At 48.6% G+C, this 144,179-nt stretch overlaps 1 protein-coding gene and 1 pseudogene across 1 annotated transcript; one reads left to right on the top strand and one right to left on the bottom strand.

Annotated features, from left to right (window-relative positions):
• Positions 1-60,328: 60,328 nt before the first annotated feature.
• On the bottom strand, positions 60,329-123,786 carry CAPN8 (calpain 8). The gene is made up of 21 exons (XM_004605511.2): positions 123,550-123,786; positions 115,547-115,616; positions 97,911-98,029; positions 97,377-97,510; positions 95,764-95,932; positions 94,327-94,410; positions 92,287-92,372; positions 88,287-88,361; positions 86,409-86,569; positions 84,105-84,280; positions 80,822-80,833; positions 78,365-78,576; positions 77,774-77,810; positions 71,910-71,978; positions 70,217-70,274; positions 66,814-66,878; positions 63,996-64,064; positions 62,848-62,926; positions 62,156-62,272; positions 61,105-61,163; positions 60,329-60,461 (listed from the first exon to the last, which is right to left on the bottom strand). Exons 1-21 carry the CDS (start codon positions 123,784-123,786, stop codon positions 60,438-60,440), a joined length of 2,112 nt encoding a protein of 703 aa, XP_004605568.1. The 3' UTR covers positions 60,329-60,437.
• Positions 123,787-138,862: 15,076 nt separating this feature from the next.
• LOC129399035 (small nucleolar RNA SNORA53) lies at positions 138,863-139,019 on the top strand (annotated as a pseudogene).
• The last annotated feature ends 5,160 nt before the right edge of the window (positions 139,020-144,179 follow it).

Here is a 144,179-nt window from a genome sequence, read left to right as displayed (position 1 = left end):
TTCAGAGCCTCTTGGTCTACTCAGAGACCCAAACTTTAATTGACTGAGCAGGGATCCCCACAGACCTTCTGAGCCTGCTCTCCTTAGAGTCATCATGGTCCTCTCAGCATCTCCTCACCCCTCAGGAGCCCAGTGCGTGCTGGGTTCATTGGCAGCAGCAGGGCATGCCATGTGAAGGTGTCCATGGTTAACGGTGGTTGTTCAGTTTCCAGGCAAGATGGCACTTCTCTGTAAACAAAAGACAAGCAAACCCAGGTATATAATGTCTAGAATTTCAGGTATACTTAACAGTGCCACTGGGTATGTGGTCAAGAGACAATTGTCAAAATAGAACAGAGGGAAAGAAGGAAGACAGAAAAGCAGGAAGGCAAGAAGGAAGGAAGGAAGGAAGGAAGGAAGGAAGGAAGGAAGGAAGGAAGGAAGGAAGGAAGGAAGGAAGGAAGGAAGGAAGGAAGGAAGGAAGGAAGGAAGGAAAGAAGGAAGGAAGGAAGGAAGGAAGGAAGGAAGGAAGGAAGGAAGGAAGGAAGGAAGGAAGGAAGGAAGGAAGGAAGGAAGGAAGGAAGGAAGGAAGGAAGGATGGAAGGAAGGAAGGAAGGGAGGGAGGGAGGAAGGGAGAGAAGGAGGAAGGAAGGGAGGAAGAGAGGGAGGGAGGTAAGGGACAAATACTGCAATCTATATCTGCCTCTCCTAAGCTTGTCACCTTCCATATTTCATCCTGCCTTTTCCTAAGTGTGGTTAAAGTGAGCTTCGCTAATGAAGAGAATGCCAAGAAAAGAGAGAGAAAGAATCAGCCCTGTCTCTTCCCAAGCTTGGTATTCATTAAGCTCAGAGCTAGGAAGGGCAGGTGATTTATCGGGCTTTGAGCTGCCATCATTGAAAGCAGTGTGATGGATTAGGTGGTAATGCATTGAAGGCACAGCTCTAATGCAGTGTGATACTCCAGCTTGGAGAATTTATGGAGATAAAATTGTAAATATATAAGGAAAATTCACTGTCTGGGAGAGTCACTCCCCATCTCCTCATTGAGTTGGAGTTCCAACAATCTGTGGGCACGGCTCAGCCCCAAATCAAAACTTTTGGGAGAAGGGGGTGGCGGGGAGGGATTATTATAATGATCCTTAAATGTGAATGATGTTGAACATTCTTTTCAAGTGGATTATTGCTTATTTAGGATAAAATTTTGCCTGAGGACGATGTTATTGTTAGAAGCCAGGTCTTCAGAAATTCATCGAACCCACAGCACTGAACTAAAGCTCAGGAACATCATTTGTGTTCATCAGCATCATTGGAGTCAGGGAGGCAGCAGGAATTCGAGAGAACCCCTCTCTGACACCCGCATCACTCTCTGGTCGCACCTTGCCCCACAAAGCAACACTTGAAGGTCAGTCTCTGCTTTCTTCCTTAACTTCCCATCTCTTCCCGCCAAATCATAAGGCTGGTTTCCAGAAATAGGAGCAGGCAGGAAATAGGGAGGATTCCTTTCCACTGGGCAAACTCAAGTTACATAGCACGACTACATTTGCCTGCCCCAAGCCCCAACCTCAGCAGAGGTGCCTTTCCTAAGTGTTGGGGCATTCATGCCATAGGCACGGGAAGAAGTCAGAGACCTCCACCCCACATGCCCCTGGAGTGTAAGAGAATAGGACTAGAAACACAGGGCGGTGCCTGCCCTGACCCCCTTCATCTCATGGGGATGCACTACACAAGCTCATTTCTTCTGCTGCCAATGCCCCATCCCATCCATGGTTTTGAAGCACCCTGAATCAGCCTGTGAAGATCCCCTTGCCTCCATAGTGAGCTCCTCACTCCAGGATCAGGGGGGCCTTGAGCTGAGACAGTCCTACTGGGGTGCTGCTCCCATGTTTGGTTGTCCTCCACGATCCAGCTGCACACATCCTTTTCCCCACTCCATGTCTGAGTCCTCCAGGAATTCTAACTGCTCAGTCAACCCCCTTCGATGGCTCTCTAACAACAGCCACCCCTCTCCTGCATCTTGCAGAAGGTATGTGTGCCGTGGATGTGGGGCCCATGTGTATGTCATGTGCACATATGTGTGGCAGTATGTTTGTGCATGGCAGCATGTTTGTGGAGTGCAGGGGAAAGAGCTGTATTATGGAGTGGTGTGTGATAGAATGTGTGATGTGTGTCATGTGCTCTGCATGTATTATGTAGATTGTATGTGCTGTTTGGGGTCAGCATGTATGGGATATGGCAGTGCTGCAGGGTGAGGGAGAGGTCATAGGTGATCATGAAAGGGAAGACATCCCAACTCAGTGATAACCTTCTATAGGTACCAGTCATTGGCAATTACCCTCAGGTTTGTGAATCAGAAACTACTGGAAGAGAGAGAATAGGAAAAGGAAGGATACAAACAACTTATCTTACGTGGATATTTGTTTTGCTTGTTTGCACATTGTTTAGTTCTTAGGAGAAGTAAAACACAAGCACAGAATCAAGCTCAATTAGGTGCTTAATAAGTATCTTTTGATGATGATAAATGCAGTGGTGGTGATGAGACTGCCTCCCTGCCCTCCCCGGCTGACACTCTCCATTCTTCATACTGAGCCCTTTTTGGTGGCAGCATTCCTGGGAGGGAGCCTCACTCCCCACTTTCTCCCTAAGCTCCCTGCAGGCATCCCCCACCTCTTGTTTCTTGGATGATGTGGTGGGGGGAGGGGAAGGTTACTTCTCAAGAATACAGAAATAAATAAATGTTCTCAAAGTTGCCCACCCACCTCAGCCAGCCCTGCCAGCGCTTCCTCTCTTCCATGGATCTCATGGTGCAGGCTCTGTGCACAGCCCAGCATTGCAATGTGCCCTCAGTAGAGGTTCTTTTCATGCCGACTCTTGTCCACTTGTGTTAGCCCAATGGCATCCTGCTGTCCCCCGAAGCCCCCATACTCAGAACCAAATGCAGACTCTTAGCTGCTCTATGAATAACTGTCCCCACGGATTCCCCAATATAGTCACTAATATCAATGTGCTCTCTCTCCCTCCTCACCCCTTGTTTTATTTGGGGGGAAGTCAGCCCTATTTTATGGATCTAAATGAGCCCCCTTCCCCCATCAACTCATAATTCCTCCCTTTCTCTTTGTTAAGGATAAGAGGAAATTTTCTCCAGCCCTTCTGGATTCTTCTCCAGCTGGTCCAGCAATCAAATTAACATAAGACGGATTAGTAGGAGAAAAGAACAAATTTAATTACATACATATGGAGAACCTACCTAGATGTAAATTCTAATGTAAGCATAGCAGAAGGAGAGTGTTTATTGAGGGCCAGGGAACTAGAGGGAGGACTGGGGCTGTAAGGAAAAAGGAGTGGAACTCCGGAGACAAAGAGAGAACAAGTGGATATGACAAAATCCAGATAGATGCTCAGTATTTAAAGATTTGCTCTGCTTATTAAAAGGTTTCACAGATAGAAATGGCATTTCTAAAGATAACCCCAAATCTGAGTAACACCTTAAAGTTTTACTCAGCCTGTGATGGAAGTGGTGAAAGATTCTGTTGAGCCTGCAAGGCCTAATTGACTCAGTTTTTTTTTAAAATCCATATGCCAAAGAAAATGGCCTAGTTTCAGTGCTTTGCAACTAATCTCTGCAGAGACACCAAACCGATGAAAATTCCAGGTACACCAGTTTTTGAGTTGAGAACTCTGGGATTTTCTGAGCATGGAGGTGGGCAGTCTTTCCCCACCTCTCCATCCTACCAGAAGCCCCAGTAGTCACACACATATCCCACAGCCACCACCATACAAGCAATGAACCAGTGCCACAGTTTCACCACTAATCTTTTTTTTTCTTTTTGGGTCACACCCAGTGAAGCTCAGTGATTGCTCCTGGCTCTGCACTCAGGAATTACTCAGGGGACCATATGGAATGCTGGGAATTGACCCCGGGTCAGCCTCCTGCAAGACAAATGCCCTACCTGCTGTGCTGTCACTCCAGCCACTCACCACATTATAATCTTAGAAGAGATGCAAGCCACCCAAGCCACATTCTATGGATCCTGGAGTTCCTAGAGCAAGTAGCCGTGGCCATCTCAAAATTCCTTAATACTGGTAGCTCAGTAGAAGCACACCAATTTATGTGGGGAAAGTAGCACAGAAGCCAACTAAGTTTAGGAAACCAAAATAATAACACAGAAGACTCAACAAGCAACAGCTTGGTAAATCCTCAGACAATGACTTTAATGACCTCAAGTGAGATATAACAATGTTCACACATTTTCTTTCTGGTGCAAAAGGAGGAGGAGAATGAGCTCTATGAGGGGAACAAACGATGCAGGTAGATATGGTGGTGATGGGGGAGCAGGGAAGTCCAAGGTCTGGCTGGGAACACTGACAGATATTGAGATGGATGGTAAGGAGAGGGAGCACCATGTGACCCACTGAGGCTGGATCTAGACAAGATGCCAGGAGGGGGAGGGTGGGCCGTTAGCCACCGCAGCGGTGCCTGGCAGAGAATCTCTAGCCACAGTGGGCTTCTGCCTTCTCCTGAAGGCACTTGCAGGCCTCTCCTGAACTTTGTCCTTGATAGGGAGAAGTGTCTGGAGAATAACAACTCTGAGCTCTTCCAGCTGTGAACATCTGGGGGTTGACAAACTTTCTGAAAGGCAGGGAAGGAGAAGGACATCCTCTTCAGGAAAAGAGAACAACTTTATCCACTTTGAAATGTAAGTGAAGAGCCCTTAACCTGGCCTCCAGGGCTCCTTTCCTGCCGGGCCATTAGGTTTGATATGGGCATAGAAGAGCAGTAAGGCTCAATCCAAGCCTTCCTTAGGCCTAATTTCTCTGCCCCTTTTATTGGGAGGTTTTAACACCCAATGGTGTTAGCAGTGATCCCTGGCAGGTGCTTCAGGGAACCATATGTGGTGTCTAGGCTTAAATAGGGGTAAATTACACACAAAGCAAATACCTTACTGGATACCAACTCTCTGATCCTGCCCCTGCCTCTAAACATAGTTGTTTATTTTTCATTGTTCGTAGTATGGAATTTCAGGGTTATCGTTTATAATATTATGGAACTTTTTTTTATAATAGTGAGAGTTTCACTGAACTCTATGCCTATAGAATGCACCACACCCACCACCAAAATTCCAATCCTATCCTTTCGAACTGAAGTTCTAAGCAAGCAAGACTTAGAGACTCTATTCTGCTCCTCTCAGATGTTTCTTGTCACCACACTCCTCCTTAGCTCTTGTCCTGCCTCCCAGTCTTAAATTCTGCCCTTGTGCTCTTTGTATTTCACACGAACCTCATGTAGTTGTGGCTGGAGGGGGAAAGGCAAGCACCAGGCCCTCTCGGAGCCCTCCTGGTGTTTATCCTGTCCGAGGACTCCCCTCTCCTCAAGAAACGTCAATGACAGATTCCTGAGGCTGGGGCTGGAGTGATAGCACAGCGGGTAGGGCGTTTGCCTTGCACGCGGCTGACCCAGGTTTGAATCCCAGCATCCCATATGGTCCCCTGAGCACCGCCAGGAGTAGTTCCTGAGTGCATGAGCCAGGAATGACCCCTGTGCATTGCCGGGTGTGACCCAAAAAGCAAAAAAAAAAAAAAAAAAGATTCCTGAGGCTTATCAGATCCATTTCTCCTGCTGACCCATTTCCCATAAATTACCTGCTAACCTATTTTCATGATGGGCCTTATTCCCTTGACCCTGAAAGAGCCTCCAATGAAATACCATTGCAAAGGATGAGTAAAGAGAAGCTTCTAAAATCTCAGGGCTAGGACGAATGGAGACGTTACTGAGACCGCTCAAGAAATATGATCAACAGAATCTGGTGATGATGATGATGATGATGATGATTGTTTCTTTTTGTTGTTATAGTTTAGGTCACGTGGTTATAATAGGATCAATGAATATGGGTTGGATTCACAGTTGCCATCCCTCACCACCATCAACGTATTGAAGACATCCTATCACTGTCGTATGCTACCTCTGATTCTTCTCTCTCTCTGCATCCTTCCCTTTACTGCTTGGTCATTGGAATTTTGCAATCCAAAGCCAGGGGTTTGTCTATTCCTTATTTTGTTTCACAGAGAAATGAGATCATGCAGTATTTGTCCTTTCTTGTATCTTTTAAGATTTCCTGAAATTTATTGCCAAGGACACACACACACACACACACTCACACTTTTACCAAATATGAAAGTTATAACCCAAGGACACAAAGGTTCCTTGTCCAGCTACAGAGAAGAAAAGCATGGTTAGACCAAGAACTCAGACCCTGTAATTCCAGCCTAGGACTATCTCTGTCACACAAAGTGTTGCTCTGAAGAGGGTGGAGGGAATCAGCGATTGCTCTCTCTAAGAGAAAAGAAGCTAGACTGACTTTAAGGTGGCTGGGAGCAAGGGCCACCTCATGGGGGACCCTGCTTTTAAAACACAGAAGACAGGGCACCTCGTGAGAGCACCACCTACTTCTAAATTCTTACAGTTATGGGTAGGGAGCGGATGCTACAGTTCACCTTTCCTTCATGTAGCATCTTCAGGACCATCAGTCATTTGGTTCTGTTGTTGGGCATAGAAAGGGGCACGGTAGGAGAGCTAAGGAGAGCTAAGAGGCTAATGTCCAATAGTCTAAGCAGTGGACAGAGATGGAGAGTAGTTTGAGCATGAACTGAAACCACCTGGAACTATAAAAAGCACCAAGTCCAGGCCCCACTGTTGTGGTGGACAGAGAGAGAGAGAGAGAGAGAGAGAGAGAAATAAAGGATGCCAGGTAATTTAGTTAAGACAACTGGTCATTTAAAATATCAGCAATAAGAGGGGTAATCAGTTAAATAAATATCAAAAATTAATAAAGGGCAAGAATAGTAACACCTAAAAGAAAAATATGGGTAGGCAACTCTCTCTTATGCCTGGGTGGTCCATAGGAAATTAGCAGTTCTCACCCAGGTGGCCTGTGAACAAAGAAAAACAAAGGGACAAGGAGACACAGGGATACAGGTCTTGAGAAGCAGGTCACAGAGTCCCAGCAACAGACTACAGAGCACCAGTGGACAGACCAGGAGGACAGCCATGAACTTTGAAAAACAGACCAAGCAAGAGGCCAAAGTGGAACAAAGACCATGGACACAGGAACCAGCGAAGAACCAGTATGAGGCCTGGACGTCGAACACTGGGGGATCTAAAACTAGTTTCTTAAAGCTGTTAAACAAAGAACTACAACTTTGTAAGCATCAGGAGTTTTGTATGCTAATTTGACATACAATTTTCAAGGACCCACTTGTAAACTAAACCTGTTTCCTGGTAACACCACCAGAATCCAACATAATAGGACCTGAGTAACAAAGCAGTAGCTTTAGGTTTGTCAAACAGCATGAGACATCACCTCAGGATACTCGCCCTCTTCAGGATGGCCTCTTACTGAAGAAAATAATAAGTTTCTGTGAGATATGAAGAATTTGTAGCTCTGTGCTGTTGGTATGGATATAAATAGTATGACTACTATTGAAAAAAGCTGTAGTGGTTTCTCAAAAGAGTCAACATAGAGTTGGCCCGGAACTCAGCATCTCAATGGCTTTCTGAGATCCTGAGAGACCTTCAGGCCTTTGAGTTGATTCAGTTTTCAGACTGTGTTCCCCAAAGCACATATTCTAGGACCCCTTATCTTCCTATTCTCAGCTAGTCCTGCTGCCTAAAGGTCTTTCCCCTCATGTAGGAGAGTTTTTTTAATCACTAGGTTACCGAGCACTATTTCCCTCCCTCTCTACTTCTACCATAGCAACTTCTTGGTCTCACCTAATGAGGCTCCTCTAACCCTCTGTTTAGCTGGGGTTGGTCTTGGGCTTCGCTCTCAGCCCTTGAAGGATTCAACTTGAAGAAGAATCTTTCTAGTTAGCTTACAGACAACTTCCCACTCATGAAATCTGACTGCCTCAAGTGTCAGATCCCAGAAGTGGCAAGCTTCTCACCATAGCTTGCCTTAAGCAAGAGTTCTGTTGTGTTAATTTAGCAAAAATTCCCTCCAATACCCTCTGTTTCCTCTTAGTAATTTTTCATCCACCAATGACACCATTTGGTTATAAATCCCCATTTGTCCTTGTTAGAGTTTCCCCTCTTTCAAAACCCCATTGCTATAACCCACTTCCCTACCCCCACTGGCTCTGCATTACCATCTTGAACAATTGTCATGAATAATTTTCCTCTAAATAACAGGCGAGGGAATAATACTCTTCAGCCTACTCAGAAGGAAATTCTGATACATGCTCTACATGGTTAGACTTGAGGGACACTATTATAGAATAAAATTGGGCACAGAGATGGATTACACAGCCTTTTGAGTCAGCCTTGAAGAGAAAGAAATCCTTCCCTTCAGCTGTGAAATACCAGTAGCCCTAGCAATCCCCCACCCCCACCCAACCTCACCAACATGCAGAGTGATAAGGCCAGCCACAGTAACACTAAAGACTTCAATAAACATTAAAGTCAGATGAATTTTAATTCACTTTTAAAGAGTTGCTATTGCTGTTGCAATACTAGGAGATTGCACTTATTGAGGAGCTGGAACTCACTCAGGACCTCATACATGCTATGCATTTGACCAGAGGACCACTGGGCTGCATTCCTACAAAGAGCCCACCTGGTGATGGCAGGAGCCTGATAAGGCTTCACCTGCTGCCAACAGACTCAGAGAAGGCTGGACCTCCCCTCCAAGAGAACCTCCAGCAGAAACAAAGACAGGAAAGGAATTCAAAGAGGACCATCCACCACTCCCAACTCTATCCCCTTGGCAACCACCTTAGCAACTTACCTAGGTAGAAAAGTCCCACTTGGGGCAGGTTGGAGAAACCCTATAAAAGCCAATTTGAACAAAGGAGGCTTGTGCCTATGCTGCTCGAACCCATATGTTGCTTGTGTCCACATGGCCGAGCACATGTGTCACCAGAGCACGTGTTGCCTGCACCTCCCCTCTTCAGTCGTGTGCTGAGGCTCTCTCTGCCTTTGGACAAGCCTGCGTTCTCACTTGGGCATGTTTCTTTTTCTCTCTCTTATTCCCCAGCCTCAAAGCCTCCAAATAAAATCTGTTTGTACTTCACTGCTGGTCTACCCCTGAAATTATTTTCTGTGAGAGGACCTGTAAGGCCTGGGTAAGGTCGCAAACTGACTTGGTTTTATCAGTCCTAGCCTTCCCAGCCATTCCAGGGTGGCAGAGGTGGCTCGGGAGAACGTGGCCGTCTCTCTCTTCACCTCACCTAAGTCACCCATGAGGGCCCACTGACTTCATTCTGATTCCAGTGTGTAGCAGAGGCTGTGGACTATGCAACTTCTGTGTCATTATTTTAACCATGATTTGGAAAGAGCCTTGTGATGCCAGCTGCTTAGCCCACCAAAGAGTCACTGTCCCCGCAGCTTTTGCAAAGGAAAGGCTTCTTACAGCAGCCTGGGATATAATGAAGGTAGAACGCAGGCTCCAGTTAGGGGCAACGCCCTGGTCCATCTCCTGGTTCTTTGTTTCAGGGAATATTTATATGAGTGGAAGGAATGGTGAGGAATGATCGAGATTCTCCATTTCTCTAAAACAGGAAAAGCGTCTTGGGATAAGTAGGATGAGCCCTTGAAGTCATCAGGTCCTCCAGCTTCCAGGATGAGGGGATGCATTTCAAATCTTAAGTTCAGCTGGCTATCCTGAAGGCAAAAAGCAAGCAGAAAGGTGTGCATGAGGCTCAGCTTTTATTCTTTCTTTGCAAATTTGATCTTAACATATTTACTGCCTCTGCAAGAATCATTCCTGCAGCAGAGTACAAGGGAGTTATTGTCTTTTGTCTAAACCAATTCATCAATGTCAGGTCGCCTCTTCCCTCTAGGGCCATATCAGGTTCCTGTTCCTTGGGGGCCTGGTTTTACTAGCTCTGCTCTTCTGGAAGCCAAGAAAGAAAGCCCCCACCATCAGTGGTGAATTGACACAGGGAGAGTGAATTGATACCCCTATTACACAGAGGCTGGAGGTGGGCTGGAGCAGTGCCAGACCATGTATGTACTCTCTCCCGATGTCTGCAGGCAGTAACTTGTAATCTCCAAGATAACATCTGTGGATCTCAGGGCAGTACCTGCCCATGAGCTGTGAGGAGAGGCAGCCCCGTCCATTGAGCTTCAATAAATGTGGGTTGCTATTATAAGCTTTTAAATCAACCAAGAGTGCGTAATTTCTCCTCTATTCCATCAGCTATGGTAGGGGAATACAAAGAGAGTCAAACCCAGCTTCTGCCTTCAAGAGTTTACAGTTATGTGACTTTATGATTACGAGTGTCACGAGAGAGATACAAACCAAATGCTGTGGGATTCAAAGAGATTAAATCATGGCAGGCCTGGGAAATAGAAAGAGCCTAAAGTTATAGATATTGGAGCTGACCTTAGTGGGATGTCAAATACAGACTGACCTCCCCAGTGGTAGGTAGGTAAAAGTCAAATGGCATATGTGAGGTCACTAGAGCATAGAGAAGGGCAAGCTATGTTAATAGACTGCCCGGCAGCCAGGCTACAAGCCAGGCACCAGTTCTAATTTATGGTAGTAAAAAAGTTTCACCTGAACTTTATGGCACCTGCAAGGTCTCTCCCTTTGTGACACCAAAAGGGGACGTATGCACAGGTCAATCCCAGGTGATCGCTGAGAGAACTGTAGCTCATTATACAATCATAACAATACTTGAACATATCAAACTCACACCCATCAGCCCCACACTTTGTAGTTTTCCTGGAAACCCATAAAAATGGCCAACTATGGTCAGGTCCTTAGACTCCACTCATTTGGGGAAGAGAGCAGGAGGAAATAGGGAAGGAGCAAAGCATGAAATCATAAAAAGAGGGAACATAAAGGTGGTGCCCAGTGTTCTCCTTGGGCCTCATTCCCTGCCCTTGCAGAAATGTCTTTGCTACTTTCTCTTTCCCTTAAATAAAAACTTTACTTCAATTCTGGCTAGCTGCTTGCTTCCTATACCTTCTGAAATAAACTCTTGCTTTAAACATTTTGTATTATCCATGAACTTTTTCTTAGGGAAACACAAGAATCAGGGGTGGAAGGGCATATGAAGAGCTGTGGGTGCCCTTACCCAGCCCCTCATGCTGTGACTAGGTGACATTTCTCCTTTCCCATAAAATATCTAAGTCTTATCAGGGTTATAGACACCTCACATTAACAGGATGGTTCATAAAAAAATTTTTTTTAATCTTCATCCCCACCACTCCCTCCCAACATACCACATAAAGCTAGTTTCACAGCACATGACCCTTGTCCCTGAATAGAGCCAGGCATGCCAAGGGTCTCACTGCCCCACATCGCTTGCCCCCAAGAGATGGGTTCAGGTACCACACACAGCCTGGCAGCCACCACAGATGTTGGCAAAGCCCACACAGCTGCCCTCTTCCCACCCCAGGTGTCAGGATCCTCCAGGCCAGTGGGGACAGCATGTCCTAATGGGAATAAAAAACTTAGGCCCGAGAAATAGAAAAAGCCCAAAGGTAAAGTTATCAAAATTGGCCAGATTGTCTTGTCTGCAAACCTAACAAAGTAAAGGTTAATCTTTGGGGGAAGGTTAAACTGAGGGCAAACTGTCCTTATCTTTAAGTTTAGGGGCAAAAACAGTTGTCCATGTCTAATATTGGACTTCGGCCTGGTTTCACTTACACTTCCTGAACTTCTCAGAGCCATAGTCTTTAGTTCCTTCCTGTCATACCCAGTTGTGCCTGGTCAGCTCTCCCAGAATCCCTGGTGGGGCTGCCTCGGGGCTCCATGCCCACAGAGCCACATCTAAAGAGGTCTTGGGACACTGAGGACATTCCTTTTTGGCAATATGGCCAGCTTAAATATGACCAGGGCCCCCACAATCTACAAACATAGAAAGTCTAAAATTATCATCTCCAAAAGAGTCACTTACTCTCCCCCAAGATAGATACCCCAACCCCAGCCCTCCATCCCTTTTGGGTATGAGGGAGGCTTAGGTCAGGTTAGGTCCTCAAAGATGGTGAGAAAGAAACAGGAATGACAAAGAGCTGGGGGCTTTATGGGCAATGAAACAACTGAAGTTGGAAAGTGTTGTAGGCAGATAGATAGGGGAACCCTGGTAATGAGTTTTCTGTAAAATGACAGAAGTAATAAGAAGCTTAATAGCTCTGAAGTAGCCGAAAGGCATTAAGACCACACCCTTTTGTTGGGGATTGGAAAGATAGTATCGTGGGTAGGGCACTTGCCTTTTATGTGACCAACCTGGGTTTGATCCCGACCACCCCATATGGTCTCCTGAACCCACCAGGAGTGATCCCTGAGTGAAGAGCCAGGAGTAAGCCCTGAGCATCACCGGGTGTGGCCCCAAACCAAACCAGAACAAGATAATAATGGAAAAGAAAAAAGACCCCTTTGAGAGGAAAATTTGAAGCTCTAGAAATAAAGAGACTGAGGTACCACCCAGAGAAGGGTTGAACCCCTCAGAAAAGAAGGCACAGAAGATCTAAAGGTCATGATAAGAATATAAAAGAACTTTTCTGCAGTGGAGATCCCAGTCTGCTGAGATTTTTCTTGGCTTTCAATCCTTTGAAGACCACCAATAAAAGGTCCTCATCCAAAAAAAAAATTTTTTTTAAATTGTCAACAGTTCAAGGCATTTTCCTTTCGACAACACCCAGGACAACTTTTTTGCTTGCTTTAAGTTTGTTTGGGGGCCACATCTGGAAATACTCAGGGTTATTCCTGGATCTGCACTCAAATATCACTCCTGGCAGTGTTCAGGGAACCATATGGGATGCTGTGGATTGAACCAGGAAAGCAGGCACCTTACCCACTCTGTCGCCCCCACCCCCCACCCTCCACCAGGTCAACTTTTATGTATGCAGAGAACTCTAGGCCCAAGACAATTTGAAAAAGGTATATAGAACCTCTTGCCAAAACCCATCATTGTCATTTCTCCTCTGGAGAAGCCCGTATTCTCTCTGAGCCCATGTTCTCTCTTAAGCATGTCTCTCTAATTCTCCTTTTCTTTCCCTCACACCTCTCTAAATAAATGTCTTCAAATAAAACTACTTGCTTCACTATTTTGTCCCCTAAAATTTTTTTCTATGAGGTAAAATGATGTTCCTGAAATACCTGTGCCCAGATAAGCTCTGAATTACTTTTCCCTATAAGGAGCAATTCCTTACTTTAGTCTGAGTAACAGGGCTTCCTGAGAACAGGTAGTAGAAACCTGTTCCCGCACCATGCAAACCAAGTGGACTCCAGGCACAGTTTAAGACAGTTCAGCCTCATGGAACTGGTGAGATATAAGCATCCGTGCCGCACTTTGACAGTCCTAACCCATATCAGACACTTCCTTAGGTTGTCAAGGTGGAAAGTGGCCATAGGTGCCCACGCAGAGAGGTGGAAGCACTGTGGGGTTTTGTTTGTTTGCTTGCTTTCTGAAGCAGCCTCTCTCACTCCCCAATTCACCCAAGTCACCTGAAACTCTTAGTGCAGACATCCAGAAGTCAGGAGACCTGCAGTAGAGTTCACAAACTACCCTGGGGAACCCTACTTGGGCTAATGACCACCTTTCCCACCTGCAACAAAAGGATGTCCACTAGCATGGGCTGTAGAATAGCTTCAAAAAGAAACAATCAGGGGTTGGTTTTGTACCAAATAGAGATAGAGTGACATAACAGATTATGCATATACTTGTCGTTTTCTTTCCAGGAAACTCGTTCATGAGGGAGAACAGCAAGCAGGCGCAAATGAGGAGCATGTGAATAAAATACAAAGAACATACTGTCCTTTTCCTCTTGAAATACTGTGGCCAAGGGTGTTCTACTCATACACCTTTTACTACAACACACTTCCTCATCCAGTATTCTATATGCCACAGATAAATGAGGTCATCCTGTGTTTGTCTTTCTTCTTCTGGCTTACTTCACTCAACATATCTTCCAGTTCCAACAAGGTTGTAGCAAATTGCATTATTTCATTACGCCTTGCAGCTGTATAGTACTCCATTGTGTGTACAAACATATCACATCTTCATAATCCATTCATATGTTGTTGGATACCTAGGTTGATTCTATATCTTAGCCATTGTATTGAGTGCAGTAATGAATCATGATGTGCATATGTCTTTCTGACAGTGCTTTTATGCCCTGAGGGTAGATTCCTATAAGTGGAATTGCTGGGTCATACAGAAGTTCATTTCTAAGTTTACTGAGAACTGTAGAAAACATACTGTTTTCTACAGGGGTTGTACCAGACATCATTTCCACCAGCAGTGGATGAGAGTTCTTTTTTCTCCACATCCCCATCAACACAAATTGTTCCTACTATTTTTGATAAGTGCCAACATTCTCACAGGTGTAAAATGGTATCTCATTGTCATCTTTATTTGGATTTCTCTGATCTGATAAGTAATGCTGAGTGTATTTTTTTCCTGTACCTGTTGGCCATCTGCCTGTCTTCCTCTGAGAAGTATCTATTCATTTCTTTCCCCATTTTTAAATAGGGTTTTGAATTTTTTGTTGTTGCTCTTTGTGAGTACTTTATATATCCTGGATATGAAGTCTTTATCTGATATCAACATAAAAGTGTTCTTAATGTTCCACTTGGCCTGATCGAAGTCAATCAGAGTCACAGAATGCAATAGGGCAACTTCTTCCAGGGACATCACACTCCCAAACCACAAACTTCAGTCCAGCCTATTTTAGCTTTTCGTAAGCTTTAAAAAGCCCTTCTAAGTTTTCAAGAAAGAGCAAAGGGGCAAAGTTTAAAAGAAAAAAAACATGCACACCAAACTTTTACATACTCAATCAAGAAAAACCCAGTAACTCCCAGATCAGAGAAAGAAAGAAGTAAAAATAGGCAGGTGGAGAACATGGGGGTGCCTACTACATTTAAACTGCTATATTTTTCATAATATTATCATATTTACTGTTTTCCATAGGATTTTTCTTAACATTGCATTCCCTGTGGCTGTAACAATCCCTCCCAGCGAGCGTATGTTTTCTGAATATCTTCTATATCCCAGGAAGGGCTAGAATAAAGGGGAGTTGGAAGGTTAAAACTAAGATTCACCAAGTACCTTCTGCCACAGCACATGGCTGAGCCTGGGTCCATTCCCTCCAGGAAGGCATTACTAGTGTTATCCTGAGCTCACTGATTACAAAGCGGTCAATGAGAGAGGTAAGGCAAGAATGACAATGCTGTTTTTCTCTCTCTTTTTGTCTGTCATGTGGAGATGGCTTGCATTACTGAATTCTAAAACATTTTTTTCCAAAAAACAGAGAACCAAAAAAATAAATTCATAAAAATAATGCATGAAGGCAGTACAATTTCTGGTCAAAATACCTTTGTTATCCAGAGCCCGTCTTCACAAAGCTATTGTTATCAAAGGGTTAGATCCTGTATTGACTCTGGAATTAAAATAATAGCCCTCTGTGTGGTAAACTCTGAAGGCTCCCTCCCCATTTTCACAACACCTACTAATATTCTCCTCAGCTTTCCTTGTGTCTAGATGTTTTATCATCAGATTCCAGTGGAAATGTTTTTAGTTCACAAAAACTAAGTAATACAATGAGATGAAGCAGAAAAAGCTGTTTTTTTAATGTTCATTAAAACTGAAATACCGGCTAAAATGATTGGTGCACTGTAGGATAACATAGCCTCAGTAGTTTAGGTTTATTGGGTTACTCCTGTTACAGTGCTCCTATTCCTCTTTGTTTATTTGTAGCTTCTTTCATAGTGTTCTGTTGACTTGTAAATAATGTTTTTCTCTTCTCCTTGAGTCCTTTGCATAGTTTATTCAGAGCAATGTCCTTTTTGTATGGACACAGGAAGACTTAGCAAATGTTATGCTTTTGTAACCTGGGAGTCAATTGACTCTACATGATATTTTCCTCCAGGGCATCTGTTCTCTTGACCTAAACCTCAGCTGCCCTTACTTCCTAGCACCCCCAAAGCACGGTCCCGACGTGGGACAAGAAGGACCCAGGGCAAGCGGTGAGTTGTGTGCTACCCTGGCATCGAGATGGGCCTGGCCAAAGTGCCTAATGCTTAACTGTAAATTAAGAGCTTGATCATGGACAAATGCTGTCATGATTCAAACAGTGATACTAGATTTGGACCCTGCTAGGGTGAGGAATGATTAATCTGGCCTGAGTGCTGTGGTCTGAGCCTGTGGCAATATGTTGCCAGGAGAGCTGCCTTGCAAGCCTCAATGTATTCCTTGCTATGTCCATACAAAAATAACTAGTATTGAGATGTTAATAAGTTCCTGGACTAAGGAAAAGAAAAAACCTTAAGAGTGAGGAAGGGCTTTGGAGTGCCTGCCCTCAGGAAGGGCTTTCTTATGTTGATTTGGCTACCTGGCTGGTTGTGGCCTAGAGGGCAAGGTGGGAGAGACAAGGGGGAGGAGAGAGAGAAGCCAGAGAGAGGCAGAGTTGAGCAGTAGATCCAGAGAGAGGCCAGAGCTGGGAGTGCGGGAGATGAGATAGATTGAAGATTGAATAAACGGTAACTAATCAGCAACTAGCTTGGTCCTCGTTCTTCCTTCGCCTGTCCTTGACCACCGGCCGTCCCGATCCAGCTCACACACTGCGGTTCCAGAGCACCGAATGCGGGTGGTGAGACAGAGCCGCCCGGAGAGCCCGCGAGTGCACTCGCCCCTCGGCGTTCTTTAGTTTTTTACAGTGCACTTAGCACTAGCCTTAGCAACAGGAAGAAGGGCCTTGTACACACTCCTCAGAAGGTGTCTCTGGACACTTCCAGAACCTCTGAGAGGACATAGAAGAGTCTCTGTAGGAGAAGTTTGCTTACAAGTTTGTTTCCAAAGATTCCAAACAGCAACACATGTGACAAAGCATTTTTAATGCAGATATAAGAATACATAAACGTGATTCATAAGCATAAACTAATAATTTAGTCCAGGAAAATGCCATAGACTAAAGCCTGGACTAAATTATTCTATTCCAAATATCCTTTCTGAAACAGTCTGAGGGTATGGAATGGATGAAATTCCAGGAACCATGTCACTTTCAGGTCAAAGTCCTGAAAAGTTATGAGATTTGGCCCAATTTGATCAGAACAGAACCAAAAATACACAAAGAACTTTAAGGAACAGGAGATTTATTTTACACAGTTGGGCTCAGAAGAGTAACCTCCAAATTCTGAGCCTCACACACATTTGAGCTAGGGGATTATATGCCTTCACTAGCTCTGCATATGTGGTTAAACAGAAATTTTCATGTGCTCAGGAGATAGGAACAAAGCTGGCTGTGTCAGTCTTAGAACTGAAGGGTCTTTGGGGGGTTTCTGCCGGAGAGTCCTTATCTGTGGAGGCCTGGCCTCCACTGCCATATTCCATGGTGAGAGTCTGCCACGGAAGAAACAGGCCTGCAAGCCACCAGACTTCTCCCACTCTGCTTCTGGTTTTGCTGAGAGCTCACTCTGCCGGGTCCCTTCAGGACAGGGTTTGCCACATGTTCAAGGTTTCGGCCTTGCAGGGCTGAGGACAGTTGAGTCCTGTCTCATGAGTGCTACCCAGCCCTGTGAGAAGAGAAGGGCTCAGTCTGTTCTTCCTGAAGCTCTAAAATTGGACTCCTGAGGCTAACGTTGGAAGGCAGGTCCTGTGAACTCAGGAAGCTGCCCGCTCACCCAGTACCAAGTGTACTTGTCTTCCTGCTTCCTGCCATCCCATTCAGAGGCCAGACACCCGGTTCTTTCATTAAGAAAAGCATCAAGAGCCTTCATTGTGCTCTCACTATCACAGAAAGCATACTTTGGTCACGGAAGAGAGGGCTGCAAATGAACTAAGGTTCTTTCTTATTTGCTTTAGACATGCCTTCCCCTGAGCTACCGATAGACAGATTTCTCACCACCTGTGCAAACCCAGATAATGATGGAAGGGAAGCAGGGGAAGGAGGAAGGAAAGGTGGAAGAAGAAGGGATGGCGGGGGCTGGGGAGGAGTTCTGGGAGGAGAGTTCTTTAATAACCAGAGATCAAATACAAAATAAACAATCACTGAATTATTTCTGTTATCATTTAATCCCCAGAGGGAACACACACTTGCAAAACTGTGTAATCACAAAATAAATAAATAAGTGCTGCGGGTGGTGGATCTCTCTCCCGTCATGTGCATTCAGTGGCCATGTGCCACTTCCCCCCACCTCCACCCGCAGCCACCTGCCAACAGACGCACAAAGGAGGAAACAGGGCTGCCAGGCTGGTTGGGGATCAGTTGCCATTTATTTTATTCTCTCCAAGCGCCTGTTCCAGTCTCACTCGGCTCCCCATTCCAGTCTCACACTGCCCCTCATCCCTGTCTCCTCCTGTCCCTATGCTAGTCTCTTTGCGCTCCAACCACAGCCTCCATCTGTCTAGCCCCAACCTCCAAGCATTGGGATTAGCAACCACACAAGTGAGGCAATACAATCAACATATGTAAAGGCCCCTCCTAAAGGCCCCTCCTTCTGGGGAAGCTCTTCTTAAGATCTCCTGCAGCTAGGAGATCCACTCAAGGGCCAAATATAACCTAGGAGTGTGTTTCTACTTTCCTTAGTCCAACAACCATTTAAACATTCATCTTAATTCTACTTCTTAGTCATTTTGTATGGACACAGTAAAAGATACATTAAGCTTGTAGAGTGGCTCTCCTGAGGACATTTTGCTTTAGATTCCAGTCTACAGAGCTCAGGCCAGATTAGTTTCTCCTAAACTTAGCAGGGTCCTAATCCAGTTGTTACTCTTTGGATCATGACAGAATTTGTCCGTGACCATGCTCTTAATTTGTACTTAAGTATTATGGTACTTGGCCTGGACTGTTCCGATACCAGGGTAGCCCACCGCTTGCCCTGGGTCCACCCAGTCCCTCATTTTGGGGATGTTAGGAACTAAGAGCAACTGAGGCTTAAGTTGAGAAAGCAGATGCCCAGGTGTGAATATTATTTGGAGTCAATTAACTCCCAAGTTGCAAAAGCATAGCATTAACTGTCTTCCTGTGTCTATACAAAAAGGACATTGCTCTGAAGTAAACTATGCAAAGGACATATGGGAAGGAAATAAAGCAATATTTCACTTGCAAATAGAAAATCAGAGATTTCTGAGGAATTTGGCTTTACAAGTCACTTTACAAGTCACAGGTACTGCGTAGGGGAAATGAGTGACTAACAGGTAGAGAAAGCAGAGTGCAGAGAAGTTAAAGATGAACACCGAGGAAATGAGAGTGCTTTGGGAGCACTGTGATGGGTATTACTCAATAAACCTAAGCTCTTTGTGGCAGAGGAGAAAGCACAAACCAATGTTATCCTACACAAAACACCTTTTGCCAGTGTAAAAGTCCACATTTTCAGGGATTGGAGACATGGTTCAGAGGTCTGGAGTGTGTGCTCCTCCAAAAATAACCCTGAGCACAGAGCTAGGAGAAGCTCTTGAACACCACTGGTCATAAAAATAAAAATTAAAAAATAGAACTCACAACATTTCAGTTTTTACCCAACAGGATTGTGCAGTTGGATAAGATTTACATGTGGTTTATACAAGGCCCCAGCACCAACCCCGCCACCCACTTCCCGTCATATACCATTGATCCAGCGTCATAGCACATGACCCTTGACCGTGAATAGAACCCGGCAGGCTGAGGACCTCTGTGCTCCACAGTGCCCCCCTCCAGAGGCAGGTTCCAGCACCGCAGCCTGGCAGCCACCACAGATGCTGCTAGAGCTCACACAGCTGCCCCTTCCCGTCCCAGGTGTGAGGAGCCTCCAGGCCACTAAGGGCAGCAAATCCTCCTCCATCCATTTTCCCCATCCTGCACCCAGTCACCTACAATCGGCCTGAGGAAATGGAGGGGGCTGGTTTCCTCCCACTGTTTTTCCCTGGCCCTTTGTTCTCCTAGCACAGAGCCTTGGCCCTACAGGGAAAGATTTGGGCACTAATATTTGTGTGGCAGAAAACCTCCTGTCCTTTTTTTTTTTTTTTAATTGAACCACCTTGAGAACGAACAGTTACAAAGCTTTCAGGATTAAGCCTCAATCATACAATGATCAAACACCCATCCCTTCACCAGTGCACATGTTCTACGACCAAGAACCCCAGTGTACCCCCATTTCCACTCCCTACCCTGCCTGTGTGGCAGATGATTTCCACTTTACTCTATCTTTACTTTGATTACATTCAATTTTCGACAGAAAACCCACTATTATTGTCTGGAAATTTTCCCCCAACAATCAGACCTGTCAAAAAGGCATCATTAGATCATTTGTTTTCTATTGCTGATAATGAAAAGTATATGATGTTGCATGACCACAAAAGCGGCCACGTGGTTTTGGAATTCTGGTATTTTAGTAATTAAGTCCAGAGGTATTTCTGCCAGCAGCGTCTGTGCTCCAAGATTGGTTTGTGTATCTCTGGAACCATGGCTGTTAGGAGCGGAGGAGCTGTTGCTGGGTGGCCGTTCAGGATCTCATTTGGGTGGGGGGCAGGGCCGGTTCTGGCCCCCCCCCCACATCATGAGATTTCCCGTGCGCCCCATCACTGCAAGTTCCTACCTCTCTATCCACTTGGCTCTGAAAGGTGGCAGTCACCATGCTGCCAGGAGGGAGAAAAGGCCGAGGGACAAAAACCCTTCCCATCCTGGTGCTGCACAGGGCCGTAGCTTAGTTCACATCCCAGGAATATATCAACCAGCAGCCGCTGCGTTCCAAGATTGGTTTGTGTGCCTCTGGGATCATGGCCGCTCAGAGGCAGAAGAGCCGTTCCTGTTTTGTATATCAGGAAAGGTTTGGAGAAATAGTCCCGGTCCCACATACCGGATCCACGTTAGTAGAAGCTCAGTGTCACCGGGATCCCATCTGGAGAAGGCGGGGAGACTGCACCTTCTCTCTGGGGCACCCTGGTGTTGTCAGCCCGGGTTCCAGAGCATTCTCCAGCTTGCAGTGCCCACCAGCCAGGATTCTTCACTGCTGAGTGCAGAAAGCCTCCTGTCTTGACCCTTACAGCTACAGTGTCTTTAAGGCTTCTCGAGTTTGAGGAGACACTTATGATCTGGAAGGAGCCCCAGAATATCCACCATCCAGGGGTTCCCTGGAAAAACTGAAGCCTGGCCGAGGATAGCCTACAGGCATATCCAGTCCTGTCTGATCTTAGCCAACAAGCTAAGAGAAGTTTCAGTAATTTTTGAGAGCTGTGAAAGAGACAAGGAAGAACATGCCACAGAAATCTGGCCCATGAAGCCTCACATCTTTCCCAGACGAGTGCTTACAGGATTAGTGTGCAGTGTGGGAAAATGGAAGTCCACAGATCCAAAGTGTGTGTTGGGGGGAGGGGGAGGGGGGCAGAAGAAGGAAAGGCATGGTCAGTCCCAAGGCTGAACACCATCATCTGTGTCTGATGGATAGTACCTATGGGTCTATCCATGTGGGCCTCCCTCATGGACTCTGAGACTGCTAAGAGAGGGTGGTGTGGTGAGAATTGGGGCTATAGGGGGGCAATAGTGCATCCCTGCCTAGGGCAGCCCTTGATGTCTGCCTGCACCTTCCCTTTTATGCTGGGGTCCCTGAGGAGAGAGTCCTTGGCCCTCTTTGTCTAGCCTTTCCCCTCATCTTTTCCTTAGGGGCAGAGCCTGAGCTTAGTTGAGAGCCTAGCTTCTCTTGGGGAAGCGGGGGGGGGGGCCGGGGGGGCGTGTTAACCTGTTATATGCAGGGGTTGCTCCTGGCTCTACACTCAGGAATCATTTCTAACAGTGCTCTGGAGATCATATGGGATGCGGGGGAATTGAACCCTGGTCAGGCACACTCAAGGAAAGTGCTTACCCACTGTACTATCTCACTACATTTAGGGCTGCATTACTGAATGTGGGAATGGCAAAACATCTCCAAAAGTTGTTTTAAAATAAGTTTCTTAATGATATATTGTCTGTAAATGTTTGGTTTGTATACCTATATACCTGGCGTTATGTAAAAAGTTTGCAGTCCGAGTGGGAAAAGATTAAGAAGGCTTAGTTTAGGGGCCAGAAAGATAGTACAGTGGGTAGGGCATGTGTCTTGCACGTGGCCAACCCCAGCTCAATACCTGACACCACATATGATGCTCCAGAACACTGCCGGGTGTGGTTCTAAGCACAGAACCAGGTAAGCCCTGAGCAGCGTCAGGTGTGGCCCAAACCTACCCTAAAATTATGAAGCTCTGGTTTAGAGTATTACAGGCTGTCCCCTCTCACCAATCACCCTTTTATTCCTGCTTCTCAAAAGCCTTTGTTTGACTTGGAAATTTGGTCAGGGAGAGAAAGTTCTCATTCAAACTGGAAATACCTGCACCTCAGGAGCCAAGAAGTGGGTGGGCTGTCACACCTGAGTCCCCCACACCTGCAAGCCAACAGCAGGCCGTTTGGGGACCAGTGATAGCTCCATGTACTTTCCTCATTCTTTTTGCTTTTTTTTTTGTTTGCTGTATTGTGTTTATTGGGGGGTGAGATACTCCAAAACAGTGCTCAAATAGTGCTCAGGAGGCCCCAGGACCACTCCTGGGATTCTCAGCCAACCAGGTTCAAGACAAGAGACTGAGGATGCCAAGCTGCTCAGACTTGGATCAGAGTGATAGTTGGATCCCTGGCATCCCATATGGTCCCCCGAGCACCACCAGGAGTGATTTCTGAGTTCAGAGCCAGGAGTAACCCCTGAGCATCGGTAGGTGCCCAAAAAGCAAAACACACACACACACACACACACACACACACACACACACACACACATGCTGCTCAGACTTTGCCGTGCTGGGAATTATCCAGCTAGTGGTGCTGGAGAGGAGGGGAGTCTCTAGGATCATATTCAGTATGGTGCCAGGATTGGAACCCAGGTCAGGCCAGGCAGGCATCCCAGTCACTGTGCTATGTTCCAGCCTCATTGTTCCTTTATTCTTGTAAAACGTTTATGCTCCTTAGGAGCTGATCTTCCACAGTGTTTACTCTCATCACTATAAAACTCTTACTTCTTAAACATTTGCTTAACACTCCTGCAGCATCAAGTAGGAAGCTCTGAGGACATCTACTCACAGACGCTCTCCAAAGGCAAGGGATGCTATGCCTGAAAAATGCTAAGTGCAGGGATCTGTGGGCCCCGAGTCTCTGGTGGATCCTTGGAAGGTTCCCCAGAGAGTATGCCCCAATGCAGGGGCTACCTGCAGATCCCCTCTCTGAGGTCACTGGGGCCTGGGACAGGCTGTGAGATATTACCTATCCCCACCCTTAGTTGTTTCTCTTAGCTGTTCAGCTACATCCCTGCGTATGCAGAGTTTCAAATGACCAGCTGGGAACAGAGAGAGAGTACAAGGGTTAAGGCTCTTACCTTGTCTACAGTCAACCCCAGTTTGAATCCCTGGCACTACATATGGTCCCCCAAGCACTGTTGGGAGTGATCTCTGAGCACAGAGCTAGGAGTCAGCCCTTAGCAATGCCCGGTGTGGTCACAAACTATAAAGTGACCAATTAATCATCTGAATATCTGCGCCTCTCTAGTCACTTCCTCTCTGACGTCACCCTGGTCTGAGCTCCAGCTATGACACACTTTGCTTGGCCTCTCCCTCGGCGTCAGAGCCATGGAGGTTTCTCCTGAGAATACACAATCATCTCACCACTTCCCTGAGAGTCCTTGCTGCAACCCTGTTTCCAGCAAACCCAACCTCAAGCAGTCATGATGACGGCTAAGGGAGAATGTGTGTGTGAAACACGTCGGACCCGGGACACTCAATAAAGAACATCCTGAGAGTGTGGATGTGGCCCAAGGAACCAGCACCTGACTGGGCCGTTCTGGAGCTATGAGGTACAGAGAGCAGCAACCCAGGCAGGGAAGTGGGGTGTGCACAGGAAACACTGTTTACCGTCCTTCTACTCAAGAGTTCTAAGTAACCAGGAGCCTGCCTGGATTTGTAAGAAATAGCAAGCAGGATGGAAAAGAAACCAGAAATCCAGGTATGCACAGACAGAGATAATCACGTGAATAGGCGGCCTTGTGCAACCTAGAGAGAACCCCCAAATCTCAACTTTCTAAAACACCTACATTGCCCCAAGTCCCGACTCTCTTCCCTAATCCGTTTCCTGAAATGGCCCCGGTCAAGATTCCATCACGGGGCTTTTGGTACACTTGGGGTCGACAGGCCTTGGCCACAGCATCGGCCATGGCTGTCTGCCCTGCTGAGTCTCTCCTTGGCTCACGCTCTGTGTGTCTCCGTCTCTTTCTCTATCTTTCTGTCACTCTATGTCTCTGTATCTATCTCTGCCTCTCTTTCTTTCTGTGTCTCTCTCATTCTCTCTGTCTCTAATTCTCTCAGACTCTCTCTCTGTCTTTTTCTCTGTGTCTTTCTCTGTTGCTCTCTGTTCCTGTCTCTCTGTCTCTCTTTGACTGCCTGTCTTTCTGTGTCTGTCTGTGTCACTCTGTCTGTGTCTGTGTCTGTGTTCCTGTGTGTCTGTGTGCCTGTATGCCTGTGTGTCTATCTCTCTCTCTTTTTTTTTCTCTCTCTCTCTCTCTCTCCCTCTCTCTCTCCACCACCTTCCAGAACTGCACTGAGAATGTGTCTAAGGAAACCAGCGAGGAGCAGTTGGACAGGGGGACCATCTGATATTGAGGGAACAAGCCCTGGGGTCACTCTCCTCCAGCCACACTCCGAGTCTGCCTTCAGTTCTATTGCGGGGGGGGGGGGGGCGCACAAAGCTTACTGCTGGGATGATCCAGGGAGCCAGTAGAAGCCCAGGGTGCAGTTTAGGGGCACTTTCTAGCTGTTCCATTTAAATAAGGTGGATTTCCAGGGGCACTGAGTAATGGCGGGAGTGGGGGGTCAGTGGGTCAATGAAGTGTGGCTACCTACTTATAAGACATCTGCTCTTCTCTCTGGACTTTGGGGCCATCTCTCAGGTAGTTGTAAATTTGGGGGAGGAAGTGTTATGGTGCTCCGGAAGCTTCCTCCAGGTCCTGTCACCTGTTTAGTTCCCCAAGATCAGAACCCCAGGAAAACAAGGGGAGCCCAGTTGAAACGCAGGATCAGACCCGCTGCCTTGTGGGTGAGCCCCTGGAGGGCAGTGGGGGGCAGAGGGGAATGAAGATGAAGGTGCCACTGTGCATCTGTCCAGAGTCAGCAGGAGGAGGCAGGAACACCCTGGGGACATCGGGGACACTGTCCTCATGCCCTGTGGCCTCTGTCTGAAAGCAAAGCTCAAACCTCATCACAAGACTCTGTCTCTGAGGCTGGGATGAATCTTTGGTGAGCAGAGAGCAGAAGCTGAATTCAAACAGCTTTTGCTTGCTTGCTTATTTGTTTTTGATTTGTTTATTGTAGTTAAGGACGTGGTTGGATGCGTATCTGTGTTTAAGGCTGATGAGTACAGCTACCTCGCCTCGCACCTACCAAAGTGCCCAAGGCCCTTTACCAGAGTCTCCGTGTCCCTTCTAGTCCGCCTCTTCGTTCCTCCCAGCTCTCGTGCTGAGCAATCTCAGTTATATGATCTGGGGCTGAGGGGTTAATTTCCAAATGTTTGTGGATGTTTTGGGGAGGGAGGCCTTGAGCATGCCTGGTGGTGCTCAGGGATTATTCCTGTCACTATGCTCAGGGATTACTCCTGGCAGGGTTCAGAGAATCATATGCACTGCCAGGGATTGAACCAGGATTGGCTCTGTGCAAGGCAAACACAGCAACCCTATAATAGCTTTCCGGCCTATGTGGGCATTTTATTTTGTCTTGTTCTGGAGTAAGCATAGCACTTGGCCACCTTGCAGTCTCCAATCCAGCAATCCAGGCTAATTCAACTTTGTGCTCGCTTTCTCTCTCCCTCTCTCCGCCTCTCTCCCCCTCTCTCCTTCTCTCTCTCTCTCTCCCACCCTCTCCCTCACACACACACACACACAAACACACTACCCCCCCACACCAGCTCTGTGTCTATCGCCATCTCTCCCTTCTGGTCTCTCTGTCTCTCCTCCTCTGTAGCCCTCCTTCCCACTCTTCTTTTCTTATTTACTGACATTAAGTTTGATTCCCCAGCAGAGAGCTTTACAGCCCTAATAACACAGTCCATCTTCTGGAGCCCAAGGCACTTTTACATATTATTTCATCTGTCTTCATAGCAGCTCTATCAGGTGAAAGACCTGATAGAAACAGTCAAATGAGAGGAAAAAGCTAGGAAAGAACCATGAGATTCAGGGTAGGGAGGTGGGGGGGGGGCCAGGGGACTGATGCTCCCAGAAGATCCATCAGCCAATTACCCAGACTTCATATAAATTGTCCTGGAACTCCCCTACAAGACTGGAAATGGGTTGTTTGAAAAATAAAAGATGGATCTGCAGAAGGAACCCAGAGTGCCTCGGGAGTCCTCTCTGAAATGGCAGTGTGATGAGTCTGCTCAGTCTTGGAGAATTGGTAGAATTTTTCCAGCTCTACTGAAGGACTGGAGTTTTTCTGTGCTAAAGCACTAATCTGAAATGCCCACTGTGGGTAGGGCATTTGCCTTGCACTCAGCCGGCCCAGGTTCGATTCCTCCATCCCTCTCGGTTATCCCGGCAAGCTACCTAGAGTATCCCACCCGCACAGCAGAGCCTGGCAAGCTACCCGTGGTGTATTCGATATGCCAAACACAGTAACAACAAGACTCACAATGGAGACATTACTGGTGCCCACTCAAGCAAATTGATGAATGACAGGATGACAGTGCCCTTGACAGTGCTACTGAAGGCCAAAGAAAGAGCCAGAGCTGACAGGTGCCCTTGTGCCATGGACTGGAAAACCAGGCTTCCGTGTACTAAGGTGGGCAGTGGACAGGGAGAGAAGCAGGCAAGCTTGGAGGACCCCAGATGTCACAGAAAAGAGAGGATGTGGAGGACTGGTAAAGTAGGGAACAGTGAGGACCAGAAGCGGCATGCTGAAAAGTTAGTTCTGTGCAAAAGCACTAATCTGAAAAAAATATATGCACGCCTGTGTTTATTGCAGCGCCATTGCCAATAGCCAGGATCTGGCAACAACCCAAGTGTGCTGCAACTGAAAGCTGGATAGAGACGTGTGGTCTTCACGCACAATGGACTATGACTCGGCTGTCAGAAAAGATGAAATCTTGTCCTTTGCGGCTATATGGATAGACCTGGAGGGGGTCATTGTGAAGCAAGTGAAGCAAGTCCGAAAGGGAAAGATGAATACAGGATGATCTCACTAGCGTATGGGATATAAAGGAACAGAGCATCTAGAGAGGCCTAATGAAAACAAACTCTTAAAATTTGACCCCAGAACTAAGGTGACTCAGCAGAGAATGGAGAGGCAGTTGGGGATTGGGGATGGTGTGGTAACATTTCACCCCCAAAACCTATCAATATTTACACTCTTGTAAACCAATATACATATGTTTTAAGTCCATCTGATTTTGACGCCTTGGCAAATGAGACAGGGTCCCTGATTCTTGATCATCGATGAGGGTTGAAATTCCTGATTCCTTTTCTCACTTGAGTGAAACGTGATACTCCAAGCATAGCTCTTTCCGATTCCTCTTTGGGATATCCGAATAGCGTTCTCATCCTGTTTTCATAGGGCTAAGGTCTCTAAGGCATATGTTAATGCAGGAAGAACGATGGAATCGAAAAGATGTACCCAGAGCCAGAGGTTCAAAAATCAGATGGGCTGGACATGTAATGTGATTCAGAGACGACTGCTGGACTAGAGCTGTTACCAACTGGATTCCACGGGATGTCAAAAGGCCACGTGGCTGCCCACCAACGAGATGGTCAGACTTCTTCTTCAAAACCCTGAATGAACGGTTTGAGGCTCTTTCTGTTCCTGGAGCGAACAGATATCATTGGGCTACACTAGCATGTGACAGGGACGAATGGAGACATTAGTGGTGCCTGCTCGAGCAAATTGAAGATCAACAGGATGACAAGTGATACAAGCGATACAAGTGATTTTTTAAGTCCATGAAAATGCCCATCATGGAGATGTGGGCAAGGAAGTAACATGGAGGAGGATAGTAACGTGCTGTAAAAATGTGTTGGGGGACAAGGCCACTGTTGCAGACAAGGGACAATGAGGGCCTGGATCAGGGCAGGTCCATGGGGACCAAGATGGGTTTCTGGGGGATCAGACAAATTCAATGCTATGAATGTAGCATTTGGCCCTGCCCTCATGGAACTTACAACCTGATTGGCTAAACAAGCTCAGTAGACATGAAAGCACCTGACTTAGAGAAGGTAGCCCTCAACCCCACTGAATTAAAATTTCAAAGAAAATAAAGACCCAGCATGAACATGGGAGCTCAGAAGCAAACTGAGGCAAAAGGAGGACGTTTAGAAAAAGAGGAGGACATTGGGGACAGCTGGGGGCCAAGATCTAGGGGTGGTGTGCATGGGATGGAGGTTCCTTTTCCCAAACCACTGCTTCTCTCTACCTGCCTTTGAGGATCCTGGCTTGGCCTACATGTTGACACACTGAATAGGAAAATACCAGAATTCCTGTAATTCCTTTACTTGACAAGTCTACTGTCACTTATTTTTTAGTGCAAAGGAAATAAACCAAGTGGGAGTGGGTGGGGATGGGTCAAGAGAAGGATGGAATGTTTCTAAATGCCTAAGACCCTTTCTTGCCTTCACGGACTTCATTTCTCACACCTGGATCTTTTGAGTGACAACAGCCAGCCCAGGAGACTCTGAACAACTCAAAACATATTGATCTTCAACAATTAGTCCTTAATAGATGAATGAATGGCAATGCAAACTCCCTTTTCCTTTCCCTCCCGCTCTCATGTATCTGAATAGATTTGTTGAATCATGTTCTAGCAAGCTTTCTGGGTCCTTGGGAACTGTATATAAAATTAGCTGGCACACAGAACTCCTGGGTGGTTTTGGTATTCTATTTATTTTATTTAATAGCCGACGTGAGTACTCTTTTGCTACGGGTTGCAATCCAGGTCCTACTCTGTTTCCATCCACAAAGTCCTGGCCTCAGAGGCTGCTGCTGGTGCTCTGTGGTCTTTCTCTCCTTGTGGATGCTCACTGCTCTTTGCCCTATTGGTTTTTTCTTTGCTCTCTGTCCATACACGTTTGTAAGCTGCTATTTGCATCTGTTCCCCTCCTCTCTGTGTGCGGGTGTAGGGTCCAGAAAAGATAGCAAAAACTGTGCAGAGAATTTTCTATCCTTGACTCATCCCCACTCTTGGCTGTTTCTGCTCCCTGACTGGTTACCCCTGTTACTTACATGAAGTTGGGACTGGGAGAAATGGGACCCTCAAGAATTTGCCACTTTGGGGATGGAGCAATAGCACAGCGAGTAGGGCATTTGCCTTGCAGGCGGCTGACCCGGGTTCGATTACCAGCATTCCATATGGTCCCCTGAGCACTGCCAGGAGTAATTCCTGAGCACAGAGCCAGGAGTAACCCCTGTGCATCACCGGGTGTGACCCAAAAAGAAAAAGAATTTGCCACTTCTCTCTCTACCCACCTTGGTCACCAAGAAGTGCCCAGGGACATCTAGGCTTGATGGACATCTTCAATGATGTCCTGCATGGCAAAGATTTCACATCTCACCAACCCATGAGACAGAGGTCAAGCTGCACCTGAAGTCTACTTGTCCTGCCCACCTTGGGAAATGACCCCTGTCACCCCATTTCCCAAGGAGCCAAGGACTCAGGCTGGAGTGAGGAATTGTTCATTGCAGGAAAGAAAAGTAGTGACTTCTTAAAGTTCCATCTTTATTTTATATTCCTAAGAGCTCGTTGCCAGATGCACCCTGCACCCCAAATACCTACCTGCCATGCAGGAGGGATTTAAAATGACCAATTGGATTAATTAGATGACCTGGCACTCCTTCCACCAAATAAACACCCATCAACTTTAACCAACCTTTGTATTAAGTCCCTTCTTTATCAGAGCTCTCACTCCCTTAGCAGCCCTATGAGTAAGGTCACGGCACACCTCACACAGAGGAAGTATGAAAAAGCTGTGAATAATATTGATAATACTAGACGCTTAAGGTTATTCATTCTCACTGAGCACTGATTATGTACATTGTTTATAGGATACCCCTACCCCACCATCATCATCGCCACCCCACCAACATTTTGAAGATAAGGAGAGTGAGAACGAGCTAAAGGATGCACCAAGTTTGCAAGGCAAGTAAAGAATGACTGGGTGATAAGAAAGCATGTGCAATCAACAAAGACAGGAAGTCACCTGACCTCCTTGTTGCTGGGGTCCATGCCTGAAGCAGAGGTCCATGGCCCTGGAGGGAGGGGGAGCTTGAGAATCTCTGAGAAATCCTTCCACCTAGGGCTCCACAGCCAGCAGGAGAGCTGCAGTTCTTTGATGACAAAGGGCTCTGGGAATGGCTTGGGGGAAGAGACTTAATTAAGTTCACAGCAAACAAAGCTGGAACCTGATTACTTGCACTTCTGGAGGAAAGTTGATGGTATGTGATAACGAATAAGCTGGATCCCAGAAACTTCGGTCCTTCTATACTCACATAGGTGGGAGCATAAGGGGCCTTTTCTTCCCCAGGGGCCAGAACAGAGTAGTTCCTACCCCCTACCCCCAACCTTGCATTATCCCACTAAAGGATAACCACCCGCCATCTCCACATGCTTTCTTATCACCCAGTCATTCTTTACTTGCCTTGCAAACTTGGTGCATTCTTTAGCTCGTTCTCACTCTCCTTATCTTCAAAATGTTGGTGGGGTGGCAATGATGATGGTGGGGTAGGGGTATCCTATAAACAATGTACATAATCAGTGCTCAGTGAGAATGAATAACCTTAAGGAGAGGTCAGGTGAGTCCTGACCTCACCCCCATGAAATCTAACATAGAAATCGAACGGACTGGGATGTCAGCATTGTTCCATGGCCTGGATAAGTTAAGAGACATGTTTAACCTTCTAAATTCACAGGACACTTCACTTTCCAATGTGAAGAGCTACAGGAAGTCCCACAGTTGAAGTCTAGGTCCAATTGATTTACTAGTTGTGTGATCTTCGATGCATTTCTAAACCTCTCTGAATATCAGTTATTCCAAAAATGAAGGCAAAGGTGTGGGTGGCCGAGGATATGGCTCAGTGGCAGTGGCAGAGCACCTCTCCTTGCATGAATAAGGCCTCTGGTTCCTTTCTCTGCAAAAGAAGAAGAAGGAGAAGGAGGAGGAGGAGGAGGAGGAGGAGGAGGAGGAGGAGGAGGAGGAGGAGGAGGAGGAGGAGGAGGAGGAGAAAGAACAACAACTTACCTAATGTAATGGGATAGCCAAAATTGCTGGTTTTCTTAACTCTCTGGAAAATGGAACAGGCTTACACGCTTCTGCCCGTCCCCCAGGGGTGGTGTACTGGGAGCTGACATAGGAGAGTTGAAGGAGCTCTGGTCTCTCATAGATGCAAACAACTTTAACAGTCAGTTCCAAGGCAGGAAAGACCCTTAGATGCCGGCTCTGCCTGATGGTGAGGGAGACACTTCCAACTCCTAGCAAAGCTCAGAGGAAGGGGCAAGCCCTGGCCCCAGGGAGGCCCTAGGAAAACCTTGGGATGACCAAATGTCAGGGCACACAGCTGATGCTCCTCTCTAGAGCAGAGACTCGGGAACTTCTTAGAGATCAAGACTCCTGGGGCTGCAGTGTGATGTTGAGGCGCTGGCCCAGAACACTGTGGGCCTGGTTCTATCTGCGGCACCATATACGGTCCCCTGAGCACTTCCAAGAGTGATCCCTGAGCATAAAACCAGGAGGAAGCCATGACCACCACCAAGTATGACCCCAAAATAAAAAATTAAAATTTGGAAAAAAGAAGAGCAAAGGTTAAGACTCTTCCCAGAGGCCTAGAGAGAAGGCCAAAAGAGGCTGGAGCACAGGCCTGGTATGTGGAGAACTTGAGATTGATCCCTGCCACCAAATGGTCCCTGAGCCACACTAAGTGTCACCAGGTATATCCTGGAGTCAGGAGCAGTACCTCGTAACCGGCAAAGGGAGGGTTGGAAGGCTTCCTGACAAGTGAGATTTTAGTAGAGCATGACGCTGACCCTAGTATCTGGGAGCTATAGCAGCTGGGGCATTGGGTCCAAGGAGCCCTGAGAGGTTGGTCTCCAAAGTCAGGGCTTGACATGAAGGTGGCCCCTGCAAGCTTAGCCTGGTGGAACCATCAGGGCCATGCTAAGTGAGTGGGAGGGAGGGTGGTCCCAAAGCAGGGAACAGGACCCTCAGAAAACCAGAGGGGACCAGACAAGAGCAGAAATGTTACTGTTACTGCGGGCACCTGATCCTTTCTCCACACTCCATCAAGGTCAAGGATCTGTGACCTTGGACCTAGGAATTTGCCCCTCCCTTTTCAATGTTGTTCCTCATTAGAAAGTCTGAGAAAACAGTAATTATCTTCTTCTGTTACAGAAAGTCTTTAAATAATTAACATTTCTGGGATGACTTTGAACTCCTCTGATAGGCGCGGCTGTGAAAATATTATTATTGTTTTAAAAAAATATATAATGCATCTCCAATCAGCAGCTGTAGCTAAAGGGTCTGTTATCTCATCCTTAGGGGTAGCCGTGTGCAAGCTGATTAATTAGAACTCCATTTTTCAGACTTTTTAATTTAGATGTTAATAAATTCAATAATTGTATCCATTTATTGTACTAGATAAGATCCGTGGGGAATAACTTCTCATTTATGAGACTGACCTGGGCAAGAAGTCTCATAAGCTGTATTATAAATGCCTGCAGTAAGAAACAGCGAAAATTGCAGCATGCACACAGCAATCTTTACAGACCTCCAAATTACTAGGCTCCCCACCCAGCCCCAACACTGCCATTAAGTTGAATTAATATTCCTATAAGAACTGTAATGCTTGCATAGTCTGATTTTCTGTTTAATTTCTCAACCCAACCATAGTGACTTGTTCCTTTAATTGACTTTGCCTCCATCTTTACCCAAAGGGAAAACGATAGCGAAGAGAGAAAATGACTTCAGTTCAATCGCTTCCCTCTGCCCATTGACTGCCCCGCTCTGGCCCCCGCATGCTAAAAGGCAGGTCGGCGGGAAAGAGGCGGGTGAGGGGAAAGAGAGAGAGAGAGAGAGAGAGAGAGAGAGAGAGAGAGAGAGAGAGAGAGAGAGAGAGAGAGAGAGAGAGACTTGCAGCCCACAAACATGGGGTTGGGGGGCGCAGGGTGGGCTCCCAGGAAGATGGGCTGATAGGTGTGACCACCTTCCTTTCCTTTCCAGACACAGTGGGCTTCTGAAACCCCACCTGGGAGAGCGAGAAGGAACTGGGAGCAAAACACAGGAAGTTCTCCCTGACTGTCCTGTTGAGATCTAGCTGATAACGAACCACAAAACTAAAGGGGATAGTCCTATTCCACCCCCCTTTATTACTCCCACTTCTGATACCAGTGGCCAATTGGTAAGGCTCCCCAAGCCACCCTCAATTTTGATAACTGAAAATTGACGCTAGGAAAGCCTTTTCTCCCATGTCCTTTCAAGGCCTCTCCCACTGCAGTTCACCCCCATCAACTGTGACCCATTACCTCTTGGACAGTACCTAAGACTCCACCTCACCAGCCCCCCAGGCCACACAAGGTCCCAGGTGGCCCATGGCAATAATGACTCAGGTACAGGGACCAATCTTGCTGCCTTGGAAAACCTTGCTTGCTCTTCTCCAAGCCATTGCTGAGCCTCTGTCAACATAAAGACTGAGGAGGCGCAGACCCCAGACACAGACCACTGTTTCTCCCAAACTCCAGGAGACCTATATGGAACCTTCCAGGTGATCTGTGCAAAATCTCCCATCTTGAATAAAGAGGTGGACTAACTAGAGGTGGCACAGGGACAGTAATGGAGGGTCCTGGGGACTTTTGTGGTGGGGGTCTTAGTAACTTTTTTTTTCTTTTTTGGGTTCACACCCAGTGATGCACATGGGTTACTCCTGGCTTTACACTCAGGAATTATTCCTGGCAGTGCTCAGAGGACCATATGGGATGTAGGTCAGGCATGCAAGGCAAACACCCTACCCACTGTGCTATCTCTCCAGTCCTATATAGTAACTTTGTATAGTAACTTTATACTTTAGGACACCATTGTCACCTAAAGTATAATGATAACAAGTAAGATCAACTCCCCAAAACTTGACCTAAGGTTACATTATCCCCTGCACACACCCCTCCATGATCCATGTTTCAGTCAGGGACCAGAGAAAAAAGTAGAAATAAGTTGTTATCTTGATCAAAAGGAGAGACATGGTGAAAATTTGATCATCAGCCACAGGCTGGAGAGTAACAATCCCTGCTCCCCAGGAGATAACAGAGGTGTGAGGGGTAGGACAGGCCTCTCAAAATGTAAAGAACATGAACCCCCCTTTCCTTTTGGGCCTTACAGTTTGCAATACAGATAATTAAGGGTTATCAGGTATATCCCTTTACCTACTTTTCAACACTCAGTTACTGTCCAAAATGATCATTTCAAACTATTATTGCCATGCTGATCCCTTCTCTTAATAAAAAAAGAGCATAAAAGCATAAAATACATATATATATAGAAAAAAGAAAAAAAAGAAAAAACAACAAAACATGCCTTCCTAGGACATGTCATCTGAGATATGGGTCATTATTCTTAGCTGAAGTCAACCAAATCCATGCAGGTTCAAGAGAAGAATGAAACTTGGGAGTATTCACCAGAATCCGGGATTTCACCTGAAATAATCTTACTATTTCAGAAATGCATCTCTATGTCAGGGCAGATTTCTAACTACAGACACTCTGGCCTATGTCCTGTGGGCCACTCCTTCTTGACACCTGCATCCCCTCCTCTCTCCTCCAGCCTTGGGCGCCCATCCCTGAGCTCCAGGTACATACATCTTCTCTGCCCTGTTTACTTTAGCGTCCACTAAGCTGTAGATCCATCACACATATGCCACTTTCCCTTTAACCCATCTGGTGTTAATTTGGTAGCAGCCACTGCTGAAGGAGGACCCAGAGGAGCAGGAAGAAATTCCCACTCTGCTCCTACACATGCTTGGTAACATTCTGGATGTTGCCACACATCCATCTCCCCTTGGCTAGATTTCATCTGTCTCCAGAATATCTCATGATCGCAACTATAGTAACGTGCAGTGATTCTGAAGTTCCAGTGAATTATCAGAACTTAGGGGTCTTGGGGAATCTTGCCAATGGGCCACTAGTATCAGCAGTGGGAGTAATGGAGGGGTGCAGGAGGGAATAGGATTGTCCCCTTTAACTTCGCAATCCACTAACTTCTGCCTTGAGGGCCTTAAATACTGCTCAAACTCTTGAAAGGGCTGGAGGGGAGCGTCAGGAGTGCCCATCCTGCCTCTCACTGGATTCCAGCCTCAGCCCAAGGCAGGGTCCTGAAGAGCAGGATGTGAGAATTGCTCCCTGGAGTCTGAGAACTGGGGTAGTCACAGCCCCTCAGCATCCTGAAGGCAGTAGATGCTCCACGAACAGAATCTGCGGGAAAAACTCAGTGACTGCCAGACTCAGAGAGAAAGAGCAGAAAGATCAGCTTCTGCCTTTACTCTCTTTTTCTAAGCTAGCTCCAGGGTCTCTTGTTGGCAAAACTATGCCAGCCAGAACTCTCCAAATGGGGGCTTCTGAAAATGAGCTAACAGAGAGCCTCAGTAGGACCGAACTAGGGAGAGGTGAACTGTTCCTTTAAGAGCTTCACCTGGAACTTTCTCTGGACACACACTTCCTAATTTCCACCACCAAGGAGGAAGGGTTTAAGCATCATGTGAGTGGATTTGGGTGAGCTCCCGAGTTAATCTCTTTTCCTCTACAGGATGTGTGTGTAATCCGTGAGGTTCATCCCCAAACAGCACCATCCTAAAATACCAGCACACTTACAATCAGTACAGAAAATACACTTGGAATAATGATAGTCATTCTATGCTCAACCCCGGTTGAGGTTTTGAGATGAATAGATGTGATTATGGAGGGACAAGTGGGCCTCCATTTAGGACCCCAATGTCCATAATCTGCCATTATGAGGGATATAGATTAAGTGATGAACATCTATTTGGTAAAACGCCTACCTTGTTTACAAAATAATTTACTTTAATGGTGGGAATTACCAGATATATGCCACTTGTCAAAATAAAAGGAAGAAATTCTAAAGTGTTAAGAGCTATTGTGAGTTGAATACCAACTACTGATGCAAGGAAAGTGTCTCAAGCAGGAAGTTATGAGAATTATCACTGGCATTGTGTATTATTTCTATGAATGCCTTATCTTAATAAAATTGGGCCCAGCTATAGATATGACAGGAGTTGGTGAGTGCTTTCCAGATACTTCATGGGTACATTTCCTATCTCCTTTGGGTGCTAATGTTCCCAGGGGAAAGATGCTGTTTTCTCTGTTAATCAAATAGGGTACTAGTAGCTGCAAAGATCAAAATAACCCCAAATAAAATGACTCAAATGGGCACTGGAGAGATAGTACAGGAGCTAAGTCACATGCCCTGCATGCAACGGACCTAGTTCAATTAGCAACATCACACAATCCCCTGAGCATCACCAGGTGTAGCCCTCGAGGCCCCCAGAACTGCCTGGTGGCCCCTGACTGCCACTGTGGTGGCCTGGATATCCCCAGCTCCATACGTCCTGGGCAGGGAAACCAAGTAGGGGCCTTAGGCCTCTTTTCCACTGCTTCAGAGACATCCCCCCAAAATGGCTCAAACAACAAAAACATCTTCCATCTCAGCTAGGGAGATGTGGGCTGGCTAATTCCATGTAACAAAGTCATCATAGATCTATTACCTCCCGACTCACTCCTGACTTAGCATGACACCCTCCAGTTCCATCCAGGTCACAGCAAATGGCAAGATTTCACCTTTCTTCATATCTTCATAGCAGAGAAGAATTCCATTGTATGTACAAACCACCCTTTCTTTTTTTTTTTTTTTTTTTTTTTTTTTGCTTTTTGGGTCACACCCAGCAATGCACAGGGGTTACTCCTGGTTCTACACTCAGGAATTACCCCTGGCGGTGCTCAGGGGACCATATGGGATGCTGGGATTCGAACCTGGGTCAGCCTGGGTCGGCCGCATGCAAGGCAAGCGCCCTACCCACTGTGCTATTGCTCCAGCCCCAAACCACCCTTTCTTTACTCACTCTTCCACTGTTGCTTATGAAGGAAAAGAGCAAAGGAACAGACAATCCCCAGTGGGAACAAGCCCTGTGCGTGACTGAGAGAACAATGAACGGAGAACGCAAAGGTGGGTTGGAGAGAGACTGGCAGTGTGGTAGAGGGTTACCAACACTCTGACAGCCGGGGGGCAGGGGGGGGGGCAAGCAGACCTGCAAGTACAAAACAAACAAAAAATGGAAACTGTTATAAACCATGTTGCCTCCATTGCAAAAATAAATAGTCTACATAAAATAAGACCATTGGCCCTGTCCTCAGACAGCTGCATGGGACAAAAGGAGGGATGGTCTCCACTCACATCTCTCTTTAGTCAAAACAGAATTTGTCTCAGAAGTTCACTAGAGAAAGTTCCAGAGTGATATGTGAGGTTGACATTGCAGTTTTCTCTGCCCTCTCTATGCCCTTTGAATTCAGAAATGCTTTATCCTGATGTACTATTTATTATAGCGATGGGAAAGTTAAAATATGGGCAGGTGATGAAGTACCGGAAACCAGGGAGGCCGCCAGAGGCAGGAGCTCTGAGGGGCCCGTGCTGGGAAGCGGGCAGAGATGAACAGGTCATAAATCATCAATTATGATTCAGAGTGAGCAGAAGGACCCAAACCCACCTGTTATCTTGATGGGAAGAGGAGAAGGGCCACTGAAACAACTAGTAAATAAATTAATGTCTACAGGACCTAAAACAGAATGAAGAAAAGTTCCCAGGTACAAAGGGCTCCCTCTAATGGGTATTGTGCCCCCTCCTGCCTCAGTTTACCCCAATGTACTGTGGTGGAGCAACCAATTGAGAAACTCCCTTCTTATGCCCTTCTTCTCTTTGTTTCACCATGGCTATCATTGTCAGAAAAACTCTTATAAGAAGTGCTCTGTAGCCCTGGTCTGGCCACAACTTTAGGTGATTGCTGAGTTGCTGTCTTGCCATTAAATAATTAGATTTCCCTTCTTTCTCGCCTAAGAATGTTTGCAGTGCGACTGATCAAGTGAATTCTGTTACGACAACTCCTGTCAAGGTGAGGGCTGGGGTACATTCCCCAGTCTTGATGTTGCCTGGGAAGGTGAGCACACGGCCGCCCAGGCTCTCCCAGGGCTGGAGTGCCCAAGCAGAAAGAAAGGCGGGTAGGGTGGTTATTGGTGCATCCACCCATTCTACCAGCCACCGCATACGTGAATGTCTCTGCCCTCAGCAGTTGCTCTGTGAGAAAGGTGCTCGCTCAGGAAGAAAGGACAGAAAAGCTGCTGGGCAGTGCTCACACTCTCGTGCAGCTCCAGCCCGTGGTTGTCCCTCCTGTCTGAGAACCCAGGACAGGCTCCAGTGCTATGTTCTGTCTGATGCTGTTCTCTCACGCACAGGCTTACAGGCCCACACAGAGCTTGCAACAACGCCAAACAGCCCCTGCAGAGATGAGAGAGCCGGCCTGTCCCAGGCTTCGCCTTGAGGAGTCGGCCTTCGGCTGTGGAAATAGAAGGGCCTGGCTCACGTTTCTGGGGAAATTGAGGACAATGTTTGAGTTCAAAGGAATGCTTCATGCGGGCCGCTTTTGAGGCGCTCAAACCAAATGGCTTTCAAGTGAAAAGAACAATCACTCCCAGGTGAACCGCTTCTGACTGCCAGAGATCTTCCTCCCCGGCAGACACCCCCTTCCTGCTCAAGATGGCAGGGCGGGGGCTCACTGAAAGGTCCCAGCCTCCCTCTCGCAGTGTCACACCGCCTCATTGATCGCCTGGCCCCATGGCCTCTCTCTGGCCTTTTCTCTGTGCAGGCTCGGCTTCCTCTGATAAAAGTCAGAGACCTCACTGAAGAGAGTCGAAATGGACCTCCTACACCACACACACACACACACACACACACACACACACACACACACACACACCCCCTCCCCACTACATACAGACACATGCACCCTCCCTGCTACACACACACGCACACACACCTTCCCCGCTATACATACACACCCCCCTCCCCTCTACACACACACAGTACACTCGTGCGCGCGAGCATACACCTTCGCCGCTATACACACACACACACATCCCCTCCCCGCTACACACACATGCACCCTCCCCTCTACACAACACACACACAGCCTCCCCTCTACACATGCACACACTCTCCCCCTATACACACGCACACACACACAAGCACACCTTGCCACTAAATACATACCTTCCCCTACACACACACTCTCACACTCTGCTCCACACACACACCCTCTCCCCTCATACACAAATATGCTCCACACACAAAAAAAATGCACATGCATCCCCCCCCTACACCCATATCCTCCCAACAAACACACCCTGCCCCCCACACACCCTCTCCCTATACACACACCCTTCCCCTACACACATGAGCACACTCACAAACACACTGTCCCTGCGACACACACATCTGCACAACCTCCCCATACACATACGCACACTCATACCCTACACACAAATACACACCCTGTTCCACACACACATCCTCCCTCCCCCAACACACATACCCTTCCCCTATAACACATACATAAACACATTCCCCCACTCCACATACACACACACATATCCTCCCCCTACACACACCTCCTCCTCCCTTACAGACATACTCTCCCCCTGCACACACATATGTACACACACAACCTCCCCACTCCACAAACACCTTGCCCCTACACACACAAACACACACTCTACTCCACACACACACACACACACACACACACACACACACTTCCCTTACATACGTACCCTCCCCTACACATATACCCTCCCCCTACACACACACAAATGCACACACAGGCACACACACCCTGATTGTGTGGGGAGCATGGGGCGGGGCATGCAGAGGGCTGTGGACCAGCGAAGCAGTAGTCGAACGTTCTGCCTTTTCCACAGGAGGAAACCAAAGCCGGGACAAACACAGGTACTGCGGCTCATTGGCGAGGCAATGAGCCCCTCTCACTGCCAATTAGTTGTATAATCTCGGGCATCATCACAGAACCACTTTGGACGTAGTTTCTTCTCTGTAGAACGAGCGTGGTTGATGCTGGTATCCCCGGACAGCAGCTTCCCAGCCCCCTCCTTTTTTGATCCCAGTGAGTGCCCCCCACCCCTGTTTGGACCAGAAACGCATCCTGCACAGGAAGCTCTCCGGAGCCCAGGGGCATACTTGAGGCGGCAGCCAGGATCTCAGTTCACAGCTGCTCCTGGGACCCAAGCACAGAGCATTCTGTCTTTCTTTGGATGCTCCAAAGCTTCCTGTGAGAACATGGTTTCCCTCACGAGGGAGCTGTAAAGGATAACTGAGTGACAATTGGATTTTTTTAAAACACTTTGCAAGTGCCCCATAAATCACTCTTTAGGTAGTTTCTTGTCACATATCTCAAAGATGATGGGTGGCAGAAACAAAAACTTTCTCTAGGGTTGGACACACAGATCCACACGGGGAAGCAGGTTTCTGGAAGCCTGTGGGCTGCAGGAACAGGTCAGCCCAGACTCGGTCCCGCATTGGCCGGGACACCGCCTGCAGGAGCAGACATGCCCACGTGAGCAGCTTAAAATCATCCGTAAAATACTGAAAGAGGCCTAGTGTGGACCGTTGATGGCCACACTGAGTCCGCTGACCGCTGCCTTTGATCTTTGGGAAAGGCGTGGTAATAACCCTTATTTGACCCTCTTGTCTAAGGGTAGATTCCTGCCTCTCTGAGCTCCATGCAGTGCCGTGGAGGGGCGTTTTCTGTCCCCCAAAGGCATGGTGGATGGTGTTAGCTCCAGGGCCGCCCCAGCCATGCACACACACCTCCCATCGGCCACGGGAGATTGCTGAGTCAGCTTCACTCCCTGTGTGAGAGACATTCTCAGCTACAGAACATGTGGCGTCCCAGTGCCAGGGCCATAAAAGGTCCGTGAAACAGTGTTTGAGAGTGTCTCATACAGGGCTGGCCCAGCACTGTCTTTCTGGGTGACCCCTACCGAAAAGACACTTGCGGGTTAACTTCTTACAGCATCACTCGCAGTTAAAAAGAGCTGGGGTGTCACCTCAGGGTCCTTCTCCAGGGGCATCCTATGCCAGGACCACATCTAGGGAAAGGTCATGTTCCCATCCAGGGTTACTCTGAGTAGGGCTCAGGGAACCGTGTGAGATGCCAGGGACCAAACCTCAGTCTGCCACTTGCAAAGAATGAGCCCTACCCACTGTGCTATCTCTCTGCCCCATGGTCTGGCCCTGGTACACGACTTCTCATTGGTGTGCCTATATTGTGTGACCCACAGTGTTGTTATAAATGGCCTTCTTTTTCTTTTTTTTCTTTTTGGGTCACACCCGTTGATGCACAGGGGTTACTCCTGGCTCTGCACTCAGGACTTACTTGGAGGACCATATGGGATGCTGGGAATTGAACCCAGATTGGTCGCATACAGCAAATGCCCTTCCCGCTGTGCTATTATTACTCCAAAGGTTTCTAACTCTGCTTTAGTGGGATTACCCTGGTGTCCTGCCTCTAAGCTTAAAGCAAACCAAAAGTCTCAAACGTATAATCCCAGCCTGGTAATAAGCCAAGTTTGTTTTCAAATGGTACAAGGGTTAGAGAGGTTAGGGGCATGTGCACCACCAGGAATAGCCCTGGAGGCACCCAGCATTGCTGGCCTGAGCCCTAAACCATCTGGCCAACTGATAGGAGTGGCTTCAGATTGCCACAGTGTAGGAGTTCCCCAGATTAAACTAAATCAAATGAGATAGCAAATACAGTCAGACTTGATGCTTTCTTTAGTTTTCATTTAATATTTAAAATAAAAATATTATTTTGGGGGATGGAGCGATAGCACAGTGGGTAGGGTGTTTGCCTTGCATGCGGCCGACCTGGGTTCAATTCCCAGCATCCCATAAGGTCTCCTGAGCACCACCAGAAGTAATTCCTGAGTTCAGAGCCAGGAGTAACCCCTGTGCATCGCCGGGTGTGACCCAAAAAGAAAAGAAATCCTATATTGAAGCTTTAATATGGGCATGGCTTCCGATAGGCTTTTCACAAATATTCTAAGTAGCTTCCAGGTCTTCTTTTTTATTTTTGGTGCCAGGGACTGAACCCAGGTACCCATAGATGTGAGGAAAGAGTGGCAGAGTGACATTCTAGACCAGGTCTCCTTCTAATCTGGTCCCCTCACACACCATCAGTGACTCGCATTTGAATGTGGTTTCAGAAAACAAATTTCAGCAAATTGCATCTACGTGGTGAATCTTTGCAGATTCGTCAGCATTGGATCTGGTGAACACACTCGCCAAGGAGGTGACTGTGTTGAGTGACAATTTGGAGTAACTTCTCAGAAGTGAAAATGTACATTAAATAATAGGTCTCAATTATTCTGACTTACTTTTCCACAAATTGCTCACTAACATTTTTTTTTAAAGTATGGTCAGTTTCCCACTGCCACATGCAAGCTGGCCTAGAAGGCAGTTCCCAGAATCCCACCAGGGCTATGGAATTCGTGTTATTTTCATTTTTGATCCTCGGCCTTCAACTCAGAGGTGGATGATCTGGATTCTAGCTGGGAATCAGACAGTGGGATCCTGGGTCGGTCTCGCAACTTCTGGAAGCAGAAACCCCATCTCAACATGAGAGGGACTGAAATCAGGCATCTTGAGATCCTTTCCCTCTCCATTCTTCCCTCTCTTTTTGTTGGGGAAGTGGGGCAGAGTCAGCTGGCAAGAGGGTCCAGAGGCCAGTGGAGGGACTGAGGCTGCCCTACCGGGGACCTATGGGCCAGCCCAGGAACTATGTGGTCCAGAGGATTGAACCAGCTCTGAGTTCTGTCACACCCATGTGCCTAATCTCTCTCTGTCTCTCTCTCTGTCTCTCTCTATCTTTGTCTGTCTCTGTCTGTCTGTCTCTGTCTCTGTATCTCTCTCGGTCTCTCTGTCTCTGTCTCTCTCAGTCTCTCTGTCTCTCTGTCTCTGTATCTCGCTGTCTCGCTGTCTCTCTGTCTCTGTCTCTTTATCTTTATCTGTCTCTGTGTCTCTGTCTCTGTCTCTCTCTGTCTCTCTGTCTGCTCTCTCTCTCTCTCTCTCTCTCTCTCTCTCTCTCTCTCTCTTTCTCTCTCCCTCCCTCCCTTCTACCCTCCTTCTTTCCATCCCAGCCCCTCCCGACCCTTCTGCTCTTTTATAATGCCATGGAATGAGACTAGCAGGTCTCAGGCTCTTTGAGGGCTAGAGATTCTAGAATCAACTGTCAATTTATATCACTTTTGATTTATTTTTGTGTTTTAGAGGTTGAGGCCACACCTGGCTGTGCTCAGGGCTTACTCCTGACTCTGGGCTTACTCCCAACTCTGTGCCCGGAGTCACCCCTGGAGACACTCAGAGAACCATAGGTGATGCTGGGGACCCAACCAGGCTTGGCCACATGGAAGGCAAGGGCCTGACCTGCAGCCCTATCTGCCTTGGCCCCTCGGGCTTGCGATTCCTGCTCCACAGCTGCCTGGGCTGGGCCAAGCTGCCTCATGCCTGCCACAGCGGCAGCAGCCCCGGCTATGACTTGGGCATGCTGCTGAGAAATTAGACAAGGCCCTAAGAGACCTGATCGAACACAGAGAGAAGCCCCACGAAACATAACAGGAAGGGAACAAGTCACAAGGACCAGTACGGCAGAGATTTCAACAGCGCAAGAAAATGCATCCGCAGTTTCACACAAGAAAAGACTTAGATGAACTGAACCATTTCCTGAACAACTTAAGTCACTGACTTAAAAAGAAAGACAAGACCAGCTCCTGGGTAAACTCCTGCACTGAGCACTGCATCTGAGATGTGGTCCCCTGCTGCAAACCCCCAGAACTAGAGTAAAGATGGTTTTAATTTTGCTGCGTTGGGGGCATCGTCCCCTTTTCTATCCTGCTGTATATCTCGCCATTCATTTCCATGCAGCTCAGCTTATCATGATTTTGGGTTTTGAGACACACACAAGGGTACTGGGGGCTACTCCCAGCTCAGTGCTCAGGAGTTGCTCCTGCGGGTGTTGGTGGACCATGTGGAACCAAGATTTGAGCCTGGGGCTCCAGCAGGCAAAGCAGTTGTCCACCCCCTGCAGACATCTTCCAGGCCCCAAATTCTGTTCATCATCATCATCATTATTAAGAGTTCATCTTTGAAAAAGCACTTGAAGTTCACATTGAAATTGAAAGGACAATGTGGCAGAAAAGACTGTCCCACAGATAGGGTACTTGCCTTGCATATAGCCAACCTGTTTTCTGACTCAGCGTGGTCCCCTGAGCACCAAGCAGGAGTGATCCCTGAGCACAGAGCCAGGAGGAAGCCCTGAGCACTTCTGGGTGTGGCCCAAGGAGCAAATAAGAATAGTAAATAGAGAGCAATGCAGAGAGTCTCTCCTGGCTGTCTTCCCTGGGGCCCCTCGGAGGTGGTGGGCTCCAGCTTCCCTCCCCACCCTGAGCAGAGCTTCTTCAGCCGAAGACCTCCGGAGCCTAGCCACAAGCATGCTCAAGGCCCCTCTTCACATGTTTGGACGAGCCTCATGCATGAAGGTACCGGCAGAGGAACCCAGGTGTGTGGGACCCGGGACTGAGACCTCCAAGCCTGCTCGGATCAGGACTGGGCTATTTCCGCCCAGATTTCCCATTTTCCAGTAGCTAGGTGGTCACACCCAGGGACTGCCCCCAGCGCCGTGTAATCCCACCAACGACCAACATCCAGAGACTTATAACCAAGCTCCCAGAAGCACATGGTCGCAAAGACATCTTATAGCCTACTTCTCCCTCTGGGAGAATCTGGCAAGCTATGGAGAGTTTCCTGCCCACAAGGGAGAGCCTCGCAAACTCCCCATGGTGTATTCATATGCCAAAACCAGTGACAATGCTGAGGCTCATTCCCCTGCTCCTGAAAGAGCTTCCAATACGGCATTGTTGGAAAGGATGAGTAAGGAGAGGCTTCTAAAATCTCAGGGCTAGGACGAATGGAGACATTACTAAGACCGCTCAAGAAGTTCAACGATCAACGGGATGATGATAAAATAAATAGAATTGAAAGGATAGAGATTTCCCACATATCCCCAGCCCCCACCAGGAAATGTGGGTGTGTGTTTGGGGGTAGGGATGGGAAACAGTGAGGGAGAGAAGGGGCAGGGATTGAACCCAGGGCCTCATACATGCCAGGCATGTACTTTGGCACAGAACAACATCCCCAATGCGAAAAATGAAATCTTTCCTCTTCCTTCCTTTTTGTTTTTTGGATTATTTACTTTGTTTGTTTGTTTGTTTGTTTGTTTGGGGAATATTACCCACAATACTATTTCTCCATCCCTACTGAAAGAGGAAGACTCAGTTTCCCCTTGCCAGCAGTTTCATTTATACCTAAGAACCTAACATGAACCTCATCCTTAAGGTCCTGTTTCCACTTTCCTGGAATTCCCCGGACCATGAAATTCTGCCCAGAGCCTGGGCTCATAGGGAGACTAAGATCATGCACAATGCTTCCGGCAAATGGTCAGAAAGACTTGAATCAGCTGGACCACTCTAACTGCCTGCATTCTCTGTAACACAAAGACCCAGCTTCCCTTTTAAAAACCCCGACAATGAGCCATAGTGAACTCAATCCTGTACTAAGTTCCTCCCCATACGCAGTTCATTTTCCTGTCCTCTTCTGTTTTCCAATAAGCTTTTCTACTTTCCAACCCGGAGTACCTTTCTTACTCAATATTTTCATTCTTGAAAATATTGAAGAACCTGGGAACCGTGGACCCACACAGAGACCAGCTGCCACCGCTCCTATGAAGTCTTCCTAAGGACAAACCATGGAAACTGAAAGGGTCACAGTGCCAGGGAGAGTATGAGAGTGTCTCACACAGGGCTGGCCCAGCACCATCCTTTTGGGTGACCCCTACTAAAAAGACACTTGAGAGTTAACTTCTCACTGCATCACTCGCTAGGAAGAAAGCTGGGGTGTCACCTCGGGGTCCTTCTCCAAAGGGCTTCCCATGTCAGGACCACACCTCGGAAAGGCCATGTTCCCATCCAGGGTTACTCCTAGCAAAGCTCAGGGAACCATATGGGATGCCAGGGTTTGAACCTCAGTCTGCCACATGCAAAGAAAGTGCCCTACCCACTGTGCTATCTCTCTGGCCTGTGTGTTCTCACCCTTTCTCTCTGAGTATTCTTCTGATGTAGACAGGTAAACAGGGAAGGCCCCCTCCCAAGCCAATGGCAAAAGCCAGTCCTATGATCACAGTTTCCCCTAGGCTCACCCACTCTTTTTTTTTGATGTAGGAATACTGCTATTTATTCAGCCATTGATTAAACTGGATGAATTGGGCATGAACTCCATTACTTTTTTATTTTAAATCACCGTGAGATACAAAGCTTCCAAGTTCAAGATTCAGCCATACAATAATCAAACATTCATCCCTCCACCAGTGCACACTCTCCACCACCAATATCCCCAGTATATCCCCCACCCCCATCTCAGTCCTCACCCTGCCTGCATGGCAGACAATTTCCCCAATACTCTCTCTCTACTTTTGAGCATTATGTTTTGCTCAATTTTTCCCAACACCATTCAAGCCTGCCTGCCAGGGGGAGATGCTAGATCATTTATTGTCCACTGCTCATTTTGAGAATCTTGGGTGCCACAGCCACATGGTTCTGGAATCCTAGACTACAAATGTTTGGGTTCCAGAGACATTTCTGTAGGGCACTAATTTATTTTGGGATTCAAGTGGGCACCTCTGGACCAGGGCTGTTGGAGCGCTAAGATGGCACCTGAAGGCACACTGTGGGGGTGACAGCCAGACTGATGAGTGGGCAGGGAGCCGGGGAGGGCAGCCCAGCACTACTGCCACCATGCAGCATAGAGATTCAGTCCTGAAAACCACAAATCTGGGCCTTGCTTGTGGAAGCTCTTTGTCACCGGGATTCCATCTGAAGTAGGTGGGGAGACTGTACCTGCTCCATCTGGGGTGCCCCAGTGAAACTGGCTTGGTATGGGGCCCGAGAGATCTCCGGCTCTGTGGTGTCTTCCAGGACTCGCTGCTGTGCCTCTGGGCCAGGGCTGTTAGTGCACTAAGATAGTGCCCGGAGGCACATTGTGGGGGTGACAGCCAGACCTAGGAGCGGGCGGGGAGCTGGGGAGGGACAGCCTTGTGCCTCTGCCACCATGTGGCCTAGAGATATAGTCCTGGAACCTACCTTGCCATGGAAGCTCTAGGTCACCAGGATTCCATCTGGAGTGGGCGGGGAGACTGCATCTGCTCCATCTGGACTCACCCACTCTTCCCTTCGCCCCTGACTCCGCCTTTTCTAGGGTTACCTACTACTACTTGATCATCTCTTCAGACCAGGCCCCCTCTGGCAGACATCCTGTATTTGCTCCTTAACTCCTCCACCCTCCTTCCTCACAAGCTCCTCTTCTGCCCCCTCCCTTCAAAGTACCAACACAGCAGCCTCCACATGCACCTTAGACCACCCGTCCCACTCACCCACCATACGCACACCTAGAGTAGGAAGCAGAGAGTCTTCTCAGGGAGAGAGGGGAGGATCACCCAGTGTTAGACACTTTGTGATGGTCACTTGGTCCTCAGAATCCTTTCCATTTATTTATCCACCACATTCTTCCAGCGCGGGGTTAAGATACATTAAGAGATGACATAAAGGAATGAAACTGGTAGGAATGAAACTCAGAAGCAAAAGAAGCACGAGAACAAAGCACACACAGGAAGATTGGAGAGCAAAGAAGTCTACACAGTCTTTGCCTGTTTGGCCCCTAGCTTTGTGTCTAGTATCCCCCAGAGCTGGTAAGAGGAGAAGCTGGGCTGTTCCAGGAGGTGGGGACTGCAGGTGAGAAGCAGACTGGAAGGTTGAGGGTCATCCTCGGTCACTTGGCCAAGAGCTGAACAAAGAGATTCCAGCCTAGACACACCCATATACTATATGAGACTCACTCTTCCTTTCTTCCTTTCTTCCTCTTTCCCTTCTTCCCTCCCTTCCTTCCTCCTCCTCCCTTCTGTTTACTTTCTTTCCTCCCTCCATCCTTCCTTCTTCCCTTTTTCCTTCCCTCCCTTCCTTCTTCTTCTTTCCTTCCCCTTTCCTTTTCCTCCGTTCCTCCCCTCCTTCCTTCCTTCCTTTCTTCTTTCTTCCCTTCCCTCCTTCCTTCCATCCTTCTTCCCTTTCCACTTTCCTCCCTCCCTCCACCCTTCCTTCCCTCCCTCTGTCCCTCTTCCTTCTTCATCCCTTATTTCCTTCCTTCCTTATTTCCTTCCTTCCTTCCTTCCTTCCTGTTCTGGGACCATACCCAGCAGTGCTCAGAGCTCACTCCTAGCTCTGTGCTCAGGGATCACTCCAGTGCTCGGGGACCATATGCAATGCCAGACCAAATCAGGGTCACAACCTAAGGGGCTGTATGTGAACCAACCGCCTTACCTGCTGTGCCCTAGGAGACATTTTCTGGACTAACTCTAACGTGTCCCCAAGCCTGAATTGGAAACCAATCAACCAGCCACTAACCTCACCTCTGGGGTCTCCAGGGCAATATCCTGGCTGTGGTGACTTGTCTCCGGTGCCTTGGCGGTGAGGGGAGCACCTCCTCTGGGCCTCGTAGGGGCAGAAACACTCCTCCTCCGTGGGAGAGGCACAGTGGGCAGAGAGGAGGCTGCCCAGGCCCCATGCTGCCCAGCCTCCCGATCTGCCCGGAGGGCAGAATTCAACTAATGGGCTTGTCATTGGGGAGATAACATTAGCCTCATCATTACCATTTTACTGAAGAAGTCACTTTAAATTAATTACATTGCACTCTGGAAAGAATTAGCTCTGGTTGACTTTTCCCTTCCCGCTGATTATCGCGTTGGCAGAATTTATTAGCTCTCTAGATAACCCAGCGCGTTGGCGTGTGTGCTGGGTATCCACACGCTCCCTGGCCCTGACATACAGGGTGCTGAGAAGTTTGAAGGTGACAGGAAAGTTGAGGCGGGGCCTGGGGTCCACCAGTGACCTTCCCATCCACCACAGTCTCTCCACCCCAATCCTCAGTTTGGGGGTTGTTTTTCAATTATGTTGGGGGGTCTCTTCCAAGTGATGCTAAAGGGGTCCAGGGCCCCATTGGCAATTCTGGACCAATCAGGCCATCAGTTGAGGGCAAAGGGCAAAGTGTGTGATGCTGCTTGGGTCTGGCAGTGCTGGAGATGCCCCCGCGGTGCTGGCGACCCCCAGGGCTGTACCTAGCAGTGCTCAGGGGCCCATGCGATGCCAGGAAACCAAACCCAGGTCAGGTACATGCTGGACTGCCTTCTCCTGTGAGTCTCCAAGGACACCTGGAGTTGGCCAGTGGAGAGGAAAGGAGGACGGGGGACACAGGAGCAGGCGAGGAGCATGGGGTGTGGTGACGGGCTCCACGTGGACCATCCTAACTGGGCTCCTAGTGGCTCCTGCAGAGAGCAGAATCCCTTGCCCCACATTCTCATGCTGAACCGCTAACCTAAGGGACTGTGTTGGGGAAGGTTCTCTACCAGTGATTAGGTCCTGAGGGTAGAAACTTCTGGAAATGTTACCTGAGGCCTAGGACTGCCCCCGCCCCAGGTCCAAGGAGAAAATGGGAGTGTGTAGCCAGAGGAGGGGTTACTCCCCACCCTGGGCCCCACCGTGCTGGACGTTCAGCCTCCAGAATCGGAAAAAACAAATGTCTGCTGTTTCTAAGTCATCCAGCATGTGAGACCCCAGGATTGCCCTGTGACAGTGACAGCCACCAACCCCTCACCTCTGAGGCCCATTTTCCCCAGGGGGAAGAGGCAATGGAGAAGCAGCATTGGTAGCATTCAAAGCTGCATTTCTGTGGACTATTTGCCATGGGGGCACTTCAACCCCCACCATGTACGAAGGAAACAAGTATTTCTATCCCTATATAAACGCTAAGACTGTTGAAAAGAATATTCTGGATTTTCGCAATGAGGCATCTTCTCATTATTAAGACTTGAGTCTTCTGCTTAATTTTTCTCTTCATGAATAAGAGGGAATCCTACTCTTATTGTCACACCCACAGCAGACACTAGCCACTTCCCAGAAGCCCACGCTTCTCGCCATTTCCACCACTGCCCGGCCCAGCTTGGGGCCTCAGCCCGCACAGCCTCTGCTGGACCTCAATTCTCAATTCAGTTACCACAACGATCGTGACCCAGAGGGACCTCATCAGACCCTCTCGTGGCTTTCACTGGTCAGAGCCAAGCCCCAAAGTCCTGCATCGTTTGGTAAGGCCTGCCACCTTCACCACACCTCGTCCCCACGAGCTTCCTGCTCCTTTCCACGCCTTTGGTGTTTTCCTTACCTAAACTGCTCTACCCCTACTTCCCAGAGGGCATATTCCCCCTCATTTTCCAGTCTGTTATGCAAAGACCATATTGTGAGAGACCCTTCCCACAGACAAGGGGACACTGCAGCTCTCAACCTCTCTCTCGCACAGTATGTATGATAACTATGTTACAGTACTACCTATTCATCTGGTTTTTATTCACTGTCCATTTTCCTCAGCTAGATTATAAAGGCAGGAATTTTTTGAGGGTCATAACGATAGATAGTTCAGAAAAGTAGATAAAGGGCCAAACATGATAACCACTCAGTATCTGTATTGCGAACTATAATGCCCAAAAGTAGAGAGATAGTATGGGGGAAATTGTCTGCCATGGAGGCAGGGGGAGGGTTGGAAAGCGGGGGTTGGGGGGTGTGGGGGACGTACACTGGGGACATTGCTGGTGGAGAATGTGCATTGGTGGAGGGATGGGTATTTGATCATTGTATGACTGAAACTCAGACATGAAAGCTTTGTAACTGTATCGCACAGTGATTCAATTTGAAGGAAAGGAAGAAAGAAAGAAAGAAAGAAAGAAAGAAAGAAAGAAAGAAAGAAAGAAAGAAAGAAAGAAAGAAAGAAAGAAAGAAAGAAAGGAAGGAAGGAAGGAAGGAAGGAAGGAAGGAAGGAAGGAAGGAAGGAAGGAAGGAAGGAAGGAAGGAAGGAAGGAAGGAAGGAAGAAAAAGAGAGAAAGATAGTGCAGAAATTAAGGCGCTTGCCTTGCATGTGGTTAACCCAGGTTCAATCCCCGGCATCACATAAAATCCCCCAAGCCTGTTAGGAGTGATCCCTAAGCAGAGAGCCAGGAAAAAGCCCTGAGCACCACTGAGTGTGGCACCAATACTCCCCCCAACCCCCCCAAATAATAGACTTTGGTCTCTTTTGTCCACTCATTTGACCCCAGTGCTGGAAAAGCAGCTGGCATTTTGTGGGTGCTTGTAATGTCAGTGCCAGACGAAAGGCTGACTCTGTCTTCTGGGGTGATCTGTGTGGTGAGCTGTCACCTCCAGACTAAGCTCTACAGTAGCACCTCCTTCTGGTCCTCCACAGGACTTTGGCTGCTGCCATTGCCCTGGGTAAGAAACTGTCCATACGCTGAGTGAAATAGGAGCCAATCATAGAGGAGGGACGGGTCCGTGTTAGATCCTGGGACATCACGGAGACCATGGAACGCCGGCACTGCCAGTGATGTTACCTAAAGAGCCACAAATAGGCCTATGATGTCATCAAACCACTGATATCAACAGGGCACGGCTCGACTGTCCCCTTCCCTGCAGCCCACCACACTGTGCTGTGTCCCGCCCACCATGAACCCCAGCTTGAGAATGGAAGGTCCACCCTTTGCTTAGGTTGCTAGCACCTCGATAAACCTGTTGATCTCACACCAACTCTCATACTCCCTTTCCTTTATTTGTTCAGGATATCGAACCCACGGCTTCCCACAGCATGTGCTGTCCCACTGAGCTTCTTCCCCAGTCTTTGTGCCAACTCTTGATTCTTCAGTTTGGACCTTGGGGGGGCAACAAGCAATCCCGCCTGGGAGGCGGGAACAGGCTCCGCCAGCAGGGGGCGCTAACAGTGGAAACCATTTTTCCATCCATCCAGGACGGTCGCCGGAGACGTCTCCTGTCATAGTGCCTCCCTCTCCAGAACTCCTCAGAGTTCTGCCTTTCAGCTCCACAGTCTCTCCTCTCCACACTCGATGTTCCTAATTCCCTCCTCTTCCCTTTGTTCCCTCGCCTTCATAGGCAGTAGCTTTCTGTAGCTGCTACTTCCACGACACCTTGAAGTTCCCTTCTGATCCACTCCATCCTGTTTGAACTTTATTCCTGGGGAGCCAGGCGCCACTTTCATTCTTTCTGTTCCATCTCTGCCAGGATTCCTGCCTCCTGATAAACAGTGACAGAGGCCAGCATCACGACCCACAGCCAACCTGCCTGGCCGACCTGTAGTCCGACACGGGTGGACCAAGGCTCTTTGATCCTCCTGAGCTAGACGATGTTGCCGGGAGCTCCGATTCCACACTCTCCTCACCTCTCTCTATCTCTGCCTGAGCCCCAAGCGGAGACGTGCTCCCGTGACTCCCTTTGGCTGTCCCCACCACTATCCCTCACCTAATTTCAAGGCTGCTTAGCTACTTGGTTTTCTTCCTTTCTCTTTTTCATGTTTTGTTTTGAGACCATACCTGGCTGTGCTCAGAGGCTATTCCTGGCTTGTTCCTGGCTTCGTGCTCAGAGGTTCATATGTGACGCTGGGACTCGAACCATGATAGAACACGTGCAAGGCAAAAGCCTTAACCTTTGTCCTATCTCTCCAGCCCTAAGCCACAGAAGCCACTTGTTTTCACCCTGGTCTCTCTCCTCAGACTGCCATGCCACACCCAAAGTCAGGGAACATGGCTTGCTCATGTCTGACTCTACTTACCACTGCTTTCCTGCACACAGTAAGTGCTCAGTCCTGTTTGATGAGCCCGATCAAAAGTTGATCATCTGGATAGTTCAACACACCATGAACACCATTCGTTTTAATACATTATCCCTCTGGTCACTGTATCACTATATCACTGTCATTCCGTTGCTCATCGATTTGCTCGAGCAGGCAACAGTAGCATCTTCATTCATCCCAGCCCTGAGATTTTAGCAACCTCTCCTTACTCGTCTTTCCCAATGATTAGAGGCTCTTTCAAGGACAGGGGAATGAGACCTGTTATTGTTACTGTATTTGGCATATTAAATATGCCACAGGGAGCTTGCCAGGCTCTTCTGTGAGGGCAGGATACTCTTGGTAGCTTGCTGGGCTCTCCCAGAGGGACAGAGAATGTTTATCAAAGAATATAAGCAAGTATGTTAAAACCAAACACATGTGTGCTGCGTTAGGCACATCAGTGGGCTAGAATATAAGAGGTTGCTTTCAGGAGCTTTGTTTTATATAGTTTTTGGATCTTGGCCATTCATGGGATTACATGGCACCAGAGGCAGTTTGTTGGTGAGACTGCCAAGCTACTGGAAAATGGGGGGTCTGGGTGGAGGAAGCCCAGTCCTGATCCGAGCAGGCTTGGAGATTTCAGCCCCAGATCCCTCATTTCTATCCTTATGATAGAAATGCAAAACTCTAATAATAATTATAACATGTGTCAATAAAAACAAAACAACAGAATAAAAACAAGAGCAGCCAGGAGCTCTGCTTAGCTTTAATCACCACCATGTGAAATGGGACTTGCAGACACAAAAACATGGCCAGTCTCTGGTGAGTCCTCGCTTCCGAACTGTTGGGCTATAATTATGTTTGCCTCATGTCTGCCTGCTATTATTTACATTTCCAGGCTGGTGTTTGCATAGTTGGCAGGATTCCCAAGGAAGCCTTCCCCGTCTGCTCACAGAGACTATGGATGTCTCCAGAAAGGGTGGCCGGGGTCCCAGACAGCTGAATTCCTCCAAAACACAGCCAGCCAGCACTTGCGCCATCTCTATCTACCCATCTCCCTCTCCCTCTCCCGCCCCCCTTCCCTGCCCCCCTCATCTCTGGGAGCCCAGATCTGAGAAGCACATGTGTAATAGATAACGACCCCTCTAAAGCTGCTCCTGTATCCCCCATGTGATTAGGAAGCACATTGTTGTGTGATTCCGAAATTAATTAGTAGTAAATGTTTCGAGCAGGCAAGAGGGAACTGGGGCGGCCCACTGCTTTATCGACCATGCAACTGACTGCCTTACAGCTCTGAGGGGGCATTGCTGGCCTTGCCCTGGGGCCTTCCCACAGAGAAGCTTGTCCTCCAGGCCTCTGTGGTTGGAAGTCTGACCCTGGGTGGTGAGGACATAGCTGCGGGGGCCACTGCTGGCCACATTCCAAGGCACTTTGGCCCATGACTGGGCAGCAGGTACAGAGGTGTCATTCTCCGCTGCCCAAAGAGTTCTGGGGGTCCTTCCTGTGCAGGGAGTAGAGGGAACAGTTTCTTCTAACCAAGCAACATGAATTCAAGAATTCAGGCAGCCCGTGAAACAGCCTGCACTGACTTTTCTCTGATGCAGAAGAAGTTTTACAGGAGACGGAATGAGCCAGGAAAAGTCACTAGTTTATCCAGTGGTCCGGGGGAATTGCAATAACAGCCCCAGTGACAAAATATGGTTCCAAATCCTCCGGAAGTACCAGGTCAATCCAAAGAGGCTTTACCTTCTTTGTTTATCTTTGTTCTACTTTGGTTTGGGGGCCACACCCAGTGGTGCTCAGGGCTTACTTCTGGTTCTGAACTAAGGGATCACTCCTGGAGGGTCTCAGGTGCTGGAAATCAAAGTCGACTTAGTTACATGCAAGGCAAATGTTTTAACTCCTTCTCTCTCTCTCTCTCTCTCTCTCTCTCTCTCTCTCTCTCTCTCTCTCTCTCTCTCTCTCTCGCTCTCTCTCTCTCTTTATCTCTCTCTCTCTCTCATCTTGTCTTATGCCTTTTTGTCCCCCTGGAATCTGTATCAGCTCATTCACCAGTGTCCACACAATACCAAGTCTAGAGCTGACATTTCATAAATGTTTAGTGAATGAAGGTTCGCTGTCAACTGCCCTTCTGCAGGAAGCCCTCTGTTTCCTGAGCCAGGCTTAACCTCTCTCTCCGCAGCTGGCCTGACTTCTCTGTCCAGCCTTCATGGCACAAATGATGGTTAACTTGGATATATCTGTCTCTCCGATTAGCTGTCTCTCCTCGAGCTTCAGCTTCTTAGAAGCAGGGACCAGGCTTAATCATCTTTGCATCATTCAGGGCAACTGTGTGAGCCCCCAGCCCAGCCACTTCCCAGAGAAGAGGAGAACAGGCCTCTCAGCTCACCAGGAGGAGCCCGGGGCCAAACAAGAGCGGCCAGGCCTATTGGAGAGGGCCTCTGTGCCAACACTTGCCAACACAAGAGGTTCTGGAACAGGCTCTCAGGGCAGTGCCCCCTTCCAGATCATAAGCAGGCTAATCTGGGTTTGAATTTCATCATCAGATAATAATGCCTTTCACGTCCAAATCCTCTCTTCCTTGTGGAATTGATTGAATTCAGTGAACCATAATGGAAAGGCTTATACTTTCTGCGTTGAACCACAGAGCCATCTAAATTCCCAAGGATGCGAAACAAAACAATGGCCATCTCAAGGACATCCCCAGTACATTCCACGGTTATGTCATGTCACCCAGACACAGTCTCTTGGCAGCTTCTGCTCTCCGTGTTAGCCTGCTTGTAGTTAGCCTGTCTGAAATGTGGGCAGGGGTCTATTTTCCTCATTACTAGAGGACAGAGGAGAAACTCCGGGCTGACAGGGATTCAGGCGAAGAAGAGACCTGAGCTACAGCAGGATGGAGCCCTCTGGGATGGGCTGCCCCAGACCCAGACAGCCCAATAGCCAACAGGCCTGAGCAGGACGTGTGATACCCAACAGGTCTGGAAGGGTGAAGAGCTCCAGGCAGGCACACCTCAGCCTACAGGGTGTGTGTGGCAGGGTCACTCTGGAGAAGTGCAATGAGCCGAGAAGCTGGAAGAGTAGATTCATCTTGCCCACCTTCTTAAAAGTGCAAGTGTTCATTCATCATTCAATGGCAAGGAAAAGGAAAGGCCACTCTAAATGAAAAGGGACAGGCGAGGCCTCAGGTGGACTCTCAGTTCCAATAAACCAACTGCAAAATTGCGTTCCAAAGGCCTGCTAGAAGATCTGAATGTTTATGAGAGGAGATAAAAATAATAATTGTTCCGTTAGGTAATAGTATTGTGGCCATGTAAGGAAAATATCCATTCAGAGAGCTGTGTCATGGGACAAAATGTCACAGTACCTATGATTTACTCACCCCCTGATCCCCAACATAAAAACTTTTCAACAAAATAACATCAACTATGGAAAAATATTTTTAAAATATTCAAATTGATAATATATGAGACTTGATAATATATGAGACTTCAGTATAGTTATTTTACTTATATTTATATTACATCTATGTACATATCAATAATGCATGATATGTAAATGTGTAATAAATATATACTCTACATGAAATTTGATCAACGATAATAAGTCAAACCATCTTAATAGAAATAAATTTATGAGGTAAACATATGGGAATGTAATCAGGAATAATAAGATTCAGTTTTACAAAGAAAAGGCCAAGTTTCACAGTTGATAAGGCGTTCGCCTTGCAGGTGACTGACCCCAGTTCAAATCTCTGACCCCATGAATCCCCCCAATTACTGCCAGGGGTCATGCCTGAGCACAGAACCAGGAATATCCCCTGAGCACTGCTGGTTGTGGCCAAAAATATCAAAGGAAGAAAGAAGGGGGAGAGGGAGAGGGAAGAAGGAAGGTAGGAAGGAAGGAAGGAAGGAAGGAAGGAAGGAAGGAAGGAAGGAAGGAAGGAAGGAAGGAAGGAAGGAAGGGAGGGAGGGAGGGAGGGAGGGAGGGAGGGAGGAAGGAAGGAAGGAAGGAAGGAAGGAAGGAAGGAAGGAAGGAAGGAAGGAAGGAAGGAAGGAAGGGAGGGAGGGAGGGAGGAAGAAGAGGGAGGGAGGAAGGAAAGGGAGAGTCAGGGGCTCACTGAGCGTCCACTGTGGGCCAGACGCAGGGCTAGGCTCTGGGAGAGGGATGGAAGCGGCAACAGCAGTGTCCTCTGGGAACGAGGCAGACCGCTGCTAGCTGGGCTGTGAGAGACAGTGGGCAGTGACCAGTGGGGAAGGCAGCATGTGTTAGGAGTCGTCCTGGTGTCACGGGTTTCAGGAGGGATGAGGTCTTCTGAACGGGGCCACCAGAGGGGCAATAGGGAGGCCATAGCCAATAGCAACACCCCTCCCACTGCCTTAATGGGGGTGGGAGGGGGCGATAACTCGATTTTTAAAAAAAATTTATTGAATCACCGTGAGATAGTTACAAGCTTTCATGTTTGAGTTACAATCACACAATGGTCAAACACCCATCCCTCCACCAGTGCGCATTCCCCACCCTCCCCCTGCCTGCATGGCAGACAGTAGATACAAGGGACAGGAGAACTGCCCTATAGCTGGAAGACTGCTTCATGAGCGGAGGGGAGAAGGCAGATGGAATAGAGAAGGGATCACCAAGAAAATGATGGCTGTAGGAATCAGTTGGGATGGGAGATGCGTGCCGAAGTAGATAATGGGCCAAACATGATGACCTCCCAGTGTCTGTGTTGCAAGCCATAAAGCCCCAAAGTAGAGAACACAAATTTTTTATGAGATGACAGCTACACAGCATTGGATCTTGAACCTGCTTCGCAGACTGTGTTGTAAGGAATCTCCAAGTCAGCTCTTACCTGGTGCCGAGACACACCCCACAAGCAAATGCATGTCTCTGAAATGAGATGAGACTTGCTTTGGTTTACAGTCATAGGAATATCCCCCAAAGTGCTTGAAGCACAGAGGACTCAAAAATAAAACCGTCACCAAGCATTGCCAGACACAATTCTGCAGGCCCCAGAGCACTCCCGGGGTGACCCTGGTCATCCCCAGCACTGCAGGGTCCAAGCAGTATCCCAGGCATTTGACGATGTGACCTGGTTGTCTGAAAAAATTTTTTCTTTAATCAACTCACTGTGAAATACAGTTACAAAGTTGTTCATGACTGGGTTTCAGTTATACAATGTTCCAACACCCGTCCCTTCATCAGTGCACATTTCCCACCACTAATGTCTCCAGTTTCCCTCCAGCCACCCCCACTCCACAACACACACACGCAGCCTGACTCTATGGCAAGCACCTTCCTTCTCACTCTCTCTTATACTCGCTTTCTCTCACTCTCTCACTCTCTCTCTTTCCTTTTGGGCATTATGGTTTGCAATACAGGTACTGAAACATTATCATGTATATCAATTTACTTCCTTTCAGTACTCAGTTCTTGTCCAGGGTGATCTTTTCCAACTATCCTTGTCATAGTGATTCTCTGCCCTAACTGTCTTTGCTCCCACCCCCAACTTGTGGCAAACTTTAGTTGGCTGAAAATTGCCAGAAGTGACCCCATGAACAATACTAGGGGAGCCTCTCTAAAGATAATAAAAATTGGGGCTGGAGTGATAGCACAGTGGGTAGGCCGTTTGCTTTGCACCCGGGTTCGATTCCCAGCATCTCATATGGTCCCTCGAGCACCGCCAGGAGTAATTCCTGAGTGCATGAGCCAGGAGTGGCCCCTATGCATCGCCAGGTGTGACCCAAAAACCAAAGCAAAAAATAAATAAATTAAAAATAAGATAAACATAAAACGTGGGCTCAAAGAGATGGTACAGAAGTTAAGGCACATGTAAGCCAGCCCCAGTTCAATCCCAAGCACCTCATCATATGGTCCCTGGAGCCCCACCAGGAGTGATCCCTGAATGCAGAGCCAGGAGTTAGTCCCGAGCACCTCTGAAGGCACCATCGGTATCAAAAACATGAGCACCATTGTCTCCATATTCCCTAAGCTATGATCAATTTCAAAAATTGGGGAGAGGAAAAACAAGGTTATCTGTAATGACAACATGGGTGGACCTTGAGGACATTACTCTAAGTGATAAAGGAAGACAAAATGATACATTCTCACTTCCATGTGAGATCAAAGAGAGAGAGAGAGACCAGAATGAGGGGATGGAGGGCTAGATGACAGGGACAGAGGGAGGAACTTCCAGCTCTCAGGCAGATAAGAGACCCGAGAACTTAATGTACAGCCACAACTTCATCAAGCCGCACGGTGTGATAGGTAGGAAAGCGGATGAGCGTAGAGCTGTCATCACAAGAGAAAAACATATTTTCCTTTTATTTTTGTATCTCTATGAGATTCTGGCTGCTAATGAAATTTATAGAGGGGTGGGGCAGGTCTGCAGCTCCTGAACTCTGCTCACTGCACTACCTGTCCAGGTAGCTCCATCTCCCCCCAGATAGCTTCGAGGCCTTCGAGGAACAGGCTGGGAGGATTCCCCTCCTTTTTACCTAGGCCTGGTGGCCTCCAGGTCCGACCTCAGCCATTACAGGGACCTGACTCCGCAAGCCCTGCCCAGCTCTGCCACATTTATAGCCTGTGGTGCTTCTTAAGGCATCCTGGACTAACAAAACAACCTCCAGCTTTATAGTTCATTCCCAAAGCCTGCATTCAAATAGGCCCCAGTGATAATACAGCAAATAGGGAATTTTCCTTACACATACTGGATCTAGGTCTAATCCCTGGCACCATTCTTTGAGCATTGCCTGGAGTCACCCCTGAGCACTGAGTCAGGAGTAATCCCTAAACACCAGGTATGGCCCCAAAATAAACTAACCAACCAGTGTGCCTATGAGACGCAGCTCTGCCCACAAATGCCCATTAGGACACTCAGTGGTGGCATCTATTTCCTGACACCAAAGATCCATGTGAGCCAGACTGATGAGACTTGTCCGTCCCTCCTCGAAGGAGAACTTACCTGCAGAGGCTGAAGCCCTTGCACAGCGTGGCACCTTCTCAGGGCCAGAGAGGCAACACAGCAGGGAGAGTATTTGCCTTGCACACGGCCAACTCAGGTTAGATCCCAGCATCTCATATGGTCCCACAAGAGTAATTCCTGAGTGTAGAGCCAGGAGGAACCCCTGAGCATCGCTGGGTGTGGCTCAAAAACAAACAAACAAAAAGACAACACAGCAGACTCCAGAGGGCTCCTCTGCTGAGGGCAGGTCACGCCTCTCCCCCCGGAAAGCCACCCACATTCTCTGCCTCTCAGCAGCTTTTATCTGAGTCATCCAAAAGCATGAAAAGCCCAGGCACTGCCCAGGCTGTTATCACAAGAGAAAAGCAGAAACTATTTTTTTTCCCCACAGCTTTAATTGATTTTTCTCCCAGTGGGTCCTAGGGTCAGGTTAAGTGCTGCTGCTGTGTGAGACACAGGACTGGACTTGCCAGACTGCTCCAGAGAAGCAGCAGAGGGAGGGGAAGGCTGGGTGTGGGGGGTGTCTGGAGGCGAATCTCAGGGACAATGACAAACAAGGAAGATAAGAAGAGCCATCAATAGCTGCAGGAGGATATACATGCAACACGTTGTCCAGGGGATCAAACACGAAGACGGGCAGGCAGGGAACATCACAGAGGGCCATGGCCTGGTCAGGCCAACGCACAGCACAGCCACTGCAAAGGAAGGGGCCACGGTGAGCTCATGCCACTCAGGACCTGCTGAGGCTACAGAAGTGACCCTCTCCCTGTCACCTGTTTGTGTGTGGAGCCACTCTATACCCCAGTCTCTGACGTCCAGCAGGTAACCATAGGAACACAGAATCTCTTTGCTAAGGCACCATCCCCAGGTCAGAGCACTGTAGACATGGGACTTAGAACAAAGTTTCACAAGAGAGGAACTGATGAAAATAGGGGTGCATGTAGAAAACCCTGTGTACCCGCACACTTCGACAGAGGGAACCCTCGTTTATGTTGCCTCTTCGTTCTCCCTGGTTGGAAATGGTTTTATTTCTCCTGCCCTACTAATCTGTTCCTCTAAGACACAGGGTCCAAGATTTCAAGTGTCAGACCCTTGAAATTGTGCCCACCACCCACATCTCGAAATACTAACAGGGGTTTGCCTCATGGTGTGATCAACCATGTGACACGGTGGCCTTCCTGTGAGGATGCTAACAAGTGAGACCATTTGAGCGCCCAGGGCAAGCCCTTTCCTTGCCCCCAGCCTGTCCTGAGGTGCAGGGAGACGTTAGACAGGGCGTCATGAATAACCGCTGCTCTGCACCTCAACCACCTCTTCATCCCACCTCAAACTACTTACCTCAGCCAGAGAGAGCCGGACAACACCACTCCTGTCCTTGTCCAGAAGGCTGAACAGTTCTAAAATGCCCAAAGCAGAATGAAGTGAGAAAAGGGTGTTCTGAACTTTGGGACCAGCAGAGTGACCCTCTCCATGCCAGCTCCTATGCAAGCCACTCCCTTCCCCTGCACACCAACACCCTCCCCAGCTCCTTCATGGCTGTGGGGACTCTGCACCCCTCCAACTAGAATCAGTGCTGGAGTGAGACCGTGGGGCCGTGGAGATTGTCCTACCTACTGAACACACTTCTTGGAGTGAGTAGAAATAGTCCCTTTGCCATCGCCGCCCCGGGGTGGGATGGGGGGGAGGGGGATAGGAATCTGTCATTGATCCTTTAACACGGGGTGCTATGCAGAACCTGCAGTGGCTGTCCCAGGTGTGGACAATGTCCCCGTAGCTGTGGACCTAGGCAATGTGCAAAGGGCTGGAGCATGTGCTTCGCATGCAGGAGCCCCAGATTCCATCTCTGGCTCCCCCAGAGTTCCCCAAACACCATTGGGTGTGGTCCAATAAACATAAAAGGAAGAAAAACAAGCATGTGCTGAACGACAACCAGCTCTTCTGAACAGACTCCGCTGATCTCATCCTGTCCTTCTCCCCAGAGTCTTCTGGGTTTAGGCTTGCCCATCAAACAGGGGATGCCTCCAGAGACCAGCCCACAGGGGCATTTGTTGGTGGTGGTGCCATGGGTCTGTGCCCACCCTTCCTAAAGCCGGACCTCCCTGTTCTCTTTCTCTGTAATAAAAATACCTTCTCCTGGCCAGCAAGAAGGTCACTTTGCGGCCATGCGTCTGCCCCAGCCCAGCAGCCAGCCCTCAATCCCTTAGTCTCTGAGAAAAACTGCCTCTGACGTTGCGTGGCCCCTTGCATAGTCCAGCCCCTTTGGCTTCTGCTGTGACTCCCCAGGATGCCACAGTGGGTTCTTCTGGCACCCCCCAACCCGGCCAAGACACGACAGCCCCACATTCCTCAGAGCTCTGGAGGTACGTGGAACTGGAGGACAGAGACTCACTGAAGAGAGTCTCCAGGCGGATCATGCAGGCCACGAAGCTGTCGAAGCTGATGCGGAGTTTGCTGCTTGCAAAGCGCGTGGCAATCGTCTGCTGCACCTGGTCACTGAGGGTGAAGCCTGAGGGCAGAGGGGGCCTGGTCACTGGGGCAGCGAGGGCTCCCCAACTCTCCCGGAAAACTTCAGGGACCGACAATGCAGAGACCAGGCCTGGCTCTGCGTCCCCCCAAGGGGTACCAGAAGGGTCAGCTGGTCTCCTGGGTCGGGATGGGCCATTGCCTAGGACCTGCAAGTCCAACACCAACACAGCCTTGGCCCCATTCGCCACCACGAGGCTGAGTAGAGATGAGTCTCTCCCGCCGCTCCACAGTGTCCCCATCTGTGACTGCTGGAGCAGGCACAGTCCCCAGGGAAAGTCTAGCCCAGCTGTGTGGAATCCGACCACAGCCCTGCTCTGAAGCAGGGTCCACTGATATGGGACGGAAGATCATTGAGACCAGTGATCCTCCCACTCGTGATGACAGTGGTTGAAAGGGGCAGGCAGGGGCGGGACAGAGCGTGCAGGGTTAGGTAAGGCACTGGCTCTGCATGTGACCAACCCTGGTTCAAACCCTGAGTACAGCACAGAAATAAATAAATAAAATAAGATGGACACATCTGGGCATCAAGACCTTAATCACAGACCATGTCCTCACCGGCCTTCTTGAGCGCTGTCCTCATCTCGTGAGCATCCATGGTGCCTGAATGGTCATCATCGGCTTCCAGGTAAATCTCCTAATGCAGGAAGAAATGTGGGATAAAAGGCATACAGGGTCCCCCACCAGAGGTACCCCTCACTGCTTCCTTGGGAAATTCAGGGACAATCTCAATTGATGAGACCACCACTCCCCCCCATCACGCCCCCACACATTTCAGAACAAAGAATCATCTATCTTTAAATGTCAGGGCTTCCGATAAAGACATGGACATGTACAGAAGGGCAGAAACCTGCCACCTCCTAAGCCAGTCCTTTTTGGTGAAAGGTATAGGAAGTGTTTGGTAGGCCCGGCTACCTTTCAGAGAGACTCTCAAGTAAAAAAATAATAATAATAAATAAATGTTTTTGTTTTGTTTTGTTTGGGGGTCCACATCTAGCGATGCTCAGGGCTTACTCCTGGCTCTATAAAAGGAATTACTCCTGGTGGTGCTCGGGGGACCATATGGGATGCTGGAGATAGAACCTGGTTGGCTGTGTGCAAGGCAAATATCATGCCTACCCCCAAACTCTTTTTCTATTCATCTGGGACACACCCCTACATTTTCAGCTCCTTTGTGTTAGCTGTGGTTTAAGATGGGTTGACGGCGGGGCGGGCGCAGGAGGGTGTCACTTAGTCCTTCTGGGTTTCTCCCACCAACACAAAAAGTTAGTCTTGTTATTAATCAAATTCCTTGAGCACTTTAGGTCAATCCATTTGATGATTATTTGCCAATCCCAGAGGGGCATGTGATGGATTTCCTAGTATTTCCAGGGGTCCCTGTAATTCTCTGACTTCCTGAAGCTCCATATACAACACAGGCAGGTTTTGTATTTGGGGCCAGAGAAGTAACACAGTGTGTAGGGCATTTGTCTTGCATGTGACTGACCTGGGTTCAATCCCAGCTCCCCATTTGGTACCCTGAGCACTACCAGGTATGGCCCAGAATTTTTTTTTAAGTTTTGTGTTTGTTTGGATCCTGACTAAGGATCTGGTCTGACTGGGCTGTGGAAGAAGTAAGGAGTGAGTTTTAGATGTGTGAGGGGCTAGACAGTCAAGAGAAGAGATGGAACAGGACCCACGGGGGACCCCCAGGGAAGAAGTCTTACCAAATACTTGCACACCTTCAGCCACAGAATCTTGAATTCCAGAAGCCCCAGGGTGGCTGTGCCATCATTCTGGGCAAATCAAGGTCAATGCAACCATGTCCAGTCCCCCCAGGTATCTTCCCTGGGCTCTCTGCAGAGCACCTGTGACTGCAGGAACCGGGGCCCTAGGGATAACGAGGGGAAGGATGGAAGGGTAGAAGCAGATGCAAACTAAGATGAGAGTCAGAACACACACAGGGCAGAACAGAGGCCCTCAGAAGTGTGGCTGGCAATCCTCAGAAATAGGATCCAAGAAGAAGGCGGGGGAGGTCTAAACCTAGTTCCAGGGAGAGGGTTGAGCTCAAAGGTCTGGAAACTCAGTCCCAGAAAGACAAATCTAGGATCAATCACTGGCATGATGACACTAGCTTGAATGTCATAAGACATGTCACTGGGCTGGGGATTATTCTCAACCACAAGTTTGCCGGGCAGGGATTAGGGCAGTAGGAAGGGTGCCCCTGAACTTCTTCTCATAAACTCCAGGGCCCCTGGAGGCAGCCCTGAGCACATGGCTGGCTCGGAGGTCCTGATGCTACCCAAATGAGTGGGCAGCTTTGGAGGCACCCAGTGTGCCCCATGCACACTTACACTATCAGGAATAGTCTCGGGTTCAGATGGGAGGGCTTGGTTTGGAACTGTCCCCACCCACATGAAATCAAGTTTCTCTGAAACTCTTCTACCCTTTTCCCAGTCATCACAAGCCAGCAAGAGCATGAGTATGGCTGCACTTTATGGTGGTTCTGAAATAGACCCTCACGTCCATCTAGCAGGGCCAAGAGTCATCGTGTTATCCCAACACCTTTCAGAAAGCCTGTGCCCTTGTGTCCTGGATCCAGACGCTGAGTGTGCCACTGCCTCAGGACCCTTTGTCATGATGCAGCTAGTGGAGCATCTCACATGGGAGCAGCCGAGGGAGGGAGACGGCATGGCGGTGCATGCTGCAGCTGCACCATCGCCACATCGACTGTTTTCCAGAAGAAACTCAGCCCAGAGCATGGGGTAACTTCCCGCAGTGTATCCTCCTCGTCAGTAAAGGTGGACGTGGGTGCCCGTCCTTTCCAAAGTCAAGAACCTCAAAGTTCTCTCACATTCAAATGGAATTTTCTGTAGATCAGGCCCCTCCCAGGCTCCCTGAAAGAGTATCTCCAGGGGTAAGACTCAGGAACCTGCTTTTTTGTAAAGCCCACAGTGAGGAACACACAATGGTCTTTGAGAAAAGATCCGGGTGATGGCCAGAGAGACAGTACAGAGGGTAGGGCGCTTGTCTTACATAGGCTGGCTTGGGTTCGATCCCCAGCATCCCAGATGTTCTCCAGCATCACCAGAAAGTATCTCTGAGTACAGAGTCAGGGGTAACCCTTGAGCATCCCTGGGTGTGGTTCTCCCCATGCCCCCACAAAAGTTTCCAGATGCAAATACAGCCTATATGCTACTCTCTTTATACAAAATGTGCAGGGCAGGCAAAGCTGCACAGATGGAAATGTAGACCCATGTTTGTCTTGTAGGAGGTTGAGAGAGTTGAGGGGAAGCATAGAAGCAATTGCTGATGGAGATGCAGAGTCTCTTCTTGGGTGCTGGGAGTGTTCTAAAATGTGCAGTGTTGGGGCTGGAGTGATAGAAAAGTGGGTTCCCAGCACCTGATATAGTCCCCTAAGCCCTGCAAGTAAGGTTCCCTGATCTCAGAGTGAGAAGTAAGCCTTGAGCATCGCTGGGTATAGCTACACAGACTAAAAAGTGTCCTGTTGGACATGGATGGAACTAGAAGGGACTACACTGGGTGAAGTGAGTCAGAGGAGAGAGATAGATGCAGACGGGTGCCTCACATATGTGGGAATTAAATATACTCAGTAAAGAAGAAACAAAGGGTAAAAGAACTGGAGAGTTGGTCCACAGAACTGAGTTTGTGGGTTCAGCGGGGATGGGGTGGGGTGGGAGGGTATTGAATAAGAAAAAACTCTGCGACCTTGGTGGAAAGAAATGAATACTCTGGTGGTGGGTGTGGTATTGAAGAAAGAGAGAGAAGGAGAAAATGAGGGATGGAGAGAAAGAGAGAGAAGGAAGGAGAGGGAGAGGGAGAAAGGAAGGAAGGAAGGAAGGAAGGAAGGAAGGAAGGAAGGAAGGAAGGAAGGAAGGAAGGAAGGAAGGAAGGAAGGAAGGAAGGAAGGAAGGAAGGAAGGAAGGAAGGAAGGAAGGAAGGAAGGAAGGAAGGAAGGAAGGAAGGAAAAATTGCTCTTACCATCAGCCCTATGACACAGAGTAACCAAACCCACCCAAGACAGTTTTCAGGAAGAGCAGCTCCACCCTTCCCCTTCTGTATCCCTTGCACCTGGAATGCCACAACCCCTCTGTTTCTCCTGAACACTCACCCCACATTTTTTAACACAACGTGAGGGGTAAGCTGGTGAGAGAAGAAACAGGCCTTTGCCCCTGTGATCATTCTAAACACTAGGACTTTTTCAGACAAAGATTAGGAGGTCGGGGCTGGGGGTTGCTAACAGTACAGCCCTCGGTGCCCCATCCTCACTCTCCCTGCACAGACTTTCAAAAAGCACTTCCGTACTGCCTGCCTCAATTTCTCCACCTGTCAAAGAGGGGGATCATCTCAAACTCACTCAGGAACAAAGATGACACACAGGTTTCTCTGAAGCTCCAGCAGGACCCCCCAGCACCCTCAGCCAGCATTCCACTCTTCCTTTTCAAGCCTCCCCATTTCCCACCCTGGAAGGGCAAGAGTCCTTGCAACGGGGCAAGTCCAGGGCTGGCAACATTTCAAGGATACATCCATCAGGCGGACCATCTCTCTGCAAGTGTCAATGTCAAATCCATCGAATTCTATGTCCTCTCCTAGATGTTTTAGTGAAACAGGGGCAAGAATCAGCATCATTCAAAGAGGGTAGGGGGAGCTGTCAGCTCCTGGGCCCCAGGGGTGGCTGTACAGGGAGAGAAAGAGCAAGCAGAGTGTGGGGGGGGGGGGCTCCTTGGCAGAAGCTTCTAGTTCCTCAGATCCTAACAGGAAGTTCAGGGAGGCTCTGGCCTTGGAGTTCAGCCTCTCAACCTTAGCTCTGCTTCATCAAATTAGGATTTGGGCTGTGGTGTTCAAGTGCACCCCGAGGGAATAAACATAATGATAACTGCCTGTGGGATAGATATTAGCATCCCCCTTTGAGGTGAGATCAGGTGTGTTCAGGCTATGGCCACAGACATCACTCCCATTTCACAGAAAACGAGACTGAGGCCCAAGAGTTCAGATTATTCACTTATGAAGGAAGGAGCAGGAGGGGGCAGTGTTGGGGTTACCATATGACCTCCAGGCTCCAGGATCTCCCTTCTCACCAGGAAGGAATGAAATAAGGAAGAGCAGCCAGCAGGAGCACTTGAAGGAGCCCTGGACCCAAAGCCTGCTAGGGTAGGGTGACCTCACAAGCAGCGAGTACACCAAGATATTTGGAAACCTCCTTTAGACCACTGTTTGGTTTTCAGAGCTGTGTACATCAGGGATGTGCAGAGGGAGAGAGAAGCTCCTTAGAAGAAACAAGAGCTAAAGCAGCTTGTGCCAGAGACCCAGTGTTGCTCCTGTAGTAACTTTCCCCACATTTTAATACTAAAGGTGAAGCCCAGGAGTGGAGGCTTAACATACTAATGAAGCAGGGAGCCATGTGTGGGCTTGATACCATACTGGGCACTTGCCAAGGGAAACACCACCATTTCATGCTATGGTGAACTGGTTCAACCTATTTGGACCCTTCTCAAAAAGCTAAGAATTGAGATTCTATATGACCCAGCAATCCCACTTTGGGGCATCTAACCCAAAGGACAAAAGCTCTATTCAGAAAAGAAATTTGTGCTCCAATATCCACTGCAGTAATATTCACAGTAGTCAAACTCTAGAATAGCCCAGGTATCCAAGAACAGATGACTGCTGAATAAAGTAACTGTGGCACATGTAAAAATGGAATACTACTTGGCAATTAAAAAGATGGATTCATGGGGGGGCTAGGGGTGTGGAGGGGCGGGGTGGAGCTATACTGTGATTCTTGGCGGTGGGATATGTGCACTGGTGAAGGGATGGGTGTTCGAGCATTGTATAACTGAGACTTAAACCCGAAAACTTTGTAACTTTCCACATGGTGACTCAATAAAAAAAAAAAAAGATGGATTCATACAATTTGCCACAGCATGGATGGAATTGGAGGGCACCGTGCTGAGTGAAGTCAGTCAGAAGGAGAGTTGCTCACAGCATGAGCTCTCCATATGTGGGATAGAAAGCAGCATAGTAAGGAGTAAGAAATGGTCCAAGGCAACGGAACCTGAGAACTAGTCTACATAACTGAGCTTTACAGTGAGGTAATGTGGGGGTGGCAGCAGAGGTGGGGGAACCAGAGGCAGTGGTGGAGGGAAGTGGACACTCTGGTGAGGAGATGTCCATATCGTTTTCCAAAAAGGCCGGACCAGTCAGCATTCCCACCAACAGTGAATGAGGGTCCCTTTCTTTCCCATCTGTGCCAGTGCTGGTTTTTCCTCTTTTTGATGGGTGCCAGTCTCTGTGGGTAAGATGATTTCTCATTGTTAATCATCATTGCTAATCATCTACCTGATGGATAGGGATGTAGAACATTTATTTATGTGCCTTTTGGACATTTGTATCTCTTTTTTTTTTTTGAGGAAGTTTCTGTTCATTTCTTCTCCCCATTTTTTGATAAGGTTGGGATTTTTTTTTCTTGTACAGTTCTACTCATGTCTTGTATATCCTGAATATTAACCCCTTATCTCATGGGTAGCACTGTAGCACTGTCGTCCCGTTGTTCATTGATTTGCTCGAGCGGGCACCAGTAACGCCTCCATTGTGAGACTTGTTGTTACTGTTTTTGGCATATCGAATACGCCATGGGAAGCTTGCCATCTGATGGGTATTGGGTAAATATTTTTTCCCATTCCGTGGGCTTTCTCTGTATTTTGGTCACTGTTTCTTTTGAGGTGCAGAAGCTTCTTAGTTTAATGCGGTCCCTTTTGTTTATGTTTGTTTCCACTTGCTTGGTCAGTGGTGTTTTATCCTTAAAGATGCCTTTAACTTCCGTGTCATGGAGGATTCTGCCTACATTTTCCTACATGTACCTTATAAATTCAGGCTAAGGGTCTCTTTATGCTCCAAAAAATGAGACCAGGAGCAGATTCCTTCCTTCCTGACTTTCTCTGTATTTTGCCTTAAGAACCCAGTCGCTTTCAAGCCTGGTTGGCTTGTGCCTGCTTCCTTCCCTAACTGAGAAGGGTGACCCAGGCGCAGCCACCGATCTGTCCTGGAAGCAGCGTCTCTCCAAGCACCACTGTCGTCTTTACTCAGCAAACAGCAGCATCTGCTCTGAGTGTGCTCACCTCCTCTGCCCAGGGAGGTGCCTGGCCCTGCAGTCGACTCCTCTTGCAGTTCCCCATCAGCAGCCGTGGGGGCGGCGCACAGGACACACAGCCACACTGGGGCTTGGAGCCCCTGGGAATCTGCCCTTGGCTGCTCCCAGGCCCCTATGGGCTGCGAGAAGCAGCACACACCCTCGTCCTGTGGCAGCAGGGAGGCATGCCTGGCTCCCACAAGCGTCAGCTGGGTAGAGCAATTCTATCCTCCTAGGTGAAAAGTCAGTTTATCCTCCAGCCCATGACTGGTCCAAGTCTGCAGAAGAGGATCTGGGATGCTCTAGAATGATCCCTCTCGGGCCAGGAAGATAGCCCCAAGGGGCTAGGTGTTTGTCCTTCACATGATTGACCCCCAAGCAAACCCCAGCATTGTACAGTCTCCTGGGCATGGCCAGGAGTGATCCCTGAGCAGAGCACCAAGGAATAGCCCCAGAGCACCAGTGTGTTGTGGCCCCAAAACAAAACAGGAAGACTTAGAATAATCCCTCCCACTGTCCTTGACCAAAGACGCAAGAATTCTGTGCATGGTTTTCCATGACATTCAAGTGTCAAGTCTGGTGGGAAACAGTTACTGAGTCATGGGACATGGGACTCCTCCTTGCTGGCCCCAACAGCCTGGCCCAGGACCCCTCCTCTCTGGCCTCTCCCCCCTGCTGGAATGAGACCCCTGGGGGTAGAAGCCAAAGGTGCTCTTCCCAAAAAGCGCCCACAGCCCCATACCTGCCCCTCCCCCACCCCACCACTGCAGACTTACTGAAAAGGCCTCAGAAGGAACTTACGTCTGGAAAACATCCCATTCAAAATGGTCTGGAGCTCATTGGCACAAATCTCGGAATCCTAGAAAGAAAGGTGTTAGTCACAGGTGGCCTGGCATGTGTTTGAAGATGTTCGAGTAAGGCAGAATCCCTCAGAAACCAGATCCACAAAGCTTGTGGTTTTAGTAGGGGGGAACACGTTAGAACTAGACTTCAGAGGCTGGAGAGCTAGTGCAGGGAGTAAGGTGCTTGCTTAGCATGGAGCCAACTCTGAATTAATTCCCCCACACTCCCGATGGTCCCCCGAGCATCTCCAGGAGTGATCCTGAGCCCAGTGCCAGGAGGAAGCACTGAGTACAGCGGGGTATGACCCAAACCCCCCTTCCCCAGATCCAGCCCCCAAAATAAAATAAGAACCAAGTTCCCTGTTTCTCTGGGGTTTCCCACAGCCTGACGGGAGAGATGCTTTAATGACAGGAGCAGTGGATACCCAAACGGAAAGAGCTGTGATGGTGGGAGTGAGGGGGGTACAAGAACAGAGTAAAATGCAGGGTGGCCATCCTAGAGTCAGCCCCAATGGCCACTAGGTACCAGTGGGCTCCCCTGAGATCCAGTCGGTGCTCATTTTAGAAGCTGGGCTTTGTAAGTGCTTGGAGTTCTGGGCCTTATAAGCACGGGGCGCCAGATACACTCAGGGTGCAACGCAGTTTCGTGTGATGGAATTTCCTAACTTCCCAGCGGTCACATGAGCTTCTCATAGAACCAAACCTGTCTTCCCTGCACCCAAGTCCTGCAACTCCCAACATACCGTGGGGTGACAGGGGCACTGTTAGTTTACACAGGTACCATCTCAAACTGGGTGTCCATCCTTAGCGGACCAGTCCAAGTGTGTTTGCAGGAGCGCTGAGTCCAAAAGCCGGCTGACCACTCAGCCCCCAGCTGCAGGCCAGACTGAGGCAGGAAGATGGACACAGAACAGGCAGGGGACCCCACTGAGACCCAGTTCCCACTGTGACTCTAGCACTGACTGTGTGGCCTCAACTGGGTCACCTCCCAGGGGCACATATGGATTTCATCTGGGCCCTGTGACTGGTCCTGCTGCCCCCAGCCAGCCCCTGCCAACCTCCCCCAGCTCACCCAGTAGGCACAGAGCAGTTGGGCCCAATAATAAGACTTTCTATAATGCCTCTAGTCCAGGGGCCAGAGCAATAGTACAGTGGGTAGGGCACTTGCTTTGCACGCAGCCGACCCCAGTTCTATGTCTGGCACCCCATATGGTCCCCAAAGTCCACCATGAGTGATCCCTGAGCAGAGAGCTGGGAGTAAGCCCGGAGCACAGCCAAGTGTGGCCCAAAACCAAACAAACCAAAAGAGGTGAAATGCCTCCAGTCCAAGCAGCTTGGACAGCCGAGGCTGTCTACTCCGGCCAGGTCACTACCTGTCCACTCCCCTTCACCAGAAGAGCTGTGTGCAGGGCCCAGGCTGCCCACAAGGCCAAGGAGTGAGAAGAGATGTGGAATGATACAAACCGAGCCTTCTCTGAATGGGGGCAAGAAGGGGATTGGACAACGTCCGGCAGTTGAGAGCTGTAGGAATGGCTCAGTGGGTGTGGGAGGCCCAGGTTCCAGCCAGAGCACCTAATGGCCACCTGAGTACGATGGGGATCCATCTCCAACACCCTGCAGTCCGAGAGGAGGTGGAGCAGCCCTTCACTCACCTCCTCAGCAAGCTTCTCAAACAGGCTCCTGAACTGGTCATCTTCCTGGTCCAGCTCACCGGGGTGTGGCTTAAAAAGGACAATTGCAAAGTTCATTTGGGAAGCAGGGAGGAGAAGGTTGTCCATTCACCTATCCCCCATCAGTCTGCTGCACGCCCATCATGGCACCTGGTATCAACTAGAGGGGGACTAGTCGGTGCAAGGCCCTAACCCCGGGGAGCCCACAGGCCAACTAGGACACAGGGTGGGGACCTCAGGTTGCCTTCCCTGAGGGATGTAAGCAAGTGATCTCATGAACCCCAAGTTTCTTGCCACCCCCTGGTGGCCCTGAAAGCTGCAGAAACACAGAAAGCAGAGAACCTCGTTCCAGGTGGGTGGGCTCCTAAAGGATTCATTGATGACCGTCGGGGTTCTGTGATCTCCAGAAACAGCATGAATTTTTTTTTTCTCTTTTCCACAGCAAGAAAATTTGGGAAAGTATTTATAAATTGGAGTTTTGGGTTTGGTTTTGTCTGTTTTTAGCTTTTGTCAAAGTCTCAAGTGGCAAGATGACTTAAAAGTAGTTAAGAAACGTTGGGGCTGGAGCAATAGCACAGCAGACAGGGCATTTGCCTTGCACGCGGCTGACCTGGGTTCGATTTCCAGCCTCCTGAGCTCCTCCAGGAGTAAAGTAATTCCTGAGTGCAAAGCCAGGAGGTAACCACTGTGCATTGCCGAATGAGTCCCAAAAAGCAAAAAAAAACGAAGGAAAAAGTAGTTAAGAAACGTGAAAATTGTTTTTGTGGGGAAGGGATGAAACTCCTAATAGGTGCCCAGGAGATCAATGGAGACTCCACTGGGGATTCTCAGCCATCAATTCAACACAAGGGGCCCAAGGGTGCAATGCTGTACTGGGGATACTCAGGTTACCCCAAACAATTCTGGGGTCTCCAGGACTGCACCTTTGATGTTTGGGGAGCCATGTGGTGCTGCGACTAGAATCCAGGTCAGACACATGCTAGTTACGCCCCCGACTCTGCACTATCCCCCTGCCCCGATGCCTTTTAACCTTTAGCCGCTGGCACTAAGCAGTACCACATTCCAAGACGGGAGTACTGAGCCACCAGGCCTGCACCCGGGGCTAGCCACTCACTGCAGTCCAGCTCTGGGCTCTGGACAGTGGCTTCCTTAAATCTAGGATTGAGTGAACTTGGCCTGCTGCATGGGGTCATTTGGAGAATCAGAGGCGAGCCTGAGCAAATGATATGAATACTCTGCCAGTCTCTCTCTCAGACTTTCTAGTATCACATGGGACTCGATCCCAAACGCAGTGACCTCCCCAGCCGTCCCCATCAGGAGGAATGGGAAAAAGCCCCAAGTCTGTGGCCGTCTCACATTTCCAGAAAGGCAGCTCCATTACTTCCACAACTGTCATGCCACTATCCTCAAAGTACTGAAAACCTGAGAGGGGCTGATGATACTGGAGCAATATGAGGAACCGTGACTATGGTAATATTTAACCTCGGGGAGTACTTGCTACCTGTCAGTTACATTACATGGATGATTTTATTAAATACTCATGATTCTGAAGTCGCTTTCACGATCCACCATTCCACCACTGAAACTGGAGTGACAATGGCGGGGACACACAGTGTCTCCTGAGTACTTTCCCCTCTATCATGGGGACATTAGTGCCTGCCACACTGTCTCTATATATGACAGGCAAAATACATCTGAATTCCTATTTTTAATTGAATCACGGTGAGATACACAGTTACAAAGTTGTTCAATGGTTGGGTTTCGGTCGTGCAGTGTTCCAACAACCATCCCTCCACCAGTGAACATTTCCCACCACAGTGTTTCCAGTTCCCTTGCAGCCTTCCACCCACCCATACCCACCCCACCTACCTCTAGTGCAGGCACTTCTCTCTCTCTTTCTCTTTCTCGATCTCTCTCTCTTTACTTTTGGGCATTATGCTTTGCAATACAGGTATTGAAAAGTTATCATGTATATCCCTTTACCTCCTTTAGCACTCAGTTCTTGTTCAGAGTGATCATTTCCAACTATTATTGTTGTAGTTGTCCCTTTCCTATCCTAATGCCCTCTGCCCACCCACACACACACTTGTGGCAAGCTCCCAGCCATGAACAGTCCACCTGGTTCTGTTTCTTCTGTCCTTGGCTATTAGTCTCATATTATGTTTTTTTATATCCCACAAATATATCTACATTCTTTAGAAAAAAATTAAAAACACATATCACACTAATATAAAAGATATTTTGTAGAAAAAAAGAAAAGCACAGAGAGTGTTGATCCTGCAATGTGGTAAATATAATAAGTCCCCACTTAGGGTCTTAGATGGTGCAACTTCAAGTTGCGATGATATGAAAGGCAGCAAACAATGAAAGCCAGGTCCTCGCGTAACACCGTTTCATTCCACTTGGCTGGGATTGATTTTTCTCATCAACACTATCATAAAGCCATGTTGGAGGAAACAATGTTATTCAAGGACCTGCTGTGCTCCAAAAATCTAATGGCAAGTTCATAAATTCTGGATGTGGAATAAAAACCTGACCTGCCTGGGAAAACAGTATAAAAACTTTTAGGGCTGGAGAGCTGGTATAGTGGTCAGGGCACTTGTCTTGCATGCAGTCTCATCTCATTTGATCCCCTGAGACCCACCAGGAGTGATCACTGAGCACAGAGCCAGACTGGCAAAAAAAAAGCATGAAAATGCACAAGTGGGGGAAAAGAAACTGGAAAATAGTAGGTGAATATGGTTACATACTGCTAAGCAATGGGCTCTCTGTGGCTGGATCTCCTTGGACAGGGCAAGTTTTGAATGCAGAGAAGGAAGATGTTTTTAAATGGTGACACAAAACTTATACTACAGGCGTTGCTCATTCATTCAAAAAAACTACTGGGCACCTGTCAGGAGCTGGGAAGAGTTCTGTATCTGTGTTTAAGATGGTGGTGACAGAGCCTTTGGAAACAGAACCCGAGAACTGGTCTACAGAACTGCATTTCCACAGTTGGGGGAGGGAGGTCTGCTAAAATTAGGAGGAGGTTGGGGGACTGACAATGGTGGTGGAGGGACGTAGATGCTCTGGTGGAGAGTGTGATGCTGGAATGTTTCACCCATGAACCCCTGCCAGTAATAGTGTTATAAATCACGGTGCTTAAAATTTTTTAAAGTAAATAAAAATAAATAGCTACTGAGGCTGGAAAGATGGTTGGTACAAATGGCCAGAGCAGATGGTTTCTTTTAGCATATGGAAGGCCTGGGTTCAATTCCCAGCACCGCACGGTCCCCTGAGCACTGCCGGGTGCCACTTCAGGGGGAGGCGGGTGCGGGGAAAGAAATCATTTTTATTCTCAACAAAATGACGTGGTGGTCCTGAAAGGAGAGCTTGAAGTGTTTTGTAAAAGGTGAGGCAACAAAAGCCATGAGAATTTTACTGAATCCTCCTGCATGGTGAGGTGACATCTTTACAACCTGCTCAGAGCCAGCCAACTGAGTTCCAGGAGATGGTTCACCCACTGTCTTCCACCTCTCCCATTCTAAACAAGCTGTCAGGCCCCTCAAACATCTGACTGTCCATCTCTTAGATACTTCTGGAGGAGGAAAATAGCAGTTACTGATTTTTTAATCGAGGTATTATTAATTTCCAACCCATAAATGTATCTGTATGGCTACAACACAGCACAATGCTTCTAGGGGTACAGACTCACCTCTTCAAATATATGGCATCACAGCACATCCACTAGAGTCAGAGTACAGTACCTCTGCATCACTGTTCACTGGACCCCTCCATCCTTTCTTCCCCCAACTCTGGAAACCTCAGTTCTACAAACAGGTTTGGTTTTGTCTTTGACTTAACTTGGTTTCATCTACTTTTTTTTTTTTTTTGCTTTTTGGGTCATACCTGGCGATGCTCAGGGGTTACTCCTGGCTTTGCACTCAGGAGTCACTCCTGGCAGTGCTCAGGGGACTATATGGGATGCTGGGAATTGAACCCAGGTCGGCCGCGTGCAAAGCAAACGCCCTACCTGCTGTGCTATCGCTCCGGCCCCGGTTTCATCTACTTCTCAGAAAACAGGAATTCTTGAAAGGGATTCCTCTCTCCTTCAAAGTGACAAGTCTTCTGAAGACATTATGTCTATGTGTGCATGTGCACATGCATGAGTGCCCGTGTGCACATTTGTGTAGGATGCACAAGGAAAGTGTCCAATATGTCCTTGAAAGCCCCCAGGACCCTGAATTCCTGGCTCTAGAGCCATGCTCCAGGGACCCGGGAGAGAAGCAAGACCCTAGGTCTGGGGGTCCCTAATGCATCAAAGACTCTAGGCCTCCAGTTGCACAGCACTTGTGCACTGAGAGAGTGGGCATCTCAAGGGACACAGCGTGGCCCATGACTGGAAGAGACATTCTGTTCTTTTGGTGCTTTGGGAAACCCCAAGGGGTGGGGGTGGAGGGAACTCCCACAACTGCTGATAATATACTTCTCACTATCTTAACTGAGGCTCGGGTCCCTGCCCTTCATACTGGCCTTCCTTGCAAATCGGGGGTGACAGCAGGTGAGACCACTCTGAAAGGTCCTTAGGGCCTGCACTATCTGTCCAGCTCCCATCCCCAGGAGCCGCAAGCAAAGACGACCTGTTGTGCCAGGGCCTGTAGTGCACTTGACTGCTGGCAGGGGGCGCTGTTAACCATTGACCTAATGACTCCCCCTAGCTGGAATGTGAAGGAACTGATACTGCGGCACACATTTCTTTTGCTTTTTGTTGCTCTTGTTTAGTTTTGTTTGGGGGCCACACCTTGCTTACTCCTGCCTGGGTTCAAGGATCGCTCTGCGTAGGGCTCAGGGTGCTGGGGATCGGTGTGCATGCAAGGCAGACATCCTACCCACTGGACGACTGCTCCAGCCCCAAAGGCTCCTATTTCTATCTAATAAACTCACAGAACGACTCCCCCTTGAATCCCCCAGCCCCAGAGGGGTAAAGGAATATGTATTTGGCAGCTTCTCCTGCATCTCTATAAATGTGAATTCACAAATTTTATAGGGATGCAAAGAATAGAACATATCCACCACCACCCCCCATTGGGTCAAGGATGGAAACTCGGCATTTGTGGGGTGTTCTGTGTGTAGAGACATCACTTATCTGAGCAGACAGAATGGAGTGTGGCAAATAGGTCTGCCCCTATGAAGCTGAGCTGGTAGACTCTGGCTATAGGCACAGTGTGACCCCACGACATTGCCCCCATGAAATAGGAACACTCATCTTTCTTGCCCCACACGTGTGTCATCTGCCCATTGTAGACATGGAGACAGGTGAAGGAGTGAGGTAGGTGAAACCCTGGGTGCTCATTTCCTCAAGGCTATTCTCATATAAGCTTCTCTGTGGAGTCTTCAAGATTAAGGGCTTATCCCAGCTCCCAAACATGACACATACACACACACATAAACATTGCACACATGCATACATACGCATGTGTGTGCACACACATGCAGAGTTACATCCATTTCTGGAATGAACTTTACTTCATTTTTTGTTGTTTCCATGTGCCCTATCATTTATCGTCTACAAAACTCAAAATCTAAGCATCCAATACTGGATCTCTTTCATCCATTGTCTTCTCTATCCTGTTTGGAGGGTTCTGCTGATGGGAAAGTAGGGGCAGGGAGTGCACTAAGACATTCCCCAGGATTAGAAATATACAAAGTCTGAGATCCCAATACTGACCGCAATATAGTTGTGATGAAAAGTGAAGACCCAAAAAGCACTGTGATCCTCTGGATGAAAAGCACCATCCTCAAACAAAGAACTCTGCATCAACAAGACACCCCAAAGTGAAAATTTGACATAGGTAGCGATTACATACCTCGTGTGGGTTTCCTGCTACCACGTCCCCGATTTCCCTAAAACACAAAGGAAGGAATCAACAAGGAAGAAGGAAATAGTGCTCCCCTGGTCCCCAGAGCTCCGGGAGGAGTGACCCCTGAGCACAGTGCCAGGAGGAAACTCTTAGCACCTCCAGGTGTGGACCCCAAAATCAAAATATAAAACAAAGCAATCAAAAAAAGTCCCAGGGGGGCTAGAGCCATAGTACAGCGGGTAGGGTGTTTGCCTTGCATGCAGCCAACCCAGATTCAATCCCCGACATCCTATATGATTCCCCAAGCACTGCCAGGCGTAACCCCTGAGCATCACTGGGTGTAACTCAAAAAGCAAAAAAATTAAAATTAAAATGAAATCTAAAACAATTTTTTTAAATATCCCAGAATTCTATCAACAATGCCACTGACAAGCGCTTGGGACCTCCACACAGGTGAGGAGTCAAGATTACATCCCAGGAAGCACTGCAGTTGGACCAGGTGGCACTGCAGGTGATGCGGCCCCGCCCACAGCCGCACCTGGCCTTGCCCCGTCCAGCTCGAAGCCCCTCCCACACCACCCAGGGCCATCCACGCACAGGGCCTCCGCCTTCTTCTCCGAGAATACCCGCAGGCAGAAGTCCCCATCCTTAAAGGGCTCGAAGGTGGACGGCACCACCAAGTACTCCCCGGGGGGCAGCCGGACGCGGTCTGACACCTCCCGCAGGTTGACGTAGGTGCTGGAGCGAGCAGAGGGTCGGTGGCGCTGGAAGAAGTCGCGGCCCAGGTGCACATCCGTGTGATTCTCCAGCTGCACAAAGCAACAGAGTCAGTTTCTCCTGAACCCTCGGCAAGGGGCCAGAAGGGAGGAAACTTGGCAGCCAGACAGGGTTGGGGTCCTTCCTGCCTCCCTTGGGGCCTTGGCTACCCATCTGATGGAGGAAGAGAGGGCTGTGGTGCATGAGACCTCTGACAGCAGAGGGAAAGGGGGCGTGGCCCTCCTTGCCCCACCCCCAGCACTCTGGGTCTAAAGTCTGTCTTAGACATGATGCTTCTGTCAAGGGCAGGTACAGAGAAGCTGCGGGGCTGAGACATCATGTCCACCCCAGGGCACACAGTGCCTGATCCCCAGACACTTCCTGCCTCCTAGGTTGCTAAGCAGCAAGGTAAGGGCATGTCAGAGAGCAAGACCCCTGCTCCCAGGGCCCTAGCCAGCCCTCGCAGGGATCCCCCAGCCAGCCCCCAGGAAGTGGGGGTGCCAGGGCCTCTGCTGCGTGTTGGGTTGCCCCTGAATATGTTCACACTCTAGACAGGAGTTGGCAGGGCTATTGCCACTGAGGCCACGGTCACTTTGTCATCCCTGATGATGACAAGGGAAGGAAATGTGCTGTAAAATAGCCTTGGGGCATGAAGTGAAGCAAACTTGAACTCAGCTAGGGCCCAGAAAAGGTAAACTGAGCTCTCACAAGGACACGAGGGTGGGCAGACTCGAGGAGTCTGATTTGGGAGGCCAGAGTGGGAGCGGGGAGACGGAGGCAAGGGTATGGTCCCCTCTGTGCTCAGGACACAAGCGGCCACGTGTTCCCAGATCTCCTGTTTGCACTTGGCAGGTCTCAGCCAGGAATGACAGAATGGAGGGTGAGCAGGTGCCCTGCGTGGGAGGTGGGAGGGAGGTCACAAAGTGTGGGCCCAGGATCAACATGAACTTCAGATGCACATTCTCAGGCCCCGCTCCAGACCTGCAGAAGCAGAAAGTCCGGTTCTATCAAGCGCCCTCCCCCACCCCCTCCCGCACCAGCCCCAGGGGATTCAGAGGCAATGGTTCGAGAACCAAGGGTTCCAAAGCAGCTTCTTCCCTCTCACCCTCAGGACAAGGACCCCCCACATTGACGGCACCAAGAGGTGATATTGGGGGAGTTGCACTGTGTGACTGTGTGTCTGAGACCCTCCCTTGACATGAAGTGTTTCATCGACCAGGCTGACTCAGATTTATAGTCCATTGCTTTCTCATGGGGAAGAGATGCTGGCTCTAAATCATCACTACTCCCTGGTCTGTTACCTCCATACTCAATCACAAGCATTTGTGAGCCAGCGGGCAGGGTAGACCAGTCGTCTGCAGCCTGAGACTCAGGGGCACATGCCGAATTGCTGGTCCAGTGTGAGATTGCGAGAGAAAGAGGCTAAACCAGGCGAATACGCCGTATATGCGTGTGTTTGACTCCAGCTGGACAGAGCAGAGATTCTAAGTCTCACTCACAACTGCAACCACCCAGGGATCCTGACAAAATGGGTCTGGGTTCAATACGGGGGCTGAAGTTTGGCTTGGTTTGGTTTTTATCTTGTTGGGGCCTAGAAGTGTTGAGGGACCACACAGTGTTGGGGACCCACACCCTGGATCAAAGGCGGAGCTTGATCCCACATGCAAAGCAGCCTGTCTAGCCTTTAGATATCTAAAGCCACCGCTCAGCCCTTGAAACCTTTTGAAAGGTCCCGAGTATCTCCAGGGTGTCAGGAGACAAGGAGAAGCTCACCCCGCGTTAGTATTTGGGGAGCAGCTGACTGTGCCAACTGGCATCAAGGATGCGCTCACAGAAAGCCTGGCTTTTCCCAACCCAGCAAGAGGGCTGCCCAGAGCTCCTCCTTCACCCAGTGAAACGCTGGGGGCACCTTGGGACAGGAAGCCTTTACAGCTGTGATCAGTCTCTAGTTCACTGTTGATTCACCAGGAGGCGCCAGGAGAGCCAGGGGCTAAAGAGATAATGCAGGCAGCTTCTCTCTCTTATCAGAGATCAAGGCATTGGCTAGCTAACTCGGAGGTGTGTGTTCATTATCTTGTTTGAATTAGATCATCTGCCACGCCAGAGCAAAGGTCACCATGGTGCCCTTCCACAGGAGCAGGTGGGGTGCAGGCTTGTCTTGCCCAAGTCCCAGGGTGCCCAGCTCACTGGCCGCAGGCAGCAGGTAGTGTGTGGGTCACTGAGTTGCGGGCTGCAGTCTGTCCCTGGGGACAGCAGCCAAGCTTCCTTACCAAGGAGACGTCCTGCCCCTGCACGTACCTCTCTGGGAACCTGCAGGACAGGAGAGAAGGTGAATCAACCCCCACTGCCCAGGCTTCCCCTTGCTTCCCTCCCCACCCTGAGCCCCCTGGAGGAAGCTCATTCTCAAGAGAGACTAGTCAGAATTTCTGCTACCAGAATACCATGAGTGGATTTCAAGGTCATTTGTAGACTCCTGAGCTCTAGAAATTCAACAAGGGAGCCAGGAGTCAGAGGGATTTTCTTTTTTAGTTTATTTTATGGTTTTATAACCTTCAGTCATCCTAGAGTACTCACCCCCCACCAACCCTTACACCTCCATCTACAATCCTTACACCCCTTCAATACCTCAACCCTCACACCTACCCTACAACCTTCACTCCCCCACAACACCTATATATACCTCTGTAACACATACACACCTATAACCCTCACAACCCCTACAACTCTTATACCCCAAAAAACTTTCACCCCCCCAACACCCCTCAACCCCTTCCTACAACCCTCACAGCCCTATAATACTTACACCCCCTTCTACAATCCTTATACCCTCACACTCCCTCATACAACTCTCACAGCCCCTGTAATACTTATACCCCTCATACAACCCTTACATCCTTTTACAATTCTTACACTGCCTCCTACAATCCTTTTACCCCCACAACCCTCACACCCCCTCCTGCAATACTTACACTTCTCTATAACCCTCACACCTTTGTACAACCCTTATATTCCCCACAATATTTACACCTCCCTAAAACATTTACACACACTCATATAGCCCCAGAGCCTCCTACAATCCTTACTTTCTCTGACTACAACCCCTATGCACACACACACACACACACACACACACACACACACACACCTTGCCCCCACAATCTCGGTTTAAGAGTGCTTGTGTTCACAGATGCCTTGCTCCAAACTCTATGCCTCTGGCCATACAAAAGAAGCTTCTGGGATCACATACACGGGGTTATTCTATAATCAGCTGTAATTTGATGTCTGAAAACTGACATGCTTGATATATTATTTATAAAAGCAAATGCCATGCCAACCAAGCTATTTCCATTGTGTCAGCTCACATCCCTTTGAAGGAATGCTTTGCTGATCTGGTTCATACACAGTAAGCCTGGGGAAGAAGAACTGGGTGTCAGGGCTCCACAGAACCCACCCCATGGTCACCCCCTGTCCATCCCGCTCTCCAAACCATCATGAGATGCACATAGGAACTGTGGCTGTGGCTAATGCGTGAGTATGTGCCTTGCATGAGAGGCCCTGGGTTCAATTCCTAGTAACACACACACACACACACACACACAAGAAGTTATGGTTCCCCTCTGTCTAAAATATTATTTCTTCTCCACCTTTGAAATTCAGCTCATCTTTCAAAGTCCTAATATATCTCCTTGCCCACAAAGCCATTCCCCTGAGGAGCCCTCAGCCCTCATGCTGGCCCCCATAAGAACAGACTGAACTTGGCCTGTAGCTTGTTGGGGTAGCTGGTCCCCCACCCCAGTGGACCAGAGCACCTTGAGGGCAGAGACCAGACCGTGTTCGAGTCCTCAGTGTCTCCGTGCCTCCATGTCTTGGTGCCTGCATGTAGCAGCTGCTCCCTGAGATATGCTGAGTGAGGAGCAGTCTCGGAAGGGAGGAGCCTTGGCAGGGTCTCCCCGAAAAAGAGTCCTTTTGGTGATTTTTGCCTCCTAGGTGGGGTGGAAGGCCAAACTGAAGTACTGTCACTGTCATCATGTTGCTCATCGATTTGCTCAAGTGGGCACTAGTAACGTCTCCATTGTGAGACTTGTTACTGGTTTTGGCATATCGATATGCCACGGGTAGTTTGCCAGGCTCTGCTGTGCAGGCAACTTACTCTCGGTAGCTTGCTGGGCTCTCAGAGAGGGGCGGAGGAATCGAACATGGGTCAGCTGCATGCAAGGCAAACGCCCTACCTATTGCTCCAGCCCAAACTGAAGTAAGAATTTATTATTTAACATTCATTTGAAATTCTTTTCTCTTAGCCATCAAGCAGCAATTATTTTTTGCATTTTAAAATTTTCATCTTTGTTTTGGTTTGGGGGCCGCACCTGGTGCTGTTCAGGGCTAACTCCTGGCTCTGAGCTCAGGGATTACTCCTGGTGCACAGGGGACCACGTGGTGCCAGGGATCAAACCCCAGTCAGCCACGTGCGAGGTAAGTGCCTTACCTCCTGTACTGTCTCACTGGCCCATGCAGCAATTATTTTCCAACCGCCACTCTTCCAAAGCCAAACACACAGAACCAAAACTCTAAAGCCCTAAGTTCCAAAACAGGAGAGGGAAAGTGCTGGAGGTCGTGCGAGCTTGACAATGCTCCTTTGCTGGCTTCTTGTTACATTGCTGCTTTTACACACAGTAATTTATACTGCGATGTCGGGCCTCCAGCCAGCTCTTGGTCTTCGTAATTAGAATTGTATTTTTCCCAAGAAATTCATTTTTAACAAAATTGTATAAAAACAACCACCATAAATCCCTCTGGAGTTTGCTATAAGGAGTCTTTGCCTGTATGAAAAAGTGATTTCCAATTTGTTGCTAGCTAGGCTCCACACGCTTTTCTATGCTTCTCTTGCTTTTATATAACTCTGAGGCTGTGGGATCCACGGGGCTAGTTGCCAGTGTAGACTGGTGGCTCAACCCACGCACAACAGCTCCAGGCTGGCACTGCTCCTCCACCCAGAACCCCCAGAACCGGAAATGGCCGTGTCTTTAGCTTCCACATCCAAGTTCCTTCTCCACTGCTCCCTGATGTCTCATTATTCCTTGAATTCCTTCAAGTGACTTGTGCCCCTCACCCCACTTCATGTTCTTGGCCCCTAAGGCCTATACTTAGGAAAAACCTAAGAGACACATTTGCCCTCAGCCTTCAATGACAGGCCAAGGGTTTGGGTTTGGTTTGGGCGTGGCAGCTTCCTCCGGCGGTGCAGGGCTACTGCACAGTGACCATACCAGGTGCCAGGGGTCACACTCAGACTGGCTGGGATTTGCATACAAGGCAAATGCCGTACTTGCTGTACCATCGCTCCAGCCCCGGCAAAGTTTGAGGAATGATCCTCAGTATTAGCAGCAGAGGTTCCAGGCAGAGGCACGAATCTCTAAGCAGGGAATCACAGCATCAGTGAGGGGGGAGCATTTCAGGGAGCAAGGAGGTGACCTGCGAAGGACTAGTCAAGCAGTGGGAAACATGCCTTCTAATCACCAGCCCCCCCCCACCAAGTACCCACGTCCACCATCAGGCGTGGAGTCAAGGGTGAGCGGGCTTGGGGTACCTTGTAGATGGCGTAACCGATGCTGAGCATGCCCTCTCCCAGCCTCTTCTGCCGCCGGCGGTTCTTCTGCATCAAACCCAGCAGCACGGTGCAGAGGGGCTCGCTGGCACTCTCCTCCTGGCCGTCATCCACCTCGTCCAAGCAGATTTTGAACTGGGGGTTGGTCCAGTATGTGGCTGGAAGTCAGTCCCCCGGGAGATGGCAGTAGCCCCGGACACACATACAGGATGATGAGGCGAGAAAAAGAAAGAGAAGCGCCTGATTATGCCTGTTGATAGACCGTGAGCTCTAGCCACTGGGCCTGGAATGCAGGCCTGGAAGTTTCTCTTTCTTTTAAAGGTAACTGGTTCTTCTTCCCATCTCCCTCTTCCCTCCACCCCTCACCAGCAGACACATCCCAAACAGGGAAACTTTGCATTCATCTGTTTGCTCAGCCGGGAGCCCAGACATGCCTGGCTGGGAATACTCCAGGTTCCCTGGGCCCAGAGCTACACTGGGAAGGAGCCCGTAGTCTTCCGGGCAAGCCTTACTCGACAGCTTCTGCAGGGCAGCCAGTGAGCAGACACTTGCTCTTGAAGAATACAGTTTTCAGCGGAGCAGGAGGAATTCAACTTTGCCGTTGAAAGGCCTCCACATTCTCAGTAATTACGCATCCCAAAGAAGGAGACCCAAAGAAGCCGGGACAGAGACGTTGCACCATGCTCTGAGTAAGGACCCGGTGTGATGAGATCACAAGACAGTCACAGGGGCCCGGAGTTGCTGCTTACCTATCAGATTGCTTACTCAAATCCACCGTCCCAGAATCTCCACTTCCAGATAGATGTACATGTATGTATTTTTATTTAGGGCACAAGTATGTGGGTTTCAAAGCCAAGTAACTGCAGATTCCAGGGGGGACGGGAACTTCTTGTAATCTCTGCGTACCTCATTACCAAAGGCCAAGAGCAATCCATCTCTTCCCGACAGCTAGTGGCAGCACAGATGGGAGAGTGATTCGGTGCCTGCAGATACCTCAGGCACCCCCTACAGTTCTGAGCTCCCAAAATGATCCATGCAAATTTCCTACTCATTTTCTAAGAGCCTGCTAATGGCGAGCATATTTTAATTTGTCCCAAATGCGACATTTCAGCAATCCCTACATTTTTTTTTGTTTACTCCTTAACAGAATGGGAGGAAGAGAATGGGCCATAAAAATAATCCATCCCATTTGTCTAGCACTACACGGTTTTCACAAAGCGCATCCAAAGGTGGGTTTCATGGCTCCGGGCTGGGCATGAGGGATGCTAAGGTTCAGCGTGGAGCAAAGGACCGGTCCAGGCTCCTGCTGCCTGTAAACTGAGCCCAGGGCATCTCCGCGGCTGGAACCCGGACTCCAGGGGCCAAAGAGGGGGAGTCACAGGAGGAGAGAAGAGACTGAGTTAGAACCCCTCCTCCCTGTGGGCACCCGAGTGAGGGTTCAGTACGACCCTGGCTCTGGTGTAGATATGTAGGGGAGAAGGTGGGTGGGGAGGTGGCAAGCCCAGGCACACAGGGCTCAAACGGCCCCCCAGGAGCCCCGAGGGCACTGTGCCCTTGAGTCTAAGTCTGCGCTCTGCATCGCCTCCTCTGGGAGCACACGCTCTGTCTGTACCCGCCTGGGGAGGGGCAAGGTGGGGCGGGGGCAGCTGCTGCAGTCCTGGTGTCTCCCGAGAGCTGCAGGGCTGTGCGTTTGCAGAGGGGTCATCCCGGGTGCTGCTGGACTCGGGACCTAGGATGAGCCTGCGTGTGTAGACATGAGTGAGCGCGTGTGAGTCGGGGAAGGCTCCCCGCCTTGAAGGAGCCCGGGTGGTGGCGAGCAGCAGAGCATCCCCAGAGCAGGGGGGCAGGGGTGAGGGGAGGGTGTGAAGCTCCACGAACCTGGGGGAACAGGGAGAGGCCACCCTGGCCCTCATTGCCCGGCCCCTCCACCTGGGACCCGGACAGACTAGCAGCACAGCTCTGCCCCGCTGGATGCACCCCGTGTGCCGGCACGCAGGCAGAGGGGGCCCGCACGGTTGGGAGGGGGTGCAGCAGTCCCGAGAGCAACCAGGTGAGCTCAGCACGGTGCCAGCTGGGTTAGTACCAAGGAGGACGCCCTTCTGCTTGGACACGAGGCTGCTGAGAGCAGCCCCCCGGAGCCTCCAAGCCCGGGGACAGGCAGGGCCTTGGCAAGAGCCAGGCCCACAGCATGCACGGGACTGCCCGAGGATGTCTGAAGCGGCGCGTGTGAGAACACCCTGCTGGGAAGCGCGCCAGAAGCCGACAGCCAGCGGCCGCGGGCCTCACCTGGGTGGTTCTGGCAGCCCCCCGCGGTGGAGCCCCGAGTCCAGCGGCCATTAAACAGCACCAGGTTCCACTTGTGCACCTCTTCGCTGCTCAGAGAGTCGGGAGACAGGTTACAGATCTCCAGGCGAGAGAACTGCCTCAGGAAATCCGAGAAAGCCATCCTGTGGGGCGGACGGAGCCAGGGCTGTCAGGCAAGAGGCTGGGCTGGGGACATGGCACGGAGGGAGGCCCAGGTTTCATCCCCAGCATTGCATGATGCCCCCAGGAGCAGCCTCTGAGCACTGACAGGGGAGTGGCTTCAAGCACTGCAAGGTGTGGCCAAAATAGGGGGGAGAGAGAGAGGGAGGGAGAGAGAGAGAGACAGGGAGAGGGAGGGAGGGAGGGAGGGAGAGAGGGAGGGAGGGAGGGAGGGAGGGAGGGAGGGAGGGAGGGAGGGAGGGAGGGAGGGAGGGAGGGAGGGAGAAAGGAAGGGAGGAAGGGAGGAAGGGAAGGAGGGAGAGAAGGAGAGGGGGGAGAGGGAGGGAGGGAGGGAGGGAGGGAGGGAGGGAGGGAGGGAGGGAGGGAGGGAGGGAGGGAGGGAGGGAGGGAAGGGGGGAGGGAGGGAGACAGGGAGAGGGGTATAGGAGACCTTGGCCTTCCGAGAGGAGCGGCCGGCACGCCAGAAACAGGAGCAAGGCAAGCCGTGCTCACTCACAGGGGCCGCGCCCAGACCCCCTGCTCTCATCAGCTCTGCGCCTCTGCACAGAGCCAGCAAAGTCGCTGAGCCCTGTCCTGGAGGACACCCAGGAGGCAACCCCAGCCCGGCCCTGCCTGCTCCATCTCCGTTGTCAGAGACTCAACAGAACAGAAGCCGGGGCCTCCCTTCACTGAGCAGAGCGACGTGCTGAGTGCCAGGCTCAGGGTCCAGGGACGAGGGTTCTGGAGTCTTAAACACGCAGGCACAGCGGTTAAACTACACTCAGGCACACATCACTCACATATACACACACTGGCACTGGCACACTCACACTTTTACACACATAACAACACACTTTTTCACACTCATACACTCACACACATATGTGTGCCCACACACCCTCACTCACACACTCTCATTCATGTACTCACACACAGTCACAAACATTTCCACACACTCAAACACACTCATATACTCACACTCACATATACACACTCACCTACACTTTCACATACTTTTATACACTCATATACTCATATGGGTAGCTTGCCGCGCGGGCTCGGTACTCTCGGTAGCTTGCCAGGCTCTCTGAGAGGGGCAGAGGAATCGAACTCGGGTCAGCCGTGTGAAAGGCGAACACCCAACCCCAACCACTGTGGCAAGCTACTCGTGCGTATTGGATATGCCAAAAACAGTAACAAGAAGTCTCTCAATGAGAGACGTTACTGGTGCCCGCTTGAACAAATTGATGAGCAATGGGATGACAGTGACAGTGACACTCATACACTCATACACACTCACTCACACACTCTTACTCATATACTCACACATACACACATAGTCACAAACACTTCCACACACTCAAACATACTCATATACTCACACTTACATACACATTCACACACTTTTATTCGCTCATATACTCATACACTCACACACTTATATGTACACACACTCATACTCACACATACTCACACTCACACTGTCACATGCACTACCACACCTTCAAACACACTCATAGCCTCACTCATACACATGTGTGCTTTCACACACTCATACACACTCACACACATACACACACGCACAGAAACCACACGCCCCAGCCCCAGCCAAGCACCACACTGAATTCGGAGGAGGCAGAGCGAGCACCCGTGTCAGACCCAGGAATGAGCGAGTCCGGGGCAGCCGTGCGCAGCTCTCACCAAAACTCTCCATCCTCTGCTTTCTTGTCCAGCTCTTCCCTCCGCCGGGGATCTATGGAATTCCACTCGGGGGCACTATGGGGCACGGGAAGGAATGAATGAATGTTTTAAGAAGCAGTAGCAGCAGAAGAAGGGATCATTCCTTGAAGGCCGGTCAGCGGGAAGATGCACCCTCTGTGCAGCCGACGCTCCTGGGCACCCTGGGCACGGGCAGGAGGGCAGCAGACAGAATGGGGCAGGGACAGGCACAGATTGGCAGGGTGGGGGAGGGGACGGGCTCACAGTGTCACTGCGCAAACTCCCATCTGGGCTCATCATTCAGGCTGGGGCAAAGACATCAATAGGTCTGACCCTCTCCAAGCACAGGGACACAGTTCCTCTCCTGCACCTGCACAATGACAGCCGGGCCCCGCCCTCCTTCCACTGCCCTGTCACCCACGAAGGTCTGCTGGTGGCCTTTTCACACCAACACCCAGCTACCTGGTCCAAATGCCATCTCCACCTACCTGGCCTTTACAAAGTGAGACTTTCCTAAACCATGTACCTAATATCTAAATAAGAGCAGCAGCATCTCTCCTCTCCCTCTCTCCCCCCTCCTTTCTCTCCTCTTTCTTCTCTCTCTCTTCCCTCTCTCTTACTTTCCCTCTCTCTCCTCTCTCTCCCCCAACTCCCCCCCTTTCTCTACCATCCCTTCTCCCTCTTCCCTGAATGCTTTCAGCAAAGCCTAAAGGCTTCCCTTTGCCTACAGAGACGCTGATGCCCATGCAGCTGACCAACCCTACCCCCTAGGGACCAGACAGGAGCACTCCCACAACCTCTCCAATCCCCTGAAACACGACTTTATGAATTTGGTCAGAGCCAGTGATACACCTCAAAATGGGCTTAACAAAGGTTAAGGCATGGGTTGGTGAATTCCCATTGGGACCCAAATCTCCCCACTCTCAGAGGCGAGTGACCAGCCTGCAGCCTACAAAAGGTCCAAGAAACCACATGGTCTGGCCCCAGGATGTGATAAGACAGACACAGATGTTTCCTTGGTGGCTGTCGTGGTCCATCTTCTTGTGAGATATGGCCTGTGAGTCATGTTGTACATATCCCAATAGCCCTATGGCAGAAAATAGTTTCCCCACCCCCAATAATTAGGCTGAGCTTCAGACTGTGCACTGAGCACCCTCCAGCCTGGGCAAACAATATATAAAAGTGGCCTCTCTGACCACTGTGTCCCATCCTTGGACCTGCTCCTGACTATAGAGACAGGGTGGCAGCAGGGAACAGAAAGTAAAATGAGCCCTTTGTGGTTGTGTTAACAGCTGTGGATTAACATGGCCAGACCAACCGACCGAGAAACCCAAGGAAGGGTGTGGTGGGTAACGAGGAGATGGGACAGCCAACACATAAGGTCAAGGATATGGACATTCTGGTGATTTCGAGGTGAGGTGACTATGTAAAACCGCAACATCAAAACCATAAGAGCCAACACTAGTGTGAATAGGGGAGCCAAATAGGTGCTTGCATTGCACACAGCCAACCCTGATTTCATCCCTGGCATCGCATATGATCTCCTAAGCATTGCCAGGATTGATTCCTGAGGACAGAGCCAGAAGCATCCTTGAGCACTGTCAGGTATGGCTCAAAAACAACAACAATAAATGAGTTTGCTAAGGAGGCTGGGTAGGGAGATGGAAGGAACCTTGGGTCATTCGTAGGAACACTGACACTGGGGGTGGAACACTGACTGTTGTATGCTCTGTTGTTGGGGCTGGAGTGATAGCACAGCGGATAGAGCCTTTGCCTTGCATATGGCCGACCCGGGTTTGATTCCCAGCATCCCACATGGTCCCCCGAGCAGCGCCAGGAGTAATTCCTGAGTGCAGAGCCAGGAGTAACCCCTGAGCATCGCCAGGTGTGACCCAAAAAGAAAAAAAGAATTCTGGTATCAACACCTATGCAAACCAGGGAGTCCAAATAAAAATGAATACATGTTCTAAAAGAAAATACAGATTGCTTAACAAAATTAATTTCACAAAAAAGTGTTAATTATGTGACAGAAATTTGATTAAAATTCTGGACTAATCAGGAGTGGAAAGGTAGCAGAGTGGTTGAAGCTCTTGCTGCCTGCAGTCAACCCTGCTTCGATTTCCAGCACCACAAGGTCCCCTGAGCCTCATCAGGAAAGACCCCTGAACAGGGCCAGGAGTAAACCCTAAGCACTGTCAGGCGTAGCCCAAAAACCAAGGAAACAAACAATCAAACCCCACTCTGGAGTAAGTCAGAAGGAGAAAGACAAATATACTGGATGATCTCACTCAGAAGACAACTCAAGAGTAGCAAAGCAAGGAAAAGGAAAAACAAAACAAAATAAAACAAAGCAGAAAGGACTTGGAGTCTGCAGAATGGAGGCTTCTGAGGAGGATTGAGGGCTCTAATGGGCCAGGGTGGAGGACTATCAGTGCCTTGGTGGTGAGTGTGGTGTGTAATGCACTTCATGAAATTGTACCCCTAAACCAGACACAGTCTTGTAAATAAAACTTATCTCAATAAAAAATATATATATAAAACGCTGGATCGATAGCACAGCGGTAGGGCGTTCGCCTTTCATGCAGCCGAGCCATGTTCGATTCCTCCACCCCTCTCTGAGAGCCTGGCAAGCTACCGAGAGTATCGCGCCCGCACAGCAGAGCCTGGCAAGCTACCCGTGGTGTATTCGATATGCCAAAAACAGTAACAATAAGTCTCACAATGAGAGACATTACTGGTGCCTGCTCGAACAAATCGATGAGTAACGGGATGACAGTGACAGTGACAATGACATAAATCACTATAAAATAAAATAGCCAGGGGCCGGAGCAATAGCACAGCGGGTAGGGCATTTGCCTTGCACGCGGCCGACCTGGGTTCGATCCCCGGCATCCCATATGGTCCCTCAAGCACTGCCAGGAGTAATTCCTGAGTAAAAAGCCAGGAGTAACCCCTGTGCATTGCTGGGTGTGACCCAAAAAGCAAATAAAATAAAATAAATAATAATAATAAAATAGCCAGAGTATAGTGTGTGTGTGTGTGTGTGCCTTTCAGTCAGTGGACAGAATTAAGTTGTGGATATTTGCTAAATCCTAAGCCTGGCATTAAAATCTCTACAAGGTTACAACCCATAACCCTTGGGACAGAAGACAAACGTAAAGGCTTGCAGTTAAGAGCAGCTTTCCTATGGTTGAACATAGGAAACTCCCATTAGAAGCTCCCATCAAGCTTCCATGTCTCATCAAGCACATGGCATTTGGTATTTAGCTCCTGGTACGTAGGTGTGTTGGCAGTTATGGAGAATGGCCATTTCTGGTGGCGCTTCCTTAGTGACATAATGGTGGTGCTAAAAGGGTGAAGATCCTGGTATCCCTTCCTCCCCACCCCTCAGCAGCACAGAGAAAATTGCAACGATCCGCAGCTGTCAGGGGAAGCCCCTGTGTCAGGCACCATCTCCCCCAGGCTTTCTGTGCTGGGAGGGGCCCACCCAATAGTCCTTTAGGACTTTGTTGCAAATATCGATCCCTGACTGTAACGAGCAGCATCACTGCCACTGCATGGCAGCCTGCTCTCAGATGACCTGGCACTTTCTAAGCACGATTTTCTCTCGGGACTGAGGGCTGTGACCTTTATCATAGGGTCCCACATTTGCAGAGTGGAAAGAATCTGATTGCCCAGTGATCGATTCCACCTTTGGATCACAGAGGTGTGGCGAGGTTGACCCTTCAGCACTGAGCAAAACTGAGCAGCACTACCAAACTTTCAAAGACCAGGGAGAGTCCCAGGATCAAAGACCCCAGCAACGTGGGTTTTCCTTTTGCTCTTTGAACTCTGCACTCCTCTTTTCTGAATAGTCTGTGCAGTTGGTGGACAGAAAGTGCAATCACGACGGCAATGAGCGGGATGCTTTTCTGCAGAGGGAGGTGAGGACTGGAGTGGGGGCAGGCGGGGGGGGGGGGACAGAGGGAAAGAAAAAACCTACTTGTCACTCCAGGCTCCTGTCCATTCCACTTCACCCCACGGATTCCTGAGTCTGATCAGCTTCTCTGAGCGGCCACGGAAATCCACCTGCGTGGAATATGCACAACAAAAGCAGTTGAATTGCTGCGCTCTGGTGCTCACGCTCATGCCTGACAGTTTGCCTTTGATTTTTCCAATGTCCCTGCATAACTGTCTTTTCATTTTTCTCCAAATGCTTTCAGGTCTTTGTCAACTGTTTTTCCCAGTTGCATCGAATCACTGGGGGCTCTGTCACATTGATAAGCTTATGTCTTTTTGAACTTGGTGTCATATTCAAGAATTGATAAAGACTGACTCTGTTCTTGATATCTAACACCCAGTGACATTAAGCACTGTCAAGACAGATACAAATAGCACAGCAGCTAGCATTAATGGACACATACTCTGAGTTGTTACGCATTTCAAAATGCATTATGTCCCAACCTCTTGGGAGCTGTGTGATGCTATTATCTTTATTTTATAGTACAAAAATTCTGAAACTCAAGAGAAGTTAAGTGATCCAAGATTACCTAGCTGGTAAGTGGCAGTAGGAGAACGGGGACCCAGCCAGTCTGTCCCCAAAGCCCATACTTGTGTGTGTGTGTGTGTGTGTGTGTGTGTGTGTGTGTTTATTTTATTGAATCACTGTGAGTTAGTTACAAGCTTTCATGTTTGGGTTACAATCACACAATGATCAAACACCCATCCCTCCACCAGTGCACATCCCCCACCACCAATATTCCCTATATACTCCCCTTTCCCACCCTCCCCCTGCCTCTAAGGCAGACAATATTCCCCATACTCTCTCTCTCCTTTTGGGCATTATGGCTTGCAACACAGACACCGAGAGGTCATCAAGTTTGGTCCATTATCTACTTTCAGCACACATCTCCCATCCCAACTGGTTCCTCCAGCCATCATTTTCTTAGTGATCCCTTCTCTATTCCATCTGCCTCCTCCCCTCTGCTCCATGAAAAAATGCTCCACATGGCTAGTCTTCAAGGAGATGCAAATCAAAACAACAATGAGATATCATCTCACACCACAGAGACTGGCCCATGCTTGTTAAGCCACACACCATCTTGCCCTGATATCTATTGGACACAGTATTTGCATTTGCACTTAGGGGCACCTGTGTGGGGAATTGCCTGGTCTTCATTGTCTGACTCTCCTCTGTACCTTCTGTCAGACCCTTCTGCCGAAGTGCTGCCATACGTGTGCTCCACAAGCTCCGCTGTTGTGATTTGCAAATTGACTTAGTAAAAGAGCAGAGTCGCAAAGCACAAATGCATGGAATGAACAGGCTGGGATTTTTTTTTTAACAAATAACAAGAGCCTTGGCCATTGGGAACTCCATAGCAAAATCAATGTCTTAATGGTAGCACAGTTTTAATCTAGGTTGTCGCACACATTTTACCTTGATTGCTAGTTGCATTTTGTGTATGCTTTTTCTCTAATATTTTCTGGAAGGAGGCAGGCTATAGTGACCAAAAACTAATGAAAAGTGAAGTCTGTGCTTTCTCCTTGGGTTGGGAAGAGAGGGATACCTGCCTTCCTTCCCTTTCCTTTCCTACACCAACAACTTGAAAGGACAAGAGTTTCTGCCGTTTTTTTCCCGTAGGGGCATCTTAAGGGCTTCTGCCACTTTCCATATTCCAGCCTCCTTTTTGGAAAACATGTAGAATATAGTCATATATTATAGAATATAGTTATATATGACCATTTCTAAACATTTCCTTGCAGCTCTCTTTTTCTCCTCAGCCATGTCTGAAGAGGGTGAAGGGGCTGCACTTTGCTCTACTCAGGAAACTGTCACTTGAGAGGGTACCTGGGAAGGTCTGAAGGGCCTAGGAATGAGCAAGAAGCAGCTGCCTGTGAAAGGTGAGGGGTTCTGAGCAGGGGAGACGCTCCTCAGCAGAGTAGGAAAGCTGTGGATGATCCCCAACTTTTTCTCTGGGGAATATGCTGGATGCCTGGTCATATCCCGTCCCAGGACCTTTCCCTTTCCTCTTCCACCTTTTACCTCTTCGATGCCAGTGACAGAGTAAGCATGGCTCTTCACTAGTTTCTGGCTGGTGATGGCTTCGGTTTCGGCTGCACTGGAGACCTGCAGTGGGAAAGGCATGCACTCAGGGTGGCGGGTCCCCGCCTGGCTGGGTCCCCCGCCTGGCTGGTCCAGTGACAGCATTGCCAGAGGACACACAGTACACAGCCACGAGGGCCTGAGTGTGGGACTGGGGGTGTGGGTGCAATAACTTCGGACCATCTGCTTTCAACCCAGTCATGCCAGAGAAGGTGTTGTGTGGCTCCAGGATGACCCCACACTACATGAAAAGCAAAATATTCTCCAGAACATTGTTTTGAACATGTCTTCAATCTAGAATGTTCTCCCTGAGTAGGCTCCCCATCACCCTTCCTCTTTCAAAAGCTCTCCCCACCACACCCACCAGTGACTTCTCCCAAAACGCATTTATCCTGCAGGAGGTATCAGAGACAGCAGAAAGGGGGCATGTTCTTTCTGTTTGTTCACATGTCTAAATGTGCCCAGGCAAGAGCAAGAGAGGAAGGAAGAGCCAGAAGAGGGTCAGGTGGTAACAGACTCAGGACCTGTGGTTTCCTTGTACTGGTATCCCAGCCATGTGGTCAGCTCATGCCTTCTGAAGGCCATGATCCCTGGGCCAGGATATCCCCACCATTTCACACCCTTTTTTCAGGGATCTCAAAGACTATCAAGCATTGTTAATCATTATATTTTGTTTTCTAGAGTCTCAAGTTTGGGCCTGCAAATAGTATAGGGGGTAAAGTGTTTGCATTACACGTGGTTGACCCTGGCTTAATTTCAGCATCACATATGATCCCCCTGAACACTGTCAAGGGTGCTCCCTGAGCAAAGGGCTAGGGGAGAGGCCTGAGAACTGCTGGGTGTGACCCAGAATTGTTTTTATTTTTTTATTTTTTGGTTTTTGGGTCACACCTGGCAATGCACAGGGGTTACTCCTGGCTCTGCACTCAGGAATCACCCCCGGCGGTGCTCAGGGGACCATATGGGATGCTAGGATTTGAACCCGGGTCGGCCGCGTGCAAGGCAAACGCCCTACCTGCTATGCTATCACTCCAGCCCCCAGAATTGTTTTTAAATAATAAAAATTAAAAAATCCAAGATTACTAAGTAAAAAGTGGAGAGGCAATGATAGAACAGAAGATTCAGGCACTAAGGCCATGTTCTCAGAACAATTTCTATGTTACTAAAGGGTATCTCCAGAAACTGAGGCTCCTTTGGTAGGACTCCCCAGTTTTAACCCACTAACCAGGGCTTAACTAGTCCTGTGTGACAGGGACTATGTCACTGGACTTGCCTGGCACCTTGCTCTGTCCCCCAAACCTGCCCAGACCCCTCGCCCCATCCAATCCCTTCCCTACCACAGGTGGGGAGAGGGGCAAAGAAACCGTCCTTGCTCACATCAATAGAGCAGGCCACCAGAGACCCCGTGCGCAGGGCCTTCCGGATGATCGGGTACAGATTGGCTGGCGGCTTCTTCAGGTCAAAGAACTCCGAGATGCCACCAGTGAAATCCTCAAACCCCTCCACAGTGGATCCTCCAGAGAGAGCCTCGTAGGAGCCATTGAGCCTGTTGGCAGAGAAGGAGAGTGTCACCTGCATGGCCGCGGGCCACCCCAGGCGACCACGGCGTTGGGAGCAGGAGTGTATCTGGAAAGAGAAGAGGAAAAACCTCTGACAACTTCACCATGGCCCAGAATCTTATGAGCTCAGCACTCTGGGTTACATCTCAGACCACCACTGCCCAGGCACTGACTAAAAAGCAACCTTCCCAGGGCTGTTGAGAGAGCGCAGGAGTTAAGGCACTTGCCCTACATGCAGACAACCCCAGTTTTAGTCCTACCGCTTTATATGATTCCTGGGGTTCCACCAGCAGTGTCCCTGAGCACAGAGCCAGGACTAAGCCCTAAGCACCAATGGGTGTGTCTCTTACCAGAACTGCCCCGGCCCCAGGATTCCTTGGGGTTGAGAGCATGTGTAAGGTTGAAGGAGTTTGTCTCAAAGCCTCACCCCTTGGGGCCTGTTTTGGAAACAGGACTGAGAAGAATCCGAGAGTTCCAGTCAATGAAGCTAATTAAAAGCTCCCCTGCCCCCACCCCCACCCACCAAAAAATAAAAAGGAAAAAAGATGTGCCAGCAAGGAGACTGACTCCTGGAAAAGGAAGACAAGATCCTTAAGTTTGATATCTAAGGACACTTGTGTCCATCTTCATCTGGGGGAACATTTCCCTCTGACTGGGGGCTGGGGGCTCCAGTGGCAGAGCACACCCTTGCCAGGTTCAAGGCCCTGAAGAAGGCCCTGGCACTTCACCTAAACAGCCTCACACTGACCTGAGCACTGACTGTGGGGGTTAAAAGAGGAGCCAGCTAAAGCGCAGAGAGGCTGAGGGGCTTCCGAAATCCACAGATTCACATGGGGCAGAGCTGAGCTTTTACTTATTCATTTTGTTATTGTTTGGAGAACACCGAGTGGTGCTCAGGGCTTACTTCAGTTACGTGCTCAAGGATCACTCTTGGTGGGGCTCCAAGGACCATACGAGGTACCAGGAATCAACCTAGGGTTGACCGCGTGCAAGGCAAACATTCTACGAGCTGTAAGGTTGCTCCAGGCCCAGCAGAGCTGAGCTTTTAAGGTCTGAACTAAATCCCCATGTCTCTGGATTTCTAAGGGATACTTGAGCATGGCACAGTAGGTAGGGCGTTTGCCTTGCATGCGGCCGACCTGGGTTCAATTCCTCCATCCCTCTCGGAGAGCCCAGCAAGCTACGGAGAGCATCCCACCCACACGGCAGAGCCTGGCAAGCTACCTATGGCATATTCGATATGCCAAAAACAGTAACAACAACTCTCACAATGGAGATGTTACTGGTGCCCACTTGAGCAAATCGATGAACAACGGGACGGGACGACAGTGCTACAGTGCTACTTGAGCATGGCATGCTGGGAGTCTGGCAAGGACAAGTGAGACCCCCAGGGAGCGTGTGTAGTCTTCAAGTTCCCACAGACCCACTCACTTAGCATAGGCTTTCTCCAGCAGGGCGCTCCAGAACTCATTGCTGGCTTCGGAGTGGAGGAAGAGCAGCTTCCCGTTCTTGGTGGGCAGCCGGTCATCGATGACCACTTCCACCCACTCTCCGTACTGCCAGAACTGAGGGTGGAAGGACACGACAGCTGCTGGTGAGGGCATGAACCCGTCCCCCCTCAGCACCAGAGGACACCCGTGCCGGCCCATGGTTAAGTCTCGGACCACATGCTCCTTGTCGGTTCTGAGCTGCTGCTCCATGCACAGGGGGAACAGCCAGAGCAGGACCTGGGCAGCCCAGGGCTGAGCTTGCAGATGGCCACATCCATCCAGCATCCTCCTCTGGCTGCAGGAACAGACTCGAGCACAGAACACCAGGCATGCCGGCCGTGGTTATCCTGCATGCATCTGGCCCGCATCATGTATGCCAAGGTTGGACCCCACCCTAGGAGGGCAGGTATCCCAGATCTAGGGGGAGGCCCGTGAGCAGTTTATCAGCAGCATGGGCTGAATCGAGGCACAGTACCTGGAAATGAAAGATGCCGGCATAGTCCTTCTGGAAGGTCTGGTCCCTGGGCACCACCCGGTGAAGTAGAGCTTCGTTCAAGGTGAGGGAGGCAATGGCTGCCAGCAGCCAGCAGTCACCTGCGAGTCCAGGTGACCCATGTGGTGAGGCAGCCTGGAGGCCCAGTGCCTGTCACCCTCAGCTCCCCTGTCTGTCTGCCTGTCTCTTACACACACAAATTCTCTCTGTCTCTGCGTCTCTCACACATTCTGTATCCCTCTCTGTATCTTGGCCTGTGTCACATTCTGTGTCTCTCTCACACATTCTCTCTGTGTCTATATCTCTGTGTCTCTGTCTCTGTCTGTGTCTATCTCTGTCTTTCTCGATGTCTCTCTGTCTCTGTCTCTTCCTCTCTGTGTCTCTCTCTGTCTCTCTATCTCTCTGTCTCTCTGTCTCTGCCTCTCTCTCTCTCCGTCTCTCTCTGTCTCTGTCTCTTCCTCTCTGTGTCTCTCTCTGTCTCTCTATCTCTCTCTGTCTCTATCTCCACTGACCACTGACAAATGCCTCCTCCCATTGGTGCTGGGTTCTCCTGGGAAACTAAGTCCCAGCAGCCAAGGCTGAGCTGGTGTGGGTGCTCCTGGTCACACTGGTGACAGGAATCATACAGCCTCTCCTTCTGAGGCAGATTCCAGAGTGGCCGGAAGGGCCGCGTCCTCCTTTATTCCCATCTTCTCTGTTAAATCTGTCTTCATGCCGTCCCCTCAGCTCAGAAACCTTCGCCCCTCCCCCCTGTTGCAATGGAAACCAGCCTTTGTGGGGAGCCGCAGTCTCAGCGCATCGGCCCCCACATCTCCAGCTCCCCCACGCTGTACCCCCAGGAGTCTGAGAGATGGACAGCAGGAAACGTGCCTCTCTCTGTGCTTCCTGTCTTGTATGTATCTGACCCGGGATTAAATCCCCAGTATCACATATGGCCGCCCAAACACCACTAGAAGTGATCTCGGAGCACAGGAAGAGCCTCTGAGCACCACTGGATGTGGTTCAAACCCCTTATTCCCCATCCACAAAAAGAAAACTCCTAATTGTGCACCAGCTCCTTGCCACAGCTTTCCTGCCCTGCCCTAAGCTGCCCCACACCCCTGTGCCCCGTCCCCAGCCTCCAGGCCCCTTCTAAGGCTCAGAACTTTCTGAATACAACTGTTCCCCCGCCCCCAAACACCCCTGCCCAACCATCCTGTCTCTCCCTGCCCAGGGAATATTTCACGAGTCAAAATAAATAAGCAACAAATCATCTTGTTCTCAAGAAAATACCCAAGAGCCCGAATGTCTGGCATGTGGGCGAGCAGGTGACCTTGATCCTAACAGATCCCACCTCCAGTAGCAACGCAGCTCCGCCGCTCTGGGCAGAGAGAAGTCCAGGGCATCCTGACAGGAATGCCGAGTGCAGGCCTCCGGGGAAGAGAAGGGGGGCTGCTGGCACCCACTCTGGCCCCAGGGGTCTCTCCAAGCCTGCGAGCAGCTGTGGGTGCATGCCGCTCTTGGCACGGCAGCCCCACGCCACAGCGCCACCCACCCAGCCCTCTCCCACGCATTGTAATTCCAGGCACGGAAGCAAAATGTCCCTCTGCTGCTGACATCAAACAGGGCTGCCCAGCTGGAGGAGAGTTTAATTTTCTCTTCATCTGCCTCGCTCCTGACATCTCAGAGGCCACCTGACTCCTGTTGCAAGCTCACAGCAGCTCCAGGAGAAGCACTGGGCAGACAGGCCGGCTCTGGGATTCTTGCCAGTGACCAAATGAGGTGCGAATGGATTGTCAAGACCAAGATGCCTGCTGGAGGGGAGGGAGGCAGGAAGAGTAGGGCCCCTGCCAGGCTCCCGCTGAGGGGCACAAAGCAGAGGCTTCTGGTGCTGAAAATATTTCTGCAACTTGTTGGCGAAACCTGCCTGAACACCTGCCTGAACGCCCCTGCCACCTTCCTTGGGGTCTCCTCCACTGGGGACAAGCTTTAATCACTGAGCACAGTTCTCATTTCCAAAAGCAGCTGTGGGGACCAGGAGAGAGTGCGAAGGGCTGGAACTCCTGCTTTACATGGGGGAGACCTGGCACCCGTCCCCGACACCTCCTCGACCCTGTCCCATCCCCAGCACTGAGCCAAGCATAGCCCCAGAGCCCCTCCCAGGCATGGCACAAATAAACTGACAAGGGGGCTGGAGGGATAGCATGGTGGTTTGCCTTGCAAAGCGTTTGCCTTGCATACAGCCGACCCGGGTTCAATTCCCAGCATCCCATATGGTCCCCTGAGCACCGCCAAGGGTAATTCCTGAGTGCAGAGCCAGGAGTAACCCCTGAGCATCGCCAGGTGTGACCCAAAAAGAAAAAGAAAAGACAGAGGTTGGGGCTGAAAGATAGTACAGCAGGTAAGACATTTGCCTTTCATGTGACTGATCCAGGTTTGATCCCCAGCATCCCATATAGTCCTCTGAGCCCTGAAGGAGTGATCCCTGGGCACAGAGCCAGGAGTAAACCACTGAGAACTGCCAGGTGTGCCCCAGAACCAAAACTGAAACCAGAAGTGATTATAAACAGGTGACCAAAACTGTAATAATAAAAAAATAATTAAAAAATAAATAAATAAACTGACAAACCAGACCTCACGTGCTGATGCTACCCATGCACAGGAATAGGAATGGCTCCAGTCTTCCATCAGGAACTGACAGTAATATTGGGTCTGGTTCAGAGAGGAGGGTGTCTCCCTGCTCTTGCGGACAGATGGGTGTCTTTGCCCCTGCCACCCCACCCCACGCACACTCCGCCACTTCCTTTCTTATATTCTTCTCTCCCCTTTTAGCACCAGCTCAATAAGCATGGCATATTTGGGAGGTGGGGGCCATACCCAACTGTGCTCGAAGTTTACTCCTGGCTCTGTGCTCAGAGACTATTCTTGGAGGACTTGAGGGACCATATATGGTGCCAGGAATTGAACGTGGGTCGGATGCATGTAAAGCCAGGGCCCTACCCTACCCACTGTAGTATTAATCTGGCCCTGAGCAGCAGCATATTTTATGAGAGCCTTCCCCAGAGACGGGAGTGGGGGAAGAGGGCCTGATTATACTTGGTCCGGCAGTGTGAGCCTAAGTGTGAGCAGACCATGAGGAGGGTGACGGTCTGCTGCTTGGGTCAGGGACACTGGGGTCCAGAGCTACAAGCAGTGGTGCCCAGGGGTCTGTGTGGCACTGGGATCAAATTCAGAGTCTCCAACATGTGTTTTACCACTTTGAACTGTTTCTCAGTCAAACACTGGATGCTCTCACTAATCGGTGGCATATAGACAGCATGGCTAGTGATGGGAGGTAGCAAAGATGAGCAAAACACTAGATTACAGCAACAATAACGCCAAGGAAAGAGAGAAATGGGGGTTTGAGGCCAGAAGAAGAGTCTGGGGCCCGAGAGATAGCACAATGGTAAGGCGTTTGCCTTGTACACAACTGACTTGGGTTCAATCCCCACACCCTACATGGTTCCCTGAGCCCCATCAGGAGTGATCCCTGAGTTCAGAGCCAGTAGCAAGCCCTGAGAACCAACAGGTGTGGTCTTAAAAAAAAAAGATTTGGAAGGGGCAAAGGTCAGATTCTTAGGCCCCTCTAGGGTGTCCAGACAAAGTATCTGTATATCTAAACCACTTGACCCAATACATGAACATGGGACCCAAACTACAATTAAACTTAGAAATCTGCCACGGAGTCAGGGTGGGGGCGAGAGGGAATCTGGGGTAAGTGCTGGAGGGATGTGGACACAGAGGGGTGGGGCCAAAGGGGGGAACATTAAGCAGCTTTGTACATGCTGTCTAAATAAAAGAGAAAGATTAACGCCCCAAGTGGGGCAGTAAGATGGGAGCCTTGCCTTATCACATGACTTTCTCAGCCTGCCCACCAGCTCTTCTTACGCCTTTTACTCTTCTCTGTTTGAGTGACAATGCTCTTTACATTTGAGTGTTTGTTTGGGGGCCACACCCAGAGGAGCCCAGGACTTACTGTGGTCAGGGGTCACTCCTGGTACTGCTCAAGAGACCATTGTGGCACCTCGAATGGAACTCACATCCACTGCATGCAAGGCAAGTGTCCTACCTACTGCACTAACTCTCTGGCCCTGCATGACAATTAACATAGTACCTCGAAATAAACCACAAAAACTGCCTTTCAGAAATATACTGAAAATGAGCTTGAGAATTCTTGGCTCATGGCCTGCAGTGTGAGAAGACAGACATGCATGCATATGCCCCGGTGAATACATTGCTGTCTGCTTGCCTTTGAAGCGCCATGATGAGTAGACACAGTTACACCATGGGATGAGGATGCAATGAAAGGTCATGAGCCGATTTTTAGATAGGAACAAAAAGGGTGGTGGGATAAGATGATTATGCAATAAAATATGATATAGCAGCTTCTACTCAGGTCTTTGAAGCAGGACTCACCTGCTTGCCGCCTCCCACCTGGCTCCCTCTCCCCTTGTCCACTTTTGCTTTTAGGCATTGGTCAAGCCTGGGATTTATTTTTATTTCTTTTTCCCTCACTCCACTCATATCCAATTGTTCTCCAAATGCTTCTGTCTTTTCTTCCTCCTTCCTTCCTTCCTTCCTTCCTTCCTTCCTTCCTTCCTTCCTTCCTTCCTTCCTTCCTTCCTTCCTTCTTCCCTTCCTTCCTTCTTTCCCTCCTCCCTTCCTTTCCTTCTCTTTCCTTCTTTCCTTCCTTCCTCCCTCTTTCTCCATTTCTTTCTTCCCTCCCTCCCGCAATCCCTCCCTTTCTTTCTTTCTTTCTTTCTTTCTTTCTTTCTTTCTTTCTTTCTTTCTTTCTTTCTTTCTTTCTTTCTTTCTTTCTTTCTTTCTTCTTCCTTTCTTTCTTTCTTTCTTTCTCTCTTTCTCTCTTTCTTTTCTTTTTCTTCCTTCCTTCCTTTCTTCCTTCCTTCCTTTCTTCCTTCCTTTTTTTCTTCCTTTCTTTCTTTCTTTCTTTCTTTCTTTCTTTCTTTCTTTCTTTCTTTCTTTCTTTCTTTCTTTCTTTCTTTCTTTCTTTCTTCCTTTCTTTCTTTCCATTTTCCACACCCAGTAGCACTGGGCAACCATACAACCAGGCCAAATACATCCATAGCATCAACCCTGGACTCCCAGCAAGCAAACATCAAACATCTGCTTCAGTCTGTCTGTCTGTCTGTCTGTCTCTCTCTCTCTCTCTCTCTCTCTCTCTCTCTCTCTCTCTCTCTATTTGTTTTGATGTGTTTGAACCACACCCAACAGTATTCAAGGCTTACTCCTGGATCACTCAGGGATCAAGGATCATTCCTGATAGTGCTCAGGGGATCATATGGAGTGCCAGGGATCAAACTCAGATTGGCTATATGCATTGCCTTGCCCACTGTACTATCTCTCTGGCCTCCTGATTTTCTTCTTAAATAGCTCCAAATCAAGTCCCTCCTCTGACACACCAGCCATTCATTCATTGTCTTCTCTCCCACTTTATTCTACAGGACACCCCCACTCTCTCTGCAAATCCTCATCCAGGAACTACAAATAGAGAGTTTCAGAGAGAAGCCAGCATGCTGCAGTGTGAAAACATCCCTGCAGCTGCACTTACACATCTTCACCACTTAATACTAGTAACTGTCCCTCAGTTATGCCAATCTCCTATGCAAATACAATGCTGAGCGGTTACTAGGGAGACCTGACTATGTTGGCAAAATTGCCAGGTGAAAGTGACATGCACACCTGTGCCCAAGACATTGCCCAAGGAAAACCTGGAAGAGTAAAAGCAGTTACAGCCAAGAAAGAAATCTAAATGGCTCAGGGCAGGATTGGCACTCCAAAGGGGAAGCATTGGCGCATCAAAGGACTGAAAGAGGGACCTTTGGAAATCTGATAAGGTCCTTGACTGTTCTCATGATTCGGCTGAAACTCAAGAAAGAAGTGCTGGGTGGCTGGGTGAAGGGAAGGAGGATTTATTTGCATCCTGCTGTCTTGTAATTTATTATTTTTTTATGTACATCTCTCCAAAAATCAACAAAGAGTTCCTTCCTTCTGAAATTAGCATAAAGCTGCAATTATTATATCAGTACTGTGAAATCTAAGGAAGACATTTCATATCTTGGTGTCATTTTCCAGTGTGTATACTAAATAAACTCTTGGGGGTGCAGGGAAGACAATGTCTTGGACCACATCTGGTGGTGCTCAGGAGTGTAATCTTGGCTCTGTGCTCAGGAGTGACTCCTGGCAGAGTTTAAGGCACCATGCGTGGTGCCAGGGATGAAACCAGGGTCCGTGGAATACAAGGTAAAGGCCTTAAGCCCTGTGCTATCTCTCTGGCCCCAGCCTTTTCAGACAGTGCGCTGAGAAAGGCAGGCCTTCATTTAAATTTGAGGGTTCCTCTTCCAGTACCAAGCACTTCCCAATATCCGTGGTGGTTCGTTTTTCAGGTGTCTCCTGCTGGAGACATTTCCAGTCTGCCCTGCCCTCCACAGCAAATCTGGCCATGCACTTCCTGCTCATCCATCAGACACATTTTCCCACTGCCCTGAGGGGAAAAAAAAGTTCCAAATTCATCCACAGCATCAAGCCCTTGCACAGTCTGACCATGCCCCCACCCCCTGCTCTTGGCTCTTGCCTCAGCTCCTTCTTCGCTCTGCCACTTCCTGGAAGGAAGTTTGCCCTAGAACCTGGGTCTTTCTAGTTAAAGGATCTTTGTTCAGTCTCTTTCTGCTGCCCAGACGGAACCCGCTGCCTTTGCTTCTATACTGGGGGGAGAGAGATGGTGCCAGTTTGTTTGAAGAAGACACTTAAGGGATATTCATGCAATGAATGGATGAGCCGGAAGAGCTCTGAGAGTCTGACAAATTAGTATGTCTGATAAACCGCCTGTCTTTTCATCCTTGTAAGCACCAGCCAGCCTGCATCCATGGTGCCATCCCCTCCTCCTGCTGTGTTTGTAAATGAAGAATCTAGCACACCTCACTGGAAAGTCGCCCTTATTTTAGGGCTGCGTGAAAGCAAGCTCCCATTGTTTTCGAAGCAAGGCTTGGGACCATCTCAGTCTCTAGCACCGTCACTAGCCAGAAGCTCTAGGAAGCCAGGTGCCAGGTACATCAGGGCATGGGGCTCTGAGGTCACTCCAGAGTGCAGTCCCACCAAAACAGTTTCAAAGGTTAACCCCCAAGGTAACTGCTACTTTTCTCAAAATCCAATTCTTATTTTTCTAAGCATTGCAATGTGGTATCTTACAGAAGAGTCATTTGAATGGCAATAAAATCACTCCATCTGAGTTGTGCTACTTATAACAAAGTATACTAAATTATCCCTTCTGCAGCTCCATAGAGCTGGGCTTCTGTCTCCAATGTCCCCTGGTTCCCATGACTACCAGGAAGGCATCCCCCCACCCCCCACACACACACCTAGCAGCAGAGTGGAGGGTCTAGAGGAAGCCTGGAATTTTGCAGAGTTTGAGGAGGATAATTCTGGCCCCGAGGGTGTCTGGCTGCCAGAAGCAGAACCCCCCAGGGAGTTAATGTACTTCACAAAAGGAGCAAAAAACAGAAAAGGTTGGCGGGTTATCTTTTGAATCAGAGTCTGGCTAGCTTTCCCTTTTAACTTACCAGTGGGGAAGAAAAGAAAAAAAAAAGAAAGAAAGAAAAAAAGAAAATTCTTTATGGTTGAGAGAACTTATTCAAATTATTTCTGAGTGTCTTCTAGTTGTTCAAGAAACCCACCAGGGCTAGTTCTCTACCTGATTTCTCCTATTGTCCAAGGAATAGGGCTTCAAAGACATGAAACTACTCAGGACGGCTAGCCGCACCCCCCCTCCAATTCCAACTTGAAAACTGACCTTTAGAGGGAAGATTTTTCTTAGTAGATTATAAAATAGGGAAATGATTCACCAGAGGGGGTGGGGGAACGAGCGAGTAAATACATCTGGGGTTTATGTAAATGACTCTAGTCATTTTCAAGGGATTGGGTTTGCTGACTGAGTTTAATTGCAATGCCCTTTAGGTTGGAAACTAAGATAGAACCTTAGAAGCCAGGTCTAAAGAAGAAAGAAAGAAAAAGGTGGTTCTGACCAGGGCCTTGCTCCGGGGGACTCTCTGGGCACCCCCGGGTGGACCCCAGCCCCTAGATCAGGGAGCCTGACTTCAACTCTAATTCCCCAAACCCAGGTGTGTGCTTTGGCCCTGAGGCACTGAGGCTCCGGCCATCTGCTCCCACTGACCATAGATAGGCTCCAGCTGGAATGCCTTGTGCCCCAGATCCTGTGGGTTTCTCCCTCCAGGACCCCATCTCCACTCCAAAACTGTGTGGGCACTAATGTGTCCATATGAGATTATTACTCTTCCCATTGAAGCCAGTGGATGAAACAACCGTAGTTCACTGACCTTATGCAGTCATTGATCTCCGTCAACTAAACAAAGTGACTAGTTCAAAAGCCCTTGTCAGAGTTAAGGGAGAAATCTGAACAGCAGTGGTACTATCAGTAGTTCTCTGGTCTGAACAACTGAACACAGAAGTTCTTAAGACAAAGGTGAGCGCTAAGATTCACCATTAGCTCTGGCCCAGGTGATTTCCTGTGTAATGAAATGCACATGCATGTTGGAAAAAAATGCACATAGAATGTGAAATACATGTGTCACCTGGCCTCGACAGGGAAGCACACATAGGAGTTAAAATGACAAGGTGCTCCCAAACGGGGGCTCAGGACCCTGAGGCTTCCCAGAGTGCCCCAAATCCTACACACAGGTCAGTGGAGTTTCCAGAGCGAGAGAAGTGGCCTTCCAGCCTCAAACCTATTAAGAGAGGAAGCGAAGTGAACTCAGCCATGAAAGCACCCAGGGTTAGCCCCACGGGGTGCTGTGAAACAGAAAGCCAGGTGTTTTGAGACTGGGAAAAAAATACCCTAGCAGAGTGCCCAATAGTCAAAAGATACAGAGGGAGGAAGGAAGAAAACTCTGAGGGGGGAGTGTTAGAGGGGATGCCAGCCAGGCAGGCTGCCACAGAGCAATCAATTTCAACCTTGAGCCAGGGGCTGTGCTGAGCCCATACAAAGGCACAGCGGTGGCTCCACAGACACCAGGTCTGGGAGGTTGGCAGCAGGCCAGCTCAGATGGGGAGGGAAGCCGATGCAGAAAGCCCAAAGGCTCAGAGCCCCACACGGGAGCCACCGGACCTGGGTGTGGAGCAGAGGATAAGTCAGTCATTTTTATTTATTTGGTTGGTTAGTTGGTTTTTGATTTTTGGTAAACCCAGCAATGCCCAGGGTTGACTCTGTGTGTGCACACAGGGATTACTCCTGGTGAGTTTGGGGAACCATCTGGGATGCTGGGAATGGCACCAGGTCTAGTCACGTGCAGGGTAAGCATGCTACCCACTGTACTATTGCTCTGGCCCCTGTAGCTGACTCGTGGAGTTACTCTGATCAGTTTGTATGGTGCTGATCCACAGTGGTTGATATGTTTGGAATGGATTCTTTCCCCTAGTTTTTTAGTTTTTTTTTTTATTTAAAAACTAGATTTCTCTCTAGTTGATTCAGGAGGTAAGGCATTTGCCTTATGTGGCTGCAGCAAATGCGACCCAGGTTTGATCCCCAGAACCACAAATGGTACCCCAAACACCATTAGGAGTGAGCCCTGAGCTCAGAGGTAGTAATAATCACTGAGCACTGCTGGGCTTGACCTAAAATCAAGCAAATCCTACTACATCGGACAAAAATCCCTTACATATTCATTTTATAACTATTTACTGAGCATCTGTTCTGTGCCAAGTAAGTAATGTCCTAGAACCTCGAAAGCATCAGGTTTCTAATGCATAAATATAAAATCATGTTGAAAAAATTATATGTTTAAAGTTATGACAGAGTGAAGCCAGAAAGATAGTATAGCAAGTAAGGGTCATGCCCTGCACACAGCAGCCCATGTTCAATTCCTGGCAGCTCCAGATGGTCCCCCAAGAAAATACTAGGTGCTCCCAGACACAGAGGCAGGAGTAAGCCCTGAGCACAGCCAATGGGGGTCAAAAACAAACAAATAAATAAATAAATGATGACAGGGTATATCATAGATAGATGGATAGATAGATAGGTAGATAGGTAGGTACATATATATCATATGTACTCACATACCATATCTGTAATGATATAGCTTCTGCATGATGTTCTTCTTAAAAGAATTTAGTGGGATCGCACAAACAGCATAGTTATGAGGCAATGATGAGTAAAGGTAGTATTTTGCAACAACTATAATACAATGTGAAATAATCTGATTTCTACTGCTGTGTTTCATTGCCAACAATCACACTGAGTGGAAAGAAGGTCTGTGAGGGTCAGTGGAACTAAAGAGGCAACTATAAAATGCTTTCATGCTCTTCCAGAAAAAGGTCTCAATATCGAACCTTCCATAAACCACTGACTCACACATGTCTCCCACTACTGCCGCCACGCTGTGTTCCCTGAGGAAACCACCTGGGACAACTGAACTTTTAACTAAAGTGTAAATGATTGTCCTGGCCTGCGGCTCAGAGTCAACAAGGCCATGTCACTGGCGGGACAGTCCATGAGGACACTGAGCACAAGGCACTGAGATAGAAGGAAAATATGCAGCAACTGAGATAGGGAACGCCCATAGGGAGACCAAGAGCCTGAGACAAGCAGCCTGCCCGCAGATCCTCCGCAAGCCAGGCTGCAAAACCCCAGCCCCTGTAGTTTCTCTGCTTGCTAGACCTCTGAGCCTGCACATTCCAGAATCAATGAGTGGGTCTCACCCAAGAAGCACTGTGGAGACTTCCCCTGATCACTCCTTAAGGGAGACATCAGGTCTTGGTGAATTCATTGACCCACATTAGTCCTTGAAGGATGCTACTGATCAAAAGGGTCTAGAAACAGGCTGACTCCAGCTCTGCCTGCTGGGAGTCATGTTCATCCAACCCCTGCTGCAGGAAGACGGAACCCTCAGCTCTGAAAAGTGATGGGAAAATCCAAGTGAGGGGTGGGGCCAAAAAGGCCCCTGAATTTGGGTCATTGTTGTTCATGTCTTTGCAGATGGGTAAGATGGGCCAGTCACTCTTTTTCAACAAGAACACAGAATATAAGACTTTATTCAGTAATTACATGCCAGATCCAAAAATATATCAGTTCTGTAGAGATGGAAAGAAAAAGTGGATCCTTCAAGGCAGAAGAAAATACCAGCATCCCCTAACACTGACCCATGAGGGGCAGGACCCAAAAAAAGCAAAGAGGCAGGCAGAAGAGGAAACCTCAACCCTCCATCAACCACTTCTCCCACTTGTTAACTCTGCTTGGTATGGAAAATAAATCCCCACCAATCAAACATGGGATTAGCGGGGCAACCAGAGATTCAGAAAGCATTCTCATTGCAAACTGAACTCTGTGAGCGTCTGATCCTCATGCATTAAAGAAGAAAATTCCCTGCTGGCTGTTCCTGAAAGCAGCCAATGTGTCCAGCTGGGTTTTTTGTTTGTTGTTTGTTTGTTTTTTTCCCTAGACCAGGGTCTTTTCTGTGGCCAACAGTCCTATTTATGGCAAAAGATATGCCTAGCCCTGGTGCATTTTCACAATCAAGGGCATAAATGATGTCTGATCGAAAAGCTTCCTGGCATATGGGGGCTTTAACATGTTGACACCAATGCCGCAATCTGTGTTAATTAAGCTAGATCCGAGTGTGGCTCACCAGTGGCACACACCAGTGCCAACTCCCTGTGTACCACAGTGCACTGTGGGGCAGGAGTCAGGGGTCCTTCTGAAGAGGACACGGAGCCTTCTTCCCTGCCTTGTCCAATGCCACCATTAGGGCTCTGGGAAAGTCATTCCTGTCCTGTGCTTGGACACCCTCTCATTCCTGAGCCTCTTTAAGTATTTCAAACACCTCTAAGCTCCTACCCTGCAGAGCCAATAAGAAGGAACTGATGGCAGGTAGACCAGATGGTTTGCATGAAGCTGAAATTTTTGGAAATAAAGAGCTGTAGACAACTTTGGGTTAGAATGTTTACTCTGAGGAAAAAAAGATAGCTGTGGAGTTTATGCCCAAATCAATCAGCTTAATCAATGACTGAATAAATAGCAGTACTCCTATGTTAAAAAAGAAAGAAAGGAAGAAAGAAAGAAAGAAAGAAAGAAAGAAAGAAAGAAAGAAAGAAAGAAAGAAAGAAAGAAAGAAATGAAGAAAGAAAGAAAGAAATAATAAATAAATAAATAATAGATGGCTGTGCCAGAGGAATGGTAGAACAGGTAGGGCATTTGCCTTGCATGTGACCTACCTAGGTTCGATCCCTGGCATCCATATGGTGCCCCAAACTCCATCACGAGTGATCCCTGAGCCCAGTCAGGAGTAAGCCCTGAGCATCACTGGGTTGGCCCAAAAACAAAAAAAAATTTTTTTATTAAAAAATAAAATAGGTTGGAGTGATAATACAGTGGGGAATGCGTTTGCCTTGCATGCAGCCAACCTAGGTTCTATCCCCAGAATCCCACATGGTCCCCAAGCACTGCCAGGAGTAATTCCTGAGTGCAGAGCCAGGTGTAACTCCTGAGCATCGCTGGGTGTGACCCCAAAAGTGGGAAAATAAATAAATAAAAATAAAAGACTGATGGCCCCGATGGACAAGAAAGGAAGGAAGAAAGATCAAAGTAGCCCCAGCTTGGGGTTCCCTTTGTGAACAGACAACTGAGCAGTGCTAGAAGGCAGAGGTTAGGTCAACAGGTCAAAGGGTCAACATTCTTCAGGCCCTGCGGTGCCCCAGGCATTCTGAAGCCATGAACAAGGGTGTGAACTAGAAGCAAGGAGTGAGGAGAAGCAAGTCCACAAGAAGGAACCCCTGCCTGTTAATTAAGGTGTCATTTCCAAGAGGAGAAGGGCACCACAAATTCCCGATTCATCCCAACCATCCTCCATCAGGTTCAGCTCTGTCCCCACTTTGCCGCTGTAAAGATGGAGGCAGAAAGGCATAGGTGTGAAGACCCAGCTCCAGGTGGCAAAGGAGGATCCAGTGAATCCTAGAGAGCTAGAGAGGAGATCACAGCGCTGGGCATTTCCAATAGCCCAGGGGAGAGACAGCAGCAGCTGCACCTGCAGGGTCCCTGGATGGGATGTCACAGGCTGGTCAGACCACGCCCTGCTCCAGTCCACTGACTGGTTGAAATAAATTTTTCTTTATTATTTTTCAGGGGAAGGTGAAGGATGGGGGCTGTAGAGCCACATCCATCATTGCTCAGGGCTTTTTCCTGGCTCTGTGTTCAGGGATTCTTCTTCTTTTTCTTTTTTTTGGAATCACTGTGTGATAGACCCTTACACAGCTGTTCATGATTAGGTTTCAGCCACATGGTCTTTCCAACTTCAGGGATCATTCTGGATGTGCTCAGGTGACCATGCGCAATACCTGGAATCAAACCAGGGTTGATCACATGCATGGCAAATGCTTTAACCCCTGTATTATCTGTATCATCTCTCTAGCTCCCAAGCATACCTCCTTCACTCTGTTTACCTGCCCCTTTCTTTAGGAGAATTCACCCCATGATTTGGTGGGGCACTCGCAGCAGAAGAGGCCCGCAACCACAAGAACAGGCCTAGAACACTGCTTGAGCCCATCTCAGGGTCCCCGCCCTTCTGGATGAACCAACTGAGCCCATGGAGTGAGCGAATAGAAAAACCCAGCAAATCAGGAGCTGGAAAAGTGATTGCCACACATGCAGCCTACCAGGGTTCAAGGTTGGTGGCTCATAGGGTCCCTGGAGCACTGCCAGGCAAAAGCCCTAAGCACCAGGAATGATCTCTGAGCACAGAGAGAGGGTTAAGTCCTGAGCACCACCGGGTGTGCGACCCAAACCAAAAATAAGCAAGCAAGCAAACAAACAAACAAACAAATCCTGCTGAGTTCCCCGGCTGAAGCCTGCGATCCCCGAGGTTTTTCCCACAGAGCTTGGCTGTGGGAAGCCACAGAGACCAGCATCAGTGAGAATCAGGCAGCCAGAGCTTAGGCGTTGGCCTCCGCCTTCCACAGAGCAGTGCCCTGAGGGAGGACTTTCCCCCGGGGTCCTTCAGCCAGTTGGGGAGGGCTGCTCAAGTCCGCCGGGACTCACCGAGTACGGTGCTCAGACAGCCTCTCTCAGCCCACAGGGGCTGCAAGCTGTTCCGGCACAGAGGTCACTGTGCAAGGTGCAAAAAACAAGCCAACCTGGAACAAGCAGCAGAGGAAGCCAGTGCAGCCCCCCTCACTCCCACTCCCTGCCAGAAACTCACCCACGTGAGCAGAGGGGGGAGCCAGTGGATAGAGAGACAGCAGATGGTGCTGACCCATCACTGCGGAGACCCATATCTTTCACCTTCTCTGTGTGTGTCTGGTGCAGCCCTGAGACTTCCTCCCATCCTAGCAGTGTGGCTGCAGGTGGGCCCTGGTCATCCTGGTGAGTTTAGGGTCCACTGAGGAGGTGGAGGACCCAAAGGCTGAGGATGCTGAAGACACCTGTCCTCAGAGGGCTTGCGAGAAGAGAACCAGACTAGGGATGCTGGAAGGGGGCTTGATTCAGCTGAAGTGCACCCATGTAATGTTCTCCCCCACGGCTGAACCGCCCATGGGAAAGCCCTATTCTATCTGGAACCAGTGCTCCTGAGGGTGACAGACTCCCATCTAGCACAGCGGGTAAGGCCCGCTGCCTTGCACGCGGGCGACTCGGGTTCGATTCCTCCATCTCTCTCGGAGAGCCCGGCAAGCTACTGAGAGTATCCTGCCTGCACAGCAGAGCCTGGCAAGCTACCTGTGGCGTATTCAATGTGCCAAAAACAGTAACAAATCTCACAATGGAGATGTTACTGGTGCCCACTCGAGAAAAAGATGAACAATGGGATGACAGGGCTACAGTGCTACAGACTTCTGCCAAGAAGTTGGCTCCTGGTCTCTACAGAAGCACTAATAAAAAAAAATGTGGCATAACAAGAAGAATTAAGAGGAGCTGGGGAGAGACGGGTCAAATGGGAGAATGTAGGTCTTGCCTGTGTGAGGTGTGAGGCCCTGAGTTCAAGCCCCAGTGCATAATGACCCCCTGTCCCCCTGCCCTGCTGATGTGGCCCCTATAGCACAAAGAAGGAGGAGAGGAAGAAAAATGAGAGTGTGTTTCCATGAGAGCATGGAAGCAGCCTAATGCTAGTGGCCAAGTTGGCAAACAACCCTCACATACACGTTGTGAGGTGCCGAAGGAGACTCATTTTTGCAAGAGAGAGAAAATCACTCACATGTCCATCTAGAGAAGGCAAGGAATGAACCAGGATTGATAACAGTATTCTGAGTGCTTAGATGAGAATGATAAAGAATTCAGCATCCTACAGAAAGATCTCCAAGGTCTCTTAGTAAGTGAAATAATAGCAAATAATGGCCAGGTGCCAAACTGTTTACAGCATGCTGCTTTCCATGTAAGGAAGAGATGAAAATGAGAAGTATTTAGATGTGCTTGGACTTCATAAAGAAACACGACAAGGGCTTTTTAGAATTGGTGGCGGGGCTGCAAGCAGAGGAGATGGAACTGAGGCCATGGCCCTCAGTGCATCCTTCAGTTTTCTTCGTTCTGAACTGTGTACATTCAAAGTGATCATAAAAGAGTAGTAACACGTACCTATGAGAAACATGGCAGCTTCTTCACAGAGACTCATGGCCAAGAAATAGGTTTTTTTTTTTTTTAAACAAGAGGAGCACGCTCTGTAACTGTACCCTCACGGTGATTCTCTAATTAAAAATAAATAAATTTAAAAAAAAAAGACATTGAACAAATACGACTCCAAATCACGCCCTCATCCTGTGAGTCCTTCGTGACACCACCCTGTTCCCTGTGCATGCACGCGTGCACATGTGTGTACATGCATGTGTGCGTACGTGTGTGCATGTGTGTGCGTGTGTGCATGCATATATGTGTGTATGCGCATGTGTGTGTGCGTGTATGTGTGTGCAAATATATGTGTGCATGTGTGTATGTGCATGTTTGTGTGTGTGTGTGTGTGTGTATGTGTGTGCTGGGTAAGGAATCTCTCCTCTTAGACTCACCACATCCATGTTCAATGTTAGCCTTGGTGCAAATCTCCCAAGCTCACTGGTTGCTGAGATTCAGCTAAGGACATTGCACTGTGTCATGTGTCCAGCACCCGCTTTTCTACTCGCTGAAGCTCCTTCAGGTCAGCCAGCCCTCAGACTCAGTGTCCTCAGGAAGTCCAGTCTGCTCTGTTCATTAATACAGCAACCAGGTTGTACCAGGGCAGCCTCCAGGGGGCGCTAGTGCTAGCGTGGTGAGTGCCCTTCCCGAGAGGCCCCTACCAGCTGCCCCACAAACTGTGAGGTGAGCTACATTGTGGGGTTTCCTGCGTTCTTTTCGGGCAGCTGACTCGCAGAGCGGCAACCGTGGTTTTCAAAAACATAAAGATTTCCAACAAGCTGGAGGGAGCAGGTCTGCCAGTGTGGAATAAGAAAGGAAAGGAAGGGTCGGGGGAATATTACAGCGAGTAGGGCACTTGCTTTGCACAGAGTCAACCTGGGTTCGACATCCGGGCATTCCTATAAGCCCTGAGCACTGCCAGGTATGACCCAAAAACAAAAAAACAAGAAAAGAAGGAGAGGAAAGCTTCTTAGAGGGGTCCTTGAGCAGGAAAAGATGCCCAGGTTTTGTTGTTACACAGATTTCACCAAGTACAACTCGCTTCCTCAATGGCCACTAGTTCCATCACTGGAGTCCGGTGAATCCCGTTCAGGGCCACCTTGTCTCATGAAAGGTTTTGCCCAATTCAAGGCAGAAACTCATGTGCGAGACCCAGGGATCAGGCGGGCTTATGAGATCAGCAAAGCTAAGCTGCTATCAAGGAGAACCTCCATTTCTGACACTGGAGACCAGAACTTACAAAAGCAAATAAATTATTTTCTAAGCTTAACAGCACCTGATTTGAAGGGAATATGAACGGTTGGGAAATGGAGGCTCTTAATTCCAGAATCCCAGGCCTAGACTAGAAAACTAGCATTCTTGTTTTCTTACTAATTACAAAAGCATGTGTTAGGACAGTTTAGAAGGGCCGGAAATATGACATGGTCCACTACCCCCCGTGGCCTCCATAAGACAAACTATATCCACCTAAAGGTAAATACTAACCAAGCAGAGCACGGCTTGATTATCTCTGATATGCCTATAATTCTGGCTCTCTAATCTACTATCTAGAAGTGTTGAACCCCTCTTGTTAGTTGAAACCAAGAGAGTTCCCACATTCCAGACCCACCGTGAAGAATAAAAACTGGAGAGGTAGTTCAGGGGGTAAAGCATTTGCATCAATCCTGGTTTGATCCTCCACAACTCATGCTGTGCTTGACCCTAACCTTGACCATGAGCACAAAACCAGGAGTGACCTTTGAGCACAGAGCCAAGAGTAAGCTCTGAACACTGCTGTGTGTACACCCCCACCTTGAAGAAAAAAAGTATACAGATAGAAAACAGAGATCCATCTGGCTAAATTGTGGACATAACTTAATTGTTCAATTCTAACAGCTTCCTTCATCTGACATGATTCATCACACACACACACACACACACACACACACATACACACACACACACACACATTCCAAAACAAACAGGACCCTCTCCAGTTACTCACCGAGACCGCCCTGGCAAATGTCTGTGCGTGTGGCTCCACCAACAATAAACTCGGGGCTGGAGCATAATTCCTGAAAGTCACAGAGAGAAAAACACAAGTCACAAGGTGCCCAACAGCAGGGGTGAAGGCTCCTTTGGGGCATGGAATTCAAAGCCAGGGGTCACCAAGGGTGACAGACTGCATAAGCATTAGGGATGGCTGAGGAAGCCCAGTGGAGAAGACCCTCCCCCATCACAGAAACACAGAGAACAGAGCACAGCCTGGACAGCCCTATCACTCAGCACACTGTGTGTGTCTGTGTGTGTGTGTGTGTGTGTGTGTGTGTGTGGTGTGGTGTGAAAGATTGGAAGGGTGTGGGGGAGGCAGGAGAAAGACCAAGGCTGGGGCCTCATGCCCTTCATGAAACAGGCCTGTTTCAATGTTTAGTTACTGCTCCACAACATGCTCCCCGCTTTGTGGACACTCATGGGGGGGGGGGCGGGGCACAGGGCAATGGTCAGGAAGGACTCTCCAGGAGACCAGCTCTGGGTCAGGATCCCCTTCCTGACATGTCTGTCTTTCCACCACTCGCCCTTCTCAGCTGGCATCTGCCTCCCAGGCCACCCCTCACTGGAATCTCAGGCACTCTGGGGGTCCAACCGAGGCAGTGCAGGGCCTCTCTTGACCCCAACTGTCCGTTGGGCAAAGCTTGATGCAGGGTCTATTTTAGGCAGTTCTAGATGTCCCAGGGGAGCCAAGTATAATGAAGGTAGAGGAGACTCCCCCGTTCTTGACCTCGAAGAGCCCAGTCTCTGCAGGAAGCCGAGACTCAGTTTCCTGAGAAGTCCAAGTCACGGCCCAGCCCATGATAGTGGTGGGCAAACCACACACACACACACAAACACACACACACACACTCATGCACGCACACCCCATCCCGGAGTAAGTGCTCTCAGACTTCCCTGCAGCTACTTTCCCTTCCTCACTCTGCTCTTCCTGCTCAGCACCCAGAATACTCCTTCTCCTTCTCAGTCTCTTTCGAGAGTTCCTCGTTCCTGCTTATTCCTAAGAGTCAGGGAACCCCTGGGCCTGGCCCTTGGCTTTCAGCAATGATTCCATTTCATACAGCAATAATCTGCCCTATACATTCTCTCCTGGTGACATCAGTCCAACTTTAAGTACTGCTTAAAATGCTTTAAGTACCAGCTTTAAGTACTGGCTACCGAATACAATGATAGCTCCTAAAGCACTCCCCTGAGCTGTATATTCAATTACCCCAGTCACACTGCTCATGTCATAATGAGCTCATTAGACACAGAGTTAAGAAGCTGACCCAGTTCTGGTACAGTTTTGAGTTTGGTTTGGAAGACGGGGTGATTCGCAGAGGCCAGAGACCATTTAAGGTGTTCTAACCACAACGGTGCTAAGTGGTTTATAGGTAGGCGGAGTGTTTGTTTTTCTACAGGATATTCAGGACATTTATTAGCACGATTTAAAATGCCCCACCCCAAGAAAAAGCAACCGAGATGTCATGGTTGAATGACTCTTTCTGAGGCCACAGAAAGGAAATTGCAGCTCAGGGTTAGTGCTGAGAAACTTTCCCCAAGTCTCCTCTCCATGCCCAACTTCCTGTTGGGATTCAGAGCCGAGACAGAAAGTTGTCCAGCCCGAGATGGTTTCCAAGATGCGAACCCGGAGGCTTCCACATCCCTCGGGTGTTTGTTTTGCTTTGTTTTCTTTTGTTATGTTTTTGGGGGCCTCCCAAGAAGCACTTACGAGGCCCAAGGGCCCATACCAGAGATTTTCTGGCAGCTCGGCTACTGGCACAGTACACGGGCCTATGGATTTGATGCTGCTCAGACTCTGCAGTGTCCGGAATACCAGGGCAAGCCCAGCTTGGTAATACGGACTATGTGGTGGCAGGGATCAGACCCAGGTTGTGTGAACACCAGACATGTGCCCTAGCCCTGTCCTATCTCTCGCCCCACCTCCCACAGTTTGAACAAGATTTTTTTTTCTTCCTTAGATAACTATCACAGCTTTTTTGCCATAAAGTGTATTCTTACTCAGGTAAGGATCTCAAAACATCCCATAAACATGACCTGCCACTCAAGCCTTGTTTCAACTCTAATAAATGGGCAGGAGGGAAACAATGTGTCTGTAGGAATACAGGCTGGGACATGACTCAAGTCACATACTCTCAGTGACAATGGCCACTTGGAGATGTCACTGCCCAGGACGCTAGAGCATGTCCATGAATCCTGGTCTGGCGTTTCAGGAGCTGCGACTGTGTGCTTTTGGGAAACCCGTCTTCTTCCTCCCCATCAGCGTGGTTCATGGACATGGAGCTGTCCAGTGTTCCTGACCTCGGGATAGGCATCCCCCTTGCCTTTTCCCCTCTGCTTCCCACAATGCTTTCTCTCCACAAATCCTCGTGGATTATTCCCTTCTAATCCACATTCTCTGAATCGACTTCCACCATCAGCATCTGTGCTCGCACTCAGGCCTTCTTGGTCTCCGACCCACCCGATTCTTTCACCACCACCTCTCCATGCCGAGAATGCCTGGGCAGGCACCGGGCACCAACGCTATAACCCAGTTTAACTGCTTCTTCCTCTGAACTCCCACACTTCTTGCTCACAATTCTATTTCACGCTCTGAACAGTCTGTCTCAAAGTAATAGATAGATAGAGGGCCCGGGACAGAGCTCAAAGGGCTGGAGCACATGCTCTTTGGTCCTGAGTTATAAGTGGTCCCCTGAGTATTGCCAGGAGTAGACCCTACACACAACCAGGTGTGGCCCCAAAACAAAAATAATAATTTGAAAATACACATGCCAGGGTCAGAGAGATACAGAAGATGAGGCACTTTCTTTGTGATCGTGAGGACCCTGGTTCAAATCTTGGGCACTGCATATGGTACCCTGCCAGGGGTCACTCCTGAACATAGAGCCAGGAATGGCCCCTCAGAACCACCTGTATCATCCCAGATTTTTTTATTTTTTAAATAATAGTCACTTCATTCCGTCTGGAGTTGTTCACATTTCAACTCAGGGTACATAATTTCTCTTCACTGCTTAATGCATAATTTAATTGCATCATTTCTCTTCATTGCTTATTTCTCTTTCATACATTACTCATTTATACTTTCCAAAATAGAACTATTTTATATCAAAATAGTAATAACTAGAGAAAGCTCCTATAATCAAGTATTTAATTTGTGTCAGACATTGGGGGCTGAGTAATTGTACAGCAGGTAGGGAGCTTGCCTGGCATGCGACATGCCCAGGTTTGATCCCTGGCACCTCATATGATCCCCTGGGCCTACTAGGAGTGATCCCTGAGTGTAAAGTCAGGAGTAAGACCTGAGAACTGCCAGGTATGCCCCAACAACATGAAATAAAATAAACATAAAATGTGCCAGGCAAGATGCTGGAAGGATAGTACAGTGGGTAGGGCACTTGCACACAGCACCACAAACAGGCTGCTGAGAACAGAGCACCACAAGTATGGCCAAAAAAAAAAACTAAAATAAAACAAATGAAAATAAAATGTCCCAGCAAGCACAGCCAATGTGCCCCAAACTCCCACTTCTCCCCTCAAATAAAATAAAATAAAGTGTGCCAGACACTGAGCTAAACCAGTTTTCTCATTTAAGCCTCCCAACAACCCAATGAAGCGAGTGATATTGTTTCCGTTTCATGGATGAGGAAACTGAGTCTTGGGGAAGTTAGTTATTGTGAACAGACAGCTTAAAAATAACAAAGAACAAGAACCCTAATCTACTTGACATCCAAATGGAAGTTATTTACCACTCAGCAGCTGAGTTTGTCCAGTGCCCTCTCTCCCCTATCAACTAACATGCCACAAGGTCCCCCCTTTGGCATCTGCTGGTACCCTCAACAAGTCAATTGAATTGAACCTTCCAAATTCATTCATCCAGCCAGGAGATTGGAGCATGGAAACCCACAATTGAGACCTTACTGCTCAGCCTTGTGTGTGTGTGTGTGTGTGTGTGTGTGTGTGTGTGTGATGCCAGGGATGGTACCCAGGACCTTTTACATGCCAGTACTCTACCTCTGAGCTCCACCCTGGCCCCTCTCACCTTCATTCCCTACCCAAAAATGTCAGCAATTCAGTCCCTGATGTTCCTTGAGTTGCCTGTTTTGTGGCTCCTTTGGATGAAACTGACCTTGCCTCTCTCTCTCTCCTCTCTTTGCATTTCTCCTGATAATCAATAAACTGCTTAATTGCTCAAAAATGAACCGAGAAAGAGATTCTTGGCTGGGCTGAATTCAGCAGGCACATAGTGGGCATCAAACCACAGGAGCCTTGACCGAGCATCAAACCAAGCTTCATGGGGAGCCAGGAGACCAGAGAGCAGAGAAGCCAGTGCTGAGAGTCCTTCTGGACCTCAACAGTCCACATGTTTTGTGATCAGTTGCTACTTGGCCCAGCATTTGGAAGGGGAGTGAGGGGTATAATGACTTGGGATTTTGAAGAGCCAGAAATATATCCGAAGAGCCCATCTTACCTCAAGATCTTCAATCAGAGCAAACTTCCTTCTTAACCCTTCAAACACAAGTCCCAACAAGTCTTTTGCTAAGTAGCTCAAAAATGGGCAGAAATAGGTGGCAGGGGCAGCATGTCTTATTTCTGTTATTGTAGAAAAACATGCATAAATAAAAATTTATTGTTAAGAGGAAAAAAAACATATATACATCTCATCTCATTTCTGGAAAAAGCAAATAAAATCAATTCCTCTTTAGTCAGTCATATTAGGGCAGCTCTCTTAACGCCCCTAGATTGAAGTAAACAAGGAATCACCCTCAAAAAGCCAAGAAACACCTTAAAATGGGCAAAGAAGACCAGAGAGATAGTACAACATGTGGGGTGCTTGCCTTGCATATGACCAACCCAGGTTTGGTCCCTGGCATCACATAAGGTCTCCTGAGCATCACCAGGAGTTATCCCTGAGAAAGAGCCAAAAAGTAAGCCCTGAGCACTACCAGGTGTAGCCAACCCCCCAAAAAATACTAAATAATAAATTTTAAATGGGCAAAATTCCAGGGAGGTAACTTAGTGACAGAGTGCTTTCCTTGCATGGGTGAGGACCTGGGTTTGATCCCTAGCATTACAAAAATTAATTAATTAAATGGGCAAAGTTTATTTGGCATTTCTTCAGATAAGATATACAGATATGTGGGAACTGGAAAGAGAGTAGAGCAGGTAGAATGCTTGCATTGCACATGGCCAACCCAGGTTGATCCCTGACACACTGTTTGATCCCTAAGCCAATCAGAAGTGATCCTTGAACACAGAGCCAAGACTAAACCTTAATCACAGCTGGTTGCAGCACCCAAACAAAATAAAACAGGAAATATATAGATACAGTAAGTACATGAAAATTGTTCAACATCATGCATAATTAGAAAAATGCACATTATCAGCATAATGAGTTACCACCTCCCAATCTGTAGGTGACTACTATCAAAAACAAAAACAGAAACAAATGTTGCAAGGATGTGGAGAAACAGGAGGCCTGGTGCATTGTTGATGGGAATGTAAATTGGTGCAGCCTTTTTGGAAATCAGGAGGTGCCTCAATAAATCAAAAAATAGAACTACCGTATGATCCAACAATTCCAGACCTGGATTTACACCCAAAGGAATTGAAATCAAAGTCTCAAAGAGCTATCTGTACAACCTTGGTCACGGAAGCATGAGTCATATTATCCAGAAAGTAGAAGCATTTCCAGCGTCCTCTGATGAATGAACAGGTATTTTAAATGTGGATCACTCTCTTTCTGCTTTATATTAAGGAGGCCAGGGACGCAGAGGAGGAATGGCTGTGAATGCAAAGGTTTCTTTCTGTTTTGTATGTGTAAGTTGGTAAAACAAGCAAACAAACAACCTTGGAGAAGCTGGCTTGGATTTATATTGTTAGGTTAAACAATTCTTCAGACCTTAACGGCAAAGTAATTTTATTCTTATGAATACCCAAGAACGATTTTAATAACTGAGAACCTGGAGGCATCAAAAGAATGGAGCCCAGACCAGACAGATAGCATGGTAGGCTAGAGTGTTTGCTCTTATGGGTTTAATTCCCAATTTTCTGAGCACCTCCTAGAGAAACCCCATTGAGCAAAAGGCTAAAAGTAGCCCCCACACCGCCAGATGTGACCTTAAAGAAAAATGGCATCTATGATTGTGGCAATGATAAACCCAAAACAGTCCAGACTCTAAACTAGTAGAGAAGGAAGTCGGTACAATGCAGAAAATCCACTCGTTAATAACACTGCAGTGAAAAGGAAGGGCTGTGTATTAGTAACAGATATTAATAAATGAGTATTAGTAAGAGATATTGCTTCTAGAAAGAAAACCTCAGAGAGCTAGTTATAAGAGACAGTTTTCTCTACAGTATAAGCAAAACAGTATTTTAGAACATATATATGAAAAGAATAAAAAAAGAACATATAAGAACAAAATGTGGCTTTTACGCAGTGGAATATTAATCAGCCATTATAAAGGAAAAATCTTGGCACCCAGGGATGGAGCAGTGGCATAAAGCACCTTTCTTGCAGTGTCTGCTTGACATGTAGGTGCTCTGGGTTTGATTCCCAGCAACATATAATCCTCAGATCACTGCCAAGTGTGAACCCAAAAAAATAAATTCAAGGAAAAAGAAAAAATTAGGCAAAGGTTAGCCGATATCTGACATCAGTCACAAAATGAAATCTCAAACCCATTTCCATTCTCCTCCCCACCCATCCACTTAGAATTTCTCAGTTCCTTTAGAATGTTTCCTCTGCCCTGACATCCCCTTTCGAATGGCCCGTCTTTCTGCCTCTTTGGGCTTCCTTCATTCTGCCCTAGATGTCTGCCCTTCAGTCATTGCCTCCCCATAATCTCCATCAAGGTTGGGACTACATTCATTCCTAGGGTTCCATCCCCAGCACCTGTATGAATCGTTATGCCCCCGTAGGAGTGATCCCTGAGCACAAAGCCAGAAGTGAGTCCTGAGCAATGTCAGGTGTAGCCCAAAGTCAAAAAGGGGGGAAAAATGGGCAACAAGCTAGAACCAAATGGTTCTGACCATTTCCGATTACATTGCCTCTCCTTGGCCTTCTTCTCTAACCTCTGCTAATAAAATAGGCCACTGGGCTCAACTTCCCCCTTGAGGTCTAGAAGACAAAAGGCTGAGGGTCTTAGGAGATCATGCGATCTGAGGAGACATAGGTTTGGGGCAATGATACTCCATCCTTCGACCTCCAACTTCGGAGGGCATTTGTGAGGCCTCTACAGTATGATTCTGTATACTGTAGGAGTATGCAGAAGCCCCAACTTGTTCTGAGTTCACAGACCCACATTTCGCTCCCCTCCCCACTACCCCTCCACAAACCAGCTCCAGGGGGACAATGGCCATGAAGGACCCCCACCAGCCTGGCACCTCCCAGCAGTGGTGTCACCATGAACTGACTGCAGAGAGTCTTGATCTGTTCCATGTGGTGCGGCCCCCCTGCATTCCCCCCGCATTCGTGTGTGCTGAAACTCAAGAAACACTTGAGTTTCTGCTTTTGTGGCGGGGGGGGGGAGGTTGTTTGGGGGGTCACACTCAGGAGTGCTGAGGAGTGACCCCTAGCAGTGTTCCAGGGACCATATGCACAACCAGGAGTTCAAACCTGGTCTGTGGCTGGGACAAGAGCACGCCAGGTGAGCGCCTTCCCGCCTATGCTGTGTCTCCAGCCCCTTTGCTTTCCTTTCCCATCCTCATAACAACCCCAAGGGATGAAAGGCTAGTATCACCATTTTTGCAGCTGAACAAATCTGAGGCATGGTCAGGCTCGTACTCCACACTCGTACCCCTACCTACCTCACCGTTTCTAAACCCAGTGCTGAGAAGGAGAGAGACCCAGGAACTGGAGCAGCAAATTCTGCTCCAAGAAGCCCCGATTCTCCCCTGTGACCAGACCCACAGACCGTCCTGTGAGGTGACACCCCAGGCCCAGCCGCCTCATCTCCTTACCGTGGGTCGCTTCCAGACAATGCCTTGAGTCTGGGGGGAGTGTGGGCCCAAATCCTTGTAGCCCAAGGCTGAGGGGCAGGCGGGGAACTCCGGGTCTTTGAACAGAACCCCCGAGTCCAGGCACTGTTGCCGCAGGGTCTCGAAGTCCTGGCCCAAGTACTTCACAGCGTGCTGGCTGGAGCCCAGGCCTTCCGCTGCTGCCCGCTGCTTGGCGACTTGTGCTGCCAGGCCTGCCATGGCCGCCGCACTGCAGGGAACGGAGCTGTCTCAGACCTCTGACCCCTGGGAGGGCCTGGATAAGGTGGCATGGAAGGAGGAGGAGCAGCACCCAAGGCCCCAGGCTGGACTCTGAAGGGGAGTGAATCAGATGGGGAACAAATATGTACCCAGCGTGCAAATAAGTCTGCCCCACCTCCCTTCCTCCCAACCTCCCAAGCCCCACCCTAGCCATTAGCCCAAGAAATCCAGCAAGATCACAAGTCACCGGCAGGCCACCTGGACCTGCTCCTCTTCCCTGAGGCCCAGACAGGGGCTGAGACCAGACCAGTCTTGCAACTTGAGGCAAGGATTTAGCAAGCAAGTCAGCCAGGGGTTCTGAGCAGGAGAGAAGGGTTGAGCGAGGTCGCCTTTCCCTCCTGGAAAGTTCGAGTGACAGACACTCAGAGGCAGAACCATCCTCTGTCTGACTGGAGAGGGTGCCACCTAAGAAAGGTAATACCTTGTTCTGGATTTCTGTGCCAGCTCCACTGATCATTAGCTCTGCCTCCTGCATTAGGGTTTTTATTATTTTTATTATTATTATTATTATTATTATTATTATTATTATTTTGATTGAAATGAGATACACAGTTACAAAATAAGATACACAGTTACAAAATTAAACTGTAAGATACAGAGTTACAAAATTGTTTATGATTTTCAGTCATACAATGTTTCAACACTCATCCCCTCACCAGTGCACACTTCCCACCATCAATGTCTCCATTTTCCCTCCTGCCCTGCTTCCGCTCATCCCACCCTCATATCCTACCTCTATGGCAGACACTTTTCTTCTTTCTTCTCTTATTTTCGGTTTAGACACTATGGTTTGCAGTACTGTTCCTGAAAGGGTATCATGCATAACACTTTATCTCCTTCCAGCACTCAGGTTTTGTCCAGAGTGGACATTTCTAACTATCGTTGTCATAGTGGTCCTTCTGTGTCCTAACTGCACTCTCTCTTACCCTTAAGTGGCAAGCTTCCTAACATGTACCCATCCTCCCGGCTTTGTTTCCATCCTATTTGGGTATTATTCACAGACTATGTATGTGTGTGTGTATATATACTTATAAAATACTGAGTGCAATCATTCTACGTCTGACCCTCTCCCTCCGACTCATTTCACTCAACGTGATACTCTCCTTGCCCATCTATGTATAAGCAAATTTCATGACTTTGTTTTTCCTAACAGCTAGATAGTGTTCCATTGAGTAGATGTACCATAGTTTCTTTATCCACTCATCTGTTCTCGGACACTGGGTTGTTTCCAGATTCTGCAGATGACTTTTCTGCTGTGTGTTTTGGGGCCACTGGGATATATTCCCAGGAGCAGTACTTCAGCAGGATTTTTAATCTCTCTGCTCTCTACCTTTCTGTAGAATGGGGGTAGGCAGGACCCACCTCAGAGAGCTACTTAGGACACAGTAGTGAATGAGACAGACCATAGCATTGGATTAGAGTACGTAAGAAACATTTGGTAAGTGTCAGCCAGTGTTCCCAGGAACCAAAATAAAGGGGGCAAAAAAAGAAGATCTGAAACTCAGGTTTAAAACCCAAAGGTGAAGCCATACAGATAATATAGGGATAAAGGCACCTTGCACCTTGCATGTGACTGACTCCAATCTGACACCACCAGGTGTGACCCCAAAACCACAATAAAAATAAATGCAAAAATCTCATAAGTGGGGGCTGGAGCGATAGCACAGTGGGTAAGGCATTTTTCTTGCACGCAGCCAACCCGGGTTCGATTCCTAGCATCCCATATGGTCCCCTGAGCACCGCCAGGAGTAATTCCTGAGTGCATGAGCCAGGAGTAACCCCTGTGCATTGCCAGGTGTGACCCAAAAAGCAACAAAACAAAACAAAAATCTCATAAGTGGATGGTGGATACCATGGCCTTAGATGAATTCTTTTCCTAGAGCTAGCTGCAATAGCCTAGACTCAATTTCCCTTGAGGATATAAACCCTTTTAGTGTTTTTTTTCCTAACTCTTTGAGTGAGTGAGTGAGTGAGTGAGTGAGTGAGTGAGTGAGTGAGTGAGTGAGTGAGTGAGTGAGTGTATGAGAGTATGAGAGAGAGAGAGAGAGAGAGAGAGAGAGAGAGAGTGAATCCTAATCTGGAAGCGGGGTGTCTTTTTTCTTTTTTTTTCTTTTTGGGGTCACACCCGGCAATGCACAGGGATTACTCCTGGCTCATGCGCTCAGGGCTTACTTCTGGCGGTGCTCAGGGGACCATATGGGATGCTGAGAATCGAATCTGGGTTGGCCGCATGCAAGACAAACGACCAACCCGCTGTGCTATTGCTCCAGCCCCAGGGTGTCTTCTTTAAGTATTTTACAAAGGTTCCTTATTTGTAAGTAGAGCTCAAACCCAGGCCCCACTTCATCCAAGCTGATGTAGTGGTAAAAGAATTCACTGGGAGAGTGAAAGGGTTTAGGTAAGAGCAAACAAGTTTCTGTTGTTCGGGCTGACTATGCGGAGGCCTCCAGAGAAAGGACCTGCCCAGCATTCTCAGGGATGCTCGTTATTGTCTGTCTCTAGTCTGCTTAGGAGGGACCTTTGTGCTCTCTATAGGTGAGTTCATCCTGGGAGGCGGGTGAGCAGGAGATGCGCAGCCAGTGCCAGGAAGGAAGTGAGTAGTATAGAAACTGTCCTGAGCCCAGCATGTCAGCTCACGGAGATGTATGTAAAATAACTTGAGGGCCAAGAGATATAGAGTAGATAAGGCACCTGCTCCCACATGGCTGACTGAGGTTCGATCCCCAGCACCACAAATGATCCCCTGAGTCCCACCAGGAGTAAACCCTGAGTACAGTCAGGTATGTCCCAGAAACCAGTAAGAATAACAATAATACTTTGAGTCTCTCACAGGAAAGGAGTGGTGGGGCCAGTTGTAGGGATCTGAATGCACAGGGTTTCATGGCAAGCCAACTCTGTGGGGCGGGCTGTCCAAGCGTGTCCAGGAAATGAGCTGCAGCACGGAGCGGCAGTGGGGCTGTTCTGTCTCCCGGACAAGGCTGACTTTTAGGTACCGGAATTAAGCAAGGCATTTTCAGGGGTTTATGCTAGACCAAGAGTCTGACTATTTGCAAGGCAGCAGAGATACTACTTGAGCACTGATTAGGAGTGCCCCCAGCCCCCCAATAGTCCCCTTGAAGTTCTTGCTTATAGTGCATCTCCCTGAGTCCCTTCCACTGCCCCACTTCCACCCTCGGCTCTTCATCCCTGAAAGTTATTATTCATGAGTCTGCAGGGGGCCTGGCTTGAGGTTTTGTTGTCCCTTCTCTTTCATTGTGGTTGGTGAGAGAGTAAGGCTTGGCACACCTGGTTGTGGTGCTTGTGCACTCCAGGACATAGCCCACCAGGGATCCCTCGCTCTATTGTGGTGCCCACAGTCCCAAGGGCAGAACTGCCAAGAACACGTCAGCGCCGAGGGAGGAGGCCTCAGGGGTGGAACTCACGGCTTCCTCTTGCACCGAGGTGCTTTGTGTCATGCTGCCATCCCTGAACAGGGAGCTCTGGAGTCCGGATCTTTCTAACTAGGAGTTGGAAAGGAGCTTTGAAAATGATCCAGAGATGACACGAGTGCAAAGGTCTATGGAACATGCTCTGGGAAGCTCTGTGTCAGCTCAGCTCCAGGGCTCCAAGGGCTCACTCAGCTGGGTGGGCAAGTCCCACAGCTGAAAGGTTTGCCCTCCAGATGTCCAGTAGAAAATGTAGTTTCCCAGTTTAACCCAGAAGTTCAAGGTCAAAATGACCTTCAGAGGCTCGAGTGAGGATTCCTTGGTTTATAGCTGTGTCCATTGTGGGGTCTCACCTTCATTTTCTGAACCCACTTCCCCTTGATTGCCCCACCCCACCTTAAGCTCATCTTGTGTTCATAATTCCATTTTTATCAGAGTTGAGCCTGGTCTCATTTGGATGCTCCAATTTTCTTTTAAAACCAGAACAAAAACTCCAGTCAATCAACACAAAATCCCCTCCAGTACATGGGGTCCCAGGAGAAATGTAACAGCTCTGGGTGAAGAAAGAAATTTTTTGCTTCTGAATCTCCTGCCTAATTGTTGGGAGTTTGTGATTGATGTCCATGAACAATCTCCCTAAATACACCCCACTGTGTCACATGCACGCTTATGGCACACAACACACTCACACACACATACACACATGCAATCAGCCACATACACCTACTCACACATGTACAAGTACTCCCACACATGTAAACATACACACATGCACTCACTCACGCTTGCATACCACAAACACACACACATGTACTTTCACACTCAAACAAACAAACATCCAAGCACAGGCATACACACATGCACTCACATAGTCAGACACACTCATACACACATACACATACGTACACACACTCATTCACACACAGCCGGCTGCTATGGTAGCCCATTGTTCTTAAAAAGAAGCAAGGGGGGAACTTGCATGTAATCCTCTAAGTGGACACCCTCCTCTAGTTCCCATCTTCCCTCCCAGCTCCCCTGTGTGCTCCCTCCCTTCTCCTCTCTCTCTCCTCTCTCTCTCTCTCTTCTCTCTCCTCTCCCTCTCTTCTCTCTCTCCTCTCTCTATCTCTCTGTTTCTCTCTCTCTGTCTCTCTCTGTCTCTCTCTCTCTCCCCCCATCCCCATCCTCTTCACCTTTCTTCCCATCATGGGCCATTGGCCTCCGTCTCATGTCCAGACTTGGCACTCTCTGTCCTTTGCCAGAAACGTTCTAGTCCCACCCACCCACCCACCCACAGCTGGACCTTCTGATCACTGGGGCCCTACTTTTGAGCCATCGCCATAGATGCGGCATCTTGTCCTGGATCCCGATGCATTCCCCTGGCAACCTGCCATGATCACAGTCATGTAGTGACAGCACCGCCACCCCGTGAGGCCTGTGCCTGCTTTCCTCTGCACCCAGTCCCAGAGCGCTCCCAGAGCATGTGGGGATCAGCACAGCTGGGAAGGAGCAGGCAGCGCAGGGAGGAAATGCCCAGCAGCCGGGCACACCCACGTCAGCTGCTATGGACCCGGGGCGCTGACTCAGGGTCTGCTCCCCTGGCTCCTATCCTCTCTGCCTCCCCGAAACCTATCGAGGGGCTGCCACCAACACGCCCTCCCTCTGTCCCCTCCCCACAGTGCTGCTGGGCGTTTTCCTTCTCCTGGGATTCACCGCCTCCTTCCCACCCCACCTATCTCCCTGATGTCTCTCATCCCCTCCAGCGGCCAACCATTCCGGCCCCAGACAAACAGGTCTGGGCCAAGTAAATGACACCCTCACTCCCTGAGCACAAAAGGAAACGAAGTCGGGAGTGGCCCTTGTGGGCCATCACTGTGCATCTCCCCGGTATCCCCGGGCTAGCAGCCCAACCCCGCCGGCACGGTCAGCCTGGACTGGTGTCTCCTCGGCCTCACACCTCAGATACCCTTCAGAGCCCATGTCTGGGCCCTTCCAGGAAACCTCAGGATCCACAGCAAACGCTGGTGAAGCTGAGCAGAAACCAGGTGCCACTGACACCAGAAAGATTCGCCCAGCAAACAGCCACACTGAAGATGCTCCTGGTCCCTTCCCTGCACTCGGCTGAGCCGCCTCTGCCGACAAACCCTCAGCGAGGAGGGCCAAGGTTGCCTGGAGACCTCAGCAAGAAGAAGGTCTGCTGCGACCCAGGCATTCGTTAGTGGTCTCTAGGGAAACACCCGTGGGGTGAGGGTAGGGGAGCAGCCTCCGGAGCAAGGAAGTGTCCCTTTGTCTCACAAGAGTCCCAGCCTCTCAGAACAGCCCCCGAGGGAAGAGGATGCAGTGTGGGGAGTGTCTGTGGGATTCCTCGTTACATTGCAGGTGTCATACACCATCCCAGACCCTAACGGAAGCTTAGTCAAGACCCCTGGGGCCTGAGAGCTAACCCAGGGGAATACTTGGCCTTGCATGAGTCCAACCCACTAGTACCCCAACAGGACCAGTGGCTGGAGGTTGGTGCCTGCAAGTGACTTTTCTCACATGTTGCCACATCACGGACTATAAGACCCCCTGAGTTGATGGTTTGTCTCCCTCCTCCTTTCCTGAGAGTCCTGGGAAGGCAGTTTCAGAGACCCTCTGTGTTGTGTGCTGTTCCAGCCGCCAAACAGAGCACGCTATCTTCCTGCAGCTGTTCTGAGTCACCGTCAGGTGTGGCGGATCCTGGCCACGCTGTACCTGTGCGACACTGACGTGATGAAGCTGGACCTGGTGACCGTGGAGGCTTTCCCGCCTGTTCTCGAGTCCAGGAAACTGCGGGGTTTGGTGAAGGATGTTCCTCAGAGCAGAGAAACTGAAGAAGGTGATAACGATGACTAAGCTTCAGAGTAACATCTACACATGTTTGTGTTAGTGGGTCGGGAGGGCATTTGTGACCACTGGGCTGAAGGGGACTTTGTTTCTGAGGGGGATATTTTGAAATTGTGAAACAGAATAAACTTAAGGGTTCTGATCCCCAGGTTTGATAGCCAGCATCATTTATTTGGACTCCTATGTATCTCCAGGAGTGATCCCAGAGCACAAAGCCAGGAGTAATCCCTGACCCCCAGGCATGCCCAGGACACCCTCTCACCCCAAAAGCCCAGGTGTCGTTGTCCCCAGTGGCCATGACCCAATATGACCCAGTGCCACTGAGGGTAGTAGTGGTGGCATGTGATATAACTCTGGATTCCTCAAATATTCATCACTAACCCTCTTGTAAGCCACTGGTGATGTAAAATTTTTTAATTAATTTTTTAAAAAGAAAAGAAAAGCCCCAAGCTAGAATTCCAGGGTGGGGGAAGGGCAGCTTGCATTTGAATGGAAGACTCCAGCCTTCCTTCAAGACGTCTCATGCTAGTTCACAGGTAGGACTACGGTCACAGAGAGGGATAAAGAAACCTCCCCCATCTTCCCTAGAGGGATTTCAATACAACAGGCAAAACAGCACCTTCGGAGCAAAAGATCAGCTCTGGGGGGGCAGATGAGGAGGAGTAGTGCTCCACCTGGGCCCTAAAGAATGAAGAAGTTGGGACTGGAGCAATAGCAGAGCAGGTAGGTGGCTTGCCCTGCAGGCAGCTAATTTGGATTCGATCTCCAGCAGCCCATAAGGTCCCTAAGCCTCTCCAGATGTGATCCCTGAGCACAGAATAAGTCCTAGCCACCATAAGATGGGGACCCAAAACAAAAATAAATAAACTAAAAATAATGAGGAACTTGAAGGCAGATTTCAATTTTGCAAGAAGGCAGTGAGGGTGCCATATATGCCTTCACGTTATGACACTCATGACTGGGAGCCTAGGATGGTTTTTTTGAACTGGTGCTTGTTGGGTGTATAAACTGGGCGTTACACATGTTCCTGCCCTCGGTCACTGGTCCAGTCCCCACCTCACCAGTGCTTCCTTCTTTATGACCTCAGTTCCTTTGACAGGTGAATTTGCTTGGGGAGCTCCTCTTTCAAACCTTTCTCATGCTCATCTTTCGCTCCATTTCTCCCTTTTTTTCCCCCAGAAAAATTCTATCAAAGACATAAAGTGTGTGTGTATGTGTGTGTGTGTGTGTGTCTACTCTCTTCTAGCTGTATAGCCAACTTTATAGGGGAAACCATTAGTCCATAACCTGCAGGGACTTGATGTTGCCAAAGCCAATGGTTATTTGGTTGTTTCTCCATGATCATCTTCCTTGATGGAGCCACAGATCTGAACTCTTTCCCCCTAGAAGCAGAGTCCACGTGTGGTTTATAGGGGGCAAAGCAGTTGCATGTGTGCAAGAAATGTGAGCATATGACCCGGCCAAGTTCTCATCTGATGACTTTGATATTTCATCATGGAGATTTGGTCAAGAGAACTGTGAATAGAGACGTCTTAATGGGAAGGGAAGGGGCCTTGAGATAATGGGATGGGGGAGGTACAATGCAAGGATAAAACAATACCAGTTTGGGGCTGGAGAGATAGTATGGCAGGTAGGGCTTGCATGCTGCCAATCCATGTTCTATCCCCAGCATTCCATACAGTCCCCCGAGAACCACTAGGAGTAATCCCTGAGTGCAGAGCCAGGAGTAACCCCAGAGCATCTGTCAGGGTGGACCTCAAAACAAAAAAAACCAATATCACTATTACTGCAACTATGATACCTCAATCAGAACTATTGGGGGGAGGGCAGATGTTTACTCAGGAAAACAGAAAGTTTTTAAACGGGAATGAGAATGTAGTAAACATGTTGGGTATGATTTTTTCTGATTTTCTATTTCAACAAAGATGAAATAGTGGGGCTGGAGCGATAGCACAGTGGGTAGGGTGTTTGCCTTGCACACAGCCAACCTGGGTTCGATTCCCAGCATCCCACATAGGCCCCGAGCATCGCCAGGAGTAATTCCTGAGTACAGAGCCAAGAGTAACCCCTTTGCATTGCTGGGTGTGACCCAAAAAGCAATAAAACAAAAAAAACAGAAAAAAAAGATGAAATAGTTCTTTTGTTTCAAACAACTATGTGATTTTCATGGTTTTTATAATGGGACTTTAGGTATACAATGTTCCCATATTTAATCCTACCACATCATGACTCTATAATGAGCCCAGATTCCCTCCCAACCTGACCCTTGACAGACACATTTTAAAGCTTAATTACTGTGGTTTGGGTCCTATGCTTACAACACTGTAGGACCTAGTGGTTTTTTGTTTTGTTTTGTTTTTGGGGGGAATCTAGTGGTTTAGCTAGAGACAGATATGTGGTCTCCATATCAGAGACCAGCCCCAGGCCCCTTTCCCCTGCCCCCATCCTACTTCCAGACCTCCTTTTCTTGCTCCATAGCCTCCATTTGTCTCCTTTCCTATCAGCTTTTTTGTTTCTATAATCTAAAGCCAGTGGGTTTTGCCAATGTTTGACACCTCCTATTCCCTAGACATGTTATTCTATATGCCACAGATCAGTGAAAATATGCAGTTATATGTCCTCGTCCTTTTCTGACTTACTTCACTTATCATGATCTCCTCCACTTGCATTCAAAGGTTGAATATTTTAAAGAGAGATGATATATGAAGTGAGAGTCTAACAGGAGTGGTAAATCCTTTTTCTCCTGAGGGTCACTTGAATTTATAACATCATTCATGGGCCATACAAAGAGGCAGACGAGTTGTGAGCAGCCAATGAAAAGTGATTGTCACTGAAGCCCCAGGGTCAGACCACATGCTTTGGAGGCCCTTCTCTGGAGGATGCTCCCCAGCTGTGAAAGGGAGAATCATGGGTGGATGGGGAACAACGGCATGGTTGCCAGGCAGCAAGAGCGCCACTTCTCCCAGAAGGGAGGACAACCTAAGGCCCCCATAGCCATGCCACCGTAATCCGCGCCAAGCTGTTTCACACAGAGCACCCCAGAGGGGGGCAGGTGAGAGCCCTCCCCACCCCAAGAGACCCAGCCCCAGCAGCCGACCTCTACAACCCAACCCCACCATGCTCAAGGCCGCTCCCCACATGCTCGGGCTGAGCCTCACATATGAGTATTCCTGGACCACACGGCCATGAAATAAGACACTCTCTACCCATTCTCCATAATTACCACACCACATTTGATGGGGTCCAGATAGCAGGCAACAAATCATAGAGGGAAATATATATATGCATATATTTTTTTCAGATATATATACCAAAGCTCACATCACTCAAACTTTAACAACATGTTAGTGATATCCTATAGAATGTCTTAATGGCCCCTGCCAAAATAGAACAATCTTCACGCTGTTTCCTATATGAACACTTTTTTGTAAGCATGTCCAGCAGTTCTTCATAACAGACAATCACTATATCACTATACCACTGTCATCCCATTGCTCATCGATTTGCTAGAGTGGGCACCAGTAATGTCTCCATTGTGACACTTGCTGTTACTGTTTTTGGCATATTGAATACACCACGGGTAGCTTGCCAGGCTCTGCTGTGTGGGCAAGATACTCTCAGTAGCTTGCTGGGCTCTCCAAGAGGGACAGAGGAATCGAACCTGGGTCAGCCACATGCAAGGCAAAAGCCCTCCCACTGTGCTATCGCTCCAGCCCATAACAGACAATATGAAGTATATTATTTTGGTTGTGTTTTGGGACAGGGAGTGGGGCTTGGGTTGGAAACATCCCGAATTTGGTGGTGGGAAGGTGCAATGGTGGTGGGATTGGTGTTTGAATAGTAAATGTAGTCAAATATTGTGAACTAACTTATAAAATTTTAAAAAAAAATTTAAACACTAAGAGTGCCACTGAATCACTGATCCTCCTCTGAATGTGAAACACAGCAATCTGAATAGTAGTTATCTATTTCCTGTGAAAAAATAATCACATATTTATTGGCCTCAAGTAACAAATCTTTATTGTTTTACAGTATCTCTGTGTTAGGAGATCCAGGCAGCTAAGCTGTGTGGTTCTGGCCTCTGCATCTTCCTCAAGGTTACAGGGCGGCAGTCGGCTATGCAGCAGGAAGGCCTCATGGGGGCAGGTGGACGTTCTTCCAAGATGACACATCCCTTGGCTGCCGGAAGGAAGCCTCCTTTGGGAGGATCTCTGTGTGTGACTTGATTGTCCTCGGGAAGCAAGTAAGGACTTTCTCCAGGACATGTGATTCCAGAGACCCAAGAGGAGACTGGATGCCTTCTATAACCTAGTTTCCAAAGTTTTGCACTGTCACTTTGATTTATTCTCTTCATTAGAATCAAGTCACTATATCCAACCCATTCTCAAATGGAGGGAATTAGCTTCCACCTCTTAAAGAGAAAAAAAAAACAGCAAAGAATTTACAGGCAGAGTTTTAAATCATCACAACTTGATTGTATGCTTGGCTCCAGCCATGTTCACAGTGCAAGCGTGGAGGAGAAAAAAAGCTAGATAAACTAGATTAAACACTGTTTAATCTAGGGATTAAGGACCTGAGATCAGAAATCTAGGCGCCAGAGCTCTTGACGGTGCCAAGCTTTCCAAGGTCAGAAAAGTTGATTTCTGTTGGCTGCAGGTATCCATTAGCACCAGAAGCCTGAGCCTGACGTGTGTGGGTCCTTCAGCTCTTCTCCCAGTCTCTAGACTCTGCTTCTGCCAGTCATTTTATCCAGTCCTGATGCCAACTGCCCTCTCCGCCCCATAGCACTCACCTCTGTGTTTGCTCTGACTTTCCCAAGGCCCATCGTGGCCTCTCCAAATCCCACTCCATATTCCATATTCCTGAGTATAAGGGCTGGAGCGATAGCACAACTAGTAGGGCATTTGCCTTGCATGTGGCCGACCCAGGTTCAATTCCTCCACCCCTCTCAGAGAGCCCGGCAAGCTACCGAGAGTATCTCGCCCACACGGCAGAGCCAGACAAGCTACCCGTGGTGTATTCGATATGCCAAAAACAGTAACAACAAGTCTCACAATGGAGACATTACTGGTGCCCGCTCGAGCAAATCGATGAGCAATGGGATGACAGTGACAGTGATACAGTGACTCAAATAGAGTAAAACTTCATATATTTAGATGACAGTGACAGTGACAGTGAGTATAAATCCCAGCTCTAGTCAGCAAGTTTGATTTCTCTGGGTTTCCTCAACCCAGGATCACACAACAGACGCTAAGCAGCCCGGTTCACTTTTCTTGAGCAGGCCACATAGGTCCTATGTGATGAAGCCGCGGGGAGGCATTCTCTGCAGTGACGCAGGCTGTCAGACGTCTGCCCCAGCCCCTGGGACCCCTCACCATCCTGCACAGGGGCCCTTCCCTGTGCTCTTCCGAGCATCCCATCCTGCTTCTCTGTTGCAGGCTGCCCTGCTCCCAGGCAGCCGGATCCTTCTTTGCCAGCAACCCTGGTAGACAGAGAGATGCTCTGACATGCCCTCTGGGGTGCTCGGTGACACCCTGTAGCATGTCTATGAGCGTTGTCTTGAACTATCATATTTGCTCAAAGGATGGAATGTTTAATGCTGAGGATCAAACCTCAGGCCTCATCCATGCCAGGCGTTCTCCCACTGAGCTGTACCCCCGGCCTCAAAGATCTTTTTTTGTGGAGATCCTTTTCAAGTTCTTTCACAGAAACATATTTAGGAAACTGCAGGAGTGTATTCCCAAGGAGTGCACCTTTGCTCTTCTTCAAATTTAGGGTCTTTTCATTTAAGTGGGGGAGCTTTGAACATGGAGGAAAAGCACAGACGTATGACTACATGAAATAAAATATATATAAAAAGGAAAAGGAGAACACAAAATCTGAAAAATTGGTTTCTTTCATCTTGAAGAAAGAAAGATGAAATTGGAGACAAGAAGAGAGAGCAGTCTAAATGTTGGGTAACATTTTTATTCTTGGGGGCATGGTGGATACACGAGGATTGATTTGACTTTTTAAATCACATTTCAGATTGTCACAATAGTGTTGAAAATCTATGGTAGTGATGTACAAAGTTACTGCATACCACCAGAACCAGCATCCCCATGATATATTAATAATAAATTAAAGATAGTCATGCATGAGCTAATGAGAAGAGCATCATAAATCAAGGATTATTTTAAATTCAATTTTGAGCATTAACGGTAATATTTTAGTTTCCTACAGTAGCAGAGAAGGAGATATTTATGGGCTGAGGAATCCTGTCCAGGGCATCTCAAATGTGACAACCCTCATGTCACAGCAGAGCTTGGCAAGACTTCGGATGAGAGAAAAGTGTCTGCAGCCCTCTCTCCCTTCTCCCGGAGAGGCCACGTGCCACACTAGGGAATAACGTCTCTGAGCCCCTCATCACCAGAACAAAGAGAAGAAGACGCTTTCCTCTAGGTTTTCCCAAGGAAAGGCAAAGGCCAGAGAAATAGTACAGTGGGAAAAATGCTTCCCTTGCACAAGCTAGCGAGGGTTTGATCCTGCTCCCAGCTCTGCATATGGTCCCCTGAGCCCTGCAAGACGTGAGTCCTGAACACAGACCCAGGAGCAACTGAGCACAGACAGATGTGCACACTAATCACCCCCCCCCCAAAAAAAACCCAAGAAACAAAGGGAAGAAAAAGAAAGAAAAAAAATGTTCATAAGAGTATTCATAGGCGCTTTTTAGACTTGCAATTTACAGCAAACTATATAGGAATGCCATAAGCTAAAGCTGTAAAAGACTGGATTATCACAGCAATTTCTCCAGGCTGACTCCAAAATTTGAACATATCTTGTCGGGTTTTTCTTCTAAATATACCTTGATTATTTTCTTCCCCACCACCGTGGCTTAAGTATTATTATTTATCTCTTCTAGCCTGGATCATGGCAATAACTTTCCACATTTCTCAAATCTCTCCAGTCGTGGGCTGTATTCTATTATTTAAAGGATTTCAATGCCCCTCATCTTCCTTAAAGATGACATTCCAGCCCCTGGCACAGCGTCATGACTCATCTCTGACTACAGTCCCAGAAATATCACTGTTCACTCTATCATCCCAGGCATGCTCCATGCAGAGCTACCAGAAAAACTCTAAACATACCATCTTTTTTTATACCTACATGTTCCTACTAACCAAAATGATACCCTCTCCCCTCTCTGTTTAATCATAATTCATCTCTCTAAATTTGCCTAAAGTATCCATCTTCCACAAGGCATCTTGTGCTTCACACCAATTTATAATCAGTGGTTGGCCTTTGATTCCAGGGTCCCCACACATATCCTTTTGACCTGTTATTCAATGCATACAGAAACTGGATCTTTTACCCCAATGTCTCTCGCCCCCCTACTTTCTGGGACCCAGCTCTCACAATGTTGATGTTCAATACATATTTGATGAACAAACGTACAAGTACAAGTTTATACAAGCTTATATAAACAAACAACATACAAGCTAAACATACATATTCATGCTATGCATTTCATATCCTAAATTGGAATGACACAGCATTGAGTCCAGAATAGGTAAAATTACAGGAATTTAAGTACTCCTGTGTGTCACAGTCTCTTATTTCTTGAATGATACTTGGAAATGTTAGCAATGTAACTGAAATAAAGACCACCTAAGTAGGAATTAAAGAAATACAAGAAATCACTGTATCACTGTACCACTGTCATCCCGTTGATCATCGATTTGCTCTAGCGGGCCCAGTAACATCTCCATTCATCCTAGCCCTGAGATTTTAGCAGACTCTCTTTACTTGTCTTTCCCAATGATGCCACATTAGAGGCATTTCAGGGCCAGGGGAATGAGATCCATCTTTGCTACTGTATTTGGCATATGAATACGCCACAGGGAGCTTGCCTGGCTCTCTCCTGTGCAGGCAGCAAACTCTTGGAAGCTTGCCAGCTTCTCTAAGAGGGAGAACTAGGCTATCATATATTCTTCCGGAATCTTGGTTTTATAGTCTCTGGATGTTGGCCATTGATGGGATTAAATGGTGCCAGAGGCAGTTTCTGGGTGTGACTGTCTAGCTACTGGAAAACGGGGAATCTGGGTGGAAGAGGCTCAGTCCCGATCTGAGCTGCCTTGAAGATCTCAGCCCCGGGTCCCGCACACTTGGGTTCCTCTGCCAGTCCTTCATGCGTGAGGCTCGTCCAAATGTGTGAAGAGACAAGAAATAGCTGGAGAAAATAGGAATTAAGATGCAGCCAATAAGAGCCTTAGACCAAGTCAGCAGATTTGTATTCCGTCCTCAGCTCTCCCAGCTGAAGGGCCCAGGAAAAATCCCTCTTGTCTTGTGTTATTTATTGCACAGAAGATAGGAATAGAACACAGCTCTGCTGTGTGCTCAGCTAAGCCACACTTGTCTTATGGTGATGGGATCCTAGACAAGCCTAACACAGCAAGTGCTGGTCACGCACACATGTGCACACTTTCCATGAGTCACTGTTGAAGCCTTTCACTGACAGCCAGGCCCTATTTCAGGAGCTGCAGAAACCCTGTGAGCTAGGAAACATCATGGGGCCCAGGTAAACTCTGCTTCATCACACAGCTTACAAGCACAGAGCCAGAATGAGAGCCCAGGTAGTGGGGAAGGGTTATGTTTCCTGGTTTTAAACTACATTTTAAAGCTATAGTAACCAAAACAATGCAGTAAGAGAACAAAAGTAGAGTCTCAAGTGTGACCAACTGGACACAATTGAGAGCACAGGAAGAAGCCCCTTTGTATAGTCAAAGGTGCTTGCGTCATTGGCATGTGAGATCAATATACTGCATGTTAGTCTTTGGTTCTGAAAGAAATGACATGCAGTTATGCTGCCACTCTTGACTATCGGGACGTGACTGGTGTATGAACACTGTGACAATGAAAATTTCTGCTTGGCAATGTCTGTAGCTGAGTTAAGCTAGTTTCCTACATTCTACAGAGGGATTATATAATAGAAAAGAGAAACAGAGTTTAGACCCTCAAGGAATAAATTGCTAACTTGCCAAAAAAAAATGCCCTTATATGAACAGTCATTTTACAAAATTAAAAAAAAAAAAAGGAGTCAAGAGCATTAAGCAGAGGGAGAAAAGCTCCTCGAGCAAATAACACCAGGCACACTGTCAGTCAGATGCAAAATGGGCCTCTGAACTTCTTCACACCATAACAAAGTCCATTCAAAATTGGATTAGAATCCTCAAGATTCGACCTGAATTCACAAATTATGTCTAGGAAAACAAAGAACTCTCCATGCTATTGAATTCAACAGTGTCTTCAATGTCTTCAATGACTCAACTTCATTGCAAGGAAAGTAAAAGCAAAAATAAATAAATCAACTATATCAGATTTTAAAGGTTTTGCATGAGAAAGAAACTATGGTTAAAATAAAAAGACATGCTACTGGGCTGGATTACACCTGGCCAACCCGGGTTCAACTCCCTGTATCCCATGTGGTCCTTTGAGCATCGCCAGGAGTAATTCCTGAGTGCATGAGCCCGGAGTAACCCCTGTGCATCATCACCGGGTGTTACCGAAAAAGAAAAAAAAAAGACATGCTACTGAAGATAAGAAAATATTCGTACACCATGCATCTGAAAAATGACTAAATCCAAAATATATAAAACACAAAGTTCAGTCACAAAGTTAACAATTCCATTTGGAAAAAGAAAAGGAAAAATGGGAACAAGTACTGAATAGACAATTCTTCAAAGAAATCATACAAATGGCCCACAGGCATATGAAAAAGTGTTCATCATCACTAATTATTAGGAAAATGCAAATAAAAATGACAATGAGATATAATCTTACTCTAATGAGAATTGTCTGCATCAAAGAAGCTGGAATGACCGATGCTGGCAAAGATGTGGTGGGAACAAAAAAAAAAAGGGACCCCTGATTTCTCTGTTGGTGGTGATGTGAACTGCATCCACCTCTATGGAAAGCAGAGTGGTGACTTCTTCAAAAATTAAATACAGAATTACCAGAGACCCAGTGATTCCACTCCCCTGCACCTATCCCAAGAATACAAAATACTAACTCAGAAAGATGCAGGCTCATGTATTTCATTGCAGCACTGTTTGCAGTAACCAAGATCTGGAAACATCTCAAGCCCCAAGGACAGATAAAACAAGTGTGGCCTATGGGGCTGGAGCGATAGCAAAGCAGGGAGGGCGTTTGCCTTGCACTCGGCCGACCCGGGTTCGATTCCCAGCACCCCATATGATCCCCTGAGCACCGCCAGGGGTAATTCCTGAGTGCAGAGCCAGGAGTAACCCCTATGCATCGCCAGGTGTGACCCAAAAAGCAAAAAAAAAAACAAAAAAAACAAAAAAAAACAACTGTAGCCTATACACACAACGGAATACGACTCAGTTATAAGAAAAGATGAAATATTGCACCGCAGCTCAACTTTGAAGGAACTAGGAGGTGTCATGTCAAGCAAAGTGAGTCAGCAGGAAGACAAATAACAGGTGATCTTATTTCTAGGTGGAGTATAAAGAAACACAATGAAGGAATACACCAATGAAAACAAACCCTAGGATTCTACTAACAGAACCGAGTTTGCCAAGGGTAGTGGCAGGAGAAAAGGAAGAGAAGGGACTTAGGACAGTAAAGAGGAATGTTGCACTCTGGTGGTGGGCGTGGTGCAGACATTACACGCCTAAAACATGTGTGTGGATCCTGCTAGATGGGTGTGTCTGCATGTGTGTGCACGTGCGTGCACGCACACTCGTGCATGAGAGAGAGAAAGAGAGAGAGAGAGAGAGAGAGAGAGAGAGAGAGAGAGAGAGACTCTTTAGAATAGAGTCCTGTTTAAGACACAAAAAACAGTGCAAACCTGCAATATGCCCCAGGGAGGGAGTTGGGGGGTGGGGTGGGGGTGCTGCTTTGGGTTCCGCTGCCCGTTTCTGCTGCTAGTCTGGGTGAGAACCTTCTTTTTAGCAGCGTCTGACAAGAACCAGAGGCACCTGAGAGCGCACCCCTGATCCTCCCTGCAGCTGTGACCAGGATGAGTCGTCCTCCACCCCCTCCATCTTCTCTTCCTCCCCCTCCTCCTCCTCCTCCTCCTCCACTTCCTCCTCTCCCTCTTCCTCCACTTCCTCCTCCTCTACCTCCTCCTCTTCTTCCTCTTCCTCCTTCTCTTCCTCCTCCTGAGCTGAAATGACAATTGCAGGCAGTAACCTTCAGGAGGAGGGAATTTGCTAAGGTATCAAAGCCAGGTGGTCTCTGCTGCCCCCTAGGGCCCTGTTCCATCCCAATAGGCTTTGTGATTAAATACATGCATGTAACCCCTTCCCTGCTGACTCCTCAGAGAGCACTTCTACAAAGAGAAACGTTGCTTTCCCAACAAGCCAGTAACACACTACATAAAGGAACGGCAGGATGTTTTGTTTAATTGTTTGTTTGTTTTTTGGTCACACCCGGTGATACACAGGGGTTACTCCTGGCTCTGCAATCAGGAATTTCCCTTGGCGGTGCTCAGGGGACCATATGGGATGCTGGGATTCGAACCCGGGTTGGCCGAGTGCGAGGCAAATGCCCTATCCGCTGTGCTATCGCTCCAGCCCCAGGAACGGCAGGATGAAGGCGCATTTATTTTCCTTGATCGATTTTCACAAAGCCCTAGCCATTTGAAATCATGTTTAAAATATTCCTTATAAGCATTTTCAGAAAACCCAGGTAGCAAGCACCCTCAAGCAGTAAACAGGGAAGGGTCACATAAGCTTGCGTTTAAAAGCAAAGCCATTGGCATTATACCCTGCACCACGTGTGGTCCCTTAAGCATCCCATAAGGCACCCGAAGTACCAACAAGAGTGAAGCCTGATGCAGAGCCAGGATTAAGGCCTGAGCCTGGCTGGATGTGGCCAAAACAAACAAATGAACAAAAAGGTATATAAAAGACTTAGCAATCCAGCGAAGCTCAGCCTCACATATATCGAGCATGGCCTAACAACAGCAGAGCACGCACAGGTGTCAAACGCACTTGGCACAACTGGCCACCTCATAAGCACAGTCCGGGTGGCTGTGGACACATCTGCCCGTAGCTGACCGATTTGGAAGATCCTGACCCAAGATGGGCCAGTGGATCCTTCCCTGTATGCACAGGCCTTCTTACGTGTGTGGGACCGAGTTTATTGTAGAGTAAGGTAAGAGATTGTGGGCTGGAGAAAGAAAAGTGACGCAAACAACCTCTTGGTCAGAGTTTCCCATCCTCCAGCCTCAGCAATTATTCGCCAATCTGTCTGGTCCTTATGAATTAAAAAAAATTATCTGAGCAATAATCATCTCGGTGGGACGTTGGGGGAGAAAGGGTTGGGTCACACCCTGCGGGGCTCAGGGGCTCCTCCTGGCTCGTGACGGTTCTCAGGAAAACTTAAGAGGTGCCAGGGATTGATCTGGGCGGTTAGAGTAAGGATCGTCACCTCAGGACTGTCTCTCTGGCCTGGACTTGAAAAATGCATGACAAAATTAATGGAAAGGGAAAGGGGATAAAAGAAGAAAATTTAAAGGGAGAGAAAACAGAAGGAAGAAAGGCTGACCTTGAAGCCATTTGCAGGCAGGAGCCCACCCAGGACTTACGGATCATTCACTGCCATGGCCCCCGACTTCTCAGCTCAGGCTCCTCCGTCACCGCCATCCCGAGGGTGCCCATCCCAGGGAAGATTGTGTCGAGCCCCTTCAGCCCTTCCATGGTTTCAGCCTGTACCGCTGTGCTCCTGCCCAGGAGTCTGGAGGCTTTGCCGCGATGTTGGCCTGTGCGGACCCCTCAGTAAGCCCCCAGCTCCCAACCTTCTCGTGCACGTCCAGATGACTCTTGATCAACTCAGGCTGAACATCAAGGGTGCACTTACAAGCACACTCTTGTCAGCAGAAAATAGAACGTTATGTTATTGGTGACTCCAGTACAAAAAATACTTTTCCCTTACAGTTTTCTTAGTTTTCTATTTCCTCTAGTTTACTGTAAGAAGAATGCAATAAATTGAGACGTAAATGAGTGTTGCTTGGATATTTATGCTTGGGGAGAGGCTTCTGGTCAACAGCGACTGTTAGTAGTTAAGTTTTGGGGAGTAAAAGTTATGCATGGACACTCCATTTTGGATTCACCAGCATTCCAATTTAGGCTTTATAATTTCTCTTTCCTTATGAAACTTTGTGTGTGTGTGTGTCTGTCTGTCTGTCTTTGTGTGTGTGTCTCACTCTCTCCCTCTTTCTCATATTTCACAAATGAAGCTATTTACTAAAACTAAAAAGTTATACATAAATGTTCTACTATTCAGAGGCTGGTGTCCCTAATATCGAATTGCTCAAGGACCCACTGCATAGTTTGGGAGTTAGCCATAATCTGAGATATTTTTTGCTTTTGCCACCCAACTAATCATTATACACAGTTTCCTAGTAATATTTTTTTCAATTAGAAAACTTTATTTTTAGAGAATCTTTATGCTCAGTGAAAATGTTGAGTTCCTATATACCTGTCTCCCCCACCACCACCACACTACAAAATATCCCCTAAAATTACCGTTTTGCATGAGTAGGGTACACTATTATATCTGGTCCATCAATGTAGGCACATTGTTTTAACTGGAGCGCAGTTTTCATTACTGTCCACTTTTTGTGTTATTCATTCTGTGGGTTCTGACAAATGTTTTTTTTTTTTTTTATAGTCTCCCTTTATTTTTTATTTATTTATTTATTTTTGCTTTTTGGGTCACACCCAGCGATGCTCAGGGGTTACTCCTGGCTTTGCACTCAGGAATTACTCCTGGCGATGCTTGGGGGACCATATGGGATGCCGGGGATCGAACCCGGGTCGGCCGCGTGCAAGGCAAACGCCCTACCCGCTGTGCTATCGCTCCGGCCCCTGACAAATGTTTTATGGCTTATGTCTACCACAACACTATGATACAGAAGGACCTCCACAGCACCCCCAAATCCCGTTTCACTCATTCTCCCCTCCTCCCTCACCCCAAACCTGGTGACTGTCTTTTCTGTTTCTATGCTTTTGGAATCTATGCTATGCCTACATCTTTCCT

This window comes from Sorex araneus, chromosome 9, assembly GCF_027595985.1.
Source record: "Sorex araneus isolate mSorAra2 chromosome 9, mSorAra2.pri, whole genome shotgun sequence".
NCBI classification, from domain to species: Eukaryota; Metazoa; Chordata; class Mammalia; order Eulipotyphla; family Soricidae; genus Sorex; species Sorex araneus.
This window is presented reverse-complemented; position numbering and strand designations above follow the sequence as displayed.

Coding starts and splice junctions, on each gene's coding strand:
- CAPN8 (XM_004605511.2), bottom strand. CDS start 123,786: ATGGCAGGCCTGGCAGCACAAGTCGCCAAGCAGCGGGCAGCAGCGGAA. Junction 70,275..71,909: donor TTGAGAAGCTTGCTGAGGAG/GTGAGTGAAGGG, acceptor CTTTCTTTCTAG/GATTCCGAGATTTGTGCCAA. Junction 62,273..62,847: donor GACAGCGCTCAAGAAGGCCG/GTGAGGACATGG, acceptor CTCTGCCCTCAG/GCTTCACCCTCAGTGACCAG.